Here is a 144179-nt window from a genome sequence, read left to right as displayed (position 1 = left end):
TAACATTTACATACGCTAACAATTGTTAGTTTTTCTCTATTGTCCATGGGCGTTTTGTAAAACTTTTTTAAGACACAGTAACAACAACAACAACAATAGCCTCCCATTAAAAACAATTTATTTTATTGTGTCATTCTCTGACAAACAGACTGGACTGGACTGGACTGGACTTTATTGCCCGGTCCGTAGCCAACAACATTGCTGCCGGCATCCAGCGATTTATTGGAAGACATAAACAACCATAAAAATTCATTTGAATAGTTGTGGCGCCCAAATGCGACAATTGCAAGCCGAAGAGAAGACAGCAACGAAAACAAAAACATAACCAAGCCTCCCGAGAATATTTGACGAAAAAAAAAACAAAAGATAAATATTATGGCGGTAATGCTTTGGAGGGTATTAATCAAACAATTACATGGTTCGTTATCAATACCAACAACAACAACAAACCACAAAAAGGATCTTCAACTCCAAGGGGGTTTGATTTTGTTAGACTGCACTTTATGTTGATGCTGTTATTGTTGGGAATAGAAAATTATTATTCATTGTTGTGTGTTGTCTTTTTATTCTCCTGCACTCAGCGGGATACCAAATGCCAGGCATACCCCTGATAATTGTCGAAGCCATGATGCAGAAGTCCTTGGCTATCGAAAGATCCATCCATCTCGTTCTGCCCTGTCATCCCACTTAATCACGCTGAAAATTAAATATTTTTTCCTCAAAAGATAAAATTTCCACTAAACTAAAAAAAAACAAAATTTAAAAATCAAATACAACAAGTTGTCACAGTTTTCAGATGGAGAGATGGGAATACTACATTACTCAAAATAGAGGATTTATAAAAATATTTGATGAAAGAGAAGATGTTTAGAAAAAAAGGAGCTTCGATTTTTCCAAGGCTTTAAAAATAAATGACTTTTTAAAAATATTGTTTTTCAATAAACGTGGATTATCTCTATTAATAAGAAGTAAAAAAGCAGTACGTTCGGTCGGTCCGAACTTTGAATACCCTGCATCATTTGGAACGATTTTGGAAATTTTCATAAAAAATAGAATCCGTTGCTTTCAAAAATGCCAAAATATTTACGTGCCCAAGGCTTTAATACACCCTCCAGAATATTTTCCCGTCGATAAATACGAGCGGAAAGCGACCATCGGCTGTTATGGCGGCCCACGCCATCACTGTGGCCGGCGCTTGAATTCTGTGGGCCTACCGAAGGTGCACATTTTCACCTGACCTCTTTGGCAAGTAAACACGACCCTTTTGTTTGTTTACAAACTGCTGAACAACGAATATTTTCTCATCGGAGAAAACCAAATTCAGCGCTTTACCACTTTCGGCCGAGCGAAGCAACTCTTCAGCTCTTTTGAGTCTATTTTCTTTCTGTTGCGGTGTAAGTTCTTGCACTTTTTCTGCTCACGAGCCATTTTTTAAGCCACTGCGACGCGGGTTTCGATGAAGTCGCTTCTTTACTTTTCGAGCCATGTTTCCTTTTGCCCACTTTCTTGACGTCGGGCTACGTTACCAGTATAACGGCAACGAGCGATGGCACGAGACACAAAAGATTTATTCACATTTAAATGCTGGAGTGCTCTAACGATAGCCACTTGTGATTTTCCAACCAAATACAAAGAAATCACTCAATCACGCTTGAATTCCATCACGAATAACCTTTTTTCTGGAAAATTCTCACCAAAATGCTTTTGTACGCCTGTAAACTATATAATGAGCGATCACTGAAATAATTTTAACATTTGTCCGACGAGTGGCTTAGAAATGACAGCAGTCTGAAGTTCGTTGCAGTTTTTTCATCTTACCTTGCATATATTCTTGATCAGCTTAAAATTCTATTTAGCGATTTAGCTCTGTCCATCTGTTGCTAGAGTCCACACGGCATGTGCCGTCAGGTCAAGTTCGAAGATGGGCTGTATCGGTCCACGATACGATAAAGCCCCCATATAACCGTACCCCCGATATTCGGTATTTTGATAATTTTGGCGACATTTTTCCCCGAAATTGTTTAAAATCTCACATTTGAAGTTCCTAATGGTTACTACAGCCTGTGACAGAAAATTGCCTATGCAGGTCCAGGTCTAGCTTTTTTTGAAATATTTTTTCTTTTTTCAATAAAAGTAGAGTTTTTAAAAGTTGTTTTCCTCATTAAATGTGGATTTTTTAAAAACGTGGATTTCTTAAAAATATTCTACTTCAAAAAATGTGGATTTCTTATGACAGAAAATTGTCTATACAGGTCCAGGTCTTCGTAAAGCCCACATATAAGGGACCTCGCAATATTCGGTATTTTGATGATTATAGCGTCATTATTAACCAGAATTGTTTCAAATTACGTATTTAGAGTTCCTAATGGGAACTACAGTCAGTGACAGAAAATCGTCTATACAGGTCCAGGTCTTCGTATAGGCCCCATACATCAGTACCTCCCTATTATCGATATTTTGACGATTTTAGGTACAAAACCCACCGAAATTGTTTGAGTTGTCGTATTTGAAATTCGTATTGGATGCTACAGCTCGTGACAGAAAATTGTCTATACAGGTTCAGGTCTTCGCACAGCTCCGATATAACGATACCTCCCTATAGACCATATTTTGTGGCCGGCGCTTGAATTCTGTGGGCCTACCGAAGGTGCACATTTTCACCTGACCTCTTTGGCAAGTAAACACGACCCTTTTGTTTGTTTACAAACTGCTGAACAACGAATATTTTCTCATCGGAGAAAACCAAATTCAGCGCTTTACCACTTTCGGCCGAGCGAAGCAACTCTTCAGCTCTTTTGAGTCTATTTTCTTTCTGTTGCGGTGTAAGTTCTTGCACTTTTTCTGCTCACGAGCCATTTTTTAAGCCACTGCGACGCGGGTTTCGATGAAGTCGCTTCTTTACTTTTCGAGCCATGTTTCCTTTTGCCCACTTTCTTGACGTCGGGCTACGTTACCAGTATAACGGCAACGAGCGATGGCACGAGACACAAAAGATTTATTCACATTTAAATGCTGGAGTGCTCTAACGATAGCCACTTGTGATTTTCCAACCAAATACAAAGAAATCACTCAATCACGCTTGAATTCCATCACGAATAACCTTTTTTCTGGAAAATTCTCACCAAAATGCTTTTGTACGCCTGTAAACTATATAATGAGCGATCACTGAAATAATTTTAACATTTGTCCGACGAGTGGCTTAGAAATGACAGCAGTCTGAAGTTCGTTGCAGTTTTTTCATCTTACCTTGCATATATTCTTGATCAGCTTAAAATTCTATTTAGCGATTTAGCTCTGTCCATCTGTTGCTAGAGTCCACACGGCATGTGCCGTCAGGTCAAGTTCGAAGATGGGCTGTATCGGTCCACGATACGATAAAGCCCCCATATAACCGTACCCCCGATATTCGGTATTTTGATAATTTTGGCGACATTTTTCCCCGAAATTGTTTAAAATCTCACATTTGAAGTTCCTAATGGTTACTACAGCCTGTGACAGAAAATTGCCTATGCAGGTCCAGGTCTAGCTTTTTTTGAAATATTTTTTCTTTTTTCAATAAAAGTAGAGTTTTTAAAAGTTGTTTTCCTCATTAAATGTGGATTTTTTAAAAACGTGGATTTCTTAAAAATATTCTACTTCAAAAAATGTGGATTTCTTATGACAGAAAATTGTCTATACAGGTCCAGGTCTTCGTAAAGCCCACATATAAGGGACCTCGCAATATTCGGTATTTTGATGATTATAGCGTCATTATTAACCAGAATTGTTTCAAATTACGTATTTAGAGTTCCTAATGGGAACTACAGTCAGTGACAGAAAATCGTCTATACAGGTCCAGGTCTTCGTATAGGCCCCATACATCAGTACCTCCCTATTATCGATATTTTGACGATTTTAGGTACAAAACCCACCGAAATTGTTTGAGTTGTCGTATTTGAAATTCGTATTGGATGCTACAGCTCGTGACAGAAAATTGTCTATACAGGTTCAGGTCTTCGCACAGCTCCGATATAACGATACCTCCCTATAGACCATATTTTGATGATTTTAGCTTCACCGTTTATTTCAAGTTTCGAATTATGGCTTTTGACAAAGAATGCATATGTATGTCCACGTCGTATAGACACCAATATAACGGCTATATTCGGTATTTTTAAAATATTAAAAGAATTTTTTAAGGATTTTATTTTTTTTAATTTCCAAATTTATTCCAAATGGTGGAGGGTATTCAAAGTTTGGCCCGGCCGAACTTACTGCTTTTTAACTTGTTTAGAAATATTTTTCTTCAATAAACGTGGATTTGTTAAAAATATTTTTCCTCAAATAACGTTGATTTTTTAGAAATATTTTTCTTCAATAAACGTGGATTTTTAAAGATATTTATCCTCAAATAACGCTGATTTTTTTGAAATATTTTTCATCAATAAATGTGGATTTTTTAAAAATATTTTTCCTCAAATAACGTTGATTTTTTTAAAAATATTTTTCTTCAATTAACGTGGATTTTTTAAAAATATTTTTCCTTAAATAACGCTAATTTTTTAGAAATAATTATCAATAAACGCGAGCTTTTTAAAAATATTTTCCTCAAAAAACGTTGATTTTTGAAAAAAATATTTTTCCTCAAATAAAATTTTAACAATATTTTTCCTCAAATAACGCGGATTTTTTTTTTTAAATATTTTAATATTTTTTTTAAGTACAGTTCGCATTTATTGCCCTATCCAGATGAAATTTTGCAAAAATCAGTTGTTTGGCCTAAGGACGAACCCTATTGAAATTGGAGATAATCGGTAAAAATTTAGATATAGCTTCCATATTTATCTTCGACCGATTTGCCTTTTATTGTGCACAAAATGTGTAACATCAGTCCGAATAATATGAAATTTTGCACATACAACGGGATTAGGCCTGAAAATAAGTATGCCAAATTTGATCGAAATCGGTTCAGATATAGCTATAGGTCCCATATATAATGTTCATCCGATTTGTTACTTTTGTCCTCCGCAGCTGTAATATGCACTCTGTAACAACAATATTTGGGGAAATATATCAAATACAGCTCAGAAATACATTTGGTGAATTTTATCGAGATCGGTTCAGATTTGGATATAGCTCCCATATATAACTTCGTCCGATTTACATTTTATTGTGCACCAAACGTCTAATATTTGTCCAAATGGGATGGAATTTGGCACATACGACCGAATTTAGTCTAGAAGGTAGTATGCCAAATTTGGTGAAGATCGGTTCAGATATAGCTATAGCTTCCATATATGTTATTCATCCGATTTGTTATATTTGTTACCCACAACCGTAATATGCACTCCGTTCAGGGAAGTATATCAAATACAGCTCAGGAATATCTTTGCCAAATTTTATCGAGATCGGTTCAGATTTGGATATAGCTCCCATATATATCTTTATCCGATTTCAAATTAATTGTGCACCAAATGGGCAATACAATTCCGAATTTAAAAGATACAAATGCTTCGGCATATTTAGTCCTTTGAACTTTAAATTATAATTATAATCATAGCGTGTATGAGTGAATTCTCCCATAAAAACTTTTAATTGTTGTGTGGAGCTCTACTTAATTAGCAAAGTGGTGTAGGGTATCATAAAGTCGGTCCCGCCCGACTTGAAGACTTTCTTTACTGGTTTAGAAATATCTTTCTTCAATAAACGTGGATTTTTTTCTCTTGTCAAAATAATTCACAATTTCCATCCTTGATATTAATTTCACTTCCAAACAATTTAAGAAATGCATCTGTCATTTAATTTAGACCCGAAATGCAACACCAACTTACCAGCATCCATGCAATCCACCCCGTTTCTAGCTCTCTCCCTCTCCGCCTTCTCTATACTCTGTCTGGCTGTGCAACAGCGTGTTTTAAGATAAAAATAGTTTCATTTCATTTTAATTAATTGTATTATACGGGTATTAAATGTTTTTCCACAAATTTGTCGTTTATATTACGGCCAGTCATCTCCATCTCCTGCTGCTGGCGAAATGTGGTGGAAAATTGTTTTCTTCGTTTCTTTTTTTCTTTTTTTGTTTGGAGTGGCTACTTTACTTCAATGGAACAGCATCTCAACAACTTCAACAGCATGAGATGCTCATTGGCAACATGGCCTTATCAGTCAATGTCATGATAATTGTGGTACCCCTCATTTCCTTGTCGTTGTTGTGGTTGTTATTATTATTGTCTCTTTGGCTTGTTTTCGTCTAGGAGAAAACATAACAACAAGCACAACAATCAAGATAGGCAACCAGCCAGCCGAGTCAACCAACCCAGCATCCTTAAGGAATTTGTTTTGTTAATTGAATGTCTCCATAGGATTTCAATGTTGCAGCTGAAGGAAAACGAATCGATTAGAATCTATAAACCAGACACTATCTAAGAAGTAGGGATTCGTTTGTGGCCATGTCCATATGGCTGCCACAGAATCATGTAATGCCTTTTTAGTCTTGTTTTATGTGGGTAATTAAATATTAACATGGGAATGTTTGATTTTGAATTCCTGGGAAAGTAAAGGGCATATTTTGAATAAATTTATATCTGTCAGAAGAGCTGCACACATAATATTGTAATTTTTCAGACTCATGTATTTCAATATTAAAAATTTTGAAAATAAACCAGTAAAGAAAGTCCTAAAGTCGGGCGGGGCCGACTATATGATACCCTACACCACTATGCATATTTAGCACTATGCATTATAGCATTTGGGCTGATATTGGCCATTTGATGCACAATTAACACGAAATCGGATGAAGATATATATTGGAGCTATAGCTATATCTGAAACGATTTTTACTAAAATTGGTGTACTTGTTTCTAAGCTGGTTTCGATCGGATTTGCCAAAATTGATGCTATTACGGCCATTTGGTGGTCAATCACCCGAAATCGGATGAAGATATATATGGGAGCTATATCCAAATCTGAACCGATTTCGGTAAAATTTAAAACAGCTATTCCTGTGCTCCATCTAATACCTGGTACCAAATATCACGGTTGTGGAGTGAATATTACGAATGTATGGGACTAAAACACTAAATCGGATGAAACATATATATGGTTGCTATATCTATATCTGAACCGATTTTCACTAAATTTGATATACTTGCTTCTAGGCTGAATTTGGTCCGATGTACTAAAATTCAGTCCATTTGGACTTATATCGGCCATTTGGTGCACAATTAACCCGAAATCGGATGAAGATATATATGGGAGCTATATCCAAATCTGAACCGATTTCGATAAAATTACAAACAGCTATTTCTGGGCTGTATCTTATATCTGGTACCAAATATCATTCTTGTGGAGTGCATATTACGAATGTGAGAGGCTTAAACACCAAATCGGATAAAACATATATATGGGAGCTATAGCTGTTTCTGAACCGATTTTCTCCAAATTTGTTGTATTTGCTTTAAGGCTAATCTCGGTCACATGTGCCAAAATTCGGGCCATTTGGGCTGATATTGGCCATTTGGTGGTCAATTAACCCGAAATCGGATGAAGATATATATGGGAGCTATATCCAAATCTAAACCGATTTCGATAAAATTTAAAACAGCTATTTCTGTGCTCCATCTAATACCTGGTACCAAATATCACGGTTGTGGAGTGCATAGTAGGAATGTGAGGGACTTAAAGATCAAATCGGATGAAAGATATATATGGGAGCTACAGCTATATCTGAACCGATTTTCTCCAAATTTGATATACTTGCTTCTAGGCCGAAATCGGTTGGTTGTGCCAAAATTCAGGTGATTTGGACTGATAGTGGACATTTGGTGCTCATTTAACCCGAAATCGGATGAAGATATATATGGGAGCTATATCTAAATTTGATCCGATTCTCACCAATTTCAATAGAGTTCGTCCTTGGGCCAAAAAAATATTGTTTGGAGAATTTCATCTCAATCGGATAATAAATGCGACCTGCATTTTGTTCACAAGAATACATGGACAGACGGACGGACGGACGGATGGACAGACCGACTGACATGCATAAATCAACTCAGAATGTGATTCTATGCAGATCATCAAAAGGAACTATGGGTCTATCTCGTTTCCTTTTGCCTGTTACAAACAAATGCACAAAGACATAATACCCTGACCACCTTGTGGTGTAGGGTATAAAAATTTTGAAAATAAAAATTTATGCCATCTTTTGATGCCTTTCCCAAAAATGTTGCATTCCTTTTCCTCAACGAAAGTACAATTTTTCTTCATGTTTCTTTCTTTCTTTTTTTTCTGTAGCTGTAAAGATGCTGATGCTGTTGTTGTTTTCCCATTTGCATCAACTCCTTATAAATCCTCAACACTTGTCTACGAACAGGCGCAACAAATTGCCATAGAAGCTATAGTGGAGATGCCCCAACCAAGGAATTGCAGCCACTACATCAGAGAGAGCGAGAGCGAGAGCTCATATCAATCTTGAGTTCGTTTAACTGTCATGCCAGCCTATCAGTCACGTCCATCTTTTTCACACTAAACACTACAAGTGTTCTTTTCCCAGTCTCTATTGTTGTTTTTGCTATTCCTTTATGGTGGCACTGGCTGGTACAGCTAGAAAAGTATCTGTTTTTTTTTTTGCCTTTTTTTTCTGTTTTTGTTCGTCTCAGTGGCTCAGATACCAAATGAAATTATCATAGACGGATAACTATGAAACTCTTTTGTTGTTGTCATCATCATCATCAGCAGCTTCATCAAAGTGGAGGATACTCAGTTACTCTGGGTAAGATACAATTGACAAAGTGAAAGATAGATAGATGGATGGATGGATGGTTGGATAGACAAAACCTTTTGAATAGTTTGTCTATGAATGAAAAGATTGATGGACAGACACACACACACACACAAAACGAGACACATTAAAATTCAACAAATGCCTTAGATTCGTGGATACTTATGACACTATCAGGGGTCGTCGTGGAATGGAAAACGGACTACAAATTTATCATAGCCGCTGTTTTTCATTACTTTTTTGTGGATCCGAAATACCCAAAAAGAAACCGTTAACAACAATCACGATAAGAAACTTTGTTTGAAATGTGAGACAATGTGAAAAAATAAAAATTCTTCAAAAAGTGCCTTAAAATTGTTGTCACTACATAAAACATAAAGTTAATGAGTTCTTGGGAGAACATTCTGACGGAATGTTGATAACTTATTTAAGGGGAACTAACATGGAAGTAGATTCAGATTCAGATGAAAAAGATATAAAATATCAACTGGATTGAAGGCTTTAAAACGGCTGTATTGATAACCCTTTACTCGCACACCAGTTTTCCACAATTTTGGCTACGATTCTCAAGTATTATTAAAAAGTACACTATAATGACCCTAAAAATCCTGGAACAACATAATTAATATATTTTAAAAATATTATTAGGAAAAAAATGGATTTAAAAAAAAATTCAAAGCTATAAAATAATATTGCTGCTATTGCAAACAATATTTTTATACCCTACAACACTATGTGTTTGGGGGTATTATAACTTTGATTGGGCCAGAATTTATGTAACACCTCGAAATATTGGTTTCCCATATAGGAAAGTATATATGGATCTTCCTAGCTCGCCGAGCTGATTTGATCTAGCTATGTATGTCCGTCCGTCCGTCTGTCCATGTTAATTTGTAATCACTCTACAGGTCGCAATTATGGCCCGATCTTCACGAAATTTAGAATGTAGATGGGGTTAAGGTCAGAATAGAACCCTATTTCTTTTGGAGATTATCGTATAATATTTAGGGGTTTAAATGGACCAAAAACTGAAAAAATTCTTGATTTTGCAGTTGCTCTACAGGTCGCAATTATAGACCAATCGACGCGGAATTGCGCATGTAGCTAGAGTTTAGGGCGGGGAAGAAGCCTACCAATTTGGGTGGTCATCGGAAAATATTTAGCGGGTAAAATAGACCATATCTTTTGTGTTGAAAAAATTCAAAAATTTTTATTAAACCGCGAATATTTTAAATCTCGGCGAAATCAAAAGCCATGACAAGGTTACTTCTGATCGTTACACTGATGTTAACATCCATCAAATCGGATATATAGCAAAATATGTGCGATATATATGTCTATCAAAGAAGATATGCTTGAAAGATCTCTTATATGTCGAGAACGGCTGAACTGATTTCGACAGTTCTCATTAATTCAAAATGGCCTCTGCGCAGGAAAGAAAGCGTCAAAATAAATGCATAAAAATATCTCTCTAAAGATGAAAACATTAATTTTGTTGTATTTTCTTATATTTTTTCAATTTTGTCATATTTTTGGCATATTTTCATTTTGAATTAAACATTTGGTAATATTTCTACAGCTAACAAAACTAAGTAGTTAGGATATCAGAATATCATATACAGATCGCATTTATGGCCCGATCCTTATGAAATTGAGCATGGTGATAAGATGAGGGTCAGAATAGAAGCCTACTCTTTTTGGAGATAATCGCCATATATTTAGGGGTTGAAATGGACAAAAAAACTGCAAAATTGTCAGCAAGTCGTAATTATCGCCCGATCCTCACACGCATTTGAATGGAGGTTACCGGACATTGCAAAAGCCAAATAGTTTTGGATGGCCATCCGGACATTGCAAAAGCCAAATAGTTTTGGATGGCCATCCAAAAATATTCGATGTGTGAAATAGTTTGCAAACTTTTGTAGATAAAATACGAAAATATCCATTCCAGTGTCTTTTTGGAGAATTCACAAATACAGGAAAGACGCACTTCTGACTATTTCGTTAAGGCTGATTTCGTTGAAGAATAAAGTCAAATGTCTGTATCTCATATAGATGCGTTTAAGTCAAAAACCAATAATAAATGTTAATCTTTTGGAAATGAGCAAATTAGTTCAAGTTTCTATTATTCGAAAATTAGAACGAAACCTGATGGTTTTCTTTTATTATTTGTCACAATATCTTGTGGAATTCTTTCGAGTATCTGGTCTATATAAACAGTATCATTTATTATAGTGTTGTAGGGTATTCAACGGTCGGCCCGCTCGACTGTAGCATTTGCTTACTTGTTTCAATTTTTATATGCTCCTCCAAAATATGGAGAATACATTGAGTTTGTCATTCAGCTTGTAACTCATCCAAGGAATCATTTTAGACCTAACAAAGTATAAACAGGGTGAGATAGAAAAAACTGCAACATAAATTTTTACATTTTTTTTAATTTTATTGAATAAAAGCCACAAATTTTGGAAATAGCATCAAATTTTAGACTAATTTCAGATTTTTTCGAATTGGTCATCATTGGCGCGAATTGTTACCTTCAAAGGGCCAATGAAACCGTCACATGCTGCCCAAATGTTGCTTTGCCGTATTTTGGCCCATTCCCGGCGAAGCGCTCGAGGAGATCGACACCTTGGGATTTTTTAGTGCCAACCTTGCCAACCAGAATACTCCAGACACAATAGTCCAACATTCCATTGGTACCTGGAGATTATGGTGGCCATTGTGCGCTGGAAATGAAGCGAGGAACCTCATTTTGTAACCATTCTTAGGTGCTAAGTCCTGTTGGAATGTTGAATGTTTGCGGCCAAAATGTTTGCGTGCCCAAGGCTTTAATACAGGGTTGCCCATATTCGACGGACCCATCTGGCAACGCCATAACTTTTGACAGAGATGTCACATCGCTTAATGACATACCGCGTTTGAAGCGTCAGTCCAAGCAGATTTTTACCATGAACTAATACACGCCACACGAGCGCTCTGAAATAGTTGAAATTTACATTCAACAGAAGAAGTCAATTGTGAAAACTCAACGTGCTTTTAAAACATTAAAAATGTGAGAAGTGCGCCTTCTAAGAACACCATTTAGCGTTTATACGAAAAATTTATGACTGGTAAGGCTCTTTCTAATCCAAAGAGGCCATATAAAAGTCGACCAAGGCGATCGGCCGAGAATATCGCAGCCGTACGAGCCAGTGTTGAGAGGTCCCCAAGAACATCCCAAAAACGCCGTTCTCAGCAGTTGGGCATGGCTCGGTCCACTTTACAACGGATTATTCGCATTGATTTGCATTTGTTCCCGTACAAAATTCAATTGACGCAAAGAATGTTGCCTGCGGACAAGCCTCGTCGATTGGAATGGTCCCAAAGAGTCATGGGTCCGTCGAATATGGGCAACCCTGTACATCCTCCAGAACATTTTCGCGATAATATTCGGCATTTTTTCTGATGCCACGGTGGATTAATACGAGCGGAGAGCGACCATCCGCTGTTATGGCGGCCCACACCATCACCATGGCCGGCGCTTGAGTTCTGGTGTCCAACCGAAGGTGCACATTTTCAGCTGACCTCTTTGACAATATTTTCTCATCGGAGAATACCAAATTCGGTAGTTCACCACTTTCGGCCAAGCGAAGCAACTCTTTAGCTCTTTTGAGTCTATTTTCTTTCTGTTGCGGTGTAAGTTCTTGCACTTTTTGGAATTTCAATGGCTTTACCCCGAGCTCATTTTTCAATGTTTGCCGAATGGAATATTATGATAAGTTTAGCTCATGAGCCATTTTTGGCCACTGCGACGCGGGTTTCGATCAAGTCGCTTCTTGAATTTTCGAACCATTTTTGCTGTTGTTTCTGTTTTCTTCCGTCCCTTTTCCTGACGTCGGGCTACGCTGCCAACACAAAAAATGTATTCACATTTAAATGCTGGAGTGCTCTAATGATAGACACTTGTGGATTTCCAGCCAAATGTAAAGAAATCACACTATCACGCTTGAATTCCATCACAAATAACTTTTTTTCTGGAAAATTCATACCAAAATGCTTTTTACACTTGTAAACAATATAATGAGCTGTCACTGGAATAATTTTAAGAGCTGTCGGACGAGTAACTTCGAAATTGCAGCAGTCTGAAGTTGGTTGCAGTTTTTTCATCTCACCTGTAGATTCATTAAAATTTACGCAATGAATTGAAAAAATCCTGGAAAAATAAGATACATCCAGTCATCATCTGTTTTTATACCCTCAACCATAGTATGTAGGGTATATTAAGTTTTAGACCCCACAAAGTATATATATATATTTGATCAGCATAAAATTCTATATCGATTTAGCGGTCCGTCTGTTCGTTTGTGGAAATCACTATAGCTTCCGAAGGAAATTGAGTAGGTTGATAAAATTTTACACAAATGTATTTTATGTCTGCAGGACTTTTGGTATTGAAAATAGGCCATGTAGGTCTACATTTTGGTATAGCCCCTATACAATGGTACCTCGCCATTTTCGGCATTTTGGTGATTTAAGCGAAATTATTCACCGAAATCGTTTCAAATTTTGTATTTGAAGTTCGTAATGGATACTACAACCTATGACAGAAAATTTTCTGTGCAGGTCCGGTTCTTCGTATAGCCCCCATATAACGGTACCTCCTGATATTGGGTATTTTGATGATTTTAGCGACATTATTCTCCGGAATTGTTTCAAATTTGGTATTTGAAGTTCGCAATAGATACTACAGCCTATCTCAGAAAAATTGTCTTTGCATGTTTTGGTACAGCCCCCATATAATGGTATCTCCCGATTTTCGGTATTTTGATGATTTTAACTTCATTATTCACCGATTTTTTTATGACAAAAGTTGTCTATGCAGTTCCACAGAATTTTTAGTAGCAGAATTTTTAACGGATTTTATTTGAAAATTGCTAAATTTGTTCCAAATGGTGGAGGGTATTCCAAGTTCGGCCCGGCCGAGCTTTTTAACTTGTTTTTTGTTATCATTTTAATTATTTTCAAACTCTTCCTAAATACATAAGAATGAATTTTTTAAAACATTTTTTATATTAAAGTTCTGAAATAATATTCCTAAGTAATAAAATGTTTTTAAAAATTCATGATGATGATGAAAACATCCCACAATATTTAAAAATCTAAATCTTGGAAAAATACTTTTTTTAAAATAGAAAACATATTTCTTGAAGTCGTGCAAGATAGCTAAATAAAAACCATTACAATTCTACGAAATTCTGTAGGAAAATACTGGAATAATATCGTCATAGGGCCTTGATAATGGTTAAAACAAAAATTTCTAAAAATATGTAGAACTCTTAAAAACTCATCAAAAATAGCCCTTAGCCCCCGAAAAGATATCCTTAAACAACCCTAAAAATGGGTTCAAAATGCCAACCATTTATGAGTTTTAAATGGTTCAGCTAACCTCCCTTCTTTGATATATAACAATATATATATACAATTCCTTTGCAAAATATCAGCCTTATAGCGATTCAACCCCTGAAAAACATCCAGAATATTGGCTGCAAGAGCATGGTAAAGTATTCTCTTAACCTCCAAAATCATTACTCTAAAAATTCTCGAAAACTATCCTTAAAAAACTACAATCAGCCCCAAAATAATTCGTTAAGAATGCAGTATTCTCAAAAGAATTTTCCTCTTCCGGCATTCCATCAAAATCACATACACCCTTAACCACAAATCAAGCTAAACAAAAAGCAATTCCCACAATCCTCACAAGTGCTCCACACAAAATCCAGCTAATTAAAATCAAGGCGATTTTGAGGACGTACCAACACACACACACATGCAGGGTATCAAGTCAAGTACCAGTTAAAGCCATGCTCATGTCTTCATTTCGAAATGTCAATGGCTTTGTTCTTGGAGTCTGTCCCAGTTTAACTTTGAAAGCTCCCCATGCAAATTCAAGTGACTTTGGATGGCAACCAAAAAAAAAAACAACAACAACAACAGAAACGGACCACTTGGATTTGCATATCACTTTGTGTTTTAAATGCAGAAGGCTTAGTCTTAGTCTGGCTCTTCTTTAAATTCCATTCCAATCTGTGTAGCCATGCCATGCTGCTGGCAGAATAGACAAGGCTATGTGGTAACTACAACAACGACAAGTGATGTACTGTTCGTAATTAACCCTTAGCTTCTTCTCATAGACATGACAGTAAAAATATGTAAATTAGTTTTAACAACTCATAAATTGTTGTAAAAGTAGAAAATCACAACAACAACAACAAATGGTATAATTAAGAGGAACTACTAGAGAAGCGAGAAGGGTGTGTGACTAGAATTAAATGGTTAATAAACTAGTCTTAAAAAGTTGTGATTCCTGTTAAAAATAAAATAAAAACTTCACGTCAATGTCCTTCAGGATCCCTCAAAAATTGTATTTAAAATCAACCATATGTACATCAAATGTACATTTTTGTTAATATTTTTTTCATCGCTAAAAATATCCGAAAATATAAAAATCTGCTAATAATCACTCTAAAAGTTTTCGATTTTGGAAAAAATTATAAAAATTTGCATAAAAATCCTACAAAATATGTTAAGACTCGAAAGAAAAATAGACAAGTTTAAAAGTATCAGTCGGTTTTGCCGACAGTGGTGTACCCCCAGCCAATGTTCGATTATTAAAATATATTTTGACGTATGTTATGATTATTCAAATTGTTGACCCTCTATGCAGTAGGTTCCGAAGGAATGGGTCAATAATGTCAATTTATTATCGGACCTGAATAAATATGTTATAAATATTGCGGCATGCAAGGTTTGGGCTACATTGGTTACTTCCTTCACTTTGTATGAGGTATGTGATAATTTTTAGAAAATGTTCAAATGTGCGTGAGGAACCAGATATAGTCGACAGAAGTATTCCATTTTCATACATCGCAAGTAATGACACGTAAATGTATTGAAAATCGTGACCCTTTGTGAGGGAGGTACCAGAAGGGGTTCGCAGATATATATGATCTTCACAACAGATCTTGTGTAAGCAAATATATTTGTTTGTGTGAAATATGAAGAGAGTTGCCTGCATATTTCGCTTTCTTTCAGCGTTTGTGAGGGAGATGCCATAAGAAATGGTCCGATCTGTACCATTTTTATAACAGATCTTGTGATGATGAAAATATTTAGATGTACTATGGCTGAATGGAATCGGATCGTAATTTCGCGTTTTATGATCTTCATGGATATTCCAAATTTTGACCCATGGTGGGTGTGATACCTGCAGGAATGGACCGATATATCACTGCAGGTGTGAAATATGAAAAGAACCGGATGCTTATTTCAGATTTTATGCTCGTTTTGGTTATTCAAAACGTCGACCATTTGTGGGGGAGGTATCAGAAGGAATGGTCCGATCTCTATCGTTTTTATAACAGATCCTGTGTTGATGGAAATATTTAGATGTACCAAGTCTAAATGGAATCGGATGTTGATTTCGCTTTTTATGAACTTAATGGATATTCAAAATTTCGACCTTTTGTGGGGGAGGTACCAGAAGGAGTGGACCGATATATTCCACCTTAACCTCAAATCTTGAGTTAATAAAAATATTGGGATGTGTGAAATTTTAAGACAATCGGATTCTTAAAATTTTGACCTCTGGGGGGGGTGGACCGATATTGTCAATTTTCGCTCCAAACCTAGCACTGATGCAAATATCAGGACGTGCAAATTCGGAGCAAAATTGAATTATCCTTTCTATTTCTGGGCTGCATTTTTTTTTTTTTTTTTTTTTTTTTTTTTTTGAAAATTTCGACCTTTTTTGGGGAGTTACCAGAAGGAATTGGCCGATATATTCCATTTTCATACCAGACCTTGAGTTAATAAATGTATTGTGATGTGTGTAATTTGAAGATAGTCGGAATCTTACATCATATTTTATAATAAAACCAGTAAAGAAAATCTTAAAGTCGGGCGGGGCCGACTTTATGATACCCTACACCACTTTGCTTATTTAGTAGAACTGCGCATAACAATTAAAATTGTTAATGGGAGAATTCAATCATACACGCTATGATTATAATTATAATTTAAAGTTCAAAAGAATAAATATGCCGAAGCATTTGTATCTTTTAAATTCGGAATTGTATTGCCTATTTGGTGCAAAATTAATATGAAATCGGATAAAAATATATATGGGAGCTATATCCAAATCGGAATCGATCTTGATAAAATTTGGCAAAGATATTTCTGAGCTGTATTTGATATATTTCCCTGAATAACGTTGTTACGGAGTGCATATTATGGTTGTAGGTAACAAATATAAAATATATGGAAGCTATAGCTATATCTGAACCGATCTTCAACAAATTTGACATACCAGCTTCTAGACTCAATTCGGTAGTAAGTGCCAAATTCCATCCCATTTGGACAAATATTAGACGTTTGGTGCACAATAAAAGGTAAATCGGACGAAGTTATATATGGGAGCTATATCCAAATCTGAACCGATCTCGACAAAATTTAGCAAAGGTATTTCTGAGCTGCATTTGATATATTTCCCCAAATATTGTTGTTACAGAGTGCATATTACGGCGGCGGTGGACAAGAATAACAAATCGGATGAAAAATATATATAGGAGCTATAGCTATATCTGAACCGATTTCGATCAAATTTGGCCTAATTTGGGTGTATATGCAAAATTCCATACAATTCGGGCTGATATTACACGTTTGGTGCACAATAAAAGGCAAATCGGACGAAGATATATATGGGAGCTATATCTAAATTTTTACCGATTATCTCCAATTTCAATAGGGTTCGTCCTTGGGCCAAACAAAAGATCTTTGCAAAATTTTATCTGGATCGGGCAATAAATGAGACCTGTACTTTGTTTACAAAAATACATGGACGGACGGACGGACATGCATAAATCGACTCAGAATGTTATTCTATGCAGATCATCAAAAGGAACTATGGGTCTATCTCGTTTCCTTCTGCCTGTTACAAACAAATGCACAAAGACATAATACCCTGACCACCTTGTGGTGTAGGGTATAAAAATATTGGGATGCGTGAAATTTTAAGACAATCGGATTCTTACATCACATCTGATAAGATTTATAATTATTCATTTGATGGAGTGGACCGATATTGTTAATTTTCGCACCTCACCTAGCACTGGTGGAAATATTAGGATTTGCAAAATTGAAGCAAATTCGGATTATCCTTTCTCTTTATGTGTAGTAAAATATTTTTTTTTTAATTTTTGACCTTTTATGGGGGAGGGTCGATATTGCTCATCTCCGAACTCGATCTAAGTTTGACAATAATATTACAATGTACCAAGTTTGGAGCGGATACTCCCTTCGAGAGTTATCGTGCGCACCAGCCAGACAGACAGACGGACAGACATCGCAAGATCAACCCAATCAACAAAAGTTAAGCGTAAGTATTCAGAATTCCTGAAAACATTATCCTTAAAAAATCATCAATCAAATATTTTCAAAACAATCCTAGACGAATGTAATCCCTTAAGAAAATAATCAACCCAGTCCAAAACTCTTGGAAAGAAATATATTTAAATATCTTGGTTATTCAAGATATCTATTATCTTCATACCTAATGTCATTTAAGTAGAAATATTAAAATGTGTGATATTTAGAATAAATCGGATACTTATTTCCAATTCTATTCAAGTCTCTTGTGGGGAAGGTACAAGAAGGAGAAGATCGATATATCCCATTTTTACACCAAATCTTAAGTAGACTAAAATATTGGAATGTATGAAATTTGATTTAGTCAGAGATATAGTTATTCAAAATGTTGACCCCTTTGTGGGGAAGGTACCAAGGTACCATCCCCGAACTCGATTTAAGTTAATATTACGATGTACCAACTTTGGACCAAATCAGTTGCTCCCTTCGAGAGTTATCAGACAAACAGACGCAGGGACGGAAACCCCTAAATTGACTCCAAATGTCCTGAAACTGATTGGTTCCAAGAGACCTAGGGTCTAAACCATTATTTCGATCCACGGTCCTTGAAAAATATTTTTAAAAATCGTCCTTGCAAAATATTGTTAAAAATTTCACGTTTGGGGGCCCTTACGGTCCTTGAAAATATTTTTAAAAATTCGACTTTTAATAGTTTTAATGGTCGTTAAAAAATATCCTTAAAGAATTCACTTTTATATCCTTGATAGGCCTGAAAAAATATCCCTAATATATTTCCCCCTCTCTAAACCACCTCTAATTTGCCAATCATTAAAATGGCAAAAATATGCCTATCAAATCGCAATCATTTATAAAGTAGTGATCGCATTTTTGAGATACCATTACAATGCCAATAAATAAATACAAAAGGAAATTGTTTCTCTTGGCAAGAGTTGTTTTGGCGGCGGTTTGTGCGGATTTAATTATAGACATACATTGCGTAAAACGTGTTTACGCGAAGCCTCTAATAATTGTAATAGCAGCGTCTTGACTAACACGCATCAGATAAGGGCAAGCTGGAAACCTGTCCAGCCACCAGTCCAGTCCACTTCACTTTACATCGCACTGCGAAGAGAGAGAGAGAGAGAAATCTAATTCTATGAAATTAGTCTACATTGGCCAACCTTAAAAGCACACAGAGTGAAAAGAAACGCTTAAACAACAACCAACACCATCATTATGATCATCATAATCATCATCTTCGAGGAGAGGAAAGCGATAAAAATGATTTCTAAGATTTATACGCACTTTTGGTGGTTGTATATTCGCACTTATTTTTTTTTAGAGATACGGTTTGTTTTGCAAGTTACAAGATGATGGCAAATGATGTTGTTTTTTCTCTATTTTGTAAGTGGCCATAAACCATGACTTTATTGGCCTACTGTTGGAATGGCAATAACTGCCACAATAAGCAAGTAAACATAAACAACGTGAGTGAGGACCGGATTTTAAATCGCTGGTTAACAGGCTATGAAGTCTTAACCAAAGACATATTTGTAGCATCATATTGGACTTTTTCTTAAATATTTTTTAGGGAGCATCAAATCATTAATCGTGGGTTTTCTAAATTTTTGTTTTTATACCCTCAGCCATATATTTGATACGGTCAAAACGTGCCTAGCCAAAATAACGCTTTTAGAGTCTAGGTCTCTTTGCACCAAATCCGTTTCAGGACATTTGAAGTCAATCTAGCGATGTCCGTCCGTCCATTTGTCTGGCTGGTGCGCACGATAACTCTCGAAGGGAGTATCCGATTTAGTCCAAACTTGGTACATCGTAATGTTATTATAAAACTTAGATCGAGTTCAGAGATGGGCAATATCGGTCCACTCCTTCTGGTACCTCCCCAACTAAAAATTGAAATTTTCAAAAAAAAAAAAAAAAAACAAGTAAAACAGCAGTAAATAAGTAAGTTCGGCCGGGCCGAACTTTGAATACCCTCCACCATTTGGAACGAATTAGAAAATTTTCAAAAAAATAAAATCCATTAAAAATTATGTTAAAATCTTTAAAATATCTAATATAGGAAGGTGCCGATATATGGGGGGATATACGATATTGTGGACCTATAAAGACAAATCTATGTCTGCGTGTAAAGTACTCACAAGGAACTCCTTGTGTAGATTTTCAGATAATTCCATTGGAAAAAGTGGCTGAAATCATCAAAATACCGAATATAGGGAAGTACCGTTATATGGGGGATATACGATATCGTGGAACTGTGTAGACAATTCTCTCTCAGGGGTTGAAGTACTCACAAGGAACTACTTGTGTGGATTTTAAGACAATTCCATTGAAAAGTGTGGCTAACATCATCAAAATACCGAATATCGGGGGGTACAGTTATATGGGGGATATACGATATCGTGGACCTATATATACAATTCTTTTTGAGGGGGTAAAATGACCATAAGGGACTCCTTTTGTGGAATTTCAGACAATTCCATTGAAAAATGTGGATAAAATGTGGATAAAATCATCAAAATACCAAATATCGGGGGTACCGTTATGTGGGGGCTATACGATATCGTGGAAATATATAGATAATTCTCTGCTGAGGTATAAAGTACCCACTAGGAACTCCTTGTGTGGATTTTTAGACAATTCCGATGAAAAATGTGGGTAAAATCATCAAAATACCGAATATCGGGGGGTACCGTTATATGGGGGATATACGATATCGTGGACCTGTATAGACGATTCTCTGTCAGGGGGTAAAATACTCGCAAGGAACTACTTGTGTGGATTTTAAGACAATTCCAATTCGTGGACCGATAGCCCATCTTCGAACTTGACCTGCCTGCAGACAAAAGAGAGATCTGAGCAAAATTTTAGCGTCCTATCTTAATTCGTTTAGACTGTAGCGTGATTACAATAGACGGACAGACGGACGGACAGGGCTAAATCGTCTTAGAATTTTACGCTGTTCAAGAATATATATACTTTGTTGGGTCTAAAATGATTATTTCGATGAGTTACAAACGGAATGACGAACTTAATATACCCTCCATACTTTTTTTGGTGGAGGGTATAAAAAATCTGTACAGAAACACAATTTTGCTCCAACTTTGCAAATTCGAATATTTGCATCAGTGCTAGATTAGGTGCAAAAATGGACAATATCGATCCACTCTTACAAGTACCTCCCCCACAAAGGGTCAACATATTGATATGTTCGATTGCCTTCAAATTACACACATCACAATGTTTTTATTAACCCAAGGTCTGGTGTGAAGGTACCTCCCCCACAAAAGGTTACAATTTTGAATGCCCATAAAGCTCATAAAACGCCAAATAATATCCGATTCCATTCTGACTACGAACATCTCAATATTTCAAGATCTGTTATTAAGATGGTAGAGATCGGGCACTTTCTTCTGGTACCTCCCCCCAAAAGGTCAAAGTTTTCAAACCAACGCCCATTCACAAACACAAATACCATCAATAATATAAATATAAAATGTTTAGAATTTTATCTCCACCCCTACATCCAATGCCAAATATAGTACCATTAAATAAATGTTTCCGAAACCAGCATATGCATGAACCGCCACTCTAAACCAAACTTCAGATTTTAACCACTAATTGTCCACTCATATCAAGTTTATTCAAGTTTAGTACTTTTCGTACAATAATAGTACACATTTCCAAAACCACCTCCAATATCAATATCAAATTTCGGGATTCTAGCTCTATACCTTCACCCAATACCAAATTTAGTACTTTTCGTACAAATAATGGATGCATTTCCAAAACATCCAGCAGATCTCAACACCAAATATCATCAGTAATCTAAATATCAAATTTCAGAATTTGATCTGTATACCTTCAACCCTTACGAAATAGGGTACCATTCAGTACTTTTTGTTCAATTATAGTACACATTTTCGAAACAAATTCCAAATGAACACATGAACAGCGACGCAAATAGCAAAACTCAGATTTTATTCACTATCTCTTCCCGAGTACCAATTGTACGAAATTTATTCAAAAATTTAGTACTTTTCGTTCAATTATAGTACACATTTTCAAAACCGACTCCATGTCTCAATTCCAGATACCAACAATGCCCTCAATATAATATTTCGCGATCCAACTCTAACCCTTCACCCCATGCCCAATTTAGTACCACTTAGTACCTCTCGAATAATTACAGTACACATTTCCCAAGCCAAGACAATATCTTAACCATAGACACCAACAGTAACATCTACATCAAATTTAGGATATTATCTATACCCAGATTTCATAATTCCACACTTAGTACCATTTAGTACTTTTCTTATACATTTTCAAAACCATCTTCTTATATAAATTTCAGATACCAAGACCTAAATATCAAATTTAGGATTTCACCCCTATTCCTTTCACCCAATACCAAATTTAGTACCATTTAGCACTTTTCGTACAATTATAGTACACATTTCCGATTTATTATTTAGTAGCTATCGTGGACTTCTTGGTTACATTTCCAAAACTACCTCTTTATCACAAACCTTTTACCAACAGGGACGCCAATTTTTTTTAAACTACATCAGTTCACCCTAAACCAAACATTTAAAATTCAGGAGCATTTTGTACAGTTCGTACGCTTTTACACATTTCCAAAATCACCTTCGTATATCAAACCTAAATTCTAACCTTTATACTCATAACAAATTTCATGTTTATACCCTCCACCATACTATGGAGGGTATATTAACTTTGTCATTCCGTTTGTAACTCCTCGAAATACTCATGTCAGACCCAACAAGGTATATATATTCTTGATCAGCGTAAAATTCTAAGTCGATTTAGCGATGTCCGTCTGTCTGTCTGTCTGTCCGTCTGTCTTTCGAATGAATTGAGATAGATGGCTAAAATTTTGCACACAGGTTTATTTTTACAGTAGGCAGGTTAAGTTTGTAAATGGGCCATGTAGGTCCACGTTTTCATATAGCCCCCATATAACGGTACCTCCCGATATTCGGTATTTTGATGATTTTAGCGACATTATTCACCGGAATTGTTTCAAATTTTGGTATTTGAAGTTCGAAATGGATACTACAGCCTAAGACAGAAAATTGTCTGTGCAGGTCAACGTCTTCGTATAGCCCCCATATAACGATACCTCCCGATATTCGGTATTTCAATGATTCTAACGACATTGTTCACCGGAATAGTTTCAAATTTAGTATTTGAGGTTCGCAGTAGATACTACAGCCTAAGACAGAAAATTGTCTGTGCGGGTCCAGGTCTTCGTATAGCCCCCATATAACGGTAGAGATATAGGGATGGTTCGGTATTTTGGTGATTTTAGCGTCTTTATTTACCAAAATTTTTTCAAATTACGCATTTGGAGTTCGTAATTAAAACTCCAGTCTGTGACAGAAAATTGTCTATGCAGGTCCAGGTCTTCGTATAGGCCCCATATAGTTTAGGTACAATACTCACCGAAGTTGTTTGAAATGTCGTATTTGAAGTTCGTAATGGATGCTACAGAATATGACAAAAAATTGTCTATGCAGGTTCAGGTCTTCGCACAGCTCCGATATAACGGTACCTCCATATATTCTATACTTTGATGATTTTAGCTACGTTATTTGCGTTTATTTCTAGTTCCGAATTTTAATTTGGTAATGACTCATGACAAATAATGCCTGTGTGGGTCCACGTCGTATAGGCATCAATATAACGGCAATATTCCGTATTTTTAAAATTTTACCAAAATTTTTTCAGGATTTTATTTCCAAATTCGTTCCAAATGGTGGAAGGTATTCAAAGTTCGGCCCGGCCGAACTTACTGCTTTTTAACTTGTTTTAACTCAATTCGTCCACATAATACCAAATAATACAATTTTAGAACATTTGTGGCATTTTAGACCTTTTCGTAACCTTAAAATTCGAATTTTCAAAAAACCGCTTTGGTACACCTTTCCTGCATTCCACCGGCTCTTCCAAATTTCAGAATTGTAGCTCATTCTATTTGTTCAATACAACGCATTAAATTTTAAGTACATTTTAGTACTTTTCATAGCCTTTTAGTACAAATTTCCAAAAACCCGACCTGTTTCGTCTGGGCGTTGATTTTAGGTCCGTCAGTGGATTTTTAGAAATATTTTTCAAAAACCAACATTTATAGAATTTTTTTAATTTTTACCATAAATAACTGTGCTGCAACATTAGCCTCTTGAATTCCTGCTTCCATCAATCACCCCATTTTATGTTGAAAATTCCACTTTTATCCTTCTTCTTTGCATTACCAGCCGATTGTTTGATTAAACCATTCCAGAATGTCGTCTTGACATTATGGCTTGTATGTATGGACAAATCCGTTTCATGCGTCGTTTGTTATTTCTGATCGCTTCGGTTTTTTTTTTTTTTTTGATTTTGTTGGGCAACAACAAATCCGCTCCGCTAATATGTTGAAATATCTCAGCAGATGGACAGAGTCTGGTTGGTTTTGTTTTTCTGTAACTGGCCGATGACAAACTGTCGATTGCGAATCAACGATAAAATTATTTAAGTAAATGACGAAGACAATGATGAGGATGATGATGATGAGACAGATACTTGAAGTATTTTTAAAGAAGCAACATGAAGTGATTTCTTGGTGTTGTTGTTTTTGTTAGTGTTTTTGTAATCGTTTTACGAATGTCAATATCATCGTTTTATTGTCGCATGGTAATTTTTGAAATGTGTTGCGGTAAATGACTTAATCGCTGACTGATGATCTTGATAAGCAGAAAGAAAATCGTATGCAATGCGATTGTGTTGGATAGGAGGATTTCGGAACAGACCAAGGATGGCAAGGTCTTGTCACTGGAGCAGAACCGCGGGTTTGCCCCCATTGCAATCATAAAATGCATAATGACTTTATTTAAATGATGAGGGTTGGAGATAGGTAGGTAGGTGGGTATCTACCACTTGAAACCGCAACAACAATTTAGAATGATGATTTCCGTTGATTTCGATGACGTTTTGCTTTAAATATTCATTAAGAGTTGCTGCGTTGTCTGTCGCAAAGGAGGATTTTGTCTTTGAATAAACAAAAAATTGGAGATGATTTTGCAATCAGGGGAGTATTGAGAGTTTTTTTTTTTACTTTTCTGAATGATCGATGAAACATTCCGTTGACATTTATATCCTCTTAAAATCGCAAAAAAAAAAAATGAGATCCATTAATATGCCATGATGGATGTTAATTGTGCGAACGTATGGCTTTTAAATTTGTGAAAAAATTATATGAAATAAAAAAGGAGCAATTAAACAAGTAAAAACCAGTGAAGAAAGTCTTAAAGTCGGCCGGGGCCGACTTTATGATACCCTACACCACTTTGCTAGTTTAGTAGAGCTCCACATAACAATTAAAAGTTTTTTATGGGAGAATTCAATCATACAAGCAACGATTATAATTATAATTTAAAGTTCAAAGGACTAAATATGCCGAAGCATTTGTATCTTTTAAATTCGGACTGGTGCTAATTTAAAATCGGATGAGAATATATATGGTGCTATATCCAAATCTGAACCGATCTCGATAAAATTTGGCAAAGATATTTCTGAGCTGTATTTGATATATTTCCCTGAATATCGTTGTTACGGAGTGCATATTACGGTTGAGGGTAACAAATATAACAAATCGGATGAATAACATATATGGAAGCTATAGCTATATCTGAACCGATCTTCACCAAATTTGACATACTAGCTTTTAGACTCAATTCGGTCGTAAGTGCCAAATTCCATCCCATTGGGGCAAATATTAGACATTTGGTGCACAATAAAAGGTAAAATGGACGAACTTATATATGGGAGCTATATCCAAATCTGAACCGATCACGATAAAATTTGGCAAATGTATTTCTGAGCTGTATTTGATATATTTCGCAAATATTGTGGTTGCAGAGTTCATATTACGGCTTCGGAGGACAAAAATAACAAATCGGATGAACAATATATATGGGAGCTATAGCTATATCTGAACCGATTTCGATTTGGCATACTCATTTTCAGGCCTAATTTGGGTGTATATGCAAAATTCCATACAATTCGGGCTGATATTACACGTTTGGTGCACAATAAAAGATAAATCGGGCGAAGATATATATGGGAGCTATATCGAAATTTTGACCGATTATCTCCAAACAAATGGTCTGTGCAAAATTTCATCTGGATCGGGCAGTAAATGTGACCTGTACTTTGTTTACAAAAATACATGGACAGACGGACAGACGGACATGCATAAATCGACTCAGAATGTGATTCTATGCAGATCATCAAAAGGAACTATGGGTCTATCTCGTTTCCTTTTGCCTGTTACAAACAAATGCACAAAGACATAATACCCTGACCACCTTGTGGTGTAGGGTATAAACAAACAGTAAGTTTGGCCGTACCGAACTTTTAATACCTTCCACAATTGGGTGAAGAAAACATTTTCATAAAAAAAGTATCTGAAGTATCAAATGTGTTCCACTTTAAGCTACAAATACCAGTAAGACCGTTTGGATAATGCTGTTAACCTTTTCAAAAACCCATAAAGTGGGTGAGACCGTTAGATGGGGACCATACCAATCCGGAAACCTCTACAGAAAATTGTATACTTCAAGGATTGTTATCTACCCAATCTTCTTAAATACCAAATTTCAAACAATTTCGTGAGTAAATGTGACTAGACCGATGGGTATCGTTTTATGTGCGCTATGGGAAAACGTGTACCCAAACATTCAATGTTCCGTCACCGGAGCTAGAACCCATTGCGAACTATCAATACCAAATTTTAGACATATACGTGGAAAAATGTGGCAAAAATCATCAAAATACTGAATATCCCGGGGGTACCATTATGTGGGATCGATTCGGAAACGTGGACATAAACAGACCATGTTCCGTCACAGGAGCTATAATCCATTACCAAACTATAAATACCAATTTTTGGACAAATCTGTGGATAAAATCATCAAAAACACTGAGTATCGGGAGGTACCGTTACATGGGGGCTATACAGGGTAAGATGAAAAAACTGCAACCAACTATGTAAATGTAAAAAAAATTAAAAATTGACTTTGTTGCAGTTTTTTATTTCACCCTGTATACAGGTCCACATTTTGCTGATGGTTTTAGCCACTTTTTTAGTGGGATCCTTCAAAATTCGGTATATATGGGTTTTAATGGGATTAATAGCCTATGGCGATAGGTTGCATGAATAGGTCCATGTCTTCTTACATCCTCCGTAGACAACGTTCCGAAAAAGGAAAACGTGAACCCATATAGACAATAATCTGCAACAAGAGCTAGAACCCATTAATATATCTGTGAAGCTTATTTTAGGCAATTCCGTTAAAATTGTGAAAAAAATCGACTGAATACCGAAAATCGGAAGGTGCAGTTATTTGAGAGATCTGGGAAAACTTGAACCATACGTTTGTGTGTGTGTGAAATTTGAAGAGAGTTGCATGGCTATTTCGCTTTCTTGTAATTTGTTTTTCAAAATCTTGAACCCTATGTGGGAGAGGTTCCTGATGGAATCGTCTGGTCTTTACCATTTTTATAACAGATCTTGTATTCATGGAATCGGATGTTAATTTCGCGTTTTATAAGTTTGAAAATTTTGACCCTTTGTGAAGGAGGTACCAGAAGGACTGGACAAATATATTCCATCCCATATTCCAAATTTTGACCCTTTGTGAAGGAGGTACCAGAAGGAGTGGACCAATATATCTTCATCTTCACAGCAGATCTTGTGTTAGTAGAAATAATGGGATGTATGAAGTATGAAGAGAACCATCTGCTTATTTCGGTTTTTTAATCGTTTTGGTTATTCCAAACTTTGACCCTTTGTGGGGGAGGTACCAGAAGGAATTGCCCGATCTTTACCTTCTTTATAACAGATCTTGTGAAATATTGAGATGTAGCAAATCTGAATGGAATCGTATGTTAATTTCGCATTTTATAAACTTCATGGATATTCAAAATGCTGTCCCTTTGTGGGGAAGGTACCAGAAGGGGTGGACCAATATGCCCCATCTTTACAGCAGATCTTGTGTTAGTAGAAATAATGGGATGTATGAAGTATGAAGAGAACCAGCTGCTTATTTCGGTTTTTTTAATCGTTTTGGTTATTCAAACCTTTGACCCTTTGTGGTGGAGGTACCAGAAGGAATTGTCCGATCTTTATCTTCTTCTTTATAACAGATCTTGTGTTGATAGAAATATTGAGATGTGGCAAATCTGAATGGAATCGGATGTTAATTTCGCGTTTTATAAACTTCATGGATATTCGAAATGCTGACCCTTTGTGGGGAAGGTATCAGAAGGAGTAGACCGATATATCCCGTCTTCACAGCAGATCTTGTATCGGTGGAAATAATGGGATATGTAAAAAATGAACAGAACCGAATGCGTATTACGGATTTTATAATTGGTTATTCACAATGTTGACCCTTTATGTGGGAGGTACCAAAAGGAGTGTATCTATATATTGCATCTTCACACCAGATCGTGGGTTAAAAAAAATATTGTGATGTGTGTAATTGGAAGACAATCGGACTCTTACATCACATTTTCTAAGAGTTATGATCATCCAAAATGTTGATCCTTTGTGGGGGAGGTACTTGATGGAGTGAACCGACGTTGTCCATTTTCTCACATGACCTAGCACTAATGCAAATATTGGAATTTGCCAAGTTGGAGCACAAACTAATGATCCTTTTTCTTTGTGTGCAGTAAAATATTTTCTTTGAAAATGTCAAGAGGTAACTGGAGTGAAGGAGTGGATTGATATTGCTCAACCCCGAACTCGATCTAAGTTTGATAATAATATTACGATGAACAAAGTTTGGACCAGATCGTGTTCTCCCCTCAAGAGTTATCGTGCGCACCAGCCAGAAAGACAGACGGACGGACGGACATCGCCAAATCGACTCCAAATGTTCTGAAACGGATCTGTTCTCCCCTCGAGAGTTATCGTACGCACCAGCCAGAAAGACAGACGGTCGGACGGACATCGCTTAATCGACTCCAAATGTTCTGAAACACATTTGGTCTAAAGAGACATGGGTATAAAACCGTTTTTTTCAATGAGGCACATTTTGGCCGTATCTCTAGCCCTATCGCTGAGGGCATAATTAAAACCAGTAGGTTAAAACTTTGACTACAAAACGTCGACTGGAGAAATAGTGCATCTTCTCTTGTCAGAAGACAATTTGACAGCCTTTTATCTCTATAACCCTCTATTCCTTTATATATTCTAGATATAATATTTAAAAACTTATTTTTTCCGCACACACATGCATGCCTCACAAAATAATTATACAAAAATACAAACATAATTTACACATACATACATATGTGCATTCCCATTAGAAAAAAATGTGTGAAATTCCATTGCGGTCTTGTACTGCCAGCCACGTCCAATTTCTTTAACACTTTGTATTTTTTTGGTTTGGTTTGGCGTTTCTCTCTTTCGGCCCATCATAATTGTCAATTTGTATGTTAATTGAAACATTTTAAAAAAACAATTACAATAACAACAATCAAACAACAATTTATTTAACATTTAATTGCAATGCTATTTGAATACTTAAATAAAAAAACAAATGTCATTCAAATGAAGAGTTTTCAATCGTGAAGTGGAGAGGGAAATTTTCAAATAAATAAATTTGATTTTTTTCAAGAAATCCTCTTAGTAAAATATTATTAAATTTACATTTAATAGTAGTCATATTTACATATTTTTATTTATGTTTTTCTTGGATTTCTTTAATGCAATTAGACCCAAAAAAAATACATAAATGTTTCGAATAACAAATTTATTTCTTATTCATAAAGAATTCAATAAAAATAATTGAACGTCTTAATTGGTTAGTTATCATAAAGTAAAATTTTACGTGAAAATTGTTGGTAGGCATATTTTGATATCAGAAACAGATATAACAAGTAAGCAAAGGCTACAGTCGAGCGGGGCCGACCGTTGAATAACCTACAACACTATAATAAATGATACAGTTTATATAGGCGAGATACTCGAAAGAATTCCACAAGATATTGTGACAAATAATAAAAGAAAACCATCAGGCTTCGTTCTCTAATTTTCGAATAATAGCAACTTTAACTTATTTGCTTATTTCCAATTTATTGGTAGATGTTGCACTTAAATGGTCTTCCTAGATCTGGAACCAATATTTCCCAAAGACCTATAATCTCTCAGAAGTGGCAAAAGATTAACATTTATTATTGGTTTTTGACTGAAACTCATCTATATGAGATACAGACATTTGGCTATATTCTTCAACGAATTCAGCCTTAACGAAATAGTCAGAAGTGCGTCTTTCCTGTATTTGTGAATTCTCCAAAAAGTCACTGAAATGGGCATTTTCGTATTTTGTCTACAAAAGTTGGCAAACTATTTCACACATTGAATATTTTTGGATGGCCATCCAAAACTATTTGGCTTTTGCAATGTCCGGTAACCTCCATTCAAATGCGCGTGAGGATCGGGCGATTATTACGACTTGCTGACAATTTTGCATTTTTTTGGTCCATTTCAACCCCTAAATATAGTAGGCTTCTATTCTGACCCTCATCTTATCCCCATGCAAAATTTCATAAGGATCGGGCCATAAATGCGATCTGTATATGATATCCTGATATCCTAACTACTTAGTTTTGTTAGCTGTAGAAATATTACCAAATGTTTAATTCAAAATGAAAATATGCCAAAAATATGAAAAAATTTTACAAAATCAATATTTTCATCTTTAGAGAGATATTTTTATGCAATTTTTTAGACGTTTTTTCTTTCCTGCCAAGAGGCCATTCTGAGTTAATGAGAACGGTCGAAATCAGTTCAGCCGTTCTCGACATATGAGAGATCTTTCAAGCATATCTTCTTTGATAGACATATATATCGCACATATTTTGCTATATATCCGATTTGTTGTATCTTAACATCAATGTAAAGATCAGAAGTAACCTTGTCATGGCTTTGTGATTTCGCCGGGATTTAAAATATTCGCGGTTTAATGAAAAATTTTGAATTTTTTCAACACAAAAGATAGGGTCTATTTTACCCGCTAAATATTATCCGATGACCACCCAAATTGGTAGGCTTCTTCCCCGCCCTAAACTCTAGCTGCATGCGAAATTCCGCGTCGATTGGTCTATAATTGCGACCTGTATAGCTACTGAAAAATCCGACATTTTTTCAGTATTTGGTCCATTTCAACCCCTAAACATTTGGCGATCATCTCCAAAAGAAATAAGCTTCTATTCTGACCCCACCTCCATTCTAAATTTCGTGAAGATCGGACCATAATTGCGACCTGTAGCGTGATTACAAATTAACATGGACCAACGGACAGACGGACGGACGGACATACATAGCTAGATCGACTCAGTTCGGCGAGCTAGGAAGATCCATATATACTTTCCTATATGGGAAACCAATATTTCGAGGTGTTACATAAATTCTGGCCCAATCAAACTTATAATACCCCCAACACATAGTGTTGTAGGGAATAAAAATCGAGTAAAAAAAACTGTACATCAATGTTTTAAATACAAATAAAGTTTTAATCAATATCAGTTTAGCAAAACATATATGGTGAGATAAAAAACTGCCACACCGTCAAACGCCACAATTTTTACATTTTTCTTTAAATTTTATTGAATGAAAGCAAAAAATGTCGGAAATAGCATCAAATTTTAGAATAAGTTTAGATTTGTTCGAATTGGTCACCCTTGCCACGAATTATGGCCTTTAAACGGCCAATGAAACCGTCACACGCTGCCCAAATGTTGTTCTGCGGTATTTTGACCCATTCGTGTAAGTTCTTGCACTTTTTGGAATTTCAATGGCTTTACCCCGAGCTCATTTTTAAATATTTTCCGAATGGAATGTTACGATATGTTTAAGTCACGAGCCATTTTGCGGCCAAGTCGCTTCTTTACTTTTTCTTCCGTCCACTTTCTTGACGTTGGGGTACGCTACCAGTATCACGGTAACAAGCGATGGTACGAGACACAAAAGATTTATTCACATTTAAATGCAGCAGTGTACTAACGATAGCCACTTGTGGTTTTCCAGCCAAATAATTCTAACAGCTGTCGGACGAGTGGCTTAGAAATGACAGCAGTCTGAAGTTGGTTGCAGTTTTTTCATCTCTCCCTGTATACATATCAACGCTGACTGACTGAGAATCAACGCAAAGACCATATGGCTGAAGCTAGAATCTTGAAATTTAGCATGAGGGTCAGTCGTGATGCGTAGGTGTGTGATTAGGCTAGGCTAACATTTGAAATGCGAGTCGCTGATGGAGTACAGAAAACATGTACCAAAGGGTTCTTGGAATTTCGAACTTTAAGGTTACGAAAAGTTCCAAAAATTTTACTAAACTACTAAAATGGAAATGTTTGGTATGATGTGAACAGATAGAGTTAAAAACTTGAACTTTTGTCAGAGAATAAAGATTGGAAAGTAAGTTTGGTATATCAATGTGGTTTTGTGTACTAAATGTGCGAACTGTACTAAATATGTCTAAATTTGAAAAAAATTCAGTTTAGGGCGAACGGAATTTTGAATTTTTTGTATTGGGGTCCCTGTTGTTGGTAGGTTTGAGATAAAGCTCGAAATTTTGTGAATAGTAAGGTATTTGGTACAATTTGGTATTCGGTGAATATATAATGCTTGCAGTTTGAAATTTAGTATTACGGTCGCTGCTCATGTGTAGTCTTGATATATGGAGGCGGATTTGGAAATGTGTATTATAATTGTACGAAAGTATTAATACGTACTACATTGGGTCTTGGTTGAAGGGATAAAGATAAAATTCTGAAATTAGATTACTGATGATATCTGCGTTTGAGATTTGGCGGTGGTTTGAAAATACGTCCATTATTTTTTCGAAAAGTACTAAATGGTACTTAATTTGGTATTGGGTGAAGGAAGATAACCTCAAATGTGATATAGATTTCATTGTTGGTGTCTGTGATTGATATAAGGGGCCGGTTTTAGATATGCGTAATCAGGAAATTACAGACCTGAAATCGTGAAATTTTATATTAGGGTCACTGTTGGTATCTGAGGTTGAGATGAGAATATTTTAGCTGTACGAAAAGGACTAAATGCTACTCAAGTTGGTATTAGCTGAAAGGATAGAGATGAAATACTGAAACATGAAATGGATGTCACTGTTGGAGTCTCTAGGGAGAAGGAGGTGATTTTGAAAGTGTGTATCATAATTGCGAAATACCACTAAATATGGAATTAACAAAATTTGGTATCGGGGTCACTACTGTTGGTGCCTAGAGCGGAAAGAAGAAGGTGGGTTTGGACATATATAGTATAACTGAACGGAAAGTATAATATAAGTTAATGTTAGAAGTTAAAGTTTATTTCACACTGCTATGGTGTTTCTTTATTTTGTTACTAACATTTATGTTGCGGTGCTATGCACCTCTCTTGTTGGATTTACAATTATGAATTACTTCAACTTAAAACTAATATTATACTGCAGCCTGGTCGTGCTCGTTATTACGCTGAGTCATCACTTGCGGTGCGCTGGTATTAGTGCGCGTGTTTGTGGCGGATGACTGCCCTGGTGTCATATTCCTGTTGATTTGTCGGACTGCTTGCGCAGCATAATGATGGGAATGTTTACTAGTTGGTTTGCATATTTAGTTTGATGTTTATTAGGGTGAGCCGTTAACTCCTCCCTCTCGAATTATCAAGCGTCTCGATTGATGTGTTTAGAAATATGGCAGATTATAAAGACTGCCGCGTTGATTCAAGTTAATATTGTGGTTTGCTAGTTGTTTTGTTTTGATAACAGATTCTGTTGTGCCGGCTGCCAATTGGCTTTCTGACACAGTCATTTCTATTTGAGGTCTAGACATTCCTTCATGTGGGGTCATTTTTATAATTTTCATACTAGTTTTGCGCCTTTGCCTCATTTTTACTGCCATCAGGAGGATGACCAATGCTAATATGAGACTAATGTTAAAACATAAACTGGTCTTGAATTCAGTATTTAGACGCTCGATTCTTTTATTACTTTTCACGTGCAACGTTTTTAGTAGTTGTAGAGATAGTATTTCTTCGGTGTAGTTGTTTCTAGCTGAGTGTTTTAGTAGCGCAGGCAACGGTTTGGAGTAAGCAGCTTCTTCGACGGTGAAATTTTTGTTGCCTATCCTAATTGTAGAATTACTAAATCTTATTAAATAAGTTCCTGTTACATTTTTTTCGTTTCCATTTATGACAATATTTTCTTTTATGTTATTTATCAAAATTAATCCAGGTTCTATTTCCTCTAAATTATTAATGTGATCTGCATTTACTATTGAACAATTATGTGGGCTATTAGTTACTAATTTAGGAATACATGTATTGTTTGTTATATTGGCTACATTAGATTCTAGACATAATTCAATACCATTTATTTTTTGACAAGGACTTTTAATTCCAAATGTTGCTCTTTCACATTTTACAATTTTCTTATAATCAAGATTTAAAACAGTATTTTGATTTTTTACAGGTCTTATGGTTATGACATTACAAATTTCTTTTACAGTTTTGGGAATGCTTATAATGTAAATTATATTAGTACTATTGTTTACAATTTTTATTCGTGCGAAATTTAAAGCTTGTTCAATGTTTTGAAACGGGATTTCATCTTGATTAAATATTTCTTCTATTTTCCTAATTTCTATTTCCGATAAAATAAATGTGTTTACAATGTTGGATTTTGTTAAATGAATGGCCGAATTAATATTCGTTATTTCCTCCTTTAAAATTTCAACTTTGTACTTTGCCTGCAATATGAGGGTATTACGGAAGTCCTCACTAGTCTTTAAAATTTTTGAAATACTATTTGTCGCATTCGTTATCTCCTGCATTCTTTCTATTAGATCTCTGTTGATTATTAACTGGTTATTGCTGTTGTCTGTTAACTCATTGATTTTGTTTTTCAAAAGCATAAGGTCATCATGGTCTGGACTGCCTGCCAGCCATTTCCACGCCGTTCCAATCTCATCAAGAGATCTTTTAGATCTCTCTTCAGGCATTAGCCGATTTATAAGGTGAGATAGGGTAGTGATGTCATTATGTAGGAAGGGGAGTAGTGGGTGGTTGTCTGGAATTCCTTTGGCCAAGTCGTCCTTGATCCTCTCTAGAGTGTCATGATATTCCTTGATGTTAATAACATGCAAAATTTTGAATGTCCCTGTTTGTATTTTTCCTATTCCACTCTCTATAAGAACCACTTCTGATTGAGAGTAGTCCAATATTTCTGTGACCCCTAGGCAACCTGTAATTAAGAACTGGAAACCCGGTAAATAAGTAAGTCAGTTTCTGATATGACTCTTATGGACTATTCTCCCTGATTGAGTCAGGACAGTTGAGTGCCTATTCTCCTTTACAACTTCTTCTTTGAAACGTTTAGATAATTTGGTTCCTAATCTCTTGTTCTGTTTGACAAATATTTTCTGACCTTCTTGATATTCTTTTGGTTCTTCCCTAACACGATTATGATTTGCCAAATCATTTTCCTGTTTCCTCAAGAGTCTTTCGTAGTTGTTAAGGCGAGTCCTTTCGTAGTCCTCTGGTCCAAAGGTCGTCGGTCGTCCAAAAAATAGATCTACGGGTTTCTTTCCAATTGACGAATGTATTGTGTGATTGTACTTGTTAACGCTATCTTGCAATAGCTCCTCAAAAGAGTAATCGGGTCGCTCACACTTACTGCAACGCATAATTTCCGATAAGGTCGAATGGAATCTCTCTATTTGCCCATTAACCTCGCTCTTATAAGGCGGTGCCGTAAAAATTTCCATGCCAAGTTCGTCTTCCAACATAAACCGAATGGTCTGAGAATTGAAAGATCGCTCGTTATCAAATACAATTGACTTCGGGACCCCAAAGTAGAAAATTATTTCTCTCAATGGTTTCCTAATGTCTTCAATGCCTTTGCCATTTATCATTCTGGTTACTGCGAATTTTGTAAATTTGTCTATTGCGGTTAAAACTCGAAACTTGTCTGTAGAGAAGATATCTATGTGGATTGTATGCCCAGGATAAGTTGGCATAGGTGTCTTATTAAGTTTGGGAGCGTTCGGATGTCGCTCATACTTATTTTCTTTACATACTTTACAGATATTGATCACATTCTTTATTTTCCTAGTCATGGAAGGGAAGTAATAGCTCTCTAAAATTTGTCTCCTATTCTCGGCATTATTCCTATGCGCTCTGTTGTGAGTCTCAATAATGATTTGTTTTTGTCTTTCCTCATCAGTAACATCTTCAACCATTGTTCGAGCGAATCGTACTTTAATGTTTCTGAAGTGATGAGGGTACAGTGCTTGAATCATAAGCATAACTGGCTCTGAGGTCTTGATGCCGTTGACTACTGTAGGATTTAAGTATCTCTTTAATATGACTTTCAGATCTGATTCCGCTAGACTGGTTTCTTTAATGATATGTCTATGGTAGGAGGGAAATACAATGTTAAATTCATATGAGGAAGCTGATGATTCCTCAATAATGATCTGATTTTTGAAGGTATTTATTGGCACCTCAGCGGAAGGAATTAGGTCTTCCGATGAGTCCTCGGCACTGTGAACCGTGGGCGTTAGGGAGTTAACATCTGTCACTGGTGGTCTCGATAGCGTGTCCGCGACTACATTCGTGCTACCTGGTTTATAAATTAACTCGTAATTATATTCTTCTAACTGTGCCTTCCACTTCTTCATCTTCACATTTGTGTTCTTGTTGCTTAGCGCAAATGTCAAAGGTTGATGGTCGGTAAATATCTTTATGCTTCTTGCTCCATACAAGTAACAATTCAATTCCTTTAAAGCCCAAATTATCGCCAGCATTTCTTTCTCATTTGTCGCATATTCCTCTTCTGCCCTACTGAGAGTTCTAGAAAGGTATGTGATAGGTCTATTGCCTTGAGATAAAACTGCTCCTAAAGCGTATTTCGAGGCGTCAGTAGTGAGTTCAAAGGGCTTATCAAAGTCGGGATAGTTCAAAACGACTTCCTCCGATACCAAACAGTTCTTGAGCTGTTTGAAACTTTCAATCTGTTCGGAATTCAAATTGACACTGATTTTTTTTGACTGGTTTCTCGGGGTTTTCCCTATATTGCCTCTCATCATGGAGGTTAGTGGTTTGGCTATTTGAGCATAGCCCCTTATGAATCTCCGATAATGTCCGGTCAAACCTAGGAACGATCGCAAGTCATGAACTGTTCTGGGTTGAGGGAAATTAACTATGGCCTTAAGTCTGTCTGGGTTTGCAGAAAAACCTCCTTCCTTTACATTGAACCCTAAGAAGTCAATTTCTTCCTTTAAGAATTCACTCTTGTCCAAATGAACTTTCAGATTAGAGTCTTCCAAAGTGCGGAATATTATCCTCAAATTTTCAATGTGTTCCTTTTTAGTCCTACCAAATATCAAAATGTCATCAATGTAGACGTAGCACCGTTTCCCTATATGCTCTCTAAGAATATCATCTAGAGCTCTTTGGAATATTGCAGACGCGTTACGTAGTCCAAATGGTAGTCTTGTGAACTCGAACTTTCCATTCTTGACGGAAAAAGCTGTTTTCTCAATATCGGATTCCCTAAGTGGAATCTGATGGAATCCGCTCTTTAAATCTATGGTGGAAAAGTATTTCTGTTCGCCTAGGTTAGCCAAGATTTCTGTAATTTCAGGTATGGGGTATCTGTCAGGTCTAGTTATCTCATTAAGTTTCCTATAGTCAATAACCATGCGGTATTTTTTCACACCTGAAGCATCTGGTTTTTTTGGTACTATCCAAACTGGAGCATTATATGCGGACCTGGAAGGGCGAATTATCCCGTCCCTTAATAGTTCTTCTATCTGTTTGTCAATTTCGGATTTCAGTGCCATTGGATACGGATAGGATTTTGAATAAACTGGACTATCACTACTCGTATTAATTTCAGCTTGTACGATTGTTGAATAAGTGAGTTTTTTATTGGGATCTGCAAAAAGGTTTGGATGGTCATCCAAAATATTCCTGACTTCTTTTTCATCTTCGGGATTTAGATGATTTAAACGTAGATTCATGTTATTAATCTCATCAATTTGCAGCTCTTTCAAAGGAAATTTCTTTCCATCCAGAATTGTGAGATAGGATCTCCAAGTGTAAATCACTGCATTCAAAGATTTCAGGGTATCATTCCCTATTATCCCATCAAAGGTCTCTAGACCAGGAAGGATGTAAAATTCTAACTTTCCGATCCCGCAATTAAAAATGTCAATAAAACTATGGGTCTCTATACTAACTATGCCGCCTACGGACTTAACATGAAAAGGTTTCTGGTTCTTTAGAGGGTTTCTAATAAATTTGCCATTAATATAATTTTTGTTCGAACCGGTGTCTATAAGAAATTTAAGTTCGTTGCCATTTTTCATTCTGAAAGGGAGGTATGGCAACGTTGAAGCTAGTCTAAAAAATTAACGTCATCTACAATTGCCAACTGATCGTCTAGATCCTCCTCGTACGCTTCGTCATAGGAAACCTCATATTCCTGTTCATCAGAACCATTCATTTCATCCGGCTCTGCATCCTCACGTATTTGGGCCTCAACATTAAACATTCTCTGCTGCTTTTGCGGCTGATGAATATTTCCTGAATTATTTCTCTTAAAGTTAGGCTGAACATTGTTAAAAGCATTACTCAACTGTGGCCTATTCTGATAGTTTACCTGCCTAGTCTGTATTGATTGATCCACGTCCATTGGTACAGCAGGTTTAGGAGGAAGTGGGGGTCTGTATCCTCCGTATTGGGGGTGTCCAAAATTATTCACTACTGGAGGTCGATTCGAAAAGTTCGCCGGCCCTCCGTATTGTTGTTCTCCACTTCGGAAATTCCGATAACGATATTGAGTAGGGCCTCTGTACCTTTGGTCACCTTGAAAATTCCTATCACCAATCGTCAGCTGAGGGTAAAAATGTCTAGGAGGGTTAGTTTGGGGGATCCTGTTTGGTCTAGATCCTTTCTCGGTAGCGTGTTGAATACGCACACCTAGATTACCTAATTTTAAACAGGCATTTAGAGCCTGAGGCAAACTTGTCGGGTTTGTAACACTCATTAAGCTTGGAAGATTACCATTAAGTCCTCGAATAAAGGTGTCCAAAGCCTTGTCCCTATATGTTTGGGTCAATACATCCAAAGCCTCGTTCCCTATATCCAGACAATCAATCTTGTCCAGAATCAAAGACAAATGGTGGTAAACCTTCTGGTAAAAATCTGTTATGGTTTGCCCACCCTGAGATAGGACGGTCATTTGATACTCTAAGGTCGAAATATCTCTCTTATCTGAAAAATGAAGCACTAAACACTTTCTTATCGCTTTCCAATTTAATGGGGTCCGATAAGACTCCAAAGCCGTGTCGGCCTCACCAACAATTTTATGCCTAACAGTGTGTAGAATTGTGAAGTATTTGGTTGTTCCCCTTTGTGACTCATAAATGTTCATGATCCTATCAACAGCTTTCCTCCACGAACTAAATTCTCCTGGCTTGCCCGAGAATTCCCTTAACGTCTTCACTATGTCTGGTATTCTCTCTCCTTCTGAGATATCCCCAGATCCTTCTATGTCGACATCTTTAGTGGCGGTAACATCCTCCCCCTGTTTGAGAAGGTTTGCCACCGTCTCACTTATTATTCGTTTCACCTCATTAGTCTGACTTTCCGTAAAGGGATTAAACCTTACGGGAGCTGCCCCAGAAGGCGAAGATGTCTGTCCTGAAACACTCATAGCTTCGACCCTTGTTATTAAGTTGTCTAAATCTTCCGGCATTGGCCGCTCGAAAAAAAGGAGAAAAAGAAACACCAAATCCTAGTTCTCGTCACAAATCTATTATCAAAATTTCTTTAAACTTATTTCAGCACGGATATGACTCTTTAAATTTGGATGCCACACTCTATTTTTTTGTTTAACTTAATCTAACATTTCATATTTCTTACATTTGTTAATTTCGCACAAATATGATTTTTTTGTAAATTTAGATGTCACACTTTATTTTTTGTTTTACCTTACTCTAACATTTCTTTCTTCTTACTTTGTTATTTTTGTTAAACGTATTCTAGCACAAATATGATTTTTTGTAAATTAGATTTCACACTTTCACTTTCTGTGTTATTCCTTATTTTGTTTAATTTTATTTTAACATTTCTTCTTTTTTACTTTTGTTAAATTTATAATAACTTACTAATAATAATTTGATCATTTTCCTTATATCCCGGTAGTCCGCTAGTTCTTACGTAACATCCTTTTCGTACTCCTACTCAGGAACGGTTCTCGTACCGGCTGTTGGGATGTTTTAATCCTTGTGGTTGTTGGGTTCTAGGATGTGTTGATCCTTGTAGTTGTTGGGTTCTAGGATGTGTTGATCCTTGTAGTTGTTGGGCGCCAGTTAATGTTAGAAGTTAAAGTTTATTTCACACTGCTATGGTGTTTCTTTATTTTGTTACTAACATTTATGTTGCGGTGCTATGCACCTCTCTTGTTGGATTTACAATTATGAATTACTTCAACTTAAAACTAATATTATACTGCAGCCTGGTCGTGCTCGTTATTACGCTGAGTCATCACTTGCGGTGCGCTGGTATTAGTGCGCGTGTTTGTGGCGGATGACTGCCCTGGTGTCATATTCCTGTTGATTTGTCGGACTGCTTGCGCAGCATAATGATGGGAATGTTTACTAGTTGGTTTGCATATTTAGTTTGATGTTTATTAGGGTGAGCCGTTAACTTATAGCTGGAATTCGGAAATTTGATATGGAGCCCACTGTTAGTATATAAGATTTATATAACATTTAGAGATCTAAATTTGACTTTAAGTGAATGGTTAGAGCTTGAATCCTTAAATTTTTGTTTCTATAATTTATTATGAAACCAGTAAAGAAAGTCCTAAAGTCGGGCGGGGCCGATTTTATGATACCCTACACCACTTTGCTAATTTAGTTGAGCTCCACTTAATAATTAAACGTTTTTATGGGAGAATTCAATCATACACGCTATGATTATAATTATAATTTAAAATTCAAAGGACTAAATATGCCGAAGCATTTGTATCTTTTAAATTCGGACTTGTATTGCCCATTTGGTGCGAAATTAATTTGAAATCGGATAAAAATATATATGGGAACTATATCTAAATCTGAACCGATCTCGATAAAATTTGGCAAAGATATTCCTGAGCTGTATTTGATATATTTCCCTGAATATCGTTGTTACGGAGTGCATATTACGGCTGTGGGTAACAAATACAATAAATCGAATGAACAATATATATGGGAGCTATAACTTTATCTGAACCGATCTCGATAAAATTTAGCAAAGGTATTTCTGAGCAGCATTTGATATATTTCCCCAAATATTGTTGTTACAGAGTGCATATTGCGGCTGCGGAGGACAAAAATAACAAATCGGATGAACAATATATATGGGAGCTATATCCAAATCCGAACCGATTTCGATAAAATTTGGCATACTTATTTTCAGGCCTAATTTGGTTGTATGTGCACAATTTCATACTATTCGATATTACACGTTTGGTGCACAATAAAAGGCAAATCGGACGAAGATATATATGGGAGCTATATCTAAATTTTTACCGATTATCTCCAATTTCAATAAGGTTCGTCCTTGGGCCAAACAAATGTTGTTTGCAAAATTTCATCTCAATCGGATAATAAATGCGACCTGCATTTTGTTCACAAGAATACATGGACAGACGGACAGACGGACGGACGGACAGACGGACTGGCATGCATAAATCAACTCAGAAAGTGATTTTATGCAGATCATCAAAAGGAACTATGGGTCTATCTCGTTTCCTTTTGCCTGTTACAAACAAATGCACAAAGACATAATACCCTGACCACCTTGTGGTGTAGGGTATAAATACAAACCCTCCTCTAGGTTTTATTTCAGAAAAAAGTCTTATGCAGATCCTCTAGCTTTGGTGCGTTAGTTGGCGCCCAATTGCATCCTGTTGGTTTATTCCTACGCAATTCTGTGTTTCCATTTTCCCAATTAAAAAAAATCTCCAACAAATGTATAATATGCCTAATCCCAAACACCAGAAAATCGAAAACGTCAACAAAATTTCTCATGTTTCTTTTTTGGTAAATCTTTGTTATTTTTTTGTCTTTTCTTCGACTGCTGTCCAAGTGCAGTGCGTGCGTGTCATCGCCAGAATTTCCATAATTTGTTGCTTTCTTAAATAAATATTTATTTGTTTGTTTAACATATATTTGAGAACTATTTTCTTTTGCTTAGTACGGATGTTAGGCGACATCGAATTGGACAAATTCTTCAGCGTTGCATTCAAGAAAATTAAATGCATTTTGGATATGATGTCGATAAGGTGTCTGGCTGGCAGCGGGTTCTTTCTAATTACAACGATCGGCACCTTTTCTTTTTTTTTCTTGTTGCATGGATTAGGTGTTTTGTTTGTTCAAAGGTATTGTCTTTGCGCTGCTGGGGATGGGTTTTGTAAGCTGGTGGTGGTTATTGGGTTTTTCTTTGCGTTTTCTCGGGATTATGTGTGTTTTGTTGCCTGACCAAAGAAAGTGTTGGCGGCATGTTGATGACATTTTGACAAATGTAAAGATTTACAATTAGAAAAGAAAATACAGCTCAGGAAAAATGACACCATTGGTGCTGCATTTACAATTATTTAATAATGTTAAAATATGTAAGAACGAGGAAAATTAGAAATAAATAATAATTAATCAAGGAAATTAACATTTGTATTGATGTCATCGAAAAAAAAACAAGTAAAAAAGCAGTAAGTTCGGCCGCGCCGAACTTTGAATACCCTCCACCATTTGGAACGAATTAGAAAATTTTCAAAAAAATACAATCCAATAAAAATTCTTTTAAAATCTTTAAAATATCTAATATAGGAAGGTGCCGATATATGGGGGGATATACGATATTGTGGACCTATAAAGACAAATCTATGTCTGCGTGTAAAGTACTCACAAGGAACTCCTTGTATGGATTTTCAGATAATTCCATTGGAAAAAGTGGCTAAAATCATCAAAATACCAAATATAGGGGAGTACCGTTATATGGGGGCTATACGATATTGTGGACCTATATAGATAATTCTCTGCCGAGGTATAAAGTACCCACAAGGAACTCCTTGTGTGGATTTTCAGACAATTTCGTTGAAAAATGTGGGTAAAATCATCAAAATACCGAATATCGGGGGGTACCGTTATATGGGAAATATACGATATCGTGGACCTATATAGACAATTCTTTTTGAGGAGGTAAAATGCCCACAAGGGACTCCTTTTGTGGAATTTCAGACAATTCCATTGAAAAATGTGGGTAAAATCATAAAAATACCGAATATCGGGGGGTACCGTTACATAGGGGCTATACGATATCGTGGACTTGTATGGAAAATTCTCTGCCGAGGTATAAAGTACCCAAAAGGAACTCCTTGTGTGGATTTTCAGACAATTCCGTTGAAAAATGTGGGTAAAATCATCAAAATACCGAATATCGGGGGTACCGTTACATGGGGGCTATACGATATTGTGGACCTATATAGATAATTCTCTGCCGAGGTATAAAGTACCCACAAGGAACTTCCTGTGTGGATTTTCAGACAATTCCGTTGAAAAATGTGGGTAAAATCATCAAAATACCGAATATCGGGGGGTACCGTTATATGGGGGATGTACGATATCATGGACCTGTATAGACAATTCTCTCTCAGGGGGTAAATTACTCGCAAGGAACTCCTTGTGTGGATTTTCAGACAATTCCGTTGAAAAATGTGGGTAAAATCATCAAAATACCGAATACCGGGGGGTACCGTTATATGGAGGCTATACGATATTGTTGACCTATATAGATAATTCTCTGCCGAGGTATAAAGTACCCACAAGGAACTACTTGTGTGGATTTTCAGACAATTCCATTGAAAAATGTGGCTAACATCATCAAAATACCGAATATCGGGGGTACTGTTATATGGGGGCTATACGATATCGTGGACCGATATAGCCCATCTTCGAACTTGACCTGCCTGCAGACAAAAGAGAGATCTGTGCAAAATTTTAGCTTCCTATCTTAATTCGTTTAGACTGTAGCATGATTACAACAGACGGACAGACGGACGGACAGGGCTAAATCGTCTTAGAATTTTACGCTGATCTAGAATATATATACTTTGTTGGGTCTAAAATGATTATTTCGATGAGTTACAAACGGAATGACGAACTTAATATACCCTCCATACCTTTTTTGGTGGAGGGTATAAAAATAAATAAATAAAAATATTTTACAGCACAGAAAGAGAAATGATAATCCGATTTTGCAAATCCAAGTGTTTGCATCAGTAGTAGGTCAGGGGCGAAAATGGACAATAGCAGTCAACTCCATCAAGTGTCTCTCAAACAAAGGGTCAAAATTTTAAATATCCATAAAGTTCATAAAACACGAAATTAATATCCGATTCCATTCTGACTTGGCACATGTCAATACTTCCATCAACATAAGATCTGTTATAAAGATGGTAGAGATCGGACCATTCCTTCTGGTACCTCCACCACAAGGGATCAAAGTTTGGAAAACGGTCATAAAATCAGAACTAAGCATCCGACTTCTCTATTTCACACATCCCATTATTTCTACTATCACAACATATACTGTGAAGATGGAAAATCTCGGACCACTCTTTGTGGTACCTCCCCCACAAACGATCAAATTTTTCGATATCCATGAAGCTCATAAAACGCGAAATTAACATCCGATTCAATTTAGACTTGGTACATCTTAACATTTTCATCAACACAAGATAACTTATACAGATGGTAGAGAGCGGACAATTTCTTCTGGTAACTCCCCCACATAGAGTTCAAGATGTAGAGAAACAAAAATCGCATAGAAAGCGAAATAAGTATCAAAGTTCATCCATCCATCCATCCATCTCCTCAAGTTTCCCACATATAAATATTCTTGCTAAGACAACATCTGTTGTGAAGATGATATACATATGCCAACTCCTTCTGGTAACTCACCCTCAAAGGGTCACAATTTCCAATAGTTATATATGTCATAACTTCCGAAATAAGTCGGCAATTCTTTAAACCTTACCATATCTAAATATTTCTCTTAACCAGAAATCGGATATGAATATGTAATTTATCGGAATTTATGATTTCGCATAAAATTGGATATAAATTTTCGATTTTTTTCAAATTTTCCACATATCAATATTTTTATGGGTATTAGATGAAGTATGAAAATGGTCCGCTATATCTGTTATCTCACGCATATTTCAATATTTTCCAAAAATTTGCACATATCTCATATAAAGTGGAGGAAGTAGTCGAAATAGTCCACCTCTGTCAAGTTGTAATATTTATATCAGTCTTTCCAACCTCACTCATAAACAGTTTGAATAATCATAAGTCAAGGCTGGGGGTATACATCTATCGGCAAAACATACTGATAATATTTTACTTGTTTTTTTTTTTAATCTAGGTTTATGACCTTAAGTTTCTTTGAAAAAAAAAAAAATTTAAATATATTCTTAACAAAATCACGATTTGGTGTTACTGTTCGCTCTTGAAAAAAATGATTAAAAATTCTTAAAAAATTCACGTTGGGACTTAGTTAGTTATTTTGCGGAAAAATATTCTCGAAAAATCCAAAAAATCCAAATTCACGATTTGGTGTTACTGTCCGCTCTTGAAAAAAATTATTAAAAAAAATCTAAAAAAATCCACATTGGGAAACTCGGGCGGGGCCGACTTTATGATACCCTACACCACTTTGCTAATTAAGTAGAGCTCCACATAACAATTAAAAGTTTTTATGGGAGAATTCAATCATACACGCTATGATTATAATTATAATTTAAAGTTCCAAGGACTAAATATGCCGAAGCATTTGTATCTTTTAAATTCGGAATTGTATTGCCCATTTGGTGCACAATTTATTTGAAATCGGATAAAGATATATATGGGAGCTATATCCAAATCTGAACCGATCTCGATAAAATTTGGCAAAGATATTTCTGAGCTGTATTTTATATATTTCCCTGAATATCGTTGTTACGGAGTGTATATTACGGTTGTGGGTAACAAATATAACAAATCGGATGAATAATATATATGGAAGCTATAGCTATATCTGAACCGATCTTCACCAAATTCGACATACTAGCTTCTAGACTCAATTCGGTCGTAAGTGCCAAATTCCATCCCATTTGGACAAATATTAGACGTTTGGTGCACAATCAAAGGTAAATCGGACGAAGTTATATATGGGAGCTATATCCAAATCTGAACCGATCTCGATAAAATTTAGCAAATGTATTTCTGAGCAGTATTTGATATATTTCCCCAAATATTGTTGTTGCATAGTGCATATTACGGCGGCGGTGGACAAAAATAACAAATCGGATGAACAATATATATGGGAGCTATAGCTATATCTGAACCGATCTCGATCAAATTTGGCATACATATTTTCAGGCCTAATTTGGGTGTATATGCAAAATTCCATACAATATTACACGTTTGGTGCACAATAAAAGTCAAATCGGACGAAGATATATATGGGAGCTATATCTAAATTTTGACCGATTATCTCCAATTTCAATAGAGTTCGTCCTTGGGCCAAACAAAAGATCTTTGCAAAATTTCATCTGGATCGGGCAATAAATGCGACCTGTACTTTGTTTACAAAAATACATGGACAGACGGACGGACGGATATGCATAAATCGACTCAGAATGTGATTCTATGCAGATCATCAAAAGGAACTATGGGTCTATATCGTTTCCTTCTGCCTGTTACAAACAAATGCACAAAGACATAATACCCTGACCACCTTGTGGTGTAGGGTATAAAAATGGAATAAAAGAGGAAACTTGTAAGTACTATCGTACCTACAATGGGCGGTTTCTAAAAATCCTCAATTATGAAATAATATTTGTCTACATAAACAAAATATAAATATTCCATTGATGTTTTCTAATGTTATCTTTGACACCATCACTCCTGCAAAAGACCATAAAAATTCCTATCTTCGCATCGGATTACCAAAAAAAAACCCTTTATCTTTATCCAGAGTTTCAAAACAATTTCTTTCTCTGCTTTTCAAATTTAAATTTATGATGCAATTCCCCCATTCCCATTATGAATCCATTCGATTTGATATGGTGGTGGTGCTGGTGGTGGTCAGTTTAGTTTTAAATAAAATAACTCATAAAAATGTGTAATGTGATAGCTAAACAATAGATAAAATTATTGTTTACAAATAAAAGAATCTTTTTATTGGAAATTTATGAAAAACAAAATTAAAAAGATTTTAGAGGGAAAAGTGGACATCCAAGTCGGCTTGCAGTAGAAAGAAAGAAAGAGTTAGTCATGACTCTTTAGAAGACAATGACCATTAGAGGAACAAAAGAAAGGGCATGCGGGACTTGATTGCTTGCTTTGTTGTTGCTGTTCTTTGGGTTCGGAATCCCAGGTGATCCCATTGTTACACCTTTATGACATTCCATAAATTATCAATGGCCTCTCATAAAACACCCAAGAAGAAATTCTTTTGTTTTTTTTTTATTAGACCAACGAAAAACTAAAAGATAAAATTTCAACATGGACAACCACTTGAAGCTATCATTTTACGGCCATTAGGTGAAGTGTAATTTTTATTGACCCCATAATCTTGTGAATTGGTGAAATTGTCTTTCACCAAAAATGAAATGTTTTTTTTTTTAACTCAGAAAAATGCATTAAATTGCCTTTTACCACCTAATCCGTCCAATTTCTTAATATTACATGTTCTACGAAAGAATTCCCCCATAAATTTTGAGAGGCACATTTCCGTTTGAGATTCTTCCACCTAATGAAATCATTAAAATTGTGTTCTCGTGATGTTCTTCACTTTGACTCTTCACTTGACCACTTCATTTCGATACGGATGCAATGAAATACTTAGTGTTTCCAATAAATCGCTGGAACGTGCAATATCGAAGAAATTGTAAAAATTACAACAACGGATGTAAAGAATGTTTATTAAATGAATTTTCGTGTAACAATTTAATGGCTGGGTGTTGTTGTTGGTGGTGGTGGAAGTGGAAGAAGGCGTTCAAATGAAAAAATATAAATTTTATGAGGAAATAAGTTGTAAAATTTTTAATAGAACAAGATTAAAAAGCACGTCTAGAAATATTAAGAGTTTAAAATCTGGATTTTTTAAAGAATAATGTTTTAAGGACCAAACAAGTTTTTTGAAGAATAATTTTTTTCAGATTAAACAAGGTCATAAACTTGTAAAAGTACCATATTTTTAGGCATTTTTTCAAGCACCACAAAATCTATAAAAAGGATTTTTAAAAATGTTTTCAAGTCCTAGCTGTGCTTTTGAAGTCATCATGTTTTCAATTCGGTCGTAAGTGCCAAATTCTATCCCGTTTGGTCTAATATTACACGTTTGGTGCACAATAAAAACCAAATCGAACGAAGTTATATATGGGAGCAATATCCAAATCTGACCCGATCTCGATAAAATTTAGTATTTCTGAGCTGTATTTGATGTATTTCCTCAAATATTGTTGTTACAGAGTGCTGCGAGGGACAAAAATAATAAATCGGATGAATAATATAATATAATATAATATAATATAATATAATATAATATAATATAATATAATATAATATAATATAATATAATATAATATAATATAATATAATATAATATAATATAATATAATATAATATAATATAATATAATATAATATAATATAATATAATATAATATAATATAATATAATATAATATAATATAATATAATATAATATAATATAATATAATATAATATAATATAATATAATATAATATAATATAATATAATATAATATAATATAATATAATATAATATAATATAATATAATATAATATAATATAATATAATATAATATAATATAATATAATATAATATAATATAATATAATATAATATGGGAACTATAGCTATATCTGAACCGATATCGAGAAATCATGAATCATGGGCCAAACATTTGATTTGTGCAAAATTTCATCTGGATCGGGCAATAAATGCGACCTGTACTTTGTTTACAAAAATACATGGACAGACGGACGGATAGACATGCGTAAATCGACTCAGAATGTGATTCTATGCAGATCATCAAAAGGAACTATGGGTCTATCTCGATTGCTTTTGCCTGCTACCGATTTTCCTGGAGTTTGTAATTAAAAGTGGAATACGTTTGAATCCGGATACTTTTTCATAAAAATGTTTTCTTTGCCCAATGGAGAAGGGTATTAGAAATTCGGTCCGGCCGAACTTCAAGCACTATCATAGGTATAAAGTGAATTTTTAAATAAAAGTTTTAAAACTATCCATCAAGGCTATAAACGTGGATTTTTAAATTTTTTTTTTTTTTTTTTTTTCAAAAACCATTTTTAAGAATATTTTCAGCAACAACCTGAGTCATCAAACGTGTTTTTTTAGTAATATTTTTTCAAAGATTTTTAAGAATATTTTTTAAAGACCATGGTAGCTATAAATATGAATTTTTATACCCTACAGCACAAGGTGGTCAGGGTATTATGTCTTTGTGCATTTGTTTGTAATAGGCAAAAGGAAACGAGATAGACCCATAGTTCCTTTTGATGATCTGCATAGATTCACTTTCTGTGTTGATTAATGCATGTCAGTCCGTCTGTCCGTCCGTCCGTCCGTCTGTCCATGTATTCTTGTGAACAAAATGCAGGTCGCATTTATTATCCGATTGAGATGAAATTTTCCAAACAATATTTGTTTGGCCCAAGGACGAACCCTATTGAAATTAGAGATAATCGGTAAACATTTAGATATAGCTCCCATATATATCTTCGTCCGATTTGCCTTTTATTGTGCACCAAACGTGTAATATCAGCCCGAATAGTATGGAATTTTGCACGTACGATCAGATTGGACCTGAAAACAAGTATGCCAAATTTTATCGAAATCGGTTCAGATATAGCTATAGCTCCCATATATATTGTTCATCCGATTTGTTATTTTTGTCCTCCGCAGCCGTAATATGCACTCTGTAACAACAATATTTGGGGAAATATATCAAATGCAGCTCAGAAATACCTTTGCCAAATTTTATCGAGATCGGTTTGGATATAGCTCCCATATATATCTTTATCTGATTTCAAATTCATTTTGCACCAAATGGGCAATACAAGTCCGAATTGAAAAGATACAGATGCTTCGGCATATTTAGTCCTTTGAATTTTTAATTATAATTATAATCATAGTGTGTATGATTGAATTCTCCCATAAAAACTTTTAATTGTTATGTGGAACTCAATTAAAATAAGCACAGTGGTGTAGGGTATCATCAAATCGGCCCCGCCCGGCTTTAGAACTTTCTTTACTGGTTTTAAAATATTTTTGAGGACGATCAATGCTGACAAAAACATATTAATATTATTTCTACAATATTTTTAACAAATATTTTTTACCGATGGGTTAATAGAGAAAAAAACTAGGATTTTTAAATAATATAGAATATTTTTCACGAATCACCAAGGCTATAAAGGTTTTATTTCAGATTTTTTCAAAAGTCGTCGGGGCTATAAACCTGGGGTTGTTAGGAATTACTTCTAAGCATCAGTTGGTCTATCAAAGTCCACGATTATAGATCTATTGGTCATATAATATAAATTTAAACTCTCTTTAAAATCTGCCACAAATTCAATTAATATTTGTGCATATGTTCGTCCCTCCCACCAATTCGCTATCCAGAGGCAGGGTGAACAACGGGCATTTAAGCAGTGATTAAGTTACCAATTCTGCCATTTAACAACACTAACTAAACAACAACACAAATGTAAACAAGTGCCTCTGTAAGATGAGATGCTTTGCAGATTTTTTTTGTTGTGCTGAAAAAAACAACAACAGCAACGGTCAACAATCAGTTAAACCATCCATTTGCCGTTCGCATTTATTTGGTCAGGCAGTTAGTCAGACGTTCTTTCATTCATTCATTTATTCATGGAGGAGGCAATGAATTCTTTTGAAAGAATTTCAATTTCATTACAAAACAAATGCAGCTGCTACTTGTCGGGACCGTTGTTGCATTAGGCCACTCACAACAGGCGAGTGCAGAAAAACAAACAGACGGACAGACAGTCAACCTCCTCCTCAATGGTTGCATCATCGTCATCATTAACAGGAAGGTGGTTGCTCTTGTATTACATCAACTCCTACATAATGACCTCAAAAGGAGGGGCACAGTGGTTATCGGAGAGATAATCTCTAATGTATTTGTTAGGGAAAAACTTTATTTAAGATATATTTAAACAAGAAATGTTTTTAAATATACGTTTTTCTAGCTTTGATGGTACCTTTTTAGAAAAAAAGTTTAAAGGATTTGATATTTTCTTAAAAAATGAAGTTTGACCTTGACCGCATTTGAAAAATATTCCCAAAAAAACTCACTTGTCATTAAAAAATGCTTTTAAAAATCCTTTAAAAATATTTTTAAAAATCCATGCTTATAGCTTTGGACGGTCCTTGAAAACATATATTTAAAAATCATCATTTATCGTCTTGATAGCCCTTAAAAAAAATTCTTCAAAAATTCCCTTCTCGATCTAGTCTTAGATGATATCAAAAAAATATCCACGTTTATAACCTTGGATGTCCATTCAAAAAATATCCTAAAAAAATTTTTGAATATAGGATCAGCAAGAATTTTAAAGGTTATTTTTCAAGGGCCATTCAATTCTATAAACGTCCTTGAAAATATATCCTTAATAATTCCTCATTAATAGACTCGATGGTCCTTGAAAAAATATGTTCAACAATCCCCAGTGTTTAGCCTTGAATGGTCCTTGAAGAATATCCGTAAAATCTCCGTTTATACCTAAAGTGGTTTACAAAAATATATATTTAAAAAGCACTCTTAATGGTCCTTGAAAAAATATCCTTACAAAACCCACGTTTATATCCTTGGATAGTCCCTGGAAAATATCCTTTAAAATCCATGGAAAATATTCGGTCCTTGGAAAAATGATCTTAAAATCTCACAATTAATATTTTTTGATGGTCCTTGAAAATGACATCCGTAAAAATGCCCCTTTATATCCATGGATAGTCCCTGAAAAATATTCTTAAATATCTTCGTCTATAGCCTCGACAGTCCACAGAAGGTCCTTGGAAAATATTCTTTAAAAATCCACGTTTGGTAGCCTGCACATCAACGTTAGGTGGATTGGATTTTCCTTGAAAAAATATTCTTCAAAATTCCAGATTTATAGGGGATTCCAGCCCTAATATACAAAAAATATACTTAAACAAGTTAAAAAGCAGTAAGTTCGGCCGGGCCGAACTTTTAATACCCTCCACCATTTGCAACGAATTTGGAAATTTTCAAAAAATAAAATCCTTAAAAAATTCTGTTAAAATTTTAAAAATACCGAATATAGCCGTTATTTTGGGGTCTATACGACGTGGACATACATAGGCATTGTTTGTCATAAGCCATTACCATATTCAAATTCGAAACTTGAAATAAACGGTGAATAATGTAGCTAAAATCATCAAAATACCGAATATAGGGAGGTACCGTTATATGGGGGCTATACGAAGACCTGGACCCGCACAGACAATTTTCTGTCACAGACTGTAGTTCCCATAACGAACTTCAAATACCAATTTTAAAACAATTCCGGTGAATAATGTCGCTAAAATCATCAAAATACCGAATATCGGGAGGTACCGTTATATGGGGGCTATACGAAGACCTGGACCCGCACAGACAATTTTCTGTCACAGACTGTAGTTCCCATAACGAACTTCAAATACCAATTTTAAAACAATTCCGGTGAATAATGTCGCTAAAATCATCAAAATACCGAATATAGGGAGGTACCGTTATATGGGGGCTATATGAAAATGTGGACCTACATGGCCCATTTACGAACTTAACCTGCCTACTGGAAAAATAAACATGTGTGCAAAATTTTAGCCACCTATCTCAATTCATTCGAAAGATAGCGTGATTACAACAGACAGACAGACAGACAGACGGACATCGCTAAATCGACTTAGAATTTTACGCTGATCAAGAATATACATACTTTGTTGGGTCTGATATGAGTATTTCGAGGAGTTACAAACGGAATGACAAAATTAATATACCCTCCATAGTATGGTGGAGGGTATAAAAATCAACGTTTATGGACCTGGAATCCTTGACAAAATATTCTTAAAAATCCACGTTTAGTGGTCGGGATTATCCTTGAATAATAACTTTAAACGTCAATTTTAAGTGGCCAGGATTGTCCTGGAAAAAATATTTTTTAAAATTCCTCGTTTATAGGCCTGGAGTCCTTGAAATAAATATTATTTATAGGCTTGGAATCCTTAAAAAAACATTATTGAAAATTTCACGATTGCCTGGATTCTAAAAAAATATTATTCGTAGGACTGGAACTCCTTGACAAAATATTATTTATAGGCCTGCAATCCTTAAAAAATATTCTTTAAAATGCCACGTTTATAGGCCTGGAATCCTTGAAAGAGGTTCTTTAAAATGCCACGTTTATAGGCCTGGAATCCTTGAAAGAGGTTCTTTAAAAATCCACGTTTAGTTCCTTTAAGGTCCTAGGAGAATTCGCAAATTCAAGTTTATTTCCATTAAGGTCTTTAAAAATCCCTTAAGGTCTTTTAAGGTCCTTTAAAAATCCACGTTTGTTTCCTTTAAGGACGGTTTTAAAAATCCATCCATTCCTTTAAGGTCTTTTAAAGACCCTAATTTAAAAATCCACGTTTATTTCCTCTAATAATTCTTTAAAAATACAGGTCACTGATTCTTGGTCCTTGGAAAATCCTCGTTTAGTGGCTTTTGAAAAAAATCTAAAAAAAATCCTCGTTTATAGCCTTGATGGACCTTGACAAATATTGAAAAATCGTCTTTCATAGGCTTGCCAAAAAATGCACGTTTAGTGCACTTTGTTTTCTCTGAAAAAGATACTTAAAAACCATGTTTATAGCCTTGAATATCCTTGAAAGAATATGCTATAAAATCCAAGTACTTTAAGCCTTGATGGTACTTTAAAATAATTTTTTAAAATTGTTAATTTTCTTTATGCCAAAACCACTGTCCTTTGCTTAGAAATCACACTCTGTGCTGCTGTTGATTGCAACAACTGAAACTCAAAACTATTTGGATTCTGTGGCATTTGATACATCCCTTTGCCAGATCAGCTGCATTGTTTCAGCTAACATTTGCTGCCGGAATTGTTTGCTTGACAAACAGACCCTGCTAACGTGTTAACTGTTGTTTGTTTGGCTGATGTCGGATGTATTGAGTCATTGTATCGCTGCTGGTGCTGATGAGGATAAATTTGTTGCTATTGCTACTGCTTTTGTTTCAATTATAACACTTTGCATTTCCGTTTAAAAATGTTTAGAGATTTTTATATTTAGAGTTGTTGTGGGAAGGGAAGACTGCAAGAAAAACGTGCCAATGACAGCTGTTTTTGATCCGCACTTTGTTTAGCATTCGTTCGATGATGCTATCATTTGTAATTGCATTAAATTGGTTCATTTCATTTGGACAACGATTAGCCAATGCAGCCATTGATATGCGATCACAGCAAAGGATTTGCTTTTGACAGGGACAAATTTAATTGTTTTGGTTTTAAAATTGGGAATTTCTCACATATTGCCGGAATGGCATTTTTGTGTTAATGATTGAGGTTGATATTGATTTCTCACAAATTTACACATATGGCATCCATTTAATGAAAAGTGAGATAATATTTTAAAAATAATGGCATTGGTTTATTGAATAATTCCAAAAATCAAACGTGACTCTTCGTGGATTTTCAGAATTTACAAATTACAAAATATTGTCCTAAAATTATTTGAGGGCAACGCCAAGACAAAATAATTCTTAGGCTTACCATTAAAGTGAATAGGGAGGTATGGCGTATTTTTAGTCCTTCCAAGAAATCCCAACACTTGTTCATTAAATTTAATAGTAATTCTTCGAATTATTATAACCTTAGGCGTGTTCTCAAATATTTTTAAAACCATATTCTTTTTGGCAAAAAAAAAAATCTCTTAATATTGCCTTAAAAAAGGATTTCTTCATTTTTATAAAATTTCAACTAATTCAAAATACATGCAAACAACATAACAATATCGTACAAAGAACTCACATCAATATTCAATCAATATATTCATTCCATTTCCTAATTAAACACTCATCGTCAGTTTCATCAAAATGTATTACATTTGGATCATCTGAAGAATCTCTTAAATATTAAAAAGAAGAATTATGGATAATTTTTCGAAATATTTTCCAAGACTTACTCGACCTCCGATAAATCACTAAAATCGCCATAATCAACCGGCTTGTGGCAAATGCAACAAATATTTTTCGATTCTTGAAAGCAATTTTTACAATACATCGCATTACAGCCAATTGTTTCGCATTTGACTAGGGACTCTCTGGAATGAGAGGAAATATTTGTTAAACAACAACAGGCAAAATAACGAGGACTTTTTAACAGCAACGTAGATTTTAGGTAATATATTTGCTAAAGAGAACAAAGGATACTAAAATTTATAAACGTCGTGCTTTTACCTGCAGTATTGCAGAAGACAAACAATTCCAAATTCCAAGGAATCAAAATCCGAAAATTTCAAAAAAGTTAAAATTTCAAAAAAGAAAGTTACAACCCCTTCCCCCTAATTGAAAAAAACCTATAAGGATAGGTCAAAAGTCGGCGGGGCTACACCACTATGCGTATATAGTAGAGCTCCCGAAAGAAAAAAAAGTTTGCCGGAGATAGCGTAAATAATTTTTTATTGTGAACTTAATCATAAAGCTGCTTTGCAGATTTATGGTTTATGATCCTTTAAAAATTATTTAAAAAATCCTTAAAAAATCCACGTATATGGTCCTTTAAATATCCTTTAAAAAATCTACGTTTATGGCCCTTTAAATATCCTTTAAAAAATCCACGTTTATGGTCCTTTAAATATCCTTTAAAAAATCCACGTTTATGGTCCTTTAAATATCCTTTAAAAATCTTTAAAAATCCACGTTTATAGTCCTTTAAAAAATCTACGTTTATGGTCCTTTAAATATCCTTTAAAAATCTGTAAAAATCCACGTTTATAGTCCTTTAAAAAATCCACGTTTATGGTCCTTTAAATATCCTTTAAAAAATCCACGTTTATGGTCCTTTAAATATCCTTTAAAAATCTTTAAAAATCCACGTTTATAGTCCTTAAAAAAATCCACGTTTATGGTCCTTTTAATATCCTTTAAAAATTGTTTAAAAAAATCCACGTTTATGGTCCTTTTAATATCCTTTAAAAATTCTTTTAAAAAAAACACGTTTACAGTCCTTTAAAAAATCTTAAAAAAATCTACGTTTATAGTCCTTTAAAAATTCCTTAAAAAATCTATGTTTATGGTCCTTTGAATATCCTTTAAAAATTGTTTAAAAAATCCACATTTTAGTCCTTTGAATATCCTTTAAAAATTCCTTAAAAAATCCACATTTTTAGTCCTTTGAATATCCTTTAAAAATTCCTTAAAAAATCCACATATTTAGTCCTTTGAATATCCTTTAAAAATTCCTTAAAAAATCCACATTTTTAGTCCTTTTAATATCCTTTAAAATTTGTTTAAAAAATTCACATTTTTAGTCCTTTGAATATCCTTTAAAAATTGTTTAAAAAATCCAAATTTTTAGTCCTTTGAATATCCTTTAAAAATTGTTTAAAAAATCCAAATTTTTAGTCCTTTGAACATTCTTTAAAAAATCCACGTCTATAGTCCTTTAAAAATTCTTTAAAAAATCCACGTAAATAGTCCTTTAAAAATTCTTTAAAAAATCCACGTCTATAGTCCTTTAAAAATTCTTTAAAAAATCCACGTCTATAGTCCTTTAAAAATTCTTTAAAAAATCCACGTAAATAGTCCTTTAAAAATTCTTTAAAAAATCCACGTAAATAGTCCTTTAAAAATTCTTTAAAAAATCCACGTCTATAGTCCTTTAAAAATTCTTTAAAAAATCCACGTCTATAGTCCTTTAAAAATTCTTTAAAAAATCCACGTCTATAGTCCTTTAAAAATTCTTTAAAAAATCCACGTCTATAGTCCTTTAAAAATTCTTTAAAAAATCCACGTCTATAGTCCTTTAAAAATTCTTTAAAAAATCCACGTCTATAGTCCTTTAAAAATTCTTTAAAAAATCCACGTCTATAGTCCTTTAAAAATTCTTTAAAAAATCCACGTCTATAGTCCTTTAAAAATTCTTTAAAAAATCCACGTCTATAGTCCTTTAAAAATTCTTTAAAAAATTCACGTCTATAGTCCTTTAAAAATTCTTTAAAAAATCCACGTCTATAGTCCTTTAAAAATTCTTTAAAAAATCCACGTCTATAGTCCTTTAAAAATTCTTTAAAAAATCCACGTCTATAGTCCTTTAAAAATTCTTTAAAAAATCCACGTCTATAGTCCTTTAAAAATTCTTTAAAAAATCCACGTCTATAGTCCTTTAAAAATTCTTTAAAAAATCCACGTCTATAGTCCTTTAAAAATTCTTTAAAAAATCCACGTCTATAGTCCTTTAAAAATTCTTTAAAAAATTCACGTCTATAGTCCTTTAAAAATTCTTTAAAAAATCCACGTCTATAGTCCTTTAAAAATTCTTTAAAAAATCCACGTCTATAGTCCTTTAAAAATTCTTTAAAAAATCCACGTCTATAGTCCTTTAAAAATTCTTTAAAAAATCCACGTCTATAGTCCTTTAAAAATTCTTTAAAAAATCCACGTCTATATTCCTTTAAAAATTCTTTAAAAAATCCAAATTTTTAGTCCTTTGAATATCCTTTAAAAATTGTTTAAAAAATCCAAAGCAAAAGAAAAGTGACAGCTCTAAGCAACTTGGTTTATTTCCAATAACAAAACCAATAACATTGGCTTCTATGACAATCAAAACCGATAAAATTATAATTCAAAAATAAAGCCAATAACATTGATTTTCATGACACCAAAGCATTTTTTCTTGTCGTTTTTAAAACCAATAGTGACAAAATTGGTTTCTATGACAGCCCTGATTAACACCAGAGGGGGTGGACTGATATATATCATTAATTTGTAAAAATATTTGGGCATGTGAAATTTGAAGAGAATCGGAGATGTGTGAAGCCTGATGAGAATCGGATGCTTATTTCAAAATTTCTGACCCTATGTGGGGAGGTACTTGATGGAGTGGGCCGATATTGTGCATTTTCGCACCTGTTCTACCACTGAAAAACATTGGTGACTCGCTTTACGGTTACAATTTATAAACGTTGAGCTTTAATCTGCAGTATTGCCGAATATACTGAATACGATTGCAATGAATCTAAATCTGAAAATTTCAATAAATGTGGAAGAGGGTTTGTTTTTTTCCCCCTATTTAGATTACTACTTTCACAATTTGCTGGAAAATACAACATATAAGCTTTTAGCGTTTACAAAATCTATTGGAGAAACGTTTAGTATATTCCCCATATATAACAGTAACCATATTTTTAACCAAAAGCGATTTTCGTAAATATCGTAATTTAACATTTTTTGTACTCTTTAATAGTGATTTTTTAGATTAATGTATGAAAGATGTTTTGAGAAGAATTAAAGTTGTTTTAAAGAAGGTTTAGTCTTGTATTGAGTAAGGTCATGTGTAAAACCAGAAATCAGGTTTCATTAATGAAGATAACCACATTGTCACCTTTAACAAAACCAGAGAAGTTTTTTCATAAATGTGAAAAAAACTAAAGACTTGCTTGCGTCAAAGAAAATATCAACAGAGATTTTTTTATAGAGCCATTCTAGACAAGTTTTAGTGAAAAACTTTTACTTTAAAAAAATATATATACAAGGTCTTCTTTCACAGAAAACCTAACATTTCAAAAACTGTTGGGGAAATACATATTCCAAAAATTCTACAAAAACTAAAATATTTAAAACCCTTTGTGGAGTACAGGCCTTGGTGGAGATTGTAATGCACTGTAAGACAAAACAAACTACAACAACATTAATATATTATTAATATTTTTTTTTGTTGTAAAAACAGCCAAAATTGAAATTACACCATTGCCACAAATTCCATAAATATCTATTGAAATATGACGCAATATTTATATTTGATTTTATTTCAATCTCCTATGCACACGAATAAAGCAACCAAAAAATACGCATTTTCATCACTATCGCTCTGAATATATATTATTACACATCTTCGTTATTTTCTTGACAGCTTATCTCAAAATTGCACACAAGTGCAAAACAAATATTTATAAAATGCAATCAAAAACCAAACGTACTTTTGTCGATGTATATACCCTCGCTCTCTCCATAGTGCCTTAAGCACACACATGCACGCACACTCATAAAATAGAAAAACACAAAACAAAAAGTGCACAAATATGCCAATTTTCATAAACTTTTTAAACAATGAAATAATGTGTTTACTTGCACTTTTCTTTAAAACAATTTATATATACCTTGCAAGAAACATTTGATTTAAACGACTACACAATTTTCTTGATAATATTTACTGCTTTTAAGACAAAAATTTCAATAAAACAATGACGACGCAAATGACACTTCTAACAAGAATTTTAAATGCCGATTAACTGATTAGAAAAGCTTTTGAAATGACAATTGACCATGAGTTAGCGAGAGAGACGAAATTCTCGCGAATTTATGGAGGAAGAGGAAAATAAGACATGATCAAATGACTTAAAGGAAACGCAAATCAATGCTGCCAATATTAGTGAAAAAACATTATAAATTAGAATATATGTATAATGTAGAAAATAATTGAGAAACCAAATAATTATTCTAATAATTGAGAACTTATGATAGATATGTATATCTGTTTCAATAAATTTAACAGAATATGTTACAATATTTTACTTACATTTAAAGATGGAAAGAAAAATTAATGTATATATTTTTTCCAATAAATTGCACACACAGGTAAATAAAAATATTCGTTAAGTATAAAGGAACAACAATTTCATAAATTAAATAAAAATTCAACGTATTTTTTTCTTTTACATCTCCCTATTAATATGTTGAGCTCACTTGCTCTCTACATAGTGCTAAAACACACACACATGCACGCACACTCACAAAAATAGCAAAACAGCAAAGAGGGCGCACTTAATTCTTTTATTTTCATACTTTTTTAAGACAATGAAATATGGTATTTATTTTAGTATTTATTAAAGAAAAAATTAATTTTCACAACTTGCAAACTTTTTTTGGATAATTTTGAATGATTGTAATTTAAATTTCAATTTCAAGGACGACTCAAATTACTTTTATAAAAATAATTGTATGTACCAATTAACTGATTGGAGGGGCATTGACATATGACCATGAGTGACTAAGGAAGACAAAATCTCGCGAATTCACGTAGGAAAAGCAAATATGTTGTCGTCAAATTTACCTTTCCCGCTTTACATCTCCCTATTAATGTGCTCAGTCCACTTGCTCTCTCTCCATAGTGCCTAAAACAAACACATGCACGCACACTCATAAAACAACAACAGCTAAGAGGGCACATTGAATCAAATTCTTCATACACTTTTGAAACATTGAAATATGGTATTTATTTGCACTTTTCTTTAAAACAAATTATATATTCTATTTAAGAAACATTCGATTTACACGAATTGCTAATTTTCTTGATAGTTTTTAGTGATTTGATTGCTTAATTTCAATGAAACTTAGACGACGCGAATAACACTTCCAACAAGAATTTTAAGTGCCGATTAACTGATTAGATGAGCTTTTGAAATGACAATTGACCATGAGTGAGCGAGAGAGACAAAATTCTCGCGAATTTACAGAGGAAGAGGAAAATAAGACATGATCAAATGACTTAAAGGAAACACAAATCAGTGCTGCCAATGTTAGTGAAAAACTTTATAAATTAGAATATATGTAGAATATAATTGAGAAACCAAATATGAGAGAACTTATGATAGATATGTATATCTGTTTCAATAAATTTAACAGAATATGTTATAATATTTTACTTACATTTAAAGATGAAAAGAAAAATTAATTTTTATATTTTTTCCAATAAATTGCACACACAAGTAAATAAAAATATTCGTTAAACATAAAGGAACAACAATTTCATTAAATAAATAAAAATGCAACGTATTTTTTCTTTTACATCTCCCTATTAATGTGTTGAGCTCACTTGCTCTCGACATAGTGCTAAAACACACATACATGCACGGACACTCACAAAAATAGCAAAACAGAAAAGAGGGTGCAATTAATTCTTTTATTATCATACTTTTTTAAAACAATAAAATTTGGTATTTATTCCTGCTTTTCTTTAAAACCATTTATTCTATTTAAAAACTTTTAATTTACACTATTTTCAAATGTTCTCTCGATATATTTATCGATTTTGTAGTTTAATTTCAATGAAACTTAGACTACGCGAATTACACTTCTAACAAGAATTTTAAGTGACAATTAACTGATTAAAAGAACTTTTGAAATGACAATTGACCATTTGTGTGAGAGAGACGAAATAATCGCGAATTTTCAAAAGAATGGTGAGGTGTCTTAAAGGAGACTATAAAAAGTGATGCCTATGTTAATTATAAAATATAAGAATTAAATCAAACTAGGAAGTAAATCAATCAATAGTGCCAATGTATGTGAACATTTGTATACATTACGCCATCAAGCTACTGAATTTTACCATCCTTTTTACGATAATAAAAATCGCATGATTTTAATTTATAAATATTGAGAAATTAATTAGAAATTACCGTAATTTATACCACTTTCACAAGACTATTTATATTTAATGTAAAAAAACTTACTTATTTAATGGTGAGCCACATAGCAAACACTTATCGGATTTTCGTTGACCCAATATAAGACGAAATAGACAATATCTGAAAATTACATACATAAGAATTATTTCGTTTTTTTAATTTCTTGCTGCAATTAATTTACCCTTCCGTTTTGGCTCTCAACCAATCTAGGAAAGAAAAATTATCGCCAGTTTTATTTTTCGTAAAGGCTATTCTCGCTTTGCGCCGGGCCAATTTAAAGAAACTTACTAAAATGTTTATTGGAAAAAAATAATATTTTAAAAAATAAAATAATTTTTTGCACCTACTTCTTTTTAGCAGAATTCGATTATATAGCCATATAGCTCGTTGCCTTGCCACCTCCGGATAATAAAGACGCATTACAATGTGCCTTAGACGTAAACCATAGGGTTGACAAAACAGAAATATCCAACCAAATAAAATTAGGCTAGCAATTAAATAATAATGGGCATAACTAGGGCGCCGCGGCAGTGGTAAGCATGTATGTGGGTCTATGGTGTAATTTTGCGATATTGGTTCAAATGCATGAACTATCCCACCAAATATCTCGCCAACGAAACCACCGCCATCGATTTCTACGGTTATGTAAGGGGGAACTAAATGTTATGAAAATATAAGTAAAATAACTTAATAATTTCTTTGGATCTGATTTTTTTAACGTGACGTATTTTTTTTTCATGTGACGTATATGCGATGGAATTAAAATGCTCTGTATTTCGTTTGAGGGAACAATTTTCCAGTTTTTACTTACTTGTAAAACCCCTTTCTTTATGGCCATAATAAGATATCATTGCCAATATCCAAAAGAGACTGTAATCGGCAAAGCATATGCAGAACAACTGTATACTTGAAATTGCCAAAAATATACCCGATCTGGACAGAGCCAGCCATTCTTGACGCGTAAGCCTGCAGTCAGTTAACTGAAAGTAACAAATTTTGTTGAGTGCCAGCAAACAGAAAAATCTAAATAGAGAATCTGTGTGATTTTACTTGGTCTATACTATGGCAGCATCTCTTACTTTACTTACTTCAATTTTCATAGACTGCCGAATATTTAAGTATGAAGGGTATATTAAGTTTATCATTCTGTTTGTAACCCCTCGAAATATAGATTTTAGAGCCCACAAAGTATTTTTATTCTTGATCAGCATAAAATTCTATGTCGGGTTAGCGATGTTAATCCGTCTGTCCGACTATGGAAATCACTTAGCTTCCGAATGAATTGAATTAGGTTAATAAAATTTTACTTAAATGTGTGTTTGGTCTGCAGGGCTTTTGGTATTGAAAATGGGCTAAATAGGTCCACGTTTAGGTATGTCACCCATATAGTTGTACATCTTTATTTTGATGATTTTAGCGACATTATTCACCGGAATTGTTTTAAGTTTCGTATTTGAAGTTCATAATAGGTACTACAGCCTATGACAAAAAATTGCCTATGCAGGTCCAGGTTTTTGTATAGCCCCCATACAACGGTGCCTCGATGTATTCGGTATTTTGGTGATTTAATTCACAGCAATGGTTTCAAATTTTGTATTTGCACTTAATAATGGTTACAACAACATGTGACAGAAAATTGTCTAAGCAGGTCCACGTCTTCGTATGGCCCCCATACTTCGGTACCTCCCTGTATTCGGTATTTATCTGATTTTATCTACATTAATCACCGGAATTCTTTCAAATTTCGTATTTGAAGTTCCTAGAAGATACTACGGCCTGTGACAGAATATTGTCTATGCAGGTCCAGGTTTTCATATGGCCCCCATATAACGGTGCCTCCGTATAGCTGTACATCCCTATTCTGATGATTTTAGCGACATTATTCACCGGAATTGTTTCAAGTTTCGTATTTAAAGTTCCTAATCGGTACTACTGTCTGTGACAGAAAATTGCCTATGCAGGTCCAGGTTTTCGTATAGTCCCCATACAACGGTGCCTCCCTGTATACGGTATTTTGGTGATCTCAGCGATAGTATTCACCGAAATGGCTTCAAATTTTGTATTTGCACCTAGTAATGGATACTGCAGTCCGTGACATAAAATTGTCTATGCAGGTCCACGTCTTCGTATACACGGTACCTCCGTGTAGTCGGTATTTAGCTGATTTTTTATTCACCGGAATTGTTATAAATTTTCTATTTGAAGCTCCTAATTGGCCTGTGGCCTATAGCCTCTGACAGAAAATTGCCTATGCAGGTCCAGGTTTTCGTATAGCCTTCATATAACGGTACCTTCTAATATTCGGTATTTTGATGATTTTTGCGAACCGGAGTTGTTTAAAATTTCGTATTGAGAGTTCGCAATGGCAATTACAGTCTATGACAGAAAATTGTCTATGCAGGTTTTCGTATAGTCCCATATATCGGTACTTCCCTACATTCGGCATTTTGATGATTTTAGCGACATTATTCATTGGATTTTTTTTAATTTTCGTATTTTAAGTTCCTTATAGGTATTACAGTCTATGACAGAATTTTGCAAATGCAGATACAGGTCTAACCCCATCTAACGATACCTTCCTATTCACCATTATTTATTATTCACTGGAATTGTTTCAAGGTTCGTGTTTGAATACTATAATGGGCATTAAAAAATTGCCTACGCATATCCACGTTTTCGTATGGATCCCAATATAACGGCGTTGCATTCTTAAGATTTTTAGAGAATTGTAAACGGATTTTTTTTTTTTTTGAAATTTCCAAATTTGTTCGGTCCAGCCCAACATATTGCTTTTTTACTTATTTCAATTTAAATGTTCAATTTTTACTCTTCATGTAGAACTTAGCTGAACAAATGTCCTGTAAATACCATGTCCTTGAATCAAACTTACCCAAGGATATTTCATTTTCTCCATGAAAGTCAGAGGCAACGCCGTTTCCATATTCATATTTCTACGGTTTTCATCTATTTCAACAAATTCCTTGGATATATACGAATTTTGATAGCCAGGATTGTGTAAATATTTCAAGCGAAAATATATAGCCCTAAAACGAAATACTCAAAATTGAATTGAAATTTTAACTCAAGCTCCACACTTACTTGAATATAATCACAGCAAACATAAATAAACTGACCACATCCAACCAACCGAATATCAAGACAAATGTTTTCATTCGATTGTGTATATCCGACATTATATCCCTTTTAATGTCATCCAATTCCCTGGAAGTGGTGGTTTTGAAATAGAAATCATGATCGAAGGTTATGGAGACATCGAAGAGTTTTTTAACTTCTGCAGTAAATTGTTGTAGCTCTGAAAATTACCAATAAAATGGAAAATATTTATTTTCATGATTTTAAGTTTGAGTGTAAACCAGACCTAGCCAACCACTATCAAAACAAAAACTTGATTGTGACATAAATATCGCGAGAGAAACTCTTCCTCTCTCAGTAAACATGAAATCAAACGAAACAAGCGAACAGTTATGGTGATGGGTTTACTGCAGTGGTGCTCAAGAAAAAATATCTCTTTCCAGTCAAATTTCTCTTTGCTTCTTTAAATCATGAACAAAACAGTGTTAAGTCATTATTTATACAAATATTTTTTATCCATTTGCTTTATAAATTATTTTGGCAAACATTCGTGTTTAAAAACAATTAAAAAGAACCGTAAAATATAAAGAAAAACAGAATTTTAATTTTCTCTTAAATTATCTATTTTTTCTCTTCATGTTCTAGAACACGGTTTTGAGCACCCCTGGTTTACTGACCAATGTTGACAGTTATTCCCAAAACTATGATTGAGTGTAAGGTGTGGTGAATTGCCCATGGGCGGTGTGTTGGCGGCCGCTGGTGTAAACTTACTTTCCATAACGGTCGCTATAATCGATTCATTGACAAACACCACCAATACACAAATGACATCCACAACCTTGGTGGCATAACATAGCATGGCAAAAAGCTGGGTGACTTGACACAATGCCCTCATGGGACCCAATTTCTTTTGACAATCCTCTATTGCATTCTGGGCAATTTTCATGCAACGTTCATACGGAGTACCAAATTCTTTATTGCACATCCGCACAATGTTCCTTAGCCATGCAAATGCATTTTTCATTGTGGCCACTGGAAAATATTACAGGTTAAAATAATGGACCAATTTCAGAGATCTGCAAGAAAGTCTTACATATTACCACAATCAAAGCCTGAATTGTCTGCAAAACTTGTTGGACCTTTCGCAGGACTTTCCTTAAATCATTGACGGCATTGTGTATGGCATCCTTAATGGCAATCAACGGTTTCTTCAGCGTATCCAACATTTCTCCCAGTGCATGCTTCAATTGCATCTGGCCACAACTCAAACTTGAGACCATAACATCAATATTACGAAACAAATTCACAGTGGGTCCTGTGGCGGCAATAAAAAATGCCACCGCTATTATTAGGGAACGACCTTTGGAACTGCACAGAATTGGAATGGAGAGGGATGCAATGCACCTAAAACAAGCAAAACAACCGCGATAAAAAAAAGTAAAATCAGAAAGAACCATTATTGTTTTGTTGCCGTACTTTTTTAATTGAAAAAAGGAGAAATGTTAGATTCTCTCAAAGAGAACTGCTTCGCCCAGATAGTACGGAAACAGAAAACTATTAAAACTATCTAAGCTGTATGGCAATTGGCTGAAATGTCAGCCAATTTCAAAATCTGGCAACCATCATGTTACTATTTTATTTTCGGACAAATTCACCTGATAAGAGAAATACACGAGAACGCCATATTTGTGCGTTCTCTCTTCAAACTCAATGCCCACTGAGACCCTCAAAAGTAATTTGGTTAGTAATTGGTTGGAAAAACTAAATACCGCAAATCAGACTACAGTTATATAAGGGTATGGCAAGAATGGACCTAAGAAGACCTAAGAAACCACCGAGAATCCGTAAAATATAAAAAGAATAAAAATCAGGAGGTATATGGGGCTATATGAAAAAAGGAACCTCCATTGGATATATTTCGCGAGGTAACTCCTTGCCACTCACTGAGAACCCGAAACATAAAACTACATCTGATTTGGGGCTATGGCAAAAGTAGCCATGTAGGTATACCTACCAATGAAATGTTCATCCTGCCATTAAATATATATTTTTTTTTTTTTTGCCAGATTTTAAACTACCCTCTGAGAACCATAAATATCAAATCACAGCTGATTTGCTTGGAAATGGGGACCAAAACTTTTAAATAACGAAAATCAGGGTGTAAACCATATGGGGTTATAACAAAAACTAGACAAAAATTAAATATATTTCGAGAGGAGCTAAGCTACCTACTAAGGACTCGATATATCAAATTATATTTGATTTAAAATTTGGTACGAAAAGTTTGGAAATATAGAAAATCAGGGTGTGAGAAATTAAATTACCCACTAAGAACTTGAAAAGTAAAATACAATTGATTTATTTGGAAATCTGGACCGGGATTTTCATATTACCCAAAATCAGGAGGTACAATTATGTGAAGCTACACCAAATTCGACCAATTTGATTGTAAATTGGGACCAAATTCCGAAAATCGGGAAGTAGACTAAGCCACTTAATGAAAAGTAGGCTAAGCCACTTAATTATAGCTTATTTGTATGGACATAAGAATACGATACCCCAAATTACAGTTGATTTGGTTGAAAGTAATGACGGAAATATCCAATACGAGAGTCACCATTGGATAAAGCCCATTTTCGATGTCCAACATCTTTGGAGTAGTTCAAACACTTATGCTAAATTTCATTTCTTAATATTCATCCAATTTGAAACCTCCAACTTGATTTCAGTAGGCAGACAATCATTATTAAATCGACTTAAAATTTCATGCCGAACTTGTTGTTTATTTCGACTCGACGTAATAACGAAAAGTAATCCTCCGCCATCTTATGGTAAAGGGTATAGAAAAAATACAACTGTTTAAAATTTCTCTCAAGTCTTCGTTAAAACTTACCGTACGTCCTTGCTGTAGGATAAAAATATGATAATGAATCCCAAGATAATAAGAGAGCACCACCGGGTAGTGTTTACATGATTTCCCGAAAAATATTTATACCAACACACTGTTAGAACGATTCCACAAAGATAGCCCAAGAGAACGACATTCAATGCCTTTTGTATGGGTATACCACTGCCCAGGATCTTTTGGAAGATACGACCAAGAAATGTTTCACGATAAGGCTTGGTATTGGGTTTCTTTTTGTTTGGTTTATTTTTATTCAAAATTCTGTTAAACATTTTATAGTTGCAAATTCTTTACATATTTTATTTATTGATTAAATTTTCATAGCCAATTTTGTTTTTTTTTTACTACAAACACTATTGTAGTTCTTAAACAGCCTTAAAAATTAGGAGAACATGTGTTATATCTAAACCTAAAGGTGCAAGCATGGTAGAAATACCAGGTAGCAACATAGGCGAAAATTACAACAAAGCAACTTTTTTGGAAACTTGATATGTCAAAGTTGTAGTCAGGGCGAATTGATTTGAAGTACAAAATTTGGGGCAAATTATTTTTCCAATCAAAATATTGAATTAAAAATTTTCAAAATTGTTGTTTTTTCTATTACAAAAGCAAACATTCAAAACTTCCACCATCGATTGAAAGTAATGCTGAAGCCGCTGCACCTTGGTTTGATTATAGCACGTTCAATACAACATTTTTGAAAATCACAGAGACTGGAAATGGAGTAGTCTCCAGCGCTCCAACGAAGGACATTTGCGATAATAGATGTCCAATCGTTGTTATCTCTTCATCATCCTTACACAGCATGCAGTGTTGGTAAAGTTGGCAACGTTTATTTCATATTCAACAGCGATAATGTTCTTTACAAGAAAATATCCGGAAAATTAGTTTTGATGCTTTAAAATTAGGTTTTGTCGTGGTTCTGGGGTGTAGCCTTTTTTTTTTGCTACATCATCAGCTTTCTCGCTGTAGTGACATGCTACCTAAAAGGTACTTTAGTGTATATTTACTCCTCAGGCTTACTTAAGATTTGGATCAAAGATTGCAGAAGATACAGGGGGCTGAGTCTACTGTGAGTCCACGCATATTATTTGCTTAGCTATGAAATGTATAGCAGACAGGAAGTCTTTTATGTATAGATAACTTTAATACATTCGAGCAATTTGAAATAAAAAAATCTCAATATTTAATCACACCCCAAAAATTGCCAATGTTTTGTTCCCCAAACCAATCCAATATGCTTTGGAATCATTCACCTTTCACTGTTGAATCCCTATAACATAGTTGAAAATCCGTACAAATAAGATGATGAAATTCCATGTATCGGTTTATCTCCTATATGAAATTGATTCCCTGTTTCACTTATATCAAATATCCACGAATTTCAAATCTCCATATTACCTATGCCTACCATATGTTGAATATACACTTCTTCCCTCATAATCTATACAAACGTAAAATCTCGATTTTCTATCAATAACAATGTTAAAGTTTGAAATCATGCAACAATTTTCTTATGTGTAAATGAAGGCGAATTCAAATTACAACAATTTTTTGACATATCAAATTGATACCAGCTGGCCTGAAAGGGTTACCTTGTAATTCTACCATGGGTGCAAGTACATAAAAAGCTTGAAGTCATGCCTAGGCGGCTCTGTAATCCTTTTAAGAAATGTCACAAAATATGCCTAGCCATGACTTCAAGCCTAGACATTTACTTACACCTTAAAAGCTTTGTAAGCATCTATCATTGATTTCCTATTTCTATCTCGTGTGATCTTTGGTGTAGATAATTTTTCAAAACATGAGGTATACTTTTAGGCTGATCTTTAATTCTTAACTAATGCAAGCTTATTTCCAAATAGACCTCAACATTTTTTACAAGCAAAAAATATTTAATTTCTTTTATACATTAACTGTGTTAGTAAATAGAAAACTATAGAACTTTTTTGTTACTTAAAACTACGTAATTGCTTTAGAAATCCTGCATTTGGTTGTATGCATTCACGTCTCGATTTAACATATCGGTAGGCCATGTCAAAATCCATGTGTCGATATTTCATGAGATAAGCAATGACAACACTAGCTGACCTCGATACGCCAGCATTACAGTGGACCAAAACACAACCATCTTTAACCATGGCATTTTGTATAAACTCAAATGCCTGGTCCCATACTCCACTTGTTAATTCAGTTTCTGGTAAATCTAAACAATTTATAAATAAATTACTAATGCCCTCTGGTAAATCATTTAGAGGACATTCTATGCCAATACTTAAAATATGTGTTAATTTATATTCTAAAATATTTTCCAATGTCACCGAGTCTTGAGAACCCAAATAGAGGTGATTTGGTAAAATGCAAGCTGGTTTGAAGTCCGGTTTAGTATCAATCACAAAACCATAGGAATTGGAGTTCGTTTCTTGTTCTAGTTTTTTCTTTTCCTGAGTAGTGGTGTTTTCTTTAAAACGCTCTCCCGTGGCAGTGGTCACAATTGTCTCACAGCTTTTCAGTTTGTTACGTTTGGCTTGCAAAGCTTCAAGGAAACTCATTTTGTTTTAATTTATTCAACTTTTAGGTTTCTATCATATTATTTATTATTGACTCTTAAATCCTCCTCATTGTAATGCACTCTCGCCAAATATAAACCATACGCTGGTGCAATTTGTAACCGAGGATCCCAATTATGCTTCGAGGGTATTGTTAACATTTCATAAATACATTTCTCATTGATACGATCTGTGGCCAATGCTATAAGTGAGCCCACAATACGTCTTACTTGTTTATAGAGGAATGATTTGCCTTTTACTTCTATATCCCAATAGTCATATAACTCTTCTGCCAATTTGGCATTAACTCCTGTACAAGCAGATCGACCAGGTTTTATATTGATTTCATCGATCCGTCGAACCGTAAACATAGGATGATCTCGTGATGCACTTTTCTGACGATCCTGGCTTTTGAAGGTGCGAAAATCATGTCGTCCTACAAACATACGGGATGCCTGTCTCATACGTTCGACATCGAAGGGGGCTTTGCTGCAAAAGAGAAGATATCTTTTAATAATTCAGTTACATATAGACAAATCAAGAGGAAATATATTCGATGGATGGACGACCTTATAAAAATCATCAAGGTGTAAAATAGCCTCTAAAAGTTTTCTTTTAGAAAACATTCCATAGACCTTCTCACAAAAATTTATTTATAGGAATAAATGGTATTCTAGAAGTATTTCACATAAAAAATACTTATTGAACGTGTTTTAAAGGCTTTAAAGATTTTCCTTGTAGAGCTCTTCCATACATTGATCATTCGCAGGTGTTCTATAAAAGCCCTTCGAAAATAATTCTATAAATATAAGAGCTTTAAAATATAGATTGAAGATCTTTGCAAAGGTTTCAATATTTATGACTACAATCTACGTCAGTGGTATGACAATAAGGCAGACATATTCACAGAGACGTGTTTATCATTGCAATTGGATATTTTGGGTATGTGCATTTTCAACTTACTGCAGAAAATGACAACGATCTAATTCCTCCACGGGTATGAATGATTCGAAGTGCTTATTTTGGGTATCCAAATCCTTTATGCCATTCTTGGCAACTGCAATGCGATACAAATAAGTGCGGCCCAAAGCACTGTAACGACAGTGAAATGTGTCCGGCACTATACGGGTATTTATCAGCCTAATGGGCAATCCCTGTTTATATAATGTGCGATTTAAAACACCAGTTATGGTTTCCTCAACATAAGGACTAACATCTGCACGTTGTAAATCAACATGTAGAGTTGAATGCAGAGCATGGACTCCGGCATCAGTCCTGTAAACGAAAGACATTGTTAAATTATTCAAATTTTAATTTACCTACTCACCTACTTGATATCACAGTCTGTATTTCATTCACCGGTCGAAATACTTGCAGAGCCACATCCAAACATCCCTGCACCGATTTCAGATCTACAAAACTCGGATCGGACTTGATTATTGTTTTTTGAATGCCCCTGGTGAAAAGAAATCAACTTTATTTCATAATTATTCACGCGTTTTTCCTAAACATACCGGAATCCTGTTCCAATATATGAGAATTCCAACAAATAACGAAACATTGTGATTGATGCGCAGTCTGTTCAGTAGTAAGCATGTTCTCACCCACCCCCCATTTTTTGTTTACATTTACACTGAACATACACCTCAAGTACTTATAAGGCGTACGGCATACGTTAAGGGTGAATAAAGGTAAATACGTAATGCTAAAAAGGAAACCCTATTGAAAAGAGGACAAAAAGCTTAACTTTTTTTAAAGAAAATGGTTCAAAATACTCTCTACCATGGTACAATGAATTCAAGGTAGGGCAGAACTACCATATGATTTAAATTTTTTTATTTTTCTGGCTTAATATGTCAACTTCATTTGCTTATGTGTGTGTCTTCTTTTCAATAATAAAAAATTGTTCAGAAAATATTCAAATTCGGGTGTTTTCAAAATGCTTATTGCAACGAATGCATCGACAAAATCTACAGTTCAAATCCAAATCCAATCCAAATCAAACAAATCCAATCCCACGGCAGCGGGTTCTACGATACCGGATTGACCCGAAACAACAAGATTCTAGTTTCGGCCAGCGGCTGCCAACCCAGTATGTACATGTTTGTGTTTGTTTATTTTTCTGCATTGGGAGCAGCATATCCCGGAATGCTTGCTCCGGATTTTATTGGTCCGTGCCGGGATTGAGGAAAACCCCGGACCTTGGTTCTGCTCGGTTTGTCAGAACGTCATCCACCACAGATCTGTCTCGGTGCGATGTAATGGATGCAGAGAGTGGGTGCACTTCAAGAACTGTTCCGGATTAAGGCGTTTGCGAGACTACAGCGAAAGGGACTATGTTGCGACTTGCTGCAGTAACGTAGTCCCCAGCGAGTCCTCTTCTTCGTCGTCCTCGTCAGAGACGTCGTCGTCGAGGTAGAGGTGCTTAATGTGTATATCCCGCCGATTAATAGCTGTGAACCACGTTATTTGCCTGATATTAGCCCATTATTGGTAGGCAATAACCGCCTGGTACTAGGGGATTTTAATGCCCACCATGAGTTGTGGCATTCCGTCCTAGGTAATGACCAGAGGGGATCAGCGCTGGCAGAGCAGATTGACTGCTCCACATTCTGCACGGTTAACGAGGATGCCCCCACCCGAATAAGAGGTCACAGTTCGCCAGATTTAACCATAGTGTCACCCGGTCTGATAAATGACGTGACTTGGCAACCCGTCATTTCTCTTGGCTCAGACCATCTCCCGATAATCGTCTCCATAAGCAGGTCGCCCGATTTCATAACCTCTGAACGCCGCACTTTCCTTAACCATGGGAAAGCTCACTGGCCAGAGTTCAGAGAATTCACCAACCGCCGCTTCAGAGAACTGCCCAACCCTTCTGATGTTCGGGTAGCAGAAAGGATTTTCCGAAACATCATCAGAGCTGCAGCCGCTCGCTATATACCTGCTGGTCGAATACCCGAGATAAGACCAAACTTCCCAGCAGAGGCAGCGGGATTAGCAAACGAGCGTGATGATCTCCGTCGTACCAACCCTACTGATCCTAGAATCAGTGATTTGACAGTGGAAGTCAACCGGTTGGTACAGGAGCATAAGAGGAAAAAGTGGCTAGACCATCTGAAGTGCTGCAACATTGGAACCGATATGAGTAAGCTGTGGGTAACGGTTAAGTCGCTCTCGAACCCTGGAAAAAAGGATGATAGGACCTCAGTCACTTTTAACGACGTAACGGTGACTGATCCGAAGAGGTGCGCGGAATATTTTAACCGACAATTTGTCGAGCACCCCGAGAGTGATAGGGCGAAGCGAAGAGTACTACGTCGTATCAGATCTCTTCCCGCCGAGGAGGAACCACCACAGTTTACGATGGGTGATGTTGCGAATGTCATCCGTATCGCTAAGTCATCCAAAGCGTTGGGCCCGGACGAAATCTCAATGGTAATGTTGAAGCAGCTGGATACGCCGGGAGTCGAGTACTTAACAAAAGTTCTCAATTTGTCGCTAGCCACCCACATAGTGCCTGAAACCTGGAAAATGGGCCGGGTGGTCCCGCTACTGAAGCCAGGCAAGGATGCCAGTAAAGGCGAATCGTACAGCCCGATTTCGCTTTTGTCGCCAGTAGCAAAGACTCTTGAGGCTTTACTCCTTCCCAGCATTAGAGGAAGCTATGCAGTTGCCAACCACCAGCATGGATTCCGTCCACAACATAGTACCACAACAGCATTACACGCCATTTCCACACATATTAGTAGAGGACTAAACCAGAACAGGCCGTGTGACAGAACAGTGTTGGTAGCCCTTGACCTATCAAAGGCATTTGATACGGTCAATCATGCCACACTGTTTGAGGACGTACAGAGAACTACCCTCCGGCCAAGTTTGAAACGTTGGATAATCAACTATATGTGTGGACGCCAGTCGTACGTGGAATTCCGGAACAAGAAGTCCAAAGCCCGTAGAGTGAAACAGGGAGTTCCCCAAGGTGGGGTGATATCTCCGGAACTGTTTAACCTCTACCTTTCCGGAATTCCTCGCCCTCCAGACGGCATTGAGATCGTAACGTATGCGGATGATTGTACGATCATGGCGTCGGGTCCAGTGGTCGATGACATATGCGAAAGGTTGAACCCCTATCTCGCGGAGCTTGCCGCATACTTCCACGCGAGGAATATGAAAATATCCGCCACGAAATCAACGGCCACACTCTTTACCACATGGTCTGCGGAGATGAGAACACAGCTGAATGTTCAGGTCGAGGGGAATTTAATACCGACCACGAACTACCCCAAGATTCTTGGGGTAACGTTCGACAGCATGTTCAAGTCGTCCGCGCAAGCCACAGCTATCTGCGACAAGATGAAAAGTAGGAACAAGGTCCTCAAGGCGCTAGCCGGCAGCTCTTGGGGTGCGGACAAAGAAACCTTGTTGACCTCTTATAACGCGATAGGTCGGTCTGTGGTCAACTATGCGGCTCCAGTGTGGTCTGCGAATACTAGTGCTACGCAGTGGAAGAATATCCAGACCTGCCAGAACGCTGCCCTGAGAACTGTGACAGGGTGCCTCCTCATGACACCAGTGGACCATCTACATGAGGAGGCGAAAGTCCTTCCCTTACGTCAGCATAATCATATGCTTTCGTTGCAGTACCTGCTTGGGTGTTACCGTGAGAGCCATCCCAACCATCATATGGTGGATAACTCTCCCCCACCCAGGCGTGTCAGGAAGGACATACATGATCTAGAGAGGGAGGTCCAGCGCTACAAGAGAGAGCCTCTAGATCAAGAAGCCTATCAGGCAGGTCTGAGTGGCATTCACACCGATGCAGTCGCGGATGCTATTAGCAGTTATAAAGTGAATGCCGTCCTCGGAGTCCACCACCCATCCATTGCAGCCGAAGAACGTCAGCTGCCCAGACAAACCAGGGTAGTTTTGGCGCAATTACGTTCAGGATGGTGTAGTCGCCTCAATTCGTATTGGGCACGAATTGATGAAGATGTGCGTGACGCCTGCCCGGCGTGTGATACAGGCCCGCACAATACGCTACACCTTTTTAATTGCTCAGCCAAACCTACCCAACTCACTCCAGAGGATCTCTGGCTACAGCCCGTTAAAGTAGCCGAATTTCTAAACCTGGAGCTGGAACCAGATTAGCAGAACACAAACACACACATGTACTACTGCTACAACAACAGTTTTTGTCGCGAAATAAACCATAAGAGATATATAGAACATGATATTGAAAATAAATTTTGACCATTCATTCAGTTTTCGCGGTTTTAAATTATTTATTCAAAATCAATGCAACAAGTTGTTTGCTTTTTTATTGTTTTGATAGTAATTCTGACATTACAAGCCAAACAGGTAGACCTCTATACTTGCAATTTTTTCAAAGTTGACCTACCTTCTCTTCATTGTACCATGCTCTCTACTATTAAATTCTAAAGTAAGAAAAAATAAGTGCTGTTAAAATATTTTTGAATGTCGTCATATCAAATAACTCTAGTCACGGCAACCCTGTCATAACCTGACTTTTTGACAGCTCAAAGTCGATTAATCGAATGTCGACTTACCTATCCCTAGTCGCCGGTGTTGTTCCATAATAACCACCCATCGACAGCCTTAAAGAAGGAATTCATTAGAATTACAAAATCCTACCAGGCTCCGTGCGATTGAATTATTAATTTGTTGAATTTTGTTTGTGAATAAACGGAACAAAATGCCTTCTTTGGTCGAAAATGAAGATCCTCAACAAAATAAGGAAGTCGCAGAATGGATGCGTTTTGGTATGCGATTGGGTGTGAGTGCTGCTCTACATCCTCTGGAGTATTCCAAGGTATTGATACAATTGGGCTATGAACCAATTGCTGCCGTGCCAGGACGTTCCATCTTGGGACGACCAATAATGGTGTTGCCCAATATCTTTCAATATGGTAAGGAATAGAGAAAACGATTATCGGGCTATGAAGTCATCCTTTAATGAGTAATTGGGTTTTCAGCTGGTCATATACGTAAAATTGATGGCTTTTATGGTTGTTATCGTGGCCTGACTCCCAAATTGGTGGGTTCAATTTGCAGCATGGTCTTGAGTGAAAAAATAGCCGATCGCTTGGGATTGAAACCGCTTGAGGAGCCAAAAGATGATGTCAATCTAAGTGATGAAGAACTGCAAGTTTTATTCAAGTCAGGTTTTATATGTGAGTTTTAATCGATATTCTCCAACAGATATTTCCAATTCAAACACAACCTGAAGAGGGACATTGTTCTCAGTGTATCGGGCATTATTGTATCCCATCCGTTCCATGTTATTTCGGTGCGCATGATGGCCCAGTTTATTGGCCGCGAAACCTTGTACAAATCGATATTGGGTTCTATAGCAGAAATTTATAAATCTGAAGGCATAATGGGCTTCTTTTCGGGTCTTGTACCCAAGCTATTGTGCGATGTGGCTTGTTTGGTGTTGACTAGCTCCACGGTGTTTTTGATTAACAAATACGCTGTTAAAGACAAATTGGGTCGCCAGTACACCGCTGGTTTTACACAGGTTGGTAAAAGGCTAGGAATATTTCTCAACTAAGTATCAACGGATTTTCTTTCTTTTTCTGCCGTATAGTTTGCATTTTCAAGCATTTTATATCCCCTTAATGTGGTATCCACCTGTATGGCTGTTACGGGCTCTCGTCTCATGGCCGGCCAACCACCAATTATGCCACAATATTCTGGCTGGCTGGATTGTTTCAACGATTTGCAAGCCAGAAACGAGCTGAAGCGTGGTAGTTCCCTGTTCTGGAGGTAAGATTGACATAAAATTATATAAATGTAAACACTGGAATAATTTTGTAACACTTATCTTTCAGATCGGCTGGTGGTTTTGTCAAGCCTACATTCCGTGACAATCGCGGTTATGTACCAATGCCAACATTAGCCAAGTACCAATAAATACTTTGGACCAATTACAAACCCCCAAGAACCACCTACTAAAGAAACAAATCAATCACTCCTTATTCGTCTGTCTTTTGTTCCTGACTCTAACTTTGCTTTTTATCTTCCTTATTTGTAGGAAATGTTCATAATTATGATAATGAAAATTATGTTGATGATAAGATTGTTTGTTTTTCCGAAGAACTAGATGAACTGTTGCATTTTGCTTTTCATAGAAACATTTTTCGCATGTTCTATGAAGAACTTTGATTTCGATAATTTATTACCAGTCAGTCAGTCACCTTATCTCTATTTATTTATGGTGATGACTGGGGAGGGCATTTGAAGAGCTGCTCACGCCGCTGTCTATTATCTGTATCAATTCTTTTTCATGATATAGGTGACAATATACCAAACTTCAATTTTATTAAAAAAAAAAAAAACTACATAATAGTTTTTCTTTGTTTTTTCTTGTATTTCAATGTTATTTTTAATACCCCAAATCTTGTTGATACAACTATAAAAATGATCAAAAACAATAAAATATAAATTCATTTATTATATGCGTTGTCACTGAAGTGTAATGTATCCCTTAGGTAACTGAATAAAAAAAATAGAAATACAACATTAACGTAAACGAATTGTAGCTCATTCCATGAGGCCGGCAATCTGCATCCAAAAAATATTTATTTTTATTTTAAAACTTTTTTGTACAAGTTTTCAGTATAAATCTTTATTTGCTAAAGTACTCTTTAATTATGAACTTAATTCGAAAAGCTATTGATTAATTGCCGTACTTGGTAAATATCTTCGGGATATACACGACAGCACCCGCCAATTATTGAAGCTCCCAAACGTATCCATTCAGGAACAAACATTTTCATGGGTATACAATTGTCTCGGCCAGTCCATTCGCCTTTAGATGTGTCATATATTTCGCCACTATTACTGTAGACCATCAATGGGGGAATATCTTCATTACCCAGTAGACTGTGTAAGGATTTGAAGAGATTCGAGACAAACTTTAATCAAAGAAGAAGAGTGGAATTAAAATATCAATTGTAAAAATGTATGAGTCTTTTTAAAGGAATTATATCTATAGCAGATCTTTAAAAGATCTTGCGTCAGTAGAGAATCATAATTTTATAGAAGGCCTTAAGTTATTTAAAGACTTAAAGATTTTTCTCATAGGATAGAATATTAGTTTAAAATTTCTACAAATAGAGGTAATTTTAAGGGCCTTCTATAGACAAAATATCATTAATCAATTAAAATTTAAATTATATATGTACTTACCTTGGGATTAACACAATTCACACCAATTCCATAAATATATTCACGCGCTTTGGCACCATATTGCCTTCTTACCATATCCCATACAGTTTTAGCAGCGTTGGCAAACTTTTCACCGTGGGCTAAATGTTGATCATCTTTACATTGAAATGATATCCAAAATTTAACATTCGCATAATCTTTGAGAAGCATTTCTGTAACAGCTTCGGCTTCTTTTTGACTTGGCATAGTTTCAATTGCTAAACCATCAACATTTTCGGCCAGTAATGCATCTATGCGTGTGCGATGGAAATTTTGTAATTCTTCTTTGGTTATTCTATCTGTGTAATTGCCGGAATACTCGGAACCATCATGTAAGACAGCGCCATAGGGTCCCACAGCACCCATAACCAAAATGGTTTCATTGCAAGCTCCACTTGTGGCTTTGAGATTATCTAGATATCTTTCTCTGGCTTCTTTGGCCAATTTAACACTTTTGCGTATAAGTTGAATACTTTGTTCTCTGTCGAGTTTCAAATATTTCATATAGCCTTCGACACTGGCTTGATATGTATTCGATGAAATGATTTGAGCTCCATCTGAAAAATAGATAGATTTTGTAAATACTACATTTTTGTTTATATAAACAATTAATCAATCGCTTACTTTCCAGAAAGTCCAAATGTGTTCTAACCACGGCCTCTGGATTTTCCAAATCGAAGCGTGAACCCCATAGAGGATCTCCGTCGACTTTATTTCCAACATATTTTACAAGTTGTGAGGTAAAGCCTCCACATTTTACCAAAATCCTGTCTTGTGCCATGTCGGTATTTGATCTGAAAGATATAAAAACGAAATTTTGCGAACCTTAAGCCATTGCATAATGTAGGAGAGGATTGTACACTTTTGTCCTTCTAAAAATTTGACAATAAGACATAGAATGGAGAACCTTTATATATTCGTCGGAAATGAATTCTACGACGATTTATTGATGCCCGTCTGTCTGTTGTAAACGAGATAAAAACACCATTATTTGACGTAGTACCTTGAAATGTAGCATAATCGTTTTCATTCTGTGTAAAATGATTGGTATTGAAAATGAGGTATATTGAATCTGGGGACATAAATGATCAAATTTTTCTTGGTATATAAGAGTGAGTTGTGTTGATATGAAGAAGGTTTTGGCGAAAGTGTATTTAGGTATTTTTTCTATGTTGCTATTTCATTCATGTTTTTTCCAATTTTTTTATATGTTGGTATTTCAGCTTCAAATTAAATGGATTACTTTCGCATTACTTAGCATGCATTTCGATATGCATTTTTTATAACTCCCATGTAACAGTGCCGTAAGTACAAAACTACTTTCAACTTTTTGAATGTGCGGTGCCATAATTTGGAATTTACAAATTTTTTTCATTCTTCTATTTATTTGTTTTTTAAAATATTCACTTGTTGCAAGATCTATTGAAAGTGTTTTGATAGGAATATTTTTTGTTTCAATTGTCTTATTTACAATTTTTTACCCTAAAAATGTCGAGTCTTTAAAATTGAATTGCTTTCTTTCTTCTTAGAACAAATCACGCCAATTGAACTTCTGAGATGCATATGTTTTTAGATTTTTCTGTATAGATACGCATGTTTATATGGTTCTTTGCAAAGGTCGAATAAGATGAGATACGCATGTATAATGTTGCCAGATTTATGTGTATCAACGCGTTTAGGGGATAGTTTATTGGGTTTTTTAACTTCAAAAAAGTTGCAAAAACAGTGTAGTGTAAACAGGACTAACGTCAATATTTAATATTCTTTTACCCAAAGAAACTGGACGAACAACTTGGTTGAATATTTGAAGTCAATGTAGTCAAGCTCGTCCATCTGTCTGCCTAGTGTACCCGACAACTCTAGAAGGAAGTATTCAATTTGGTCATAATATTTTTTATAAAAATTTAAAAGAGTTCGAATATGGAAATAAGCCTAAAGCGTTACATAGGCGACACATCTAAATAAGGATTTTAGTCCCTATAATCTAGTCATGTCCGTCCCTTTATCTGGTGCTCATGATAACTGTTGAAGTGTCTTGCCGATTTTGTCGAAACTTAATACATCGCATTATTTTGTGTCAAATTTAGATCGAGTTCGACTCTGGGTCATATCTCTACAAAAAAGATCAACATTTTTACATAAATCTCATATAAGGGTAGGAGTTTCCGATTTGATAGAATCTGCTTTATTGGACTCTTGGTTATCGAACAACATTTTGTAATAATTTGTTCAATTACACTGTACGACAAAGTCCATTTTTATACCCTACAACACTATGTGTTGGGGGTATTATAAGTTTGATTGGGCCAGAATTTATGTAACACCTCGAAATATTGGTTTCCCATATAGGAAAGTATATATGGATCTTCCTAGCTCGCCGAGCTGAGTCGATCTAGCTATGTATGTCCGTCCGTCCGTCTGTCCGTCTGTCCGTCTGTCCATGTTAATTTGTAATCACTCTACAGGTCGCAATTATGGCCCGATCTTCACGAAATTTAGAATGGAGGTGGGGATAGGGTCAGAATAGAACCCTATTTCTTTTGGAGATGATCGCCAAATGTTTAGGGGTTGAAATGGACCAAATACTAAAAAAATATCGGATTTTGCAGTAGCTATACAGGTCGCAATTATAGACCAATCGACGCGGAATTTTGTATGTAGCTAGAGTTTAGGGCGGGGAATAAGCCTACCAATTTGGGTGGTCATCGGATAATATTTAGCGGGTAAAATAGACCATATCTTTTGTGTTGAAAAAATTCAACATTTTTCATTGAACCGCGAATATTTTAAATCCCGGCGAAATCACGAATATATGACAAGGTTACTTCTGACCTTTACATTGATGTTAACATCCAACAAATCGGATATATAGCAAAATATGTGCGATATATATGTCTATCAAAGAAGATATGCTTGAAATATCTCTTATATGTCGAGAACGGCTGAACTGATTTCGACAGTTCTCATTAATTCAGAATGGCCTCTTGGCAGGAAAGAAACAACGTCTAAAAAATCGCATAAAAATATCTCTCTAAAGATGAAAATATTGATTTTGTAAAATTTTCTCATATTTTTTCAATTTTGTCATATTTTTGGCATATTTTCATTTTGAATTAAACATTTGGTAATATTTCTACAGCTAACAAAACTAAGTAGTTAGGATATCAGGATATCATATACAGATCGCATTTATGGCCCGATCCTTATGAAATTTTGCATGGGGATAAGATGAGGGTCAGAATAGAAGCCTACTCTTTTTGGAGATGATCGCCATATATTTAGGGGTTGAAATGGACCGAAAAACTGCCAAATTATCAGCAGGTCGTAATTATCGCCCGATCCTCACGCACATTTGAATGGGAGTTACCGGACATTGCAAAAGCCAAGCAGTTCTTGATGGCCATCCAAAAATATTCAATGTTGAAATAGTTTGCCAACTTTTGTAGACAAAATACGAAAATGTTCATTCCAGTGACTTTTTGGAGAATTCAGAAATACAGGAAAGATGCACTTCTGACTATTTCGTTAAGGCTGATTTCGTTGAAGAATATAGTCAAATGTCTGTATCTCATATAAATGCGTTTCAGTCAAAAACCAATAATAAATGTTAATCTCCTGCCACTTTTGAGAGATTATAGGTCTTTGGGAAATATTGGTTCCTGATCAAGGAAGACCATTTAAGTGCAACATCTACTAATAAATTGGAAATGAGCAAATTAGTTTAAGTTTCTATTATTCGAAAATTAGAGAACGAAACCTGATGGTTTTTCTTTTATTATTTGTCACAATATCTTGTGGAATTCTTTCGAGTTTCTCGCCTACATAAACTGTATCGTTTATTATAGTGTTGTAGGGTATTCAACGGTCGGCCCCGCACGACTGTAGCCTTTGCTTACTTGTTTTTAAATAATAACAGAAAAAATCAAGCAAATGATGAAACTGGAGCTAAAAATATTAGACGCGTGTCTTGGCGTTTGAAAGTTCAGATCACATAGTAATTTAAATAGAAAGGACAAGGTCTTTTACATTTTTTTTTGCAACTTTTGGATAAAGACCTCCAAAATTGGACCTTTTAGCCTCTTTTTGAAATTGTTAAAAAAACTCCCTTAAAACGAAAGTCAAGATAATTTACAAGATTACTTGCCATTGAATTCTACTGCTGATGTTGTTGTTTTCTTCCGTCCACTTCCTTGACGTCTTGCTACGCTACCAATATCACGGTAACGAGCGATGGTACGAGACACAAAAGATTTATTCACATTTAAATGCTGGAGTGCTCTATCGATAGCCACTTGTGGTTTTCCAGCCAAATATAAAATATATAACCACACGCTTGAATTCCATCACGAATAACTCTTTTCTAAATAATTCTCACCAAAATGCTTTTGTACGCTTGTAAACAATACAATGAGCTGTCACTGGAATAATTTTAACAGCTTTCGTACGAGTGGCTTAGAAATGACAGCAGTCTGATGTTGGTTGCAGTTTTTTCATCTCACCCTGTATTTAAAACACCTTTTGTGGTTAAAGCGTACTTTATTTGAGTTTATGCGGAAATCTCCCAAAAAAACATAACTTTAGAAGTACAAATCAAATCCAAAAAATAATGGAGAATATTTAATATTTCACCCTAAGTCACCAAGGAAATTAAATTTCTATTTCCATTGTTTATCAACATAATATTTACATCAATATTACCACGAAAATATTTCTTATTTTCTTCATCAATTGTCCACGTCCTTTTTTTCGATTTGATGTCTTAAAGTACCATAACTTTTCATTTTTGTCAGAAGGCACTAAAGGAAGAATGTTTCTACACAAAATTTCATTATTAGTCTTAGAATAAATTATGAATCTAGGTTTAACAGTTTTAATAAAAAATGCGTTCGAAATTGATGTAAAAAAATTTAAATAAGTGTTTGCGTTTGTTACTGTTAATTTAACACTTTCAATTCTATATAAAATTCCTATTAATACTTCAGTTTTTAGGAATGCTTTGTGAGACTCTGAACAAACGAAATTTGTATATTCAATATGTACTATGGAAAAACATCTCAAATTTTTTTATTCTCGAAAATTTACTGCAATTTTTCTATAAGTTAACCGAAGAAGAGCCAGTCTAGTTGTTGAAAATTTAGGGATAGACCCATAGTTCCTTTTGATAATCTGCATAGAATCACTTTCTGAGTTGATTTATGCATGTCAGTCCGTCTTTCGTTTGGCCCAAGGACGAACCCTATTATTGTGCACCAAAAGTGTAATATCAGCCCGAATAGTATGGAATTTTGCACATACAACCAAATTAGATATATCTATAGCTCCCATATATATTGTTCATCCGATTTGTTATTTTTGTCCTCCGCAGCCGTAATATGCACTCAGTAACACCAATATTCAGGGAAATATATCAAATACAGCTCAGAAATATCTTTGCCAAATTTTAACGAGATCGGTTCCGATTTGGATATAGCTCCCATATATTTTTATCCGATTTCAAATTAATTGTGCACCAAATGGGCAATACAAGTCCGAATTTACGAATTTTATGCGCAGCTCTACTAAATTAGCAAAGTGGTGTAGGGTATCATAAAGTCGGCCCGCCCGACTTTAAGACTTTCTTTACTGGTTTATATCAAAATTTTGGGTCTCAAAGTTACCAATTTTTGTCGGTAACTCAAAAAACCAAACTTTTCTAAGGACTCCAAATTGTCTTGACCATTATTTTGAGATATAATTCGCAACATTTAGGATGGAATTTTGAAATTTGATAGAGATTTTTGATAACACCCAGAATCATTGGTAATTCTTTACCAATGATTAATCTGTCTACTTTTAGGTATAGTACTCATATTGCATTATGAGAACCGATTTCGAGTATTTTTTACGTTTTACTTTTATTTTCAGTTAAAAACTGCCAAATGTTGACGTTTTTAATTATTTTTATGCTATATTATATTATTGCAAGGCTCTTGGTGGTATTTTAGGGAATCGACAGAGAGAAAAAATTCTCTAAGAGAGAGAGAACATTCTCCCATTACAAATTACTGAGTAGTTTTTAATGAAAACATTATTATATTCACCTAATTGCAACCATGCAAGGCAATCCACAAATTTTAAGGACAGCTAATTTCACTTAGTGTTATTTATTAAAAAAGTTCGACATCACACAACAGACATATTGTTACTCACTTCGAAAATTCTTTATAATGTAGATTTTTATTTAAATTCTGTTTTTATTAAATAACTCAAAATAATAATTCAATTGATTAGAACTCGTTGTAACAACGACCTTAGTCTTTGGACTACGGATGGCGAATACTTTTTGCAGCATACAATAGATGATCAGTTTGTTTTTAATATGTTTTAAAGATACGTCACGATGATATGACACTAAAATCTAATGGAATGATGGAAGCACACGCCTATAGTGATAAGAATATCGGCCAAATGTATTGGTTGTGTTTTTATACGATTATTTTCGAATACATTCTCCAAAATCATTTCCCGTTTGTTTGAACTGAAGGAAGCAATTACTTTAAAAGTGAATTCAAAATATGTAATCAAAATATATTTACGTTTTTGTGTTTGTCGTTAAAATAAAGAAATAATTAGAGGATGACTAACGCATCCAAACGGATTGTGTACGAAGACAGACAGTTGATACATACAGGGTGAGATAAAAAAACTGCAACCAAATTCAGACTGCTGTAATTTCTCAGCCTCTCGTCCGCCAGCCGTTAAAATTATTCCAGTGACAGGTCATTATATTGTTTATAAGCGTACAAAAGCATTTTGGTGAGAATTATCCAGAAAAAAAGTTATTCGTGATGGAATTCAAGCGTGATAGTGTTATTTCTTTATATTTGGCTAGAAAACCACAAGTGGCTATCGTTAGAGTACTCCAGCATTTAAATGTGAATAAATCCTTTTTTTGTCTCGTACCATCGCTCTTTACCGTGATACTGGCAGCGTATCCCAAGGTCAAGGAAGTGGACGAAAGAAAACAGCAACATCAGCAGAAATAGTACAAAAACCCGCGTCGCAGTGTCTGCAAAAGGCTCGTGCGCCGAACATATCGCAAAATTCCATTCGGCAAATATTGAAAAATAAGCTCGGGGTAAACCATTGAAACTCCAAATAGACTCAAAAGAGCTAAAGAGTTGCTTCGCTTGGTCGAAATTGGTGAACTGCAGAATTTGCTTCTCTCCGATGAGAAAACATTCGTTGTCCTGTAATTTGTAAACATAAAAATGATAGTCAGAATAAATGGCGAATATTATCGCGAAAATAATAAATAAATAATAAAACCAGTAAAGAAATTCTTAAAGTCAGGCGGGGCCGACTTTATGATACCCTACCCCCTATGATTATAATTATAATTTCAAGTTCAAGGGCTAAAAATGCCGAAGCATTTATATCTTTAAATTCGGACTTGTGTTGCCCATTTGATGAACAAATAATTTAAAATCGGATAAAAATATATATGAGAGCTATATCCAAATCTGAACCGATCTCGATAAAATTTGGCAAATGTATTTCTGAGCTGTATTGGATATATTTCCCCAAATATTGTTGTTGCAGAGTGCATATTACGGCTGCGGAGAACAAAAATAACAAATCGGATGAACAACATACTTGGGAGCTATAGCTACATCTGAACCGATTTCTATCAAACTTGACATACTTATTTTCAGGCCTAATTTGGATGTATATGCAAAATTCCATACAATTCGAGATGATATTACACGTTTGGTGCACAATAAAAGGCAAATCGGACGAAGATATATATGGGAGCCATATCTAAATTTTGACCGATTATCTCAATTCCAATAGGGTTCGTCCTTAGGCCAAACAAATGATCTGTGCAAAATTTCATCTGGATCGGGTAATAAATGCGACCTGTACTTTGTTTACAAAAATACATGGACAGACGGACAGACGGACGGACGGACGGACATGCATAAATCGGCTCAGAATGTGATTCTATGCAGATCATCAAAAGGAACTATGGGAACAAAGACATATGCACAAAGACATAACACCTTGTGGTGTAGGGTATAAATACCAAAGTGTCGATCACCTCATGCAAGCGCATCGCCGGGAATGAGCAAAATACCACAGAGCAACATTCAGCATGTGATGGTTTCATTGGCCGGTTGAAGGCCATAATTCGTGCCAAAGGTGACCAATTCGAACAAATCTAAACTTATTCTAAAATTTGATGCTATTTCCGACATTTTTTTATTGAATGAAAAAATATTTAAAAAAATGTAAAAAATATGGCGTTTGACTTTTTTGCAGTTTTATTTTTATTTCACCCTGTTTAGATAATGAACCGAATTTACAACCTGTACGAAAGATACTAAGTGACATCAAATTTGACATGAATGTCGGCAGACCGCTGAAATTGTGAATTTTGCTATGAAGGTAAATAGTTTTTGGAAATGCGTTCTGTATAATGTACAAATAGAAATAAATTCGGTAAGGTGTATGGGAAAATAAAAATTGTTGTATTATGTATTAAGAATGAGTGAAGTTAGATTTGCAAATGATGTCAATTACGAGTACGAAAAGTTCTAGCATACCACATAGAAATATTGTAATATTTTAAAAATAAGATAAAATAAAAAACAATTTATGCTTCTGTACTAATTTTAAAAATGTATTAGATTAGAAGTAGTGGCCAGTAGGAGTAACAAAATTAATATACACATACGTAAATTATAGGTAAATAATGTATATATCGATAGTTAAATAAATTACTAAAAAAAACAAAACGGATTTTAAATAAAGGAAAAAAACCCAGACCTAAAGCTCAAAGAAATATTTATTTATCAAAAAAAACAATAAAATATAATTCAAGTCAAATTTTCATATTTTAGAAGTGCATTGTAATGTGAGAACCAACTCTCTTTCACTCTCTCTCTCTCTTGTAGCAAAGAGAATAATCTAAAATAGAGATTTCTCATTTTCCAAAATATACACAAAGTAGATTCCTCAACAAAACAAATTTTCCGGCAAAACTCTCTCAGCCAAAGGAGATTTCCACAATCAAATTGTTTGGCTAAGAACATTTTCCTTAGTTCTCGTGGATCTGTGCAAGAGATCGGTTGTGGTCGTTACGTGGTCGGGAAGAAAGAAAGAAAGTGCACTTTAGGCGATCGAAGAACATTGAACCCTTTTCTTTTTGTTCTTGCGCCACACACGAGTGTGCGTTGTGACGGACCGAAGTCAAAATGTGGCGGCCAAATCATCAATGGTCCATGGTGTTTATTGTGTAGAACAGGAGGAAAAATAATAACGAAAAATTAAAGAAAACCCAATAACACGACGCTTTCCAAAATATAGAAATTTAAAAAAAAGTAATTAAATATAAAAATAAATAATAACGATATTTAAAAAAAATTATAACCACAATTAGACGTAATGATTGAGAAGAAAAATCATTTTTGGCATTCCTAGACATCAATTCACAACGTTTTGAGTGGCAATTAAATTGTTGAAAAAATAAAATATTATGAAATAATGCCAGCCAGCCAGCCAACAGCTAGACCCCCACACAAGAAGCTAATGAAAATTTTGGAATCTAAGATACGGCTGTTTGTGTTTGGAAAAATAAATTATTATTAAAATTTTTTGTTAATGAAACCCGAAAAAAGCAAGTCAAATGAAAAATCATAATGTTCAAAAAACGAGGAAAAAATGAAATAAAATTAGTTCAATGTTTTAAATGAATTTTTTTTTGCTTGTTTAGTTTATTTCTTCTGTACCGACGGCCGATGGTCCAGTGCCAGTGTATACAGTCGTGTTGCCTATATGTGCATGTTGTTGCGTTTATCCCCAAAAATAATCTGTGCACTGTGTGATGAAAAGGAGAAAAAAATAAAAAGTGATTTAAAAAAGTGATTTAAAAATTAATAAAATTTACTCAATTACCCGAAATAAAGAGTAAAAGATATTCTAAAGGCAGCATCTCCTGAAAAGTGTTCAAAACAACTTAAACAAAACTTTTCAATACAGATATTTATCAAAAATATTTTGAAGGTACAAAGGTCTTCTATAGATATCTTCTGTGGAAAAATATAGTTCTTCTGAACATATAAAATTCTAAAAGAAAAAAATCCCAACATAGAGGGACTTCAATAGGACTTCTGAACACAGAAGGGTTTCCAAATAATGGTGGTATACCTTCAAAAGGTATTTTATATATATGTCTCTTTATCTTTCTGATCTTTCTGAACATAGAAGACCCTGTATATGCCTCATTAATATTGAAGTCTATCAATAGGTAATTTATACATTGAATGTTTGGATTTAGTGCCCATAAAGGTCTTCTTTATATGAAAGACCTTGAAGGAAATATATCCCCATAGATTATGTTTTAAAACTTCAAATATTCTTTATGGAAAAACGTTCCTACACTTAGCATACACTTCCAAAAACACCTCCTGATATCAACAATACTTCGTTCTATTTTATACCCTCCACCATACTATGGGGGTATATTAACTTTGTCATTCCGTAAATGATCAGCGTAAAATTCTAAGTCGATTTAGCGGTGTCCGTTTGTCTGAGAGTCCGTCTGTTGTAATCACGCTATTTTTCGAAAAAATTGACTCCTAAGGCTAAAATTTTTCACACAAGTTTATTTTGCCACTAGGCAGGTTAAGTTCATAAATAGGCTATGTAGGTCCACGTTTTCATATAGCCCCATTTAAGGGTACCTCCCGATATTCGGTATTTTGATGATTTTAGCGACATTATTCACCGGAATTGTTTTAAATTTGGTATTTGAAATTCGTAGTGGATACTACAGCCTATAACAGAAAATTGTCTGTGCAGGTTCGTATAGCCCCCACACAACGGTACCTCCCGATATTCGGTATTTTGATGATTTTAGCGACATTATTTACCGGAATTGTTTCAAATTTGGTATTTGAAATTCGTAGTGGATACTACAGCCTATGACAGAAAATTGTCTGTGCAGGTTCACGTTTTCGTATAGCCCCCATATAAAGGTACATCCCAATATTCGGTTTTTTGAAGATTTTAGCGTCATTATTCACCGGAGTAGTTTCAAATTTGGTATTTAAGGTTCGTAATGGGAACTATAGTCTGTGACAGGAAATTGTCTATGCAGGTCCAGGTCTTCGTATAGGACCCATATATCAGTACCTCCCTATATTCGGTATTTTGACGATTTTATGTACAATACTCACCGTAATTGTTTGAGATGTAATTGTCATAGATGTTTTCTGTGACAGAAAATTGTCCATGCAGGTCCAGGGCCTGGATTCTTGTTCTATGAATATATGAAATAAAAAATATTTCCTTTTTAACATTTTTCATTTGACATTTCTTTCCTTTTTAAAAGTTGTTATTTCACATTTTTATAGAACAAGAATTTAGGCCCAGGTCTTCGTATAGCTCCCTTTAATCCCCGTTTATTTCAAGTTTCGAATTTTGAATTATGGCAAACAATGCCTATGTAGGTCCTTGTGGTATTGACTCCAATATAACGGCTATATTCGGCATTTTTAAGATTTTAACAGAATTTTTAACGGATTTTATTTTTTGAAAACTTTCAAATTCGTTCCAAAAGGTGGAGGGTATTCAAAGTTCGGCCCAGCCGAACATACTGCTTTTTAACTTGTTAATAGATACTAAATATCAAAATTTCAAAATTGCAGCTGCATCGGTTTTCTTTGTGTTTCAAATTTCAAATTTTGTTCCATTTTGCTCCACTGTGATCCCTCAATTTCATGTCTTCAATATTTATTTTTGGGGGATATTTTCACCTCAAACTAGCACACGCCAACTAACTATGACGATGGCAATTGTGGCTCCCAAAATGTTTGTTTGTGTTGTTGTATCAGATGTAAACAAACAATTGGAAAATAGCCTCACTTGGCTACATTTTCATCATTGGGAAACTCTTAAAAGTATATATGTAGTAAGTTTTGTGAGAGAGAGAAAAGAAAAACTTGCACAATTTCCATTTGCAAAAACAATTACATTGGACACGAGCTGCTTCTGAAATTTCAGTCAACTATTAATTAATCATCACTTTTGAGTTGTTTTTTGTTTGGTAGGGAAAACTCATTAATAAATCAATGAAATATTATAAGAAAATATTTTGACTAATAAACAAACATACACAGGTAGTTTAATAAGAAATGCCATATGAAAGAAATGCGAATAGTTAAAATTGTGAGATTGAATTAGAAAAACTCTCTATGGTTTGTTGTGCGATGATCTAAAAGTCCTGTTAGTGGAAGAAAGAGAAGAGAGTAAAACTGACTAAAGAGTTGCTGAGAGTTTGCAAATCCTACAGGGAAATTCAGTATGAATTATTGTTAATTAATCATCACTTTTGAGTTTGGAGGAAAAACTCGGCAGTAAATCTAATAAATATTATAAGTAAATATTTTGATAGATAAACAAAAATACAGAGGTAGCGCGATAACCAATGTGATATAAAAAGATTGCGGGTTATTGAAAATATACGAGGTAAATAATCTATAATGTCTGTTTAATTTAAGTAAGTAATCGTAATTACAAAACAAGTAAAAAGGCTGTAAGTTCGTCCGAACATTGAATACCCTTCACGGTATGGAACGAATTTGGCAATTTACAAAAAATCCGTTATGCAAATCCGAATCTTGAAAAAATCTATGAATAATGTAGCTAAAATCATCAAAATACCGAATATAGGGAAGTACCATAATATGGGGGCTGTACCAAAACGTGGACCTGCACAGACAATTTTCTGTCTTAGACTGTAGTATTCATTACGAACTTCAAATACCAAATTTGGAGCAATTCCGGTGAATAATGTCGCTAAAATCATCAAAATACAGAATATCGGGAGGTACAGTTATATTGGGGCTATACGAAGATGTGGACCTGCACGGAAAATTTTCTGTCATAGGCTGTAGTATTCGTTACGAACTTCAAATGCGAGATTTGAAACATTTCAGGTGAATAATGTCGCTTATATCACCAAAATACCAATAATAGTGAGGTACAATTACATGGGGGCTATACCAAAACGTGGACCTGTATGGCCCATTTTCAATACCAAAAGTCCTGCAGACATAATATACATTTGAGTAAAATTGTATCAATTTACTTACTTACTTTACGGACATCGCTAAATCGACATAGAATTTTATGCTGATCAAGAATATATATACTTTGTGGGGTCTAAAATGTATATTTCGAGGTGTTACAAACGGAATGACAAACTTAACATACCCTTCAGACTATGGTGGAGGGTATAAATATTTTGTCGAACTGAAGTTTTAAGTTCCAAAAAGGGCTAACACGAACTTTTGGAACAAATTTTAATATTTTTAGTGGACTTTTTGCCGATGAAGTAGAGGTCACTTGCCAGTTAGGTATATTTTTTATACCCTACACCACAAGGTGGTCAGGGTGTTATGTCTTTGTGCATTTGTTTGTAACAGGCAAAAGGAAACGAGATAGACCCATAGTTCCTTTTGATGATCTGCATGGAATCACATTCTGAGTCGATTTATGCATGTCCGTCCGTCCGTCTGTCCGTCCGTCCGTCCGTCTGTCCGTCCGTCCGTCCGTCTGTCCATGTATTTTTGTAAACAAGGTACAGGTCGCATTTATTGCCCGATCCAGATGAAATTTTGCACAGATCATTTGTTTGGCCCAAGGACGAACTCTATTGAAATTGGAGATAATCGGTCAAAATTTAGATATAGCTCCCATATATATGTTCGTCCGATTTGCCTTTTATTGTGCACCAAACGTGTAATATCAGTCCGAATTGTATGGAATTTTGCATATACACCCAAATTAGGCCTGAAAATATGTATGCCGAATTTGATCGAAATCGGTTCAGATATAGCTATAGCTCTCATATATATTGTTCATCCGATTTGTTATTTTTGTCCACCGCCGCCGTAATATGCACTTTGCAACAACAATATTTGGGGAAACATATCAAATACAGCTCAGAAATACATTTGCTAAATTTTATCGAGATCGGTTGAGATTTGGATATAGCTCCCATATATAACTTTGTCCGATTTACGTTTTATTGTGCACCAAACGTCTAATATTTGTCCAAATGGGATGGAATTTGGCACTTACGACCGAATTGAGTCTAGAAGGTAGTATGTCAAATTTGGTGAAGATCGGTTCAGATATAGCTATAGCTTCCATATATATTATTCATCCGATTTGTTATATTTGTTACCCACAACCGTAACATGCACTCCGTAACAACGATATTCAGGGAAATATATCAAATACAGCTCAGAAATATCTTCGCCAAATTTTATCGAGATCGGTTCAGATTTGGATATAGCTCCCATATATATCTTTATCCGATTTCAAATTAATTGTGCACCAAATGGGCAATTACGAATTTAAAAGATACAAATGCTTCGGCATATTTAGTCCTTTGAACTTTAAATTATAATTATAATCATAGCGTGTATGATTGAATTATCCCATAAAAACTTTTAATTGTTATGTGGGACTCTACTTAATTAGCAAAGTGGTGTAGGGTATCATAAAGTCGGCCCCGCCCGACTTTAAGACTTTCTTTACTGGTTTTTTCTTCAAAGACTCCTAATAAAATTTGATTTACAATATTTCTTTTTTTTGATACTTTTCCCAAGTTACAACTGAAATACATATTGTGTTGAATCACATACAATTAAATTTGTTTCTTCTTTACTATCAGAATATACTGTATACGACATCAAGAAAATTAATAATGTATTCGGTGAAAAAATAATAATTAATTGATTTTTAATTAATTGAACATTCAAAGCGCCCACATTTACATTTGGGATTGATTTAACGTTTTCCCGCGCTGATGGAAAATCAATATTTCTTTCTTTCAGCAAGACGGTGCCATACGTCACAAATTTCAAACAGCCAAATCGTAATACGGCAAAAATATCAATCCATCAATCTGCAGATCGACATAATTTGTCAAACAAATATATTACCAAACTCAACTGTGGCAGTATTAGCTAACCGGACATAATGTCGAGCCGCCGTGCTCATTCAATGCCACCGCATATGCTTGAGCCCGCCAAACCGGAACGTGGACGATGTGTCACTGCCATCTGTTTTTCGTGGAAAGTCATCACTTGTATTGTGTCGCACGTGACACTGATTTTGATGGTGGTCTGCTATTGTGTCGGTGGTGCCTATTTGTTTCAACACTTGGAAGGCGAACACGAAGCTGAGGTAAGATGTTGATGTTATCTGTTTTTTTTTTATTTCTATTTATCAATTCTTTTGTTCGCTATGTGTGTGTATCTTTGAGTTTTTTTTTAATTTTCTGAATCACATCTGGTCAATATGATTTGTGTGTTTTTTGATATCAAAGGAATAGAATGAAAATTCCGCAAACCGTCATCTATTTTGGCGCCGAATTTGTATTATTTATTAGAAGATTTTTATCGAATAATGGAATTATAAAATTGTCATGACAAATCATATCAGATTTAGAAATTAAATGCTTTTCTAATATTTTTGGAATTAAATTGAAATAAAATAATTTTAATTTGTTTGCTTGTGTCATAAATATAAGTTATAAAGGGTCAGGTCTTCGTATTAATTTGGAATTATTTCATATTTATTTTCATACATATGGAACTAGTATTTTAAAATATAATTTGTTCGTATAACTAATATTTTTCATATGACGTATGAGTTATTTCAGATTCTTCGAATATAGTAAGCATACGATCATTTTCACCGGAAGGAGATAATAGGCGTTTATCGTAGCCTAATAATTTGTAATAAATGGCACAAATGCAAATGATTTATTAGTAAAACATTGTATAAAGGAACCACATCCAATTTTTCTTTTCAAAACTATTCCAACGTCTGCATACGTAACCCCTGGAAACCAAAAGTAACAGTACGTTTACATATAAATGGGTTAACCCACTGGATTTGGATTAAAATTGTCATATCCATTACTTATACTTCAAATAAATCCTCTTGAAGTTGGTTAACCCTGCAAAAAGTTCTAACGTAAACATAGCATAACCTCAATATCTAATTTTAGAAATTAGGTTCTATCCCTTCATCAAATAACAATTTTGGTAGCATTTAGTACGTATATCCGAACAATTATAGCACACATTTCTAGACCACCTCCAAACACAGACATCTAAATCAAATTTCAGGATTTCAGCTGTATTCCATCATTTTAGGTTTTTAGCTGTATTTTTTCAACCATACCAGCACAGTCCTACCCCTTCATCCAATACTAAATTTAGTAGCATTTAGCACTTTTCAAACAATCGTAGTACTCAATATCAAACATGAGGATTTTAACCCTATTCCTTTACTCAATACCAAATTTAGTACCATTTAGTACTTTTCGTAAAAATAAAGGACACATTTCCAAACCACTGCCGCCAAACATCAAACACAGATACCATAAGTAATCTAAATATCAAATTTCAGAATTTTATCTCTATCCATTCATACCAAATATGGTATCATTCAGTACTTTTCGTACAGTTATAGTACACATTTCCGAAACCACCAATACGAGTATATGACCAGACTACACATGAACTATGACCCTGAGACCAAATTTCAGATATTGAGCACTATTGTACCAAATATATGTAGTACTATTTAGTACTTTTCGTGCATTTGCAGTATACAATTCCAAAACCATTATTATCATCACAAACCTAATACCAACAGGGACCCCAATATAAAATGTCAAAATTCCACCTTCATCCGTTGAACCTGAAACAAACTGTTCCAAATTTAGTACCATTTCGCATACTTAGTACACATTTCCAAATTCCATTTCCATAGTTTTTAGATCTATCCGTTCATATAATACCAAATGGTACCGTTTTAGACGTTTAGTATTATTTAGTAGTTTTCGTAACCTTAATGTGCGATTTTGCAAAAACTTTCATACATCTATCCTTTACTCCATCAGTGACTCTCACTCCAAATTTTTTGTGCATTTTAAATTATTTTTGAATGCTTGTGGATTTTAAAATTATTTTTTTTTAATTCTTCAAAGGCTTGTGGATTTTTAAATTATTTTAAAATTAATCTTTTAATTCTTTTGAGGGTTCTGGATTTTTAATTCATTTTCAATGGCTAGTGGATTTTTGAAATATATAAAGATTACTTGTTAAAGGCTCGTGGATTTTTTATTAAGTTAAAACCACTTCTTAAAGCCTCGTCGATTTTAAAAAAAAATTTTAAATTATTTTTTAAAGGCTATTGGATTTTTAAATTATGGTTAATTCATTTTTTAAAGGCTCGTAGATTTTTAAATTATTTTAAAATTATTCTTTAAAGGCCCGTGGATTTCTAAATTATTTTAAAATTATTCTTTAAACGTTCGTGGATTTCTAAATTATTTTAATATTATTCTTTAAAGGCTCGGGGATTTTTAAATTATTTTAAAATTATTCTTTAAACGTTCGTGGATTTCTAAATTATTCTTTAAAGGTTCGTGGATTTCTAAATTATTTTAAAACTATTCTTTAAATGTTCGTGGATTTCTAAATTATTTTAAAATTATTCTTTAAAGGTTCGTGGATTTCTAAATTATTTTAAAATTACTCTTTAAAGGTTCGTGGATTTCTAAATTATTTTAAAATTACTCTTTAAAGGTTCGTGGATTTCTAAATTATTTTAAAATTACTCTTTAAAGGTTCGTGGATTTCTAAATTATTTTAAAATTACTCTTTAAAGGTTCGTGGATTTCTAAATTATTTTAAAATTACTCTTTAAAGGTTCGTGGATTTCTAAATTATTTTAAAATAACTCTTTAAAGGTTCGTGGATTTCTAAATTATTTTAAAATTACTCTTTAAAGGTTCGTGCATTTCTAAATTATTTTAAAATTACTCTTTAAAGGTTCGTGGATTTCTAAATTATTTTAAAATTATTCTTTAAAGGTTCGTGGATATCTAAATTATTTTAAAATTACTCTTTAAAGGCTCGTTGGTTTTTATTTTATTTTTAAAGGGTGGTGAATTTTTATTTTGTTTTTTTATTTAATATATATTTTAGTTCCCGTTGATTTTTAAATTATTTTAAAGTTATTTTTAAAGGCTCATAGGTTTTTATTTTACTTTTTAATTATTTATTAAGGCCTTTGATTGAGGCGTTGATTTTTCGATCATTTTAATTTTTTTAATTCTCGTGGATTTTCAATTTTACATTTTTATTATTTTTTAAGGCCCGTTGATTTTTCAATCTTTTTTAAATTTTTCGAAAGCTCGTGGATTTTTAATTTTCTTAAAAACTACTTTTTACAGGCTCGTATATTGTATATAAAATATTATTTTAGGAAACTTATAGGTCCGGGAATTAAAAAAATATTTTTACCCGCTGGTAAACATTACCATCTTCCTCCACTAATAAACAAACGTTGTTTTAATAAAAACACGAATAATGGGATTAAGCCTGACTATTTGCAACAACAACAAAATATTATAAAATATTTTTTTATCTGCCTTTACTTAACGTGTCCCCTTTTAATTTCCAGGTCAAAACAGGCATTCATAAAATGCGCAACAATTTAACCGAAATTATTTGGACACACTCCGAGAATCAAACATTTCTCCAGGAAACCGAATGGAAGACCTCGATTGAAAGTAAACTGATGATTTTTGAAAAGCAAATATTGACAGCGATGAAAAGTGAAGGATGGGACGGTGATGACAATATCAACACAACACAATGGACATTTGCTGGATCATTGTTTTATTCGATTATTGTTATTACAACAATAGGTGAGTGGACAGTCAGTATAACAAAAAATAACAAATATAAATAATGATTTAAATTTCCTTTCTTTGTTCTTCTTTACGAAAACAAAATCACTTACAAATAAACTTACAAAAAATAAATATGGGAATGATATCAAGATGTTGGTGCGATGATGGGAGTGGCATGGATTTTTTATAGACTTTTAAGATTTTTGCTAACTTTGTCGTCGATTTTCTTTTCCCCATTACCACCACTGGCCTTGACATTGGCACTTTTCCGAGGATATTCATCGAAATTGGGATAGTTGTTTGGGGGATAATTAGGAAAACCTCCAGCACCGCCATTGAAATTTTGTTGATTCGGTACGAATCCATTGACGGGAGCTTGATTAAACGGCAAAAGACCATAACCTTCGGTGTATTGTGGATATGGGACATTGGGATATTGTGGTGGTGTTGCACCGGCGCCAAATTGTTGTTGATGGGGATTCGTGGGATATCCTGGTTGATATTGGGGGCTATAGTTGGTATTTCCGGCGCCCACAAAGTTTTGTGTGTTATATCCGGGAAAGGCTCCATAGCCTGGCTGTTGGGGAAATTGTGGTGGGAATTGCGCCTGAGGACGACCAATAACCCCCGTTGGACCACCAGGCCCAACTAAGATACCCGGAAACGTACCAGATCCTCCGAATTGTGGAAATCTATTGAAACCACCTCCGCCGCCTAATGGTGGTTGTGCACCAAATCCTGGTTGTATTCCAAAACCCGGTTGAAATGCACCACCCCCTCCCGTAGGATAGGGATTATTTTGTTTGGTTGGTGGTGTTTCACTGTCATCAGCATAATCATCGATATCATCATTGGGCAACTCTCCCGGTAGTGGTTTCCTTGTTGTTGGTTCGCGATCCCGCCGAGCATAGTCCTCTGAGTCATTTTCGGTGTAGTAGACTTTTTTGTTTGCCGATGGATAGTAGCCCACAACTTTTTGATTTTTTGCCTTCGACCAAGACCATTTATCCTGGGCATCAACGCTGATCAGCACGGCCATGGCAAGGATAATGAAACTTAAATTAAAATTCTTCATTTTTTTTATTTTAATTTTATTCTGTCGTTTATCTTTGTCAAGTTCCGTAACGCGTACACTCTGGCGTGGGCGATAAAAGAATATTCCGTTTGCTTTGAAGTTCAGACTATTTTATAAATTTTATTTTGGCCGTATTCTTTTCTGCGTCTTCTTAGTGCGGGTGTGAGTGTGTGTTTGTATGAGACCCGGTGCGTGAATGTTGGTTGCGACAATAATTCACAATTCGCTCAAGCGTAGCCGGCCTTAAACATCAGAATTTTTATTTTGTAGACATCAGCGCCACAATGGCTGAAACGTCATCGTTGCGATGTTATAGCTTTTTTTTGTTTTGTTTTCTTGGCTTGTAAGTCGAACATCAACGACAACAACATGATCATTATTCTTTTTCTCCTCTCTTTCATCATTCAAGTGGACAATAATGTAAATAGCAGTACGCAAGCTAATTACTAGCTGGGATGGGAGATTTACTACAATTGATAGTTGTAATATTCTAGAAAGTACCAAAGTTGTAAGATATCTCCTAAAGGTCCACAATAGAGAGGGAGGATCCTTCATTAGCGTTACGAACGTAATTTTTTTAAAACAATTGAAAATGTTTACATTTTTGTGAAAAATTTTTTTTTTCGACAATAGAGTCAAAGCTGCAAACAAGCAAGGATTTAATAATTTTAATTCAATTAATTTAATTCGAAGATGGACTACATCGGTCCATGATATCTTATAGCCCCCATATAACGGTACCCCCCGATATTCGGTATTTTAATGATTTTAGCCACATTTTTTAATGGAATTGTCTGAAAATCTACAAAAGGAGTGTCTTGTGACTACTTTACCTCCTGGAAGAGAATTTTGATGATTTTAGCCACATTCTTCAACGGAATTGTCTGAAATTCTGCACAAAGAGTTCTTTGTGAGTACTTTACCCCCGAAATAGATTTATTTATGTAGATAAACAATATCGTATATCCTCTAGGATATTTTAAAATATTTTATCGTGGACTTTTTTAAAATATTTTTTTTTAATATTTTTTAACAGTGGACTTTTTTTTAAAAAAACTCATCTAAGGGTCATCTAAGCTTTAATCATGGATTATTTTAGCTATTATGGTTATTTTTTATTTTTTTTTTTTTGTTTTAAATATTATCGTACCTTTAATAGTAGATTTATTAAAACAAAAAAAAAAAAAAAATTAGTGGACCATTACGCCATAAAAAATTTTTGTTTTTAAGATTTTTTTCAATGACCATTGTCGACTTTTTGGTACACTATAGACTAGGTTGAACTGAAGAAGCTGGAATTTTAAAATTTTGTATTGGCGTCCCCGTTGTTGGTTGGTTTCTGTGGTGGTTTTGGAAATGTATTTTATAAGTGCACGAAAAATACTATATTTGATATTGGGTGAAAAGATAGTGTTTAAAATCTGAAACTTAGTACAAGGGTCGCTGTTCATGTGTAGCCTGGATATATGAAGGCGGTTTCTGAAAGGTGTACATACTGTAATTGTACTTAAAGTGCTGAATGGTACCAGATTTGGCATTGAGTATAGGGGTAGAAATAAAATTCTGAAATTTGATATTTTGATTATTGATGATATCGGTGTTTGATATTCGCCGGTGGTTTGGAAATGCGCCCTATATTTGTATGAAAAGTACCATATGATACTTTATTTGGTATTTGATGAAGGAAGAGGACTGACATCCTCAAATTTGCTATTGATCTCTCGTTGGTATCTGGAAATATTGAGGTGGTTGTGGAAGTGTGTGTTATAATTGTACTAAATATTACTAAATTTGGTTTGGGTGAAGGAATACAGCTGAAATCCTGAAATTCGATATAGATATGCACTTTTGGTGTTTGTAGTTAAAATATGGAGGTGGTTGGAAGTGTGTACGAAAAGTACTATATTTTATGTTGGGTGATGGGATAGAACTGGAATCCCGAAATTTGATTTTGAGGTGTCTGTTGATATTTAAGATTGAGATATGGGGATGGACTTGGAAATGTGTACTATGTTTGTACGATAAGCACTAAATAGTACTTCATTCGGTATTGGGTGAAGGAATAGAGTTGAAATCCTGAAATTTGATATAGATGTCACCTTTGGTGTTTGTGATTAAGATATGAAGGTCGTATTGTAGATGTGTTCTAAGATTGTTCGAAAAGTACTAAGTAGTACTAAATTGGTTATTGGATGAAGGAATAGAGCTGATATTGTAAAATTTGACATTGAGATCACTTTTGGTTTCTAGGGTTTAAGTAATGAGACGTTGATATAGTTTTGGATAGAAAAATTGGATATGGGCCCATTGTGCAATGATTTTACAAATATCCTCCTCCGTAAATTTCAAAATAAAAAAGTTTGAAGACTTTTCGGTGTAAAATGTAAACATTTTCCTATTGTTATTTCCGAAAAAGGAAAAACTTGAATAATATATAAAAACTTGAAAGTGTGAAAATTTAGTACGACGTATGAAATTTGGATTTAAAATTGTATCGAACTGAACAAATTGTGCAGTTTGGGTACTAAAAAGACCTGACATGAACTGTTAGAACTAATCTGATAGTAGCTAGCACTTGCTAGTTATTTTATACCCTACACCACAAGGTGGTCAGGGTATTATGTCTTTGTGCATTTGTTTGTAACAGGCAAAAGGAAACGAGATAGACCCATAGTTCCTTCTGATGATCTGCATAGAAGCACATTTTGAGTCGATTTATGCATGTCCGTCCGTCCGTCCGTCCATGTATTTTTGTGAACAAAAAACAGTTCGCATTTATTGCCCTATCCAGATGAAATTTTGCACGAATCATTTGTTTGGCCCAAGGACGAACCCTATTGAAATTAGAGATAATCGGTTAAAATTTAGATATAGCTCCCATATATATCTTCGTCCGATTTGCCTTTTATTGTGCACCAAACGTGTAATATCAGTCCGAATAGTATGGAATTTTGCACGTACAATCAAATTGGATCTGAAAATAAGTATGCCAAATTTTATCGAAATCGGTTCAGATATAGCTATAGCTCCCATATATATTGTTCATCCGATTTGTTATTTTTGTCCTCCGCAGCCGTAATATGCACTCTGTAACAACAATATTTGGGGAAATATGTCAAATATAGCTCAGAAATACCTTTGCTAAATTTTATCGAGATCGGTTCAGATTTGGATATAGCTTTCATATATAACTTCGTCCGATTATCTTTGATTGTGCACCAAACGTCTAATATTTGTCCAAATTGGATGAAATTTGGCTCTTAAGACCGAATTGAGTCTAGAAGCTAGTATGTCAAATTTGGTGAAGATCGGTTCAGATATAGCTAAAGCTCCCATTTATACTGTTCATCCGATTTGTCAGATTTGTTACCCACAGCCGTATTATGCACTCCGTAACAACGATATTCAGGGAAATATATCAAATAGAGCTCAGAAATATCTTTGCCAAATTTTATCAAGATCGGTTCAGATTGGGATATAGCTCCCATATATATTTTTATCCGATTTCAAATTAATTGTGCACCATATGGGTAATACCATTCCGAATTTAATAGATACAAATGCTTCGGCATATTTAGTCCTTTGAATTTTAAATTATAATTATAATCATAGCGTGTATGATTGAATTCTCCCATAAAAAACTTTTAATTGTTATGCGAAGCTCTACTAAATTAGCAAAGTGGTGTAGGGTATCATAAAGTCGGCCCCGCCCGACTTTAAGACTTTCTTTACTGGTTTTTATATACAAATATTTCAGGATATTCTCATGAGACCATCGCTGACTTTTCTACCCTCCACCTTGAAAATGAAGTATATTAACTTTGTTATTCCATTTGTAACATCCCTAAATATTCATCGTAGACATAAAGTATATTTATTGAGCTTCAACATTTGGCAGAAGAAATTTTGGTGTAGCCGCCATTCCTCTCAATATTCGATATTTTGATCATTTTTGGCACATTTTTTCACGGATTTCTCCAAAAATTGGTATTTGTAGGTCATAATAGATTATAGCTCCGGTAGCGAAACATTGTATATATAGGTTCCCGTTATTGCATAGGCCCCATATAACGGTACCTCCCGATATTCGGTATCCTGATGATTTTCACCACATTTTTCACGAATTTGTCTAAAAATTGGCATTTATAGGTTATAATGGATTCTAGCCCCGGTGGCGAAACATTGTAGTTCCATTCAATTGTTTCAAATTTGGTATTTAAGAAGATGTGTGTCCCTCTCTCTTCCTGATTACAAAAACGTACCCCCATTTTGTAAATGTACCCACTTATTACATTTTCCATCTCTGACCGTAAAACTCTTTGTGTCTATCCATTGACTCTTTGTGCATATGTATGTGTCTCTCGCAACTAAATGACTCGCTGGGTGGACATAAATTATAGCTTAACAGATTCGCTCGATTCATAAATATATTACGTTTTTACACAATAATCAGTTAGGCCTATTTGTGCATGCGCAACGCGTACCCGCCAACAACAAAAACAACAACGAATCGATCAATTGTTGGCTCGCTTATTGCCTGGTTGGCTGCAATAACATGGAAGATATAAACCAAACCAACAAATGTACATACATACATATCTACTCCCACTAAACCTCCCATCTTCTTTGTGAGTCTCCTGCCTTTGTGCGGTGTTTCACTGATTCGCTGAACACGTACAGATCGAGTGAATAAACGTGAGCTCGTCAATCTCGTAATCTGATTTTGTTTTGCCGTTGATGTTGTTGTTGTCGTTTTCAATAATTTCTAATTGTATGAAAACAAAAAAATTGTCATTTCGGTGTTGTTCTTAATGTCCTATCATTCAATATATCTGGACATAATTTGCTTGGGAATTCTCTCTTAATACCGTTTTTAGGGGAGGGGGGGCCTGTCTGAAAACAAAAATCGAATTCAAGGAATTTCAAGGCTCCCCAGTACGAAGGTGTAAATTACATGTAATGTTGGGCCATTGACACCTTGTTCTTCGTCGTTGTCGCAGTCTCCTTTGCAGTGGGTTGTTCAACTTTAAAATTGTTTTATGAGTCCACCGCATGCCGATCTGTCTTAATGTGCATTATTTGGAATAATAATAAGGAAAAAAATACAGTTTTCGTAATTGACCAAATAATTTGAAAGCAAATAAGATTTATGTTCGCCGTATCGAATTCCAGTCAACACTTTATGACCCCAATAAAGTTTTTTGTCTTCCCATTGATTGGGTCTTCAAATAAAGGATTTTGGACAATTTTCCACAACAACAGAGATCAGATGACTCAAGATTTCTCATTACGAAAATTAAACTATATTTAAAATGATTTCGTAGCCAATTCGAAGCTATGAATATTTAATCTGAATTTACATTTGTAACAATGAAAGTAAAAAGTCTAGTCAAATCAGTTAAAAATTCCAGGACGACGTTTTTTTTAGAGTATATTATTTTTAATGGGTGATTGACCCAGTTTTGGAAATTATTTGGTTTCCAATATTGCTAAAAATATTTTCACAATATTTTAGCCTAGTTTATATTTATTGGATTATCATTATTGGAAAATACGAAAAAGAATCGATTGACATTTTGAAAAGGCAGACGAAACAAGCAATCAACCACAAGTGGTATTTTAAAAAATGTATTGTTTATATCGAAACACTTAACATTCCGACGATAAACAATTAAATATTTGGGCGCCATATACCATTTTCATTGGCATAGGTAGCTGGCCTGTGGGATGATAAGAATTTGAAATAAAGTACCAAGAATGTATGTAGACCTATTGAAAGCCTTTAGAAGTACATACAGGGTGAGATAAAAAAACAACAACAAAGTTTTTTTTTTAATAAAAGCAAAAATGTCAGAAATAGCATCAAATTTTAGAATAAGTTTAGATTTCTTCGAATTGGTCACCTTTGGCACGAATTATGGCCTTCAAACGGCCATGAAACCGTCACACGCTGCCCAAATGTTGCTCTGCGGTATTTTGGCCCATTCCCGGCAAAACGTTTGCTTGAGGTGATCGAGACTTTGATATTTTTAGTGCCAACCTTGCTTTTACAATAGTCCAACGGATTAGTATCCGGAGATTTTGGTGGCAATTGTGCGCAAAAAATTAAGCGAGAAACCTCATTTTGTAATCATTCTTTGGTGGCGCGTGTAAGAATGATAAGATGATAAGAATTTGAAATAAAGTACCAAAAATGTAGACCTATTGAAAGAAGTACATACAGGGTGAGATAAAAAAACTGCAACAAAGTTTTTTTTTTAATAAAAGCAAAAAATGTCGGAAATAGCATCAAATTTTAGAATAAGTTTAGATTTCTTCGAATTGGTCACCTTTGGCACGAATTATGGCCTTCAAACGGCCATGAAACCGTCACACGCTGCCCAAATGTTGCTCTGCGGTATTTTGGCCCATTCCCGGCAAAACGTTTGCTTGAGGTGATCGAGACTTTGATATTTTTAGTGCCAACCTTGCTTTTACAATAGTCCAACGGATTAGTATCCGGAGATTTTGGTGGCAATTGTGCGCAAAAAATTAAGCGAGGTAACTCATTTCGGAACCATTCTTTGGTGGCGCGTGCTGAGTGCGATGGTTCTGAGTCTTGTTGGAATGTCCAAGTTCTGCGGCCAAAATGTTTGCGTGCCCAAGGCTTTAATACACCCTCCCGAATATTTTTTTAGCGAAAATATTCGACATTTATTCTGATGCCACTGTCGATTAATAGGCTTTTATGGCGACCCACATCATCACCATGGCCGGCGCTTGAGTTCTGGTGGCCAACCGAAGGTGCACATTTTCAGCTGACCTCTTTGGCAAGTAAACACGATCATTTTGTTTGCTTACAAACTGCTGCGCAACGAATGTTTTCTCTTCGGGAAAACCAAATTTAGCAGTTTACCACTTTCGGCAAAGCGAAGCAAATCTTTAGTTATTTTGAGTCTATTTTCTTTCTGTTGCGGGGTAAGTCCTTGCATTTTTTGGAATTTCAACGGCTTTTCCCCGAGCTCATTTTTCAAAATTTGCCGAATGGAATATTGCGATATGTTTAGCTCACGAGCCATTTTTCGGCCACTGTGACGCGGGTTTCGATGATGTCGTTTCTTTACTTTTCGAACCATTTCTCCTGATGTTGCTGTTTTCTTTCGACCACTTCCTTGACGTCGGGCTACGCTGCCAGTATCACGGTAACGAGCGATGGTACAAGACACAAAAGATTTATTCACATTTAAATGCTGGAGTGCTCTAACGATAGCCACTTGTGGTTTTCCAGCCAAATATAAAGAAATCACACTATCACGCTTGAATTCCATCACGAATAACTTTTTTCTGGAAAAGTCTCTCTAAAATGCTTTTGTACGCTTGTAAACAATATAATGAACTGTCACTGGAATAATTTTAACAGCTGTCGGACGAGTGGCTTAGAAATGACAGCAGTCTGAAGTTGGTTGCAGTTTTTTTTTTCATATCACCCTGTATATCCATAGAATTTGCTTAAAAGATATTTTATGGTTGGTTAAACATGCGTTCTATTTTTAGAGAACCTGTAGAAGGTCTTATATCAAAACAAGTAAAGCAGCAGTAGGTTCGACTGGGACGAATTCCCTCCACCATTTGGAACTAATTTGGAAATTTTCAAAAAAGTTTAGGTAAGATTTAGACTATTGACGTCTTTTATGGCCTATAGTAAAATTTGACGACAAATAGTTTTGTAGAATATATTGACTTGCTACGAGCCCGTTTAAATGGAAATTTTAACCATATTTTATAAAAAGGCCCAAAAAGACCCACTTGTTGACTCGCTTGATGGTTAAACCAAAATATTCTTCGTATTTTTATCTGCAAATGTTGCCAAAGACACTATATACCTAAAATGCAGGCACTCCAAGGAATCTTAATCCGAAATTTCCAAAAGCGTGGAATAGGGGGGAAAATGCCCCCTCTATTTTTGGTACACTACATTATAAATTTCCGAATATCCGATATACGGGTCTCCTTTTTATACCCTCCACCATACTATGGAGCGTATATTAATGTTGTCATTCCGTTTGTAACTCCTCGAAATACTCATATCAGACTCAACAAAGTATATATATTTTTGATCAGCGTAAAATTCTAAGTCGATTTAGCGATGTCCGTCTGTCTGTCTGTCCGTCTGTCTGTTGTAATCACGCTATCTTTCGAACAAATTGAGATAGAAGGCTAAAATTTTGCACACATGTATATTTTGAGAGTAGGCAGGTTAAGTTCGTAAATGGGTAATGTAGGTCCAAGTTATCATATAGCCCCCATATAACAGAAAATTATCTGTGCAGGTACACGTCTTCGTGTAGCCCCCATATAACGGTACCCCCCGATATTCGGTATTTTGATGATTTTAGCGACATTGTTTACCGGAATCGTTTCAAATTTGGTATTTGAAGTTCGTAATGGATTTGTAATCCTAAGTCAAAAAATGAGCCATGTAGGTCCACGTCCTCATATAGCCCCCATATAACGGTAGCCCCCGATATTCGGTATTTTGATGATTTTAGCGACATTATTTAGCGAAATCGTTCCAAATTTGGTATTTGAAGTTAGTAATAGATACTGCAGCATAAAACAGAAAATGGGCCATATAGGTCCAAGTCTTCATATAGCCCCCATATACCGTAACTCCCGATATTCGGTATGTTGATGATTTTAGGGACATTATTTACCGGGATTGTTTCAAATTTCGCATGTGAAGGTCGTAATGGATACTTCAGCCCATGCCAGAAAATTGTCTGTGCAGGTCCACGTCTTCGTATAGCCTCCATATAACGGTACCCCCCATATATGGCATTTTAATGATTTTAGCTACATTATAAACAGATTTTTCTTCAAGTTTCGCATTTAAATATTGTAATAACTTATGACAAAAGTTGACTATGCAGGCCCACGTCGTCGTATAAGCATTCGGCATTCTTAAGATATTAACAGAATTTTTAACGGATTTTATTTTTTGGAAATTCCCAAATTTGTACCAAAGGGTGGAGGGTATTAAAAGTTCGGCCCGGCCGAACTTACAGCTTTTTTACTTGTTTTTTTGTCTCCACTTTCAAAATCTGCTGGAATTCCCCCGTATTTTTTTTGTGTTGCACGGTATAATAGATCATATCTTCTATGGGCCTTGAGGATTTTTTTTAAAGATCCACGTTTTTACCTTTGATGGCCTTTAAAATTTATTTTTAAAAAGTCACTTTTATAGATTTCATGGCACCTGAAAAATTACTTTTCTAAATCCAAGATTTTCGCTTTGAGAAAAGTCTTTGATTATTTCACCGATGGTACTGAAAAAAAACATATTTTGACTCGTCAAATATTTTTGAACAATCCACGATTATAGCTTTATGACTCTTAAAAAAATATTCTTAAATCCAATACAACACTTACATAATAAAATCTACATAAAATCGTATCACCCCAAAAACATTCCCCTATCACCATATTATAAATAATATATTTACATATACACACCGATCATTTGCTTGAATGATCACTTAATTTTGCAATTTTTCTTAGATGTTTTATTTTTTATGGTAGAATTCTTTTGATATGGCCAAAAACAAAATCCCAAACAAAAGGAAACAGAAGAGCAACAAATTTTAATTTTTCTTGACATTTGAAATGTGTTACAGTTAATGACCCAAAAATGAAATTGAGCCAAACAAACAACCCACAAACCCAGAAACAAAAAACACAGTCAAGGTCATTCCAATCTACACCATCAAATAATAAAAAAAAATTACCAAATTTACTCACCCCCAAAAAAGTTCTCACAATTATCTTGTGGCGATGGAAATCATGATAGGAAACACAACAGGTTGATTGACCCTTGAATTGAACAAGACAATGATGAAGTAGAGAACTAGAAGAATCATAAAAGGTACTAAAGTTGCCACCACCGCCGAGCCATAGTAATTTGCTTAATTTTTATTTTTCTTGAAAATTTTTGATAATTTGTCGTGTTGTCTAAAAACAAAAACAATGGATGACATGCTCTTTGACTGTCTTGGGGTTTTTTTTGCGGATATGAGTAGGTCTTTTTTTTTCGGAAGTTGTTTGTAGAATAAACTTGGGTTGGGTGGGAAAACTATTTCAACAATGCGATAAGTGTCGATTCTAGCCTTCAAAGTAGACTAAATCACAAAAATACCATGAAAACGCGTTTAATTTTGTCGGCGAAGACAAAAAGAAATATTTTTGATATGCAAAAATGAGGTAACAACAAAGTGTGGGAATTTTAGTTCTATGATTCGAATGGTTCGCAATTGCAAGATATTTTAAAGATATATTTTTAATCAGAGCTATAATGGTAGACTTTTTTTAAATATGTTTTTTCAAGGGTCATCAGAAAATAGTACTTTCAGAAAAAATGGGCAATCACAAAGCAATTTTATTGAAATTTTAAAATATTTTTTATGCATGGTGAGATAAAAAAATTGCAACATAGTCAAACGCCATAATTTTTAATTTTTTTTTAATGAAAGCAAAAAATATCGGAACATCATCAAATTTTAGATTAAGTCTAGATTTGTTCGAATTGGTCACCTTTGGCACGAATTATGGCCTTCAAATGGCCAATGAAACCGTCACACGCTGCCCAAATGTTGCTCTGCGGTATTTTGGCCCATTCCTGGCGAAGCGTTGGCTTGAGGTAATCGAAACTTTGGTATTTTTTAGTGCCAACCTTGCTTTAACAATAGTACAACGGATTATTTGGTGGTCATTGTGCGCTGGAAATGAAGCGAGGAACCTCATTTTGGCGCGTGCTGAGTCCTGTTGGAATGGGCAAGGTCTGCGGCCAAAATGTTTACGTGCCCAAGGCTTTAAAAAACCCTCCAGAATATTTTCGCGATAATATTCGGCATTTATTCTGATGCCACGCTCGATTTATACGAGCGGAGAGCGACCATCGGCTGTTATGGCGGTCCACACCATCACCATGGCCGGCCCTTGAGTTCTGGTGGCCAACCGAATATGCACATTTTCAGCTGACCTCTTTGGCAAGTAAATACGTTCTTTTTGTTTGTTTACAAACTGCAGGACAACGAATGTTTATCATCGGAGAAAACCAAATTCAGCAGTTCACCATTTTCGGCCAAGCGAAGCAACTCTTTAGCTCTTTGAGTCTATTTTCTTTCTCTTGCGGTGTAGGTTCTTGCACTTTTTGGAATTTCAATGACTTTACCCCTAGCTCATTTTTCAATATTTGCCGAATGGAATATTGCGATATGTCCAGCTCACGAGCCATTTTTCGGCCACTGCAACGCGGGTTACGATTAAATCGCTTCTTTACTTTTCGAACCATTTCTGCTGATGTTGCTGTTATATAGCCAATTGAGGTTTCCAAGCCAAATATAAAGAAATCACACTATCACGCTTGAATTCCATCACGAATAACTTTTTTAATGGAAAATTTTCACCAAAATGCTTTTGTACGCTTGTAGACAATATAATGTGCTGTCACTGGAATCATTTTAACATCTGTCGCATGATTGGCTTAGAAATAACAGCAGTCTGAAGTTGGTTGCAGTTTTTTCCTCTCTCCCTGTAGACGATGAGAGCTATAATCTTGGACTTATATTTTAAAATAATTTTAAGAACCTAAGTTAGCGGATTTTTTCTAAATATATCTCACAGTCGTAAATTTTGTTAACTTTATTTAATTGAAGGATAATCCTTTCCTATTATTTTAAAGCGACTTATAATCGGGAATTTTCGAAATAATTCCGAATATGGTTTTGAAAGACCCAAATTAGTGATTTTTTTAAATTATTTCTTTAATATTTTTATGTATCGCACAGATCGCTAGAAATGAAAGACTTTTTAATATTTTTTTTTTAAACAAATCTAAAGCAGCGATTTTTTTATTTTTTTAATATTTTTAACGGATTAAAATCATGATTTTTTTGGAATTCTTAAAATGTGTTTAAGGAACTAAAATAGCTAATTTTTAAAATGACTATTTTCATATTTTCAAAATATGTGTTGAAAACCAATACTCGTGTTTTATTTTAATATTTGTTGAGAGATAAACTGAGCTAATATGCCTGTTTTTTTTGGCTTATGTCTACTAAATATTTCTATCACTACAATTGTATTTCAGGTTATGGCCACATATCGCCCCGAACCGATTGGGGTAAGGTGACGACAATATTTTATGCCATTGTCGGTATACCTTTGATGCTGCTTTGTCTCTCAAATATTGGCGATGTAATGGCCTCATCGTTTCGGTAGGTATCAACGAAATGGAAATCTTTTTAAGTATTTACTCAGCATCCAGATATTTATTTTAGCTTTATTTATTGGCGTGTTTGCTGTTACATTTGTACACGCAACTCTAAGAAAAATCGCCGGGCTCGGCAACGTTCCATACGCGCACCACGATATTCCTCCCGCTCGCAACCACCACCCTTTCGTAGATCGATGCGTATGTCGCAGCGGCCCACACAGGCGGGATTGCAACACGCCTACTCAGATCCTGAACTAAGAACTGTGGGTCGCAATGGTTATGAACGTGATTTTGACTATGAACGCTATCCAGATCGTCGTACCGGCGGTGGGGGTGGTCGTCGTCGTGATCAAAATATGATGGCTGCACCACCACCACGACATCCCTACGATGATGATCAAATGTTCGATGAATCTCCACCATATACACAAACTCTGAACAGACCTGGACGCTTTAGTGGCCGCCAAAGTCGCCGTGATCGTATGAGGGATCGTCACACCGTCGAACGGGAACGACATTTGAGTAGATCAAAACATAACTTTGATTCGGTGGAGGATTTTGATGATATGCCACCCACAGCGAAGCGGGCAATGAGTGTAAGGTCAATGAGATCACCCCAGATGAGGCGGGATGAAATCTCGAGAGAATCAAGAGAATCGAAAGAGCTGAATCGCCTAAATTCCCATCAAGCCATGGTGCGTGGAAAATCCATGCCTCACCCAAATGCCAGGACACGAGCAAAATCCGTCGATCCACGACTATCGGCTCAACATTACGAAGATGTCGACGAGGAAGTGGTACGCAAAACACCCATTATATCCAATCGTTATGCCATTACCGAAATGGAACACCGGGAATCGCGCAGTAAAAGCTACATGAGAAGTCAATCAATGCCACGCTCCGCGTTTCACAAAAACACTTTAAATCAACCTCAGTCACCCACACATCGTTCATCGTCTAGACATTTTAATGACGACATACCGAATCACATAAATGTTGGCTCACCCAATCGTCGATCGATGCCAAATCCCACGGGACGTCGTGGCAGTTTTGGCAGACAAACCTCACTTGGTCCACTGCCAAGTAATGGCCACTCTCGTTATGGTAATCACTTGGAATTGCCAGAATATACCTCGCCGCATAGAACGAAACGTGGTGTATCGCCACGACGCCATGAAATCTACGATGAAGAATATGAAGATCAATACCTTGAGGATCCCGATGAATATATGCGTCTACAGCATATGGAGCGTAGGGATCGTGGTGGTAGTGAAAGGAACTATGATGATGTTGAATATCAACGATCATCTATAAGAAAGGAGAGGAGACAGCGTAAGGAAAAGCAAGGTAAGTTGGGGCAACTGCAAAAAAGAGGAGCTGTATATTAAACATGTAAAAAAAATGTTTTAAGCTTTTAAAAATATTTTAAGAATATTCCATATTTTTTTCTCCAAACAAAAGGACATTTTTTTAAATCCGCTTAATTTAACTTTTTCCAGAACGTTTACCACCCTCACCAAGAATTATGTCTCCCATGGGATTTGCTGTCAAAAGACAAGTCCGAAGACGACCAAGTTATGATTACGATGAAGACTCGATGTATGGCGATGATATGAGTGATTATTATGGTGATATACCGCCCAAAGATCGTCCAGTGCCGATATGGCTATGCGTTTTTCTAGTCATTAGTTACATATTGGGAGGAGCTGCATTGTTTGCCTTCTGGGAGAAATGGTCATTTTTGGATTCGGCCTATTTCTGTTTTATCACACTAACAACAATTGGTGAGTTCTAACATCAATTTTAAACTTGCTTCCCATGTATGATGTTCAATATTTTTGTCTTTTAGGTTTTGGTGATTTTGTACCAGCCAAAGGTGTTAAAGATGAATCAGAACAGTCCATAGCCTATTGTTCATTATATTTATTATTTGGTATCGCTCTGCTGGCCATGAGTTTCAATTTGGTGCAAGAAGAATTTATAGCCAATGTTAAAGAAGTCGCTCGACGTTTGGGCATTTTAAAGGATGATGATGACGATGATGACTAGTGGCCATTATGTAATTGATGTACATGCATTTTCATTTAATGTTAAAAAATATTATTTATTTAAATACTATTTATTTTCATACAAGAGAGGAGGGAGAATATAAACGAAATACAAATGCATATATGAGTGAAAAAGGAACATATTACACAACACATTTCATTGCATCAATCATGTAAAATGGATTAAATTAAAAACTTGTATGCCAAATCTATTTCTATATACAAGCTATATTAAATTAGAATAATTAAAATATATAAGTAGTAGTATGACTATACGAAAACGTGTTGATGATATTTCCAATAGAAAAAATAAAAATTAAATAAACAAAAATACTAAATTCTTAAAACGACATTTGAGAATTATGCATTAAGTAGATTAGGTCGTAATATTTTCTTTATTTTGCTGAAATGAACAAAAAAAAAAAAAAACAACGAATGGAATTAATCAGTTAAATATTTGAGTTATAATTCATCAGAAAACATACCTTTAAATAAGCTGGTGAATTTGTTCTTGAAGAACCCTTGCGTGGTGATATACTGCCGGCTGGTGAACCTGAACGACTGTTGCTTTGTGGTGGCACTTTTAATAAGTTGGAATTGCGATCGGATTTTCTCTGCGTTACATAAGAATTTCTTTTTGGTGGCACGATTTCTGTTTCAACTGGTGTAGAATTTAAAATTGTTTCGGTATCCGATATAGAATTTTCGATATCAGTTTCACTTTCCTGAAAAAGGATAGGATAAAAAATTTTAATAATTACTCATGGTGATGTAACTAAATGTCCACTTTGGACACCATACTCATTAGGTATTTTCGCAGAGGAAAATACATCAAAAATATTTGGCCAAAAATTTAAATTTGAAATATCAAAATTTTGTGTTTGATAAAAAAAGCGTTAAAATTATGGTAGAAACAGCTGCTGTTCAATTATAACAAGTCAAATCAAGCTAAATTAATCTCTTAAAATAAATTTCGATATTAAATAAATTTCGAAATTTTGCCCCTGAAGCCTTTTCATCGACATTTCTCTTACCTCATCCAATGGTATTGTCATATCAAGATCTGACCAATCATTTTCCTGGCGAAAACGTTTAACAATATTCGAATGTGGAGATGTTGCTGCCAAAACTCGAGGATATTTGAAATCCTTTTTCGAAGGCGTAGCTCCAGTTGCTGTGTACGTCTTGATTTCACTTTTACGGAATATTTCCACATCTTGAGCACAGGATTGCATTTGTTCTTTATATACTTTTGAATAATCTTTCAATTTTTGTTGCAGTGAACAGTTGAAACCTTTGATAATGGAAACATTTTCAACGGTCTGTTTGACATGATTCTGTAATGAGTTTAGAATGAGATCTGTTTTGCCGTTATGTTGCTCCCTACGTTCCGAACAAATTCTTTTCACTTGAGGGCCATATTCTTTAAGTGTTTCCGTTGTTTGTGTGTAATGTTGGTCCGCAATTACAATCTGAGATTCCAGTGCTTTAGACGTCTCTTGAACTTTATTGTCTAATTGTATGGTAAGTGTGGAACACTTTGCAACATTCTGATCAATGTGAAGTTCAATTTGATCTCTAAGTTTATCGACTAAAAGACAGTTATTTTCTAAAGCCTTGGCATTCTTTTCCAAAAAGACTTGTTGCAATTTAGATGATCCCTCTAGTTGAGTGGTGACAAATTGTTGGGCCTTTTCCAAAGTTTCAACATTCGTATTGATGTTATTGGAACACGCTGTATGTTTTTTGTGCAATTCTTGCATTTTATTTTGAAAATCTTCCAATAGTTTTTGTTCCTCTTCTACTAGAGTTCTTTGCTCAGTAAGGTTTGTAGAAATTTTCTGTAGTTCTTGTGAATTTTCTAATGTTTTCTGTTTGATGGCATCCATTTCGGTTTGTATACGTTTCGTGTGTTGCTGCAATTTGGTGTTGCTTTCTTCAAGTTTTTCCTTTATAGAATCACGCATACCACTTAAGGCTATTTGTTGCTGCTCATTCGTGCACTCAATCGCCTCCAAGTTTTCTTTTATCTGAGTTTTAAACTGTAATTCCTTTTCTTTTAATTGTTTCAAGAAATTAATAATTGATGTATTTTGTTGTTGTCCCGTATTTGTGAGGGTAGAACAAAGATTTTCTGTCATACTGCTCATTGAAGTTTCGTAGGAGTCTAATATTTGTTTAATACTTTTGATTTGTTCACTGGTGGCGTCTATGAGTTTTGACTGAACACTGGATGTTTTGGCTGGTAAAAAATTCGCAATATTAGGAATATGTTGAAATAAAAGGTTCTGTTTAGACTTACTCAATTCTTCGTCCATGCAACGAGTTAAACTAATTTGTTTTCCCTCGTACTGTTTAAGGGTTTCATCCATCTGATCAAAGTTTTCATTCATACGTTCAGTAAAACGTTCACAGGCAGTTTGTATTTTAACATCAACATCTTTGCGTCTGTCAATGGTTTCCTAAAAAATAGTACAATTAATAAAAGAATGATGAAACAATTTAAAATCATTACTTACATGCAATGCTTCCGTATCCTTTGTGGCAATATCAGCAACTTCCAATATCTGTGTGGCCTGATCTTTTAATACCTCCTCAGTCTTGGCATGTGATTCAAGCAACACCTTTTTCTCTTTGTAACGTCGTTTGGTATTTTTCAAAACTTTCTTTGTTTCTATTAATTCTCCCTTGGTTGACCTCAAACGATTGTCCTTTTGCTGTAATTCTGCAGTCTTTTCAATTAAATTCAAGCTAACTTCATTGAAGATTTTCTCCTTAGAGGCCAATTCATCTTTTAGAGCCTTTAGTAAATGAACTTTTTCATTAAGCTCTCTTGTTTGAGAATCCATTTTCAGGGTCATTTCATTGTATGTCTCTGTGGCCAAATAGACACCATTCTTGTCACGAGCTGCCATGAGGTCCCTTTTAAGTTTGTCAATTTCCTCAGTATATTCCTTGAGTACAGTTTTCTTGGTGAGTTTTTGGTTAACTTCCGGCTTATTTTGAATGTTTTTGGCACGATGAGCATATTCGAGGGTACTTAGAGTCTCTTCAATATCTTTGTGCCCAGGTGAGATTGTCGCAATAATGGATGTTTTTGTTCGACCACCTGGAAGATGAAAATAATTTATTTTGATTTTGAATTACAATTAAGTGTTACAATACATATTCTTAAGAAAATATTCTGTGGCACCAACTAAGACTTTCTAAACACACCTCTCTGCAATCGGGGATTTTTAGGAATATTCTCACAAGTAATTTTAGTAGTGTATATTTATACTATATTATTCAAGAATTTCAGTGCTATACTATAAATTATTTAAGCATATTATTTTAATAAAGCTTAGTACTATATACGATGAAATTTTAGGAATATTTATCAACAAGCAAATATTAGTGAATTTTATAAAATATATTTCTTGTCTTTGAGAGCTAAAAACAATTTTTAGATATCGCATAAAAATATTTTGTTCAAAAATCGGCCTTTTTATACATAAAAAAACTCAAATACATAAATAATTTAACATGTATTCCTACTTCAATATGTTGTTAAAGGTATAACTTAAACTTACCCAATGATTCCTGCAAAAGTCGAGTAAGTTTCGATTCACGATATGGTATGTGTGGCGTACGTTCTACCAATGCTGTTATAACTCTTCCCAAAGTCAACAACGATTGATTGATGTTAACAGTTTCTCGCACGCGGACTCCTTTTTCATTGCCAGCCTTGGAAACATTTTCACTACCAGCTAAATCCACCAAATTAAGTTTGCCAATTTTCAACATTTCCTCACCATCAATGCCGTTCTCTTTAATATGAACAACAATCGAGAATACAGTATGAGAACGTGACGACTGGGCATTCATTAAAGTTGAAGCTGTGCGACGACGTTCTTTGCCTTTCTCTAGTAATTTATAAACATCATCTTTGCTGTGAACCGGTATTTCTTCAAGGCCTTGTATAATAACTGAACCCTTTTTGGTGCTATCATCAAAAATACGTATTTTGGTAGAATCGTCAGTGGACAGCAAATCGAAAAGCTCTTCATTATACAATTCCAAATAAGATATACGCATAGAAAATTCCAGTTCCATCATACGTAGCTCATCGAAAAGATGACACAATGCACGGGGTATGATGCCAATATCGGAGTCCTTTCAAAACAAACAGAAAAAAACATCTATATATTTCAAATGACTCATCATTGTTCTAATTTTAAAATAGGTGTCCAACATTGAGCACAACAACAAAATACTGGTCCAACAACTTTTTAATTGGGGCACACACAACGTAGGAATCAAAAGTCAATATTGCTGCAAAACTGACTTGATTTGCAGTTTTGTCCATGTTTTCACTTATTAAGAACTACTGTACTTACGTCTTCCCATGAGGATTTTAGCTCGGCACACTCATTGCCCACCATTGTATGTGTTTTGCCTGTACCAGTTTGACCATAAGCAAACACTGTGCAATTGTATCCAGACAGCACCTCCTCGATGAGGGGACCCACCACGGCTGCGTAGACATCGACTTGTTTTGATTCGGGACCAAACGTACGATCAAATGTAAACTTTTTGGTTAATTTTGATTCTAAAGAATGACGAGCCACAATTTCCTTGTGTGACACCACCTCTACAATTTCTGTGGAGTGTATGCATTTTTCACGGCGATTCAATGGCCTAATAAAACATAAATAGAAAATTAAAGTATTTCATTTTATTAAAACAACATCCATATAATAAGGATTGTGGTGCATTTTACCTTACTCGCACGTAAACCTGAATGTGTTCATTCGTTTTACGCGGCGGCTGCGACTGTGATTGGTTTTGTGCCGATGTATTCATGTTCCCCTTTAGTTTCATTCAATTTCTTACTAAAATTTTTCTCCCTTTGTTTATTTATTAGCCTTTTAATTAAAATTATCGAACAATTCAGATAAAATGTCTGCTGATTATTTGGCGGCGTTTCTTTATTGGACGTTTAAATTTAAATGACGCCAGGAGAGTTGAGAAGAGTTGCCAATCATTCGAAATTGACAGAAAACTATGAGAAAGGAAAACAAATAAATAGTGCCCAAATGAAAATAAAACAATGCTGCCTATCAATTTAAAAATGAAATGTCATATTATGTTATTTTCAAATTGATATTGGCAATATTTGTAGTGCTAAGGCACGGTTTACACGTGAAAATGATTAGTTATAAAAATATTTTTGGATATGTAATTCAGGCAAATGTAATATTTCCAACCATAACAATTCAATAGCAGAGAAGTGTTGCCAATCAGTCGAAGTTGTCAGAAAACGCTGAGAAAGTAGTGCCCAGTTGAAAATCAAACAATGCTGCCTATTTGTAATACAACAATAAGCTAAATATGCAATATCATATGTTGGCAATATTTTTATTGCTAAGGCATTATTTACACGTAAAAAACTGTTCGTACAGGAAAAATAAAAGTAACATTGTTAAGAGTAAGACGGGGATTTGATTTCGGCAAATGTAATTAATATGATTTTAATGGGACGCAATATTTGATATCTACGATGATGGATAAGGTTTACATGGACCATATATTCCGAAAATATATGTTATTCGAAACTTTTTTCCTGTATGTAGGTGGAACTAGCAAAAACCGAAATGCGACACTACCTTCGACAGCACTACTTTCTCGGAAACGGAAAATTATTAAAAATGAAAATTAAAAAAAATTATTAATCCTTCAAAATCAACATTTTATTCAGTCATATTTGTATTGTTAAAAGTGAAAGAATTCGCGTGTTCTCCTAAATAAGTATGCAAGTTGCACTACATCAAGTGGGGAAACAGCATTCAAACTGCAAAACTTACTTTCTTATACGAAAACTAGTGGATTCTGATCGACTATCTGCTTATCGCCCAGTTATTTCGATCTTTCTTCTTTTCTTTCATTTTTATACGAATTTCGATTATATTATGGTCTGAAATGCAAAAGAAATGCAAAAATGTAAAAGTTTTTACTACGATAACCCATCTTCCCTTTATGATGTCGGAGAAAATTGCATAAGGAGTAGAATCTTGCAGGTTCTGGAACAGACCATTTATTTTTTTTTTTTTTGAAAATATCATTGGAATGTTTAGAAATTACTTGCATTTACTGTTTTGAGGAATGCTAGACAGTAAGAAACATTATTTGTACTTTTACCATACTAAACAAACAATAAATCCCGCAAGTTAGCAGGCAGGTTATACAATAATTCATTTTTTAATGAAGAGGCTTTAACAAAAAAAAAAATTTTTATAAAAATATATTTTTATTCCCAAGCGTTGATGTATGTCTGGACTTTCTCTCAAAAATATGATCCAAAGTCTTCAATCCCTCAATTCCATGGCAAATTTGGTTAAAATCATCAATGCGAGCCCCACAATTCAAGTTTCTTAAAATCATTGATTTAAAGAAAATTGTTTTTGTTTTTCCAAACAATAAATACATACACAAAATTAACAGAAATCGGGCACACTTAGAAAAAAATTGTAATCAGCTGGTACTCTACCATACCTTTTTATTGTACCATGGATTTATTTATGTTTAATGACTTTAATAAATGTTTATGATAAAAAAATTTGTAGAATATGTTCGAAAAAAAGTTCATCTTCATAGTAGGGTAAGTTTGTGCAAAAATCAATTTTAGTGTTTTTTATCAGTTGACTTTGTCATCAACAAAATAAATGGTGGATAGAAACCGAACTAGTTCACATGATTCCTTCCAATGCACTCTATCGTTCCGGAACGCATTTAAATAATGCAACTATTTCCCCGGCTCATTTAATGAATGCTTCAAGCTGATTGCGTTTTCCTCATGTCTCATTCGTAAACAATAGACGTTTCCCATGCGCCCAGAAGCAGATGTACAACCTCCTAACAAGAAGATAGATCAAGTGAATTGAATTGGACACCTTTGTGAACAAAAACTTTAAATAAACTTACCACTATGGTAAATGCAAAAAATCCCAAAGCATCCAATGCTGGATCTCAAAAAAAGCCAAATGGAAACAAAATCAAGCATAAAGGCAATTCTGGTGGTGGTGGTGGTGCAAAGCCACCATTTAAAGGATTTAAAGGAGGCGCGCTTAAGGCACATGGGAAGGGATCCTTTGTAAAATCCAAGGAAGATTTAAAGAAGGTATGTATCAAAGTTGTATTTCAGCACAATGGGTATGCAATTGATCTTTCATGTAGCTACGCAGCCCCAGTTGTCACATGTCTAAGAATTTCTCAGCAGTTGTGGGTTTGGGTCGTGATAATTTTTAAAGCGTTCTGCTACTTGATAATTTCTTAATCTATGTAGACTTGTCTACAAACCTATATCCTTAGACAATATTGCCAGTTTCTCTGACCAGCATATTTATATAAATGTATCATTCTTTTAATGGAACACAATCATATTTTAATCAATTATTTTTTTCTCTACAGCAAAGGGCTGAACAATTTCGCCAACGTCAAGAAGCCAGGGCACAAAAACAAAAGGAATTGGAGGAGCAACGGGCCAAAGCTAAAGCAGAAAAAGAAGAGAAAGTGAAGCAGTACAAAAAGAAAAGACTGGAGCGTACAAAGGCACTTAGCAAGCGGACGCAACGTGGTCAACCTCTTATGAAGGATCGCATGCAACTGCTGCTGAAACAGATACAAGAAATGAAGAAAAATGGATAATATTGAATTTAAGATTTGTTTTTTTATATATATTTAATCATAATAGATAAAAAATTAGGTAAATTAAATGTTTTAACAAGTTTTTCATTTTATCTCTTGTTACAGTTATATTATAGAACACTGTCAGAATACAATATACTCATCGAAATCCCAATACAATTGCTCTGTTTCACAACTTGCTGAATCTACTCTTGTTGGTTTTTATTCAATATCAAAGGGCAAATGGGTTATCGTAGTAAAAACTTTTACATTCTTGCAGCTCTGGAATAGACCAATGATAATCGAAATCCCAACAGAATTGTTCTGTTCCAGGACCTGCAAGAATTTACTATTTTTAGATCTTTTTTGATATCAAAAAGGAAAAATCTTTTATCGTAGTAAAAAATTTTACATACTGAACTACAGTATTATAAAATCATTTCTAAAGTTATAAACCTCAGACTCTTTCAAATAATATGGCTTTTTCTAAGAAAATACGATTTTACAAGGTTTATGGATCTAACGGCTCTTGAAAAAATTAAACGCGGCTATTAATAGTCCTTGAAATATATTTAAAAAAACCTTTTTTTGACTCTCCAGGGCCTCCAAAACACATATTTTTTAAGACCTAAGAGCTGGGGAAAATTTAATTCTAAATATTTTTCAAAGATAATTAGTCAGGACAGATGTTTTTTGAAAAATATTTTTAAGTAAACCGCTTTTTGTGTCTGTCTGTTGTTGAAAAATATTTAAGAAGTCTCCATTTGTTGGCTCTGATGGTCGTTGAATGAAAATTTAACGAACTCGAGTAGTGGCTCTTTTGAGTTTTAAAAAAATAGTTATAAAATATACGTTGACTGATTTGTTAATCCTAGAAAAATATTACAAATCTCCACCCTTTAGTGGCTTTGTTGGTCCAAAAAATTATTTTGAAGGTCGTTGAAAAATGTTCCTAAAAATCCTGTTTTTTTTTTGGTGGCTCTCATAGTTCAAAAAAAGTTATGTTAAAACAGCCCCGTTTTAGTGACTCTGATGGTTCTAGAAAAAAAATTTAAAAAAAAATAACGTTCAGCAGCCCTGATAGTATCATTTTTTTATTCAAAAAATAAACCATTTGCTAAAACACTGTGCCATCTTTTATACTTGTTTAAGTCTTGAATTTCCTAGTAAACTGTGCACCTTTTATCAATAATAATATGTACATTTTTCATTTAACATTTCTGAAATTTTTTTCAAATAGTCAAGAGAAAATTTATAAATTATAAAGATTTTTTTTTGCTAATTTCGCTCGAAATCACGAAGAGACTTTAAGATGGCGCAAAATTTCTTGTACATGTTCGAATTCGTGGTCGATGATTTGCTGGTGACACGACCAAATTATTGTGCTCCCGAAGAATATCCCACCTGCTGCGAAGTTTCTTTTCGTAATAGTGTTTTTGTCTCGATATGCGATCGGGAGTATGGCCACTGCGTTGATCCCAGTGCAACGAAATGTGGCAAATGTTGTCTCTTCTCACTGGAGAGTCCTATACAAGATGCCGACCGTTTAATGTTCCATGTGTACAAAAAGAAAACGGACAAATGTAAATTCCTTATCGGTTGCAGTGATATGCCGATACGTGGCCTTTTCGATAAGGTAATGGAGAGTTTTGAAATAGAAAATCCAAATTGGGAAGATGGTTTGCGGAAACACCTGCAAACAATGCCGCATGCTGGTGTGCCACCAAAATGCCCGGCCATTGTGGACAATGATTGCAACGAAGACAGTATGGGGAGAAGGGAACAACTGTGTCCCACCTCGGAGTTAACCAAACGTCTGCTGCCTTTGTTCAATTTGAATGGTTGTCAGACGGGAAATATTGTAATGATCATACGTCTGGTGGCCAATGGTCCGGCAATAGTCTCCTCTTTCCCCTTTTCGAAAATTTGTAATTCAGGATGTAACAAAAGCTGTAATAAGGAAGGTGGTAATTCCGGCCGTTGTGGTGGTGGTGGAGCTACGGACGGTAGTAGCTACCCAGAAACTTCTCGTTATGAGGGTGGTGATGATACCAATGAGTTGGAAGAGACTGATAAGGCTTGTGCCAAACCAAGTAGGAGACGTCAAAGTCAACCCTGTAATGGTTGTCCAGCTTTGGATGATCCTTGTTTCACTCCCGAGAAGAAGCAAATTTGTCAACGTTATTTTGCCTGTAACACCGACAAAGGATGTCCATGCGATGAGGTGGAAGATGAATGTGCCAGAGGTAAGCAATTTTTATACGTATTTCTATTTTGGGAGAAAGGAATTTAATGATGTATTTCAATAGCTCCCATATGTAAGGAACAAAAATGTCATCTTCAAAATTGTAGTGGATCGTGTGGACCTTCAAAGAGGCCTAAAGAATCAATGGCCAATAGAGGTGGTTGTAATAGTCCTTCAAAAGGCGATGATTGTTCCTGTGACGAATGTGCGAATGCCTGTGAAGCAGGTGAGTAATTTCATTTTCGTAGTGGAAGGTACCCTTCTGAATTGGGGGGTTTTCTGACCATATTTTTTTGGAATGGACATCCATTAGAAATAGAGGTGTGTATTTTTCAAGAACGGAATGATAAAGCGAAGATTTTCAAAAATATTTTTATTTTACCTTTGTGAAGCTTTGGCATTTTGTTATACCCTCCATCATAGTATGGAGGGTATATTAACTTTGTCATTCCGTTTGTAACACCTCGAAATATACATTTTAGACCCCACAAAGTATATATATTCATGATCAGCATAAAATTCTATGTCGATTTAGCGTTGTCCGTCTGTCTATTGTAATTACGCTATCTTTCGGACGAATTGAGAGACTAGAATTGTTTATTTTGCAGTAGGCAGGTTAAGTTCGTAAAATGGCATATAGCCCCCATATGACGGTACCATGTAGGTCCACGTTTTCATATAGCCCCCACCGAATATTCGGTAATTTGATGATTTTGGCGACATTATTTACCGGAAGTGTTTCAAATTTGGTATTTGAAGTTCGTAATGGATACTACAGGTTGTGACAGAAAATTGTCTGTGCATGTCTACGTTTTCATATAGCCCCCATATAACGGTACCTCCCGATATTCGGCATTTTGATGATTTTAGCGACATTATTTACCGGAATTGTTTCAAATTTGGTATTTGAAGTTCGTAATAGATTCTACAGTCTAAGACAGAAAATTGTCGGCGCAGGTCCACGTCTTCGTATAGCCCCCCATATAACGATACCTCCCGATATTCGGTATTTTGATGATTTTAGCTACATTATTACCGATTTTTTTTTAATTTGGCATTTGAATATTGTAATGGCTTATCGGTATAGTGGAGGGTATTCGAAGTTCGGCCCGGCCAAACTTACAGCTTTTTTACTTGCTCATTTTTTTCAAGGACTATTAAAGCTTACATCTTTCAAAATAGGCCTTAAAGACTTTTCAAAAAAAAATTCTCTGCCATTTTTTATAACACAAACTTGTGGATTTCTTAAAAACATATTTTTAAGCGTGGATTTTTTAAAAAATATTTTTCAAAGCGTTGATTTTTTAAAAATATTTTTCAAAGCGTAGTTTTTTTAAAAATATTTTTCAAAGAATGGATTTTTTTAATATTTTTCAAAGCGTGGATTTTTTAAAAATAATTTTTCAAATCGTTGAATTAAAAAATATTTCTCAAAACGTGGAATTAAAAAATATATTTTTTAATTTATCAAAAATATTTTTCAAACTCTAATTGGGATTGAAGCGTGGATATTTTAAAAACATATTTTTGAGCGTGGATTTTTTAAAAATATTTTTCAAAGCGTGGATTTTTTAAAAATATTTTTCAAAGCGTGGATTGTTTAAAAATATTTTTCAAAGCGTAGATTTTTTAAAATTATTTTTCAAAGAATGGATTTTTTTTATTATTTTTTAAAGCATGGATTTTTTTAAATATTTTTCAAATCGTGGATTTTTTAAAATTATTTTTCAAAGAGTGGATTTTTTTTATTATTTTTTAAAGCGTGGATTTTTTTTAAATATTTTTCAAATCGTGGATTTTTTAAAATTATTTTTCAAAGAATGGATTTTTTTATTATTTTTAATTGGGATAGAAGCGTGGATATTTTAAAAATAGTTTTGAGTCCAAATGTCAAATAATCATAATTAAGGAATCCAATTTTTTTCCAAATGCACATTTTCTAATTAATGTCCCTTTTCATTTTTGCAGCTAAATCGAAAGCTTTGAGGAAACTGCGCTATTTATTACAAAAATATAGTGGCGAAATTTAGTAAAAATATCAATATAAAATATTTAGGACAAATATCCAAATTATCAATAAAACAATTCACATTTTTGCAATAGATAAAATAAATTTTCTTATTCTGGGTTACACTATCCGACAGAAGGGTATGTTCCATAACATCTGTTTTAATAAAACAAACAATAAATTTAAAAATTTGTTTTTTTTTCAGGTGATGCCGCTGCGAAAGATCCCTACGATCCCTGTAACGTTTGCATGCCACCATGTTTTGTGACACCACGAAAACCGGAACCAGGACCAGATGCCTATGATGAGTTTGAGGCATGTCTCAATGGCAGTGGTTTGGTAATACGTGTCCTCAAAGATACCCATTGTGTTGAGAATATTTGCGATGGTACCGAAAACTTTCAAGATGATCATTCAAGTGATGATTGTGAACAGGTATGGATGTTTATCATTATTCGACCATACATATTGTATATGCGCCTTTTCCGTTTTGGTTCACTCAGCCCAAAGCTTCCTGTGATGTGGATAAACTGCTGGAGCACAGCTCATTTGCTCGCAATCATATTAAACGTCGCACCGGCGGCCACATCATCAATCATCCGAAATTACCAAAAATACGTGCCAACATCAAGTATTCGGGCAATGATGCATGCTGTCCGGGCGAGAGCTATCATGTGCCATATTCGAAAATAAAACAATTCTGCAATGATCAACAGAATAAAATTGAAAGTTATCGTAGCCGTCGCAGTCGTGGTGGCGGCGGAGATTGTGGCCCCATATGCCCTCCTTTGCATCCGAATGATAATAAAAACTGCTGTGTCCAAGTGGATCGTGATGATATACGAAATGCCATGAAGGGCATCGATTATGATATGCGTAAAAAGGGTATTGAGGTAAGATTTTTTTTGGCGAAAAGTGTATGAAACTAAAAATTGTTGTGGACAATAAAAAATGGAGAAAGTTTAGTCTTGTGGCTAGACATGGAAATTTAGATGACAGGGGGAGGGTCGCCTGAAGAGTACGCAATAACCATGCGATTTAGGGCATTTGGAAACAAATGGCAAATAATCTTCCTGTGTCTCTTTTCGCAAGATAACTATAGAAAGGAGTATCTGATTTCGTCCAAATTTGGTGCATCGTAAAATTTCTTTAAAACATAGATCAAGATTGGAGATTAACAATATCGGCCTTTTCCATTTTCTAAGAGATACATTTAGCAATGGCGGTATTCCATTTCGTTCAAACTTTGCACATCTTTATTATACCCTCCACCATAATATGGAGGGTATATTAAGTTTGTCATTTCGTTTGTAAAACCTCGAAATATACATTTTAGACCCTACAAAGTATATATATTCTTGATCAGCATAAAATTCTATGTCGATTTAGCGATGTCCGTCCATCTGTCCGTCCGGTTGTCCGTCTGTGGAAATCACTCTAGCTTCCGAAAGAATTGAAGTAGATTGATAAAATTTTACTCAAATGTATATTATGTCTGCAGGACTTTTGGTATTGTAAATGGGCCATGTAGGTCCACGTTTCGGTATAGCCCCCATAGAAAGGTACCTCTCGATATTCGGTATTTTGACGATTTTAGCTTCATTATTCACCGATTTTTTTTAAGTTTTGCATTTGGATATTGTAATGGCTTATAGGAATGGTGGAGGGAATTCAAAGTTCGACCCGACCGAACTAAATGAATACTATAGCCTAAGACAGAAAATTGTCTGTGCTGGTCCACGTCTTCGTATAGCCCCATATAATGATACCTCCCGATATTCGGTATTTTGATGATTTTAACGACATTATTCACCGGAATTGTTTCAAATTTGGTATTTGAAGTTCGTAATGGATACTACAGCCTAAGACAGATCTACGTGCAGGTCCACGTCTTCGTATAGCCTCCATATAACGGTACCTTCCGATATTCGGTATTTTGATGATTTTAGCTACATTATTACCGATATTTTTAAGTTTCGCATTTGAATTTTGTAATGGCTCATCGGAATGGTGAATGCTACAGCCTAAGACAGAAAATTGTCTGTGCAGGTCCACGTCTTCGTATAGCCCCCATATAACTGTACCTCACGATATTCGGTATTTTGATGATTTTAGCTACATTATCCACCGATTTTTTTTAAGTTTTGCATTTGGATATTGTAATGGCTTATGACAAAAGTTACCTATGCAGGTCCATGTCATCGTATAGAACCTAATATAACAGCTACATTCGGTATTTTTAAGATTTTAACAGAATTTTTAACGGATTTTATTATTTTTGATAATTGCCAAATTCGTTGCAAATGATGGAGGGTATTCAAAGTTCGGCCCAGCCGAACACAGCTTTTTACTTGTGTTTCAATTAGCATTGGATCAAATGAGAAAATGAACGAGTAGTGAAATAGCTGATTGATCGACAGATTTAGAATCAACACCCAGACGAAAAGCTGAAGCTTGTTTTATGATTTTGACCCTTCGTGGGGGAGGTACCAGAAGGAGTGGACCGATATTGTCCATTTGTCCACTGATGGAAATATTAGGATTTGCAAAGTTAGAGCAAAATCAGATTTCTCTTTTTGTGCAATAAAATATTTTCTATAAAAATTTCGAAATATTGTGGGGGAGGTACTAGAAGGAGTGGAGCGATATTGCCCATCTGCGAACTTGATCTAAGTTTGATAATAACATTACGATGAACCAAGTTTGGACCAAATCGGATACATCCCTTCGACAGTTATCGTGCGCACCAGCCAGACAGATGGACGGACCTGGGGTCTAAAACTGTTATTTCGACTAGGCACGTTTTGACCGTATCAAATGATATATACCCTCTGTAGCCACATGACTGAGGGTATATAAAAAAAAAAAAAACGGAAAAAATCCAAATTTTTGTGATTAATTTTTTTTGCTGTTTTTCGAATTAACATCTGAAAGTAATATAAATTTTCGGTATTTCATTCGTCTTTAGCGCTATTTACCTCATTTTAAAAATGAAGGATAATCAGAGCTGTCATAGAAACCAATTTTGTAACTATTGGTTTTAAAAACGACAAGAAAAAATGCTTTGGTGTCATGAAAATCAACGTTATTGGTTTTATTTTCGAATTAGAATTTTATCGGTTATGGTTGTCATAGAAGCCAATGTTATTGGTTTTGTTATTGGAAATAAACCAAGTTGCTTAGAGCTGTCACTTTTCATTTGCTTTGGATTTTTTAAACAATTTTTAAAGGATATTCAAAGGACTAAAAATGTGGATTTTTTAAACAATTTTTAAAGGACTAGAAAATTGGATTCATTAAAGAATTTTTATAGGACATTTAAAGGACAATAAACGTGGATTTTTTAAAGAATTTTTAAAGGACTATAAACGTGTATTTTTTTAAAAAAAATTTAAAGGACTATAAACGTGTATTTTTTTAAAGAATTTTTAAAGGACTATAAACGTGGATTTTTTAAAGGACCATAAACGTAGATTTTTTAAAGATTTTTTAAAGGATATTTAAAGGACTATTTTTTTCTGAGCGTTCTTCGTCCAACAACACAAAAACTACCACTGCTGATGCCATCTTACTTTATTTATAGCGACTTATTCCTTTTTTTTCTTTACTTTACTTTTACTGATATTTCAATGACAAATAAACAAACAACACATGTAAGCAACAACAGCTGTTTCGAACATTGATTTTATTTACATTCGAAATTGACAAAACCAATTTGGTTTCATGACACCAAATGAAACCAACATTGGTTTACAAAAACGACAATAAGCAAAACCGACATGGTTTCTGTGACAGCCCTGAATATCAAATGAATGAAAACAACCTGTTGCATATAATTTTAAATAATTCTGACAGGATTCGGTCATAACCTCAGAGCTATATTCTGCAATCTGATCTACCTCGCTATAGTACCTTGTAATGGGATATTCGCCATATACAGCTCCTATATTTATTTGTATAATCTTCGGACCCAAACTTTGTTCGTTTTTGTGCTGTACTGACCTAGTATCCCCCTCACTCTAATTTGAAATTTCCATTCCCCAAAATGACGTTTCAGGATTTTAAACCGAAAACAAAGAATTCCATCCCATACTGTGTTGCAATGATTTCTATTAATCTTATTTAGCTCTAATAGAGGCCGCATCTCAAAATTATGGCAAATGTTGATCATCATCAATCTGCTGTAAAAAGCGTGATAATTTTGATTTATGATAGGCATTAGATTTGATTTAACATTTTAAGTGAGTGATTTATTGGTAGGAGACGTTCGATCTGTTGAGACTGATCTGAACCAATAAAGCCAATTTAAATCTATAATTGAAAAGTGAATGCGTTCATTTTGTTTTGTTTCTATAGGTTTGCTACAAGACCTGCGATGAAACAGACACTGACGTCTTTTTGGTGAAGTTGGGTAGCAAACAGAAATGCCAACACAAACGGAATAACATCGAAATTGAATTGAAGACACCGAAACAGCCAATTGTATTGCCAGTTCGACGCGTGACGACAGAGACCCAAATCGATGAGGTTGAATTGGATGCAGCCTTGTCGGGCATATGTAAGGGCAAGAAAAAGGGAAAGAAAGGCAAGGGCAAGAAATGAAATGAAAGAAATATAGGAAATTATTTAATTAAAATCAAGTGTAACCCAGAAGATAGAAATATTATTTATTTTTATATTTTTATTAGATTCTGCAACTCTAAAAATATAATAAAATTCTGAAATTTTAAAATTGATTTTTTTTACTTAATATGACAAACAAAACACCGAATATAAAAAAGGTACAATTACTTATTTAGTTACAGATATATGTACCATCTGTTCAAAATTTTTTTAATTTCATATATAAAAATTCTAGAAACTTTACAAACGACATAAAATTATTTTGAAATACTAAAAAAAAAATAATAGAGGCGTTTGTAATTTATTTCACAAGACAGGTGTCTGCTGCGGACATCTGTGGTAGTGTTTGAGGCTCTCTTTAAATTTATATTGGAAAATCAATTCTCAACACACACTCAGACAATAGCCCATCACAGTGTATTACCACGAAGGTCATTGCGGAACGAAAACAATTCGCAATTGCATGTTTACTGTTGAATCTTGCAAATGTTTCCATAGTATTTAGATTTATACCTTGCTACTTGTGGCCACAAAGCAATGCCAAAATAACCCACTGAAGAATACCCTGTTCTTGCTGATATCATGGCTGGGGATGTCTGTTTTTGACTATTCCAATAAATATTATTGTTGTAAGTTAATGCCAAAGGAAGTGTGGTAGTTCAATATTAGCCAGAGTGTGGGGAGACAACACAAGCCAAAGTTTGAAGATTCATAATACCCTCCCATCGAATAGATCGTATGGTACACATAAAGAAATTTAAGAGCGTGTTGGAATAAGAGACCCATAGGGCGTTTGAAGATATACGAAAAAAACATTTTTATATAAAACCGGTAAAGAAAGTCTTCAAGTCGGGCGGGGCCGACTTTATGATACCCTACACCACCTTTCTAATTTGGCAAACCTCCACATAACAATTAAAAGTATTTATGGGAAAATTCAATCATACACGCTGTGATTATAATTTTAATTTGTATCTTTTAAATTCGGACTTGAATTGCCCATTTGGTGCACAATTAATTTGAAATCGGATAAAGATAGATACGGGAGCTATATCCAAATCTGAACCGATCTCGATGAAATTTGGCAAAGATATTTCTGTGCTCTATTTGATATATTTCCCTGAATATCGTTGTTACGGAGTGCATATTACGGTTGTGGATAACAAATATAACAAATCGGATGAATAATATATATGGAAGCTATAGCTATATCTGAACCGATCTTCACCAAATTTGACATACTATCTTCTAGACTCAATTCGGTCGTAAGTTCCAAATTCCATCCCATTTGGGCAAATATTAGATGTTTGGTGCACAATAAAAAGTAAATCGGACGAAGAGCTATATCCAAATCGGAACCGATCTCGCTAAAATTTAGCATAGGTATTTCTGAGCTGTATTTGATATATTTCCCCAAATATTGTTGTTACAGAGTGCATATTACGGCTGCCAAGGACAAAAGTAACAAATCGGATGAACAATATATATGGGAGCTATAGCTATATCTGAACCGATTTCGATCAAATTTGGCATAGTTATTTTCAGGTCCAATCTGATCGTACGTGCAAAATTCCATACTATTTGGACTGATATTACACGTTTGGTGCACAATAAAAGGCAAATCGGACGAAGATATATATGGGAGCTATATCTAAATTTTGACCGATTATCTCCAATTTCAAGAGGGTTCGTCCTTGGGCCAAACAAATGATTTGTGCAAAATTTCATCTGGATCGGGTAATAAATGCGAACTGTACTTTGTTTACAAAACTACACGGACAGACGGACGGACATGCATAAATCGACCCAGAATGTGATTCTATGCAGATCATCAAAAGGAACTATGGGTCTATCTCGTTTCCTTTTGCCTGTTACAACCAAATGCAGAAAGACATAATACCCTGACCACCTTGTGGTGTAGGGTATAACAAGTAAGCAATACTACTTCGGGGCCGACCATGTGATACCCTACAACAATACAATATGGTAGATGTCACCTTAGGTCCAAATCCATTTTGGAAGATTTCGCTTTTGAAATTATGTCATAGCGCACGGCGCAGATATTACCCTTAGCTTATTATGCGATCATCTCCAAAAGCAATAGGCTTCTATTCTGACCATAACTCCACTTCCATGCAAATCGGGCAAATCCATGAGGATCGGGGCATAATTGCGACCTATAGCGTGATTACAAATTAATATGAACAGACGGACGGACGGACACATTGCTAGATCATGGGTAAATGTTACTGGGATTATCAAAATACCGAGTATCGGTGGGCATCGTTATATGTGCGCTATACGAAAGCGTAAATACTATGTTCCGCCACAGGAGCTAGGACACATTATGAACTACAAATGCCAATTTTTAGACAAATCCGTGGAAAAATGTGGCAAAAATCATCAAAACACCGACTACCGGTATATGGGGGGCTACACAAAAACGTGGGCCTATACATACAAGTTTTCGCCAGCGAAGCTAGAACCCATTATGACCTACAAATACTAATTTTTAGACAAATCCGCCAAAAAATGTGGCGAAAATTATGAAAATACCGAATATTGGGAGGTACCGTTATATGGCGATTATTCCAAAACGTGGACTGATATATCACATTTTCAATACCAACCTTCCTAGATACAATACAAACTGGTTTTGCTCTACGTCGTGATTTCAACAGACAGACAAATGGACATCAGTTTCAATGTTGAAGATATAAAAGAATGACTGTTGAAAGTCTTCCATAGATAGAAGAGCTTTTAGGAGTTATCTATGGAAAGAAGATACTTTTCTCATTTTAAGAATACCTTTTGCAGGTATTCTAGAATCATAGAATCAGATATAAAAAAAGCTTTTACAAGTCTTACATATATAAAATGATTTTTTGCATCTTCTGTGGATATCAGAAAATGTGTATAACTGCAATGTAAAGAGGAGCTTTTGCAGTTATTCTGTGAATAGGGGACCGCTTATGTATTTTCAATGGATAACTGTTATAACAATATTGGTATACAGGATATCTTTTGTACGTCTTCCATGAATATAGTAACTTTCGTAGGTTTTCTTCGTCAATGAATAGAAGACATCTCTGAGGTCTTCTAAAGATAAGAGCGATTTTAGTGGTTTGTTTGGATAGGTGCCATATAATAGGAATGGATTGTATTTTACGAATGGACTGTCTTTTGCAGGTCTTCTATTTCCATAAGAGTTTTTACAGGCCTTTTATGGATAACACATCCTTTAGAGGGTCTTTTATAAGTAAAAAAAAAAAAAAAACTTATACAAGTATCCTCATACAGTTTTTTATACCCTACACCACAAGGTGGTCAGGGTATTATGTCTTTGTGCATTTGTTTGTAACAGGCAAAAGAAAACGAAATAGACCCATAGTTCCTTTTGATGATCTGCATAGAATCACATTCTGAGTCGATTTATGCAGGTCCGTCCGTCCGTCTGTCCATGTATTTTTGTAAACAAAGTACAGTTCGCATTTATTGCCCGATCCAGATGAAATTTTGCACAAATCATTTGTTTGGCCCAAGGACGAACCCTCTTGGAGATAACCGGTCAAAATTTAGATATACCTCCCATATATATCTTCGTCCGATTTGCCTTTTATTGTGCATCAAACGTGTAATATCAGACCGAATGGTATGGAATTTTGCACATACAACCAAATTAGGCCTGAAAATATGTATGCTAAATTTGTTTGAAATCGGTTCAGATATAGCTATAGCTCCAATATATATTGTTCATCCGATAAGTTATTTTAGTCCTCCGCAGCCGTAATATGCACTCTGTAACAAAAATATTTGGAGAAATATATTAAATACAGCTCAGAAATACATTTGCTAAATTTTATCGAGATCGGTTCGTATTTGAATATATCTCCCATATATAACTTCGTCCGATTTACCTCTGATTGTGCACCAAACGTTTAATATTTGCCCAAATGCGATGGAATTTGACACTTACAACCGAATTGAGTCTAGAAGGTAGTATGTCAAATTTGGTGAAGATCGGTTCAGATATGGCTATAGCTCCCATATATAGTGTTCATCCGATTTGTCATATTTGTTACCCACAGACGTAATATTCGCTCCGTAACAACGATATTCAGGGAAATATATCAAATACAGCTCAGAAATATATTTGCTAAATTTTATCGAGATCGGTTCCGATTTGGATATAGCTCCCATATATATCTTTATCTGATTTTAAATTAATTTTGCACCAAATCGGCAATATAAGTCCGAATTTAAAAGATACAAATGCTTCGGCATATTTAGTCCTTTGAACTTTAAATTATAATTATAATCATAGCGTGTATGATTGAATTCTCCCATAAAAACTTTTAATTGTTATGTGGAGCTCTTCTAAATTAACAAAGTGGTGTAGGGTATCATAAAGTCGGCCCGTCCGACTTTAAGACTTTCTTTACTGGTTTATGGGTAAAAAAATGTTTCTAGGGTTTCTGTAATGAAAATAGAATCAAAGGTTTTTATATGAATAAGATGTCGTTTTAAAGATCTTCTTTGAATAGAGAGGCTTGAATAGACTTTGAATTGATGTCAGACCTTTTTTCCGGTTTTCTATGGATAGATAGGATAGTTTTTCTATACATAGAAAAGCTTTTATTTATATTCTACCAAAAGATTTCCTACAGGTATTTTATCTGTAAAATATCAACCTTCCCATGTTTTCGATACATAGAATACTTTCTGTAGATCTTTTGTAAATAGAAGTCCTTCAGATGCTTGTTTATAAATATGACATTTTTAATAAATATCTCCTACAAGTTGGCGCAAGAGATCTTCTATACGAAAGCAAATTATTTTTTCAAGTGTATTTCTGTTACTGCGAATATTCTTGCAATTTGAAATATTGCAATTATCTTGACCATTCGGTTCCAGTTCGATAAGTTTTACAGGCATTTAACAAGCCAAACAGACACACCTACATATGCAAATGTATGTATGTATTCTTGTAGATTTCAAGAGTTGGATATCGTGTGTTGTTCATTTTCGAAACTAAAACAAACAGAATAGCAGGCAGAATTGCGAGTTCGACTCTTGAGTTGGCCCATAATCATGGAAATTTATGTTGGTCATAATGATGAAAATGCTAAAAGGAAGATGGTGATGATGACGATGATGCTGCTGTTTGATGTTGGAGGTGGTGATGACTGTGCTGCTGTCAGAGATGATGTCGGCACAAGTGTTTAATGATATATGATATAATGTGGCATTTGTAACGGTTGTAGGGCAATAAGACAGATTCGTTTGATATATACAATTGACCTTTGTGCAAAGAAGCGTAAAATGATATGTTATTTGTTTGATCAATCTACATACTTGTTTCTATGGCCCGAGATTTTGCAAGTTAGGGGAAATAGGTCATGTAAAGGGGCATTTTTTACCTATCCTATAAAATATGTATACTGCAAAATTTGAAAAGTAAATATCCTAATATTGTTTAAAATCACTTTCTAATGCCACGACTTCGAGTGGGCTTTCGCAAAAATTCCTCCAATCTAAAAATCATTTCAGTTCAATCAATCCTCATTTATCTCGAAACAAAAAAAATTAATGGCTATTGCAATTATCGATGGCAAACAACAAAAGAAATTCACTTGTTTATCGTCTGAATTGATTTGCGGCCTAACTAAAGTGGTTCTGTTGTTGTAAAATATTGTTGTTTTTTGAACACTCTACCCGTTCGTCTAGTTATTGGGCTACGAGTATGCTACTCGTATTGTTTGCGATCTCTATTTTTGATTATAAAATTAACAGCAATATGTTTCTTCCTACCCCTACTCTTTGCTTTGCTCGAAGGTATGTTAATAAATGCATAAAAAAATAAAAAATAGATAGAAACAGATTTCCTAATGTGCGAAGACAGTGGGTTCAGATAAAATAATAAAACAAGTAATAAAGAGGCTAAGTTCGGCCGAATCGAATGTTAATAGCCTCCATCATATGGAAGGAATTTAAAAAAATTGTAAAAACCGTTGAAAAGTTCCGCTATAATTTGAAGAATTCCTAAAACAATTCTGGTAAAAAGTGTGTCGAAATTCCGAATATAGGGAGGTACAGTATCTATTACAAATCCGAAATACCAAATTTTATACAATTTTTGGGGAATATCACGCAAGTCATCAATATACCGAATATCAAGGGTGAGATACAAAAACTGCAACAAAGTCAAACGCCATAATTTTTACATTTTTTTTTTAATGTTTTTTTAAATCGTATAATAAGTTTTGATTTGTTCGAATTGGTCACCTTTGGCATAATTTATTGCCTTCAAACGGCCAATGAAACCGTCACATGCTGCCCGTAAGCGGTATTTTGACCCATTCCCGGCGAAGCGCTTGCTTGAGGTGATCGATACTTTGGTATTTTTTAGTGCCAACCTAGCGGATTGATATCCCGAAAAATGTTGGTGGCCATTGTGCGCTGGAAATGAAGCGAGGAACCTCATTTAAAACCATACTTGGGTGGCGCGTGCTGGAAGCTAAAGACGGACAGAGAGATAGGTGGGCAGAGTAGTAAACAAACTGACTGATTGAGTATCAAGGCCCAGACGAAACGGCTGAAGCTATAACATTGGAATTTTGCACGAGGGTCAGTCTGGTGAGTAGGCGTGTGACAAGGCTCGTTTTTTGAAAATTCGCACTGAAAGGTAATCTATTAAAAATTTAATACTTTGTATTGGTCAAATGAAATAAGATGGAGTGCATGAAAGTATGTTTGATATAAGGAGGTGGTTTTGGAAATGTGTACTAATTGTGTGGCCTGTACTAAATGGTACCAAATTTGAAACATTGATGAAGCTGAAACGGAACGAATGAAGCTGGAACTTTTAAATTTTGTATTGGGGTAGGTTTGTTTTTGTGGTTGTTTTGTAATAAATAGGTGGCTTTGAAATATGTACTACAAGTGCGAGAAAAGTACTGTTTAGTACTATATTTGGTACAATTTGGTATTGGGTGAACAGCTGAAATTTGGTATTAGGGTCGCTGTATACCGAATATTGGAGGGTACCGTTATATGGGGGATATAAGATATCGTGGACCTATATAGACAACCTTTTTTCAGGAAGTAAAGAACTCACAAAGAACTCCTTGTGTAAAATTTCAATTTCAATTAGAAAATGTGGTTAAAATCATCAAAATACCGAATATCGTGGGGGGGGGTTATATGGGGGCTATACGATATCGTGGACCTATATAGATAATTCTCTTCCGTGGTATAAAGTACCCACAAGGTATTCCTTCTGTGGATTATCAGACCATTCCATTAGAAAATGTGGCTAAAATCATCAAAACACCGAATATCGGGTGGTACCGTTATATGGAGCTATACGACATGGTGGAGCGATATAGCCCATCTTCGAACTTGACCTGCCTGCAGACTAAAGAGAGATCTGTGCAAAATTTTAGCTTCCTATCTTAATTCGTTTAGACTGTAGCGTGATTACAACAGACGGACGCACAGGGCTAAATCGTCTTAGAATGTTACTCTGATCAAGAATATATATGCTTTGTTGGGTCTAAAATGATCATTTCGATGAGTTACAAACGGAATGACGAACTTAATATACCCTCCATACTATGTGTGGTGGAGGGTATAAAAACTCTATCCTATTTGGGCTGATATTACATATATATGCTGAAAAATAGCCGTAACATCGGATGAAGATGTACAAAGGTATATAAATATCTGGACCGATCTCGACAACATTTGGCAGAGGTATTTTCGAGCTTCATCTGATGTCCAGTATAAAATGTCATTGTTGAGGAGGATGTATCGGATGAAATATATATATGGGAACTATAGATATATCTAAAACGATTTTCACCCAAAATTTGAAGTACTTGCTTCTAGGCTGAATTACGTCGGAAGTGTCAAAATTTAGTGCATTTGAAATTATATTAGCCATTTTGTGCACAATAAACGGTCGAAGTTATATATGGGAACTATAACGAAATCTGAACCAATCTTGAAAAAAATTGAAACAAGTATTGTTGGGCTGTATCAAAGATAAAAGATCATTGTTATGGAGTGCATATTACGAATGTGAGGGACTTTAACGCCAAAACGGATGAAGCATATATATGGGAGCTATAGCTATATCGGTACCGATTTTCACCAAATTTGATGCACTTGCTTCTAGACTGAATTCGATTGGATTGGCCAAAATTCAGGTAATTTGGACTGATATTGGCCATTTGGTGCACAATTTACCAAAATCGATTGAAGATATATATATGGGAGCTATATCTAAATTTGAACCGATTCTCACCAATTTCAATAGGGTTCATCCTTGGTCCAAACAAATATTTTTTGGAAAATTTCATCTCAATCGGATAGTAAATGCTACCTGCATTTTTTTCACAAAAATACATGAACAGACGGACGGACGGACGGACGGACAGACGGACTGACATACATAAATCGACTCAGAAAGTGATTCTATGAAAAATCCTCAAAAGTAACTATGGGTCTATCTCGCTTCCTTCTCCATGTTACAAACAAATATACAAACAAATATACATAACTAGCTGAACCCGGTGCGCTTCGCTACCCCTTTTGATTTTATATGCATTCAAAATTTTATTTACGAATATATGTTGGTTAAAAAAAAAAACAAATTTAAAAATTAAAAAAAAAATTATTGCACTACTTTAATGCCAAATTTAGTCACTCATGCCGAATTTCATTGGAATCGGAAATACGTATCGTGTTTTGTGCATCAAATATGTGAAATCGGGAAATATATGGGAGCTATATCCAAATCTGAACCGATTTTAATATAATTTGACTAATTTATTTTCTAATCAAAATCCCGTTACATATTCCAAATTTCTTTGGAATCGAACATACATATCGTGTTTGGTCCACCAAATACATGAAATCGGCCGAAAATGTATATGGAAGCTATATCCAAATCTGAACCGATTTCAATATAATTTGGGAAATCAATTTTTTACATAAAATCTATCACACGTTTCAAATTTCATTGAAATTGGGGATACATAGCGTTTTTGGTGCATCAACTACTTGAAATCGGCCGAAAATATATATATGAGCCATATCCAAATCTGAACCGATTTCAATATAATTTGACAAATTTATTTTCGGATTAAATCCCGTCACACATTCCAAATTTCATTGGAATCGAACATCCATATTGTGTTTGAGGCATCAAATGAACGAAATCGGTCGAAAATATATATGGGAGCTATATCCAAATCTGAACCGATTACAATATAATTTGGGTAACTTATTTTTGTTCCAAATTACGTTACGTATTCCAAATTTGGAGACTGTATCTTCAACCAATCAATAGATATGTGCATATAAAATCTAAATTTTTGGGAGGTACCTCCGATTCTGATGCTATATCTCCAGTTCCAAGTGGAAATTCAAAAATATATATAGCCTATGTTACTTTCAGGCGATGTTGCAGTATATATGGAAATTTTCAGAAAAATCTATTCAGCTGTTTTCGAGTCCATAAATTACAAACAAACAAACAAACAAACATACAAACATTTTCCTCTTTTATAGATATAGAAGATAGAAGATACCCTTATTACTGTGTGGTGTAGGGTATAAACATTATGATGGACTTTTCACTGACGAAGTAGCGGGCACTTGCTTGTATATAATATATAATTAAAATTAAGTAAATGAAATAACCGTAATAAATTAAAGAAAAAATGATATAGTAAAAGGACAATTACCTTCTAAAGGGTTTCAGAAGAATCTGGAGAAGCTTTATTTAGGTAGAACATCCTAACACTTGTAAGAAATTTCCCAGATATAAAATAGTTTGTTAACTTAATCGCATATGTCGCAGTTAAATGATTGATAAAAAATAGAAATCAAATGCCTTTGCAACGAATGGGATAATTGATGATCTATTTAAAGATTTTTTTTTAAAAGTATTCAGAAACTGGTTTTCATATTTGAAATGTTTAAAATATTCGAATTCCGTTCTGATTGCAGTTTAAACATCACAAGAACGCCCAGAAATTTCTTCAGTGTTTATTTGGATCATAATGAAACAGGTTTTTAGCAAGAAACAAAATATTTTCAATATGCCCACTGTGCAATGAATCTAGGAAATCAATGGACCATCATAAAGCAAACACCAACAACATAATGCTTCAAAAATAGTTTACGAAATCTCGATTAGATATTTGAACCAATATTTACAGACAAAAAATGCATGGAGCAACACTTTTAGCTCTTCAAAATGCAATATAGGTATCTGGGTAAGAAAATATATGTGACAAGAGAACGCCGCGAAAAAAAGAGAACAGCGATCTGTTTCTGCCAAGAGAGGCCTAGGGCTTTAACCATGTTTGGTGCTCTGTGTGTGTCTTAGCCAATGATGCTGCCGTTGCCAAGAAAACCAGTCTGTGAATAGACTGTTCAGTCTTACATTCGAGTTGGTTGATGCCAACACAGACAGTTTAGCCTCAAACAAGAAAACAAACTCAGTGCCGTAACGACAACGAAAGCAAGTGCGAAGAAACGAACGCTGCGCTAAAGATTAACACGACAATTTCTCTTTCGGTGTGTGTCCGGTTGCATCGAAGGTTTTTGGTGGAATGAAATCGTGTTTTCGACAGACTTAAGAAACAAGTTGTGATTTGGATGAACAGATCCATGCAAGAGAGAAGAGAGTGTGAAAACAAAAGAGAATTTTGTTGTGAATGAGAGATTTGTGAAAGAGATTTGTGTTGTGGTTTTCTGAAGAGAAAACAACATTTTGTAAAGCTTTGAATCATGTTTCTTGAGAGCCAAAGAAAGTTATGCCCAAAATTGTTGGAAAATATGCAAGTGTTGGTGAGCTTTTGTCCAGCTGTTTTCCTGTAAATTGTAAACAAAATTTTTTTGGCCATTTGGCTTCAGGGGATGTTTGAACAGGCATTTGTTGCCCCCTCTGATGTGGAGCTGCAGCTGTTACAATTAACGCATTCTTATCTAACCTAGGACTGAGTCGCAGGTGTTTTATTTTTGTCTAGAGAGATTACTTCTAATCCCCGAAACCCAAAATATTTTTTTGAAGGGCAAGGCCATTTGCCCGGTTTTTAGATACAACGCATACGAAACAAAAGTGAAGTGTTATCAATCAAATTTTTTTTTGTTTGAAAAAAATCCGTGATATTTTGTATTGCATTAAAAAAAACAAAAAAGGAGAAGCAGAAAAAAATACAAAAACTCGATGTTTCAAGTAGTGAAATCTAAATAGAAAACAAGTTTTGTGATAATATTCAAATCTGTTACATACATCAAAGCAAAATACAAAAAGAAAGTGGCCTACGTTATTGATATTAAAAAAATTCATGAAAATTTCAATAATAATAAGAAAGTTTTCAAATAACAATAACAACAACAACATTTAAACCTATGCAAATATCCATGTTAAAGACCCCAACAAAACTGGTGTTTGGTCGCTTCGGTGGCAGCCGGTATTGAAGCACAGCTAAACAAGCACAGAAACCTTAGATTCAAATTTTCAATCTTTTTTTTTTTGTTGGCCTTTCACCAAAAAAACGATTCGGATATTTGGTTACACCAGTCAGTTGTCAAGACATTTGGAGGCCGTTAACAAGTGTTAACGTGTTTTTTTTTAAAGGAAAGTGCCTCTGGCATTTCAAGAAAGGCCATTTACATCATCATAAAGACCAGAAAAAAAAAAAACATTTCAAGAACACTTGGCAGCTGAGATTTTGAAATTTAAGAACAGTAGCATCATCATTCGGCCTGAGATTTTTTTCAAAGGTGTCTGCAAAACCAAAAGAATAACACACACACACAAAATGAGACCATTTCCAGTCTTACTTCTAATTGCCATTACCTTGGCCAATGGTTACAGTAACGGTCACATTAGTCACAGTGGCCATCTGATGGGCAACATTAACATTAATGACATTAATAATATTGCTGCGGCCACAAGTGACAGTAGTAACAGTGCCAGTAGCAGTACCAGCAGCAATAGCAACAGCAATAGTGTTAGTCATAGTTATACCAAAAATACATTTAATAATGACAGTGTCAGTACCTTCATTGTAACGCCCATAAATGTGGCCCCCACATCATCACCATCATCACCATCATCATCAATTACGTCAAAACATACAACCTCCCCCGCCGGCGCTGCACCCTCTTCCACATTACCATCTTCATCTGCATCATCATCATCAGCGCCATCAAAAGAAGCCAACTTATCGGATCTCCCAATCACAAGTTCGAATACATCAACAGCTCTGCGCGATAAACGAGGTAAGTCCGCTAATGATATTGAAACAATGTTTTACATTGACTGTTTTTAATTGCGTTTACAAAATGTAATCCCAATATTAGCCAGTAATTATTTCTAAAGTACAGTGAGTTGAAAAAGAAAAGAGATTTAAATTTTGGGCGGCAAAAGATATTTACTCGACAAAAGCATAGGAGGCGAATGAGGCAAATAACCCATTCAAAGGTAATGTTAACAATTTACCTTCTGCATTACCAGCAGGTTGAAAATAATAGATTATTCAATAAAAACCAGTAAGGAAAGGTCAAAAGCCAACTATACGATACCCTACACCCCTAAGCATAGAGCTCTCGCAACAAAAAAGTTAATACAGTATTTTTTGCTTACCTGCACAATCAAAAATTGCACGACTTCTTGTGCAGCAATGCCCAAAATTCAGGTAGCTTCATTGCATTTATCTGCACAATGAAGCAGGTATCTTTAATTTTACTTACATGCACAAAAAGTGCAGGTATCTTTAATTTTCTATTAGTATGTATTTGAGCATCAGTGGTGTTTTATCCAGCATAACCATCTTTTAGTGTGGGAGAGGAAGCGAGAATATGTTTTTAATGCATGATCTTTTCTTGTGTTGTTATTGTTTTTGCGAATACAAAAACAAAAACGAAGTGGTAGTTTTTAGTGTCTTTTTTGAGTTTGCAAAAAATTTTCTTGTGCAGATAAATACAACTTTTGTAACCAAATTAAAAAAAATTACCAAATTTTCGAGGCAGGAATGTCCAATGTGCAGCTATCAATTGGGCACTTAAATACAATTCAAATAAAGGGATTCAGAAAAAAATGGCTTAAAAAAAGTTTTTTGGCCTGCAAAGGCCAATGCGCAGCTAATGTTGATGCAGGTAAATAGAAACCACTGTATTGGGAATTTATGTGAAGTAGGTTACACCAACTATGAACCTTATTTCAATGCGTATCATGGTTTTAGAGTAGTCACAATTTGGGAACTATATGCAACATTTAATCGATTTTTAACAACGGGAGGACGGAGGATTTTTTACCTCTACTAACAAATAACATTGCTGTATAGTCCATGATTTGACTTCGAAAAAGGATTATATTAAAAAATATTTATTGGAGCAATAGGTTTACCAGATGGAGTTTCACCAAATAGTGAAATTCGGTTGAATATGAAACCAGTAAAGAAAGTCCTAAATTCGGGCGGGGCCGATTTTATGATACCCTACACCACTTTGCTAATTTAGTTGAGCTCCACTTAATAATTAAAAGTTTTTTATGGGAGAATTCAATCATACACGCTATGATTATAATTATAATTTAAAATTCAAAGGACTAAATATGCCGAAGCATTTGTATCTTTTAAATTCGGACTTATTTTGCCCATTTGGTGCGAAATTAATTTGAAATCGGATAAAAATATATATAGGAACTATATCCAAATCTGAACCGATCTCGATAAAATTTGGCAAAGATATTTCTGAGCTGTATTTGATATATTTCCCTGAATATCGTTATTACGGAGTGCATATTACGGTTGTGGGTAACAAATACAATAAATCGGATGAACAATATATATGGGAGCTATAACTATATCTGAACCGATCTTCACCAAATTTGACATACTAACTTCTGGACTCAATTCGGTCGTATGTGCCAAATTCCATCCCATTTGGGCAAATATTAGACGTTTGATGCACAATCAAAGGTAAATCGGACGAAGTTATATATGGGAGCTATATCCAAATCTGAACCGATCTCGATAAAATTTAGCAAATGTATTTCTAAGCTGTATTTGATATATTTCCCCAAATATTGTTGTTACAGAGTGCATATTACGGCTGCGGACAAAAATAACAAATCGGATGAACAATATATATGGGAGCTATAGCTATATCTGAACCGATTTCGATTAAATTTGGCATACTTATTTTCAGGTCCAATCTGATCGTACGTGCAAAATTCCATACTATTCGGACTGCTATTACACGTTTGGTGCACAATAAAAGGCAAATCGGACGAAGATATATATGGGAGCTATGTCTAAATTTTCACCGATTATCTCCAATTTCAATAGGGTTCGTCCTTGGGCCAAACAAATAATTTGTGCAAAATTTCATCTGGATAGGGCAATAAATGCGAACTGTACTTTGTTTACAAAAATACATGGACATACGGACGGACGGACGGACGGACATGCATAAATCGACTCAGAATGTGAATCTATGCAGATCATCAAAAGGAACTATGGGTCTATCTCGTTTCCTTTTGCCTGTTACAAACAAATGCACAAATACATAATACCCTGA

General features: G+C 34.9%; 11 protein-coding genes across 15 annotated transcripts in view; 5 read left to right on the top strand and 6 right to left on the bottom strand.

Moving 5' to 3' along the window:
- Positions 1–55388: 55388 nt before the first annotated feature.
- Positions 55389–68431, bottom strand: LOC131801023 (DC-STAMP domain-containing protein 2-like). The gene is made up of 11 exons (XM_059118960.1): positions 68100–68431; positions 66300–66610; positions 65978–66238; positions 65213–65426; positions 65004–65157; positions 62925–63093; positions 62461–62769; positions 62295–62400; positions 62159–62233; positions 55610–55747; positions 55389–55551 (listed from the first exon to the last, which is right to left on the bottom strand). The coding sequence occupies exons 1-11, from the start codon at positions 68381–68383 to the stop codon at positions 55464–55466; spliced, it is 2109 nt and encodes a 702-aa protein (XP_058974943.1). The 5' UTR covers positions 68384–68431; the 3' UTR covers positions 55389–55463.
- Positions 68432–69980: 1549 nt separating this feature from the next.
- LOC131801022 (dual specificity protein phosphatase 19) lies at positions 69981–70663 on the bottom strand. The gene has a single exon (XM_059118958.1). The coding sequence runs from the start codon at positions 70661–70663 to the stop codon at positions 70064–70066; it is 600 nt and encodes a 199-aa protein (XP_058974941.1). The 3' UTR covers positions 69981–70063.
- A 38-nt stretch (positions 70664–70701) lies between these two features.
- On the bottom strand, positions 70702–76355 carry LOC105261418 (tRNA pseudouridine synthase-like 1). 2 transcript variants are annotated; one of them, XM_059118956.1, is made up of 4 exons: positions 76231–76355; positions 71988–72116; positions 71624–71935; positions 70702–71149 (listed from the first exon to the last, which is right to left on the bottom strand). In XM_059118956.1, the coding sequence occupies exons 1-4, from the start codon at positions 76269–76271 to the stop codon at positions 70702–70704; spliced, it is 930 nt and encodes a 309-aa protein (XP_058974939.1). In that variant the 5' UTR covers positions 76272–76355. The 2 variants fall into 2 exon arrangements, with proteins under 2 accessions (XP_058974939.1, XP_005188519.2); XM_005188462.4 differs by lacking the exon at positions 76231–76355 and adding an exon at positions 72175–72318.
- LOC101892693 (mitochondrial carrier homolog 2) lies at positions 76222–78215 on the top strand. Its single transcript, XM_059118955.1, has 5 exons — positions 76222–76590; positions 76657–76823; positions 76881–77201; positions 77271–77449; positions 77515–78215. The coding sequence occupies exons 1-5, from the start codon at positions 76377–76379 to the stop codon at positions 77594–77596; spliced, it is 963 nt and encodes a 320-aa protein (XP_058974938.1). The 5' UTR covers positions 76222–76376; the 3' UTR covers positions 77597–78215.
- Positions 78216–78229: 14 nt separating this feature from the next.
- On the bottom strand, positions 78230–85186 carry LOC101892870 (uncharacterized). 2 transcript variants are annotated; one of them, XM_059118954.1, is made up of 4 exons: positions 85082–85186; positions 79517–79686; positions 78875–79449; positions 78230–78600 (listed from the first exon to the last, which is right to left on the bottom strand). In XM_059118954.1, exons 2-4 carry the CDS (start codon positions 79671–79673, stop codon positions 78343–78345), a joined length of 990 nt encoding a protein of 329 aa, XP_058974937.1. In that variant the 5' UTR covers positions 79674–79686; positions 85082–85186; the 3' UTR covers positions 78230–78342. The 2 variants fall into 2 exon arrangements, with proteins under 2 accessions (XP_058974937.1, XP_011294552.2); XM_011296250.3 differs by lacking the exon at positions 85082–85186 and adding an exon at positions 80374–80506 and having other exon boundaries at positions 78231–78600.
- A 2714-nt stretch (positions 85187–87900) lies between these two features.
- On the top strand, positions 87901–113292 carry LOC101893496 (uncharacterized). Its single transcript, XM_059118950.1, has 7 exons — positions 87901–88254; positions 93781–94132; positions 97430–97676; positions 110861–110987; positions 111051–112333; positions 112486–112770; positions 112836–113292. Exons 2-7 carry the CDS (start codon positions 93926–93928, stop codon positions 113033–113035), a joined length of 2349 nt encoding a protein of 782 aa, XP_058974933.1. The 5' UTR covers positions 87901–88254; positions 93781–93925; the 3' UTR covers positions 113036–113292.
- LOC131801021 (calcium-binding protein P-like) lies at positions 97586–98891 on the bottom strand. The gene has a single exon (XM_059118957.1). It carries the CDS (start codon positions 98734–98736, stop codon positions 97846–97848), a length of 891 nt encoding a protein of 296 aa, XP_058974940.1. The 5' UTR covers positions 98737–98891; the 3' UTR covers positions 97586–97845.
- On the bottom strand, positions 113064–118040 carry LOC131801020 (kinesin-like protein Klp61F). Its single transcript, XM_059118947.1, has 8 exons — positions 117797–118040; positions 117414–117714; positions 116607–117189; positions 115554–116143; positions 115337–115496; positions 114069–115276; positions 113520–113759; positions 113064–113437 (listed from the first exon to the last, which is right to left on the bottom strand). The coding sequence occupies exons 1-8, from the start codon at positions 117895–117897 to the stop codon at positions 113411–113413; spliced, it is 3210 nt and encodes a 1069-aa protein (XP_058974930.1). The 5' UTR covers positions 117898–118040; the 3' UTR covers positions 113064–113410.
- Positions 118041–119853: 1813 nt separating this feature from the next.
- LOC101894177 (thyroid transcription factor 1-associated protein 26) lies at positions 119854–120908 on the top strand. Its single transcript, XM_005188469.4, has 2 exons — positions 119854–120193; positions 120484–120908. The coding sequence occupies exons 1-2, from the start codon at positions 120002–120004 to the stop codon at positions 120718–120720; spliced, it is 429 nt and encodes a 142-aa protein (XP_005188526.2). The 5' UTR covers positions 119854–120001; the 3' UTR covers positions 120721–120908.
- A 1011-nt stretch (positions 120909–121919) lies between these two features.
- LOC101893663 (uncharacterized) lies at positions 121920–129625 on the top strand. Its single transcript, XM_005188466.4, has 5 exons — positions 121920–122945; positions 123009–123170; positions 125158–125387; positions 125456–125845; positions 129309–129625. Exons 1-5 carry the CDS (start codon positions 122012–122014, stop codon positions 129552–129554), a joined length of 1962 nt encoding a protein of 653 aa, XP_005188523.2. The 5' UTR covers positions 121920–122011; the 3' UTR covers positions 129555–129625.
- A 10394-nt stretch (positions 129626–140019) lies between these two features.
- The window catches only part of LOC101888973 (uncharacterized protein DDB_G0290587), a 133238-nt gene continuing 129078 nt past the window's right edge, over positions 140020–144179 (top strand). For 2 of the 3 annotated variants that reach the window (XM_059118952.1, XM_059118951.1), the window contains exon 1: positions 140023–141878. In XM_059118952.1, the coding sequence (XP_058974935.1) occupies positions 141416–141878 (463 nt within the window). In that variant the 5' untranslated portion in view covers positions 140023–141415. Of the gene's footprint in view, positions 141879–144179 lie in introns of all 3 variants that reach the window. The other variant, XM_059118953.1, reaches the window with a different exon arrangement.

The sequence above is a fragment of the Musca domestica genome, unplaced genomic scaffold (genome assembly GCF_030504385.1).
Source record: "Musca domestica strain aabys unplaced genomic scaffold, Musca_domestica.polishedcontigs.V.1.1 138, whole genome shotgun sequence".
Lineage (NCBI taxonomy): Eukaryota > Metazoa > Arthropoda > Insecta > Diptera > Muscidae > Musca > Musca domestica.
The sequence above is the reverse complement of the archived record's forward strand: the minus strand, read 5'-3'. Positions and strand labels throughout refer to the sequence as shown.

Bases quoted from the DNA above. Each gene is read 5' to 3' on its own strand.
- LOC131801022 (XM_059118958.1), bottom strand. From the start codon at position 70,663: ATGAGTTTCCTTGAAGCTTTGCAAGCCAAACGTAACAAACTGAAAAGC.
- LOC131801023 (XM_059118960.1), bottom strand. From the start codon at position 68,383: ATGTTTAACAGAATTTTGAATAAAAATAAACCAAACAAAAAGAAACCC. The intron at 62,401-62,460 runs GTAGGTGCAAAA...TAAACATTTTAG, and splicing joins TCGAATTCTGCTAAAAAGAA to TAAGTTTCTTTAAATTGGCC. The intron at 55,552-55,609 runs GTAAGTCTTGGA...TTAATATTTAAG, and splicing joins AGTGATTTATCGGAGGTCGA to AGATTCTTCAGATGATCCAA.
- LOC131801021 (XM_059118957.1), bottom strand. From the start codon at position 98,736: ATGAAGAATTTTAATTTAAGTTTCATTATCCTTGCCATGGCCGTGCTG.
- LOC101893496 (XM_059118950.1), top strand. From the start codon at position 93,926: ATGTCGAGCCGCCGTGCTCATTCAATGCCACCGCATATGCTTGAGCCC. The intron at 110,988-111,050 runs GTAGGTATCAAC...TATTTATTTTAG, and splicing joins GTAATGGCCTCATCGTTTCG to CTTTATTTATTGGCGTGTTT. The intron at 112,334-112,485 runs GTAAGTTGGGGC...AACTTTTTCCAG, and splicing joins ACAGCGTAAGGAAAAGCAAG to AACGTTTACCACCCTCACCA.
- LOC101894177 (XM_005188469.4), top strand. From the start codon at position 120,002: ATGGTAAATGCAAAAAATCCCAAAGCATCCAATGCTGGATCTCAAAAA. The intron at 120,194-120,483 runs GTATGTATCAAA...TTTTCTCTACAG, and splicing joins CCAAGGAAGATTTAAAGAAG to CAAAGGGCTGAACAATTTCG.
- LOC101893663 (XM_005188466.4), top strand. From the start codon at position 122,012: ATGGCGCAAAATTTCTTGTACATGTTCGAATTCGTGGTCGATGATTTG. The intron at 122,946-123,008 runs GTAAGCAATTTT...GTATTTCAATAG, and splicing joins GGAAGATGAATGTGCCAGAG to CTCCCATATGTAAGGAACAA. The intron at 125,846-129,308 runs GTAAGATTTTTT...TTGTTTCTATAG, and splicing joins TGCGTAAAAAGGGTATTGAG to GTTTGCTACAAGACCTGCGA.
- LOC101892693 (XM_059118955.1), top strand. From the start codon at position 76,377: ATGCCTTCTTTGGTCGAAAATGAAGATCCTCAACAAAATAAGGAAGTC. The intron at 76,591-76,656 runs GTAAGGAATAGA...TTGGGTTTTCAG, and splicing joins GCCCAATATCTTTCAATATG to CTGGTCATATACGTAAAATT. The intron at 77,450-77,514 runs GTAAGATTGACA...CTTATCTTTCAG, and splicing joins GGTAGTTCCCTGTTCTGGAG to ATCGGCTGGTGGTTTTGTCA.
- LOC101892870 (XM_059118954.1), bottom strand. From the start codon at position 79,673: ATGGCACAAGACAGGATTTTGGTAAAATGTGGAGGCTTTACCTCACAA. The intron at 79,450-79,516 runs GTAAGCGATTGA...TCTATTTTTCAG, and splicing joins ACATTTGGACTTTCTGGAAA to ATGGAGCTCAAATCATTTCA. The intron at 78,601-78,874 runs GTAAGTACATAT...CTTTGATTAAAG, and splicing joins TGAATTGTGTTAATCCCAAG to TTTGTCTCGAATCTCTTCAA.
- LOC131801020 (XM_059118947.1), bottom strand. From the start codon at position 117,897: ATGAAACTAAAGGGGAACATGAATACATCGGCACAAAACCAATCACAG. The intron at 117,715-117,796 runs GTAAAATGCACC...ATGTTTTATTAG, and splicing joins CAGGTTTACGTGCGAGTAAG to GCCATTGAATCGCCGTGAAA. The intron at 116,144-116,606 runs GTAAGTTTAAGT...TTCATCTTCCAG, and splicing joins ACTTTTGCAGGAATCATTGG to GTGGTCGAACAAAAACATCC.
- LOC105261418 (XM_005188462.4), bottom strand. From the start codon at position 72,221: ATGTTTCGTTATTTGTTGGAATTCTCATATATTGGAACAGGATTCCG. The intron at 72,117-72,174 runs GTATGTTTAGGA...TCTTTTCACCAG, and splicing joins TATATTGGAACAGGATTCCG to GGGCATTCAAAAAACAATAA. The intron at 71,150-71,623 runs GTAAGTTGAAAA...TCTCTTTTGCAG, and splicing joins GATCGTTGTCATTTTCTGCA to CAAAGCCCCCTTCGATGTCG.